General features: G+C 42.3%; 3 protein-coding genes across 3 annotated transcripts; all 3 read left to right on the forward strand.

The window, feature by feature from the left end:
* Window positions 1-32,498: 32,498 nt before the first annotated feature.
* Window positions 32,499-62,036, forward strand: gnl2 (guanine nucleotide binding protein-like 2 (nucleolar)). Its single transcript, XM_021561508.3, has 16 exons — window positions 32,499-32,730; window positions 33,192-33,282; window positions 33,492-33,586; window positions 33,813-33,952; window positions 44,134-44,318; window positions 44,629-44,695; window positions 45,827-45,985; window positions 51,179-51,292; window positions 52,052-52,180; window positions 56,270-56,374; window positions 57,177-57,335; window positions 58,009-58,116; window positions 58,669-59,171; window positions 59,564-59,640; window positions 61,132-61,214; window positions 61,372-62,036. Exons 1-16 carry the CDS (start codon window positions 32,667-32,669, stop codon window positions 61,513-61,515), a joined length of 2,223 nt encoding a protein of 740 aa, XP_021417183.1. The 5' UTR covers window positions 32,499-32,666; the 3' UTR covers window positions 61,516-62,036.
* A 3,789-nt stretch (window positions 62,037-65,825) lies between these two features.
* Window positions 65,826-79,884, forward strand: LOC110488991 (smad nuclear-interacting protein 1). Its single transcript, XM_021561519.3, has 4 exons — window positions 65,826-66,145; window positions 77,257-77,380; window positions 77,559-78,175; window positions 78,609-79,884. Exons 1-4 carry the CDS (start codon window positions 65,979-65,981, stop codon window positions 78,886-78,888), a joined length of 1,188 nt encoding a protein of 395 aa, XP_021417194.3. The 5' UTR covers window positions 65,826-65,978; the 3' UTR covers window positions 78,889-79,884.
* A 4,639-nt stretch (window positions 79,885-84,523) lies between these two features.
* LOC110489000 (mitogen-activated protein kinase kinase kinase 5) lies at window positions 84,524-121,277 on the forward strand. The gene is made up of 28 exons (XM_021561532.3): window positions 84,524-85,149; window positions 85,327-85,466; window positions 86,151-86,338; window positions 86,602-86,770; window positions 90,471-90,577; window positions 90,956-91,126; window positions 91,543-91,655; window positions 92,072-92,231; window positions 96,203-96,353; window positions 97,990-98,094; window positions 98,482-98,534; window positions 99,248-99,343; window positions 99,975-100,059; window positions 100,728-100,861; window positions 101,574-101,701; window positions 112,337-112,473; window positions 114,794-114,899; window positions 115,150-115,307; window positions 115,581-115,773; window positions 116,172-116,343; window positions 116,701-116,872; window positions 117,445-117,630; window positions 118,063-118,168; window positions 118,376-118,619; window positions 118,915-119,027; window positions 119,737-119,834; window positions 120,132-120,208; window positions 120,501-121,277. The coding sequence occupies exons 1-28, from the start codon at window positions 84,819-84,821 to the stop codon at window positions 120,613-120,615; spliced, it is 4,008 nt and encodes a 1,335-aa protein (XP_021417207.3). The 5' UTR covers window positions 84,524-84,818; the 3' UTR covers window positions 120,616-121,277.
* Window positions 121,278-136,210: the final 14,933 nt, after the last annotated feature.

A 136,210-nucleotide genomic window follows, 5' to 3' on the forward strand; every position in this document is an offset into this window, starting at 1 on the left:
AGTCATAAGATGAGGATTGTGCTGTTTAGACAAGATGATATGGTAGCACTTCATATGTTTGACTACAGAATATGAATGTGCTATGTATGGTGAATAATGGTAACAAGCAGGTTATCATACACAAGGTCACAGATTTGAATCCTACCCCAACACCTTACCCTACACTTAACCAATCACATCTTGCCTCTATTTAGCCCAACTTCTAACCCTAACCAATTAGGATTACTTGCCTAAATTTAAAGTGGCACTCCAGTCTCCTTTTCACCTCATTTAACAGCTGATTTAACCAAAGGTACATCTCAATAGGTGGTTCAGGTTAGTCATAGCATAGCACAAATTCTCTATTCTCTATTGTTCTGTATGCTACTCTAATGTTCCTCAAGCACGAGGGGAGGCCGATGACATCATGGGTTTCCATCAGACCAACTCCTTGAAGGTCCTACTGAACTCCTTGATGCTTTTTTACCTTTTGGTGTGTGTACTTTACTGTATTTATACTTGGGATGTCGCTTTTCAACAGTAAACGTACAAAATATTGCTGGAGAACGTCTTGAACCAATCTTCCCTAAACTTAACCAATCACATTTGTTTCTGCCCTCGTGGCAGAACAGCCCTCAGAAAAAGATTGAATAAGAGAAACTCAACTCTAAAAGTTGCTGACAAAAGAAATATAAAATATATAGAACTCTAGGTCTCTGACATTAGCAAGCTCCCAGTCACTAAACCTATAGGTGCTGAGTCTTGTGGCTATATGATGTGGCTTTTCTTGAACATTGCCCACCTCTGGGATGCCGAGCGATCAGACAAGGGGTACAAAGACGAGGGGAAAGACAGCGTGAGACAGAGAGAGAAAGAGAGAGAAGAGAGGAGGAGTGCAGACAGACTACATGGGAACTAATTATCTAGCAACTAATAATCCCTACACAATGGCCCCAGGAATGAAGGTTCTGATCCGCACCATGGTGGCTATCCCTGGTCCCGCACATTCTTCCTGCCCCAGGTTTAGTTCCTCCGGGAAACGGCACTCACGTTGGGTCTTTTTCCCACTCCCCCGTAGAAGCCAATATCTCTGATCTTTCCCCGGGTCCATATTGCACAAGGTTGGGGGTCGGAGGGAAAAACTTCTGACTCATACCCTTCATGCCTCTTTGTAATAGCTTTTTAAGCATCAAGGTCAGACTCTGCATCACTGTAATGGTTACAGAACTGTAAAGAATTGTTACAGAAAATCCATTTGATTTGTCTTTGACTACTGATTCATTTTAGTCTATAATCTCTCTTTATGGAGTGCAAAATGCCACATAGGCATATACAGTAATATGTGCCATGGCATGTCAATCATACTACTCTGTCTTGTTACAGCCCTCCCAACCTCTGTCACTGCCAGAAATACTTTTTTGGATCCTGGTTACAATTCAAAGGTATGTAAATCATATACATCATTGTTTTTGCATATTGGTGGACATACTTGGAGCTCTAGCTGAAGCATGCTAAGAGATTGTTTATGATGGTTTATGTTTAAACTCTCCATCGTGGTCTGTAAAGAAAGGGGGAGGCTAGGGAGTAGCTGTGGCATCCCTGACTCGAGGCCAGATAGCATCAAGCTTTAACAGCCATTAAACAGCTAGTGCTAGCCAGGGGTGATGTGAATTTCATCTTGGCAAAGTGAAACTTAATTTACAGCGATGCTTCTGTTTCATTGCACATACACAGAGAGAGAGAGAGAGAGAGAGAGAGAGAGAGAACCTCATCAGGCCTGGAAAGCAGCAGCAGCCCACATCTCTATTCCCTCGCGCTTCCCCCTAGACTACTTTGTCAGCATTGCCTCAGTCAGCATTTTACGTAAATAAAGCTCCTCAAAAGCTCTGTTCCTCTGTATGTGATAGCAAGAGGTTTCAACAGAGATGAACATTCCACAACCGGTGTCTGTGTGTGTCCTTAGTCTTCACACTCCAGTATGTGCACACTGAATACTGGTTATTGATAGACTGCCATTCCACAATTCCATGCTATATTTGTTCTTCCAGCCTTTCCCTGACAAAGCAATCCGTGCTCATTCCACATTATACACATCTGGCCGAAAACGGAGAAAATAGACATAGGGAGGTCAAAGTGTGTGTGTGTGTGTGTGGGGGGGGGGGGGGGGGGGGGGGGGTGAATAACAACTTCTACTATAAATCTTGTTATTTGATCAGCTGGAAGAAGAGGGGAGAAGAGAGAAGAGGCACTCCAGTAGCGTGAGAGAAGAAAAAAGGAAATGCACTCCACAAAGGATAAGGGGATGATTTTCACCCATTTTATAACCACCTTTGCCGGGGTCATTAAAATAAGCCAGAAGCATTGTGGTTTGTGGGGACCGGGACAGACCTTAGGTAAACATGTCTTGAAGCAACGTAGAAGGGCGCCGTTAAACCAGAGCTGTTTTTTTAATGTTCTCTGGCGGAGGTCATTGTGGGTTGGATATGGAGACCAGTGTCTGGAAGAGGTTGGGTGGAAACACAGACACAAAGAAACACACACGGCTGCCAGGGGTGTCACTGTCTCTATCTCTGTCCTTTAAAGGTAACACTTGCACCATAGTGATACTCTGTTGTTGTTTCCCCCCCGGGACACATAGTTGCGATGGTCCCCATCTTGTAAGCACCCAAAAGGTTGCATCACACTACCTAGAAAGAAACTGATTTCATCCATTTGTCCCTTCCAGAGACCCACTTAAAGGCGCTGTAAGTGTTCACTTCCGCAAATATTTAAAGTGAGACAAATACAATAGCTTCACCTGGCCACCGAGGAGGGATTGTCATAAGTGGTCTGGATGAACACCAACATAGTCTCATGAGCTTGATGAAAACAGAAGCTAACAAACGCAGGAGGTCAGAACGGTCTGATGAGATTTGTGTTTAATGAACATTTCCTGGATGTGTGCCCGCAATCTTCCCAGACTGATCTCGCACGAGTCATTACAGGCCTGTTGCATAATTGTCCAATCAAATTTCCCTATTTACTGTGATCTCTAAAAGGTTTCTATCGGGCATTGTCCTCAAGTGGAATTCAAAAAGTGTTTCAGAGTGTGAGTGCTGACCAAGGATCAGGTCCCCGCTGTCCATATGATGTTATTGATTATGATCTAAAAGGCAAAACTGATCCTATATCAGCAATTCTACTGTGAGACTTGTGCATACGGCACAGAGATTAAAGACCTCTCATGGGGTACTTCTAGCAATTCTGGTTGAATTGGAAGGATGCAAAACTCAAGCCATTCTCAATTATATTGAAGTGAAACAGCAACCCACATTATAAAAGCACCAATATGATACACATGCAGTATGTAGTTTGGCGGTGTGATACGACCCCTGTATGACACACAAAATAGATTTTTCCCGGTCATGTATAGAGTATGACTGCCGCACCATATGTAGAGAATATTGCCTGTCTGCATCCATGCCAATGTGGGGAATTTCTTTCAGACCTCAGGGACTGCTTCTGGTCTCTCTCTCTCTCTCTCTCTCTCTCTCTCTCTCTCTCTCTCTCTCTCTCTCTCTCTCTCTCTCGCTCTCTCTCATTCTGATCTTTTTTCAGAGTTGTACTTCTATGTAAAGACTATGAACTTGGTCACCCATTTGCAAAGGCCACCATGTGATTCAATACCAAAGGTATCCTGTCTTCTCTTGGGCTCTGAGCATATATTTGGGTATGTTTGTCAGGGGGTAGAAAGAGGGGTAGTGTATCCGCCAAGCCACATACACTACTGGCCCACAGATAGGAATTCAGTAACAAAACGGTCCAACACTTCACTGTCTATTGTTATGTCCCTCTGCGATTTTCTGAATTTGTAAATTCTTCAGCCCACTTCAATGCATTTTTATACACTCAGGCACTTTTATCCATGCAAACTACAATGAACCATGGTGCTGTTAGAGTATAATGATATTACATTCACACAACCGTCTTTAACTTTTTTAATCGGGGTGATTTTTTGTTAAAAGCATAATTATTGTCTCTACGTCAACTCTAATTGCAATATCTAATCATTTTTTTTAGATTATTATTTTTTTTCTTAGAAAAAAAAGTGCTACCTAGAACCTAAAAGGGTTATTCGGCTGTCCCCATAAGAGAACCCTTTGAGGAACCCTTTTAGTTCCAGGTAGAACCCTTTTGGTTCCAGGTAGAACCCTGTTCGTTTCCAATTAGAACCCGTTACACAGAGGGTTCTACATGTAACCGAAAGGGGTTTTACCTAGAACCAAAAAGGGCCCTCCTATGGGGACAGCCGAATAACCCTTTTGGATACCTTTTTTCTAAGAGTTCATGTCAAAATGTATTGAACCATGTTACTGTTACACCAACCCTTTAAACGACTGCCTCGGAACAAGATATTGGAAAGGAAAGTGTCTGTGTCTCCGTGGGAGTTGTTCTCTGTGTGGTGTCTGACTGTTCTCTATGTGGTGTCTGACTGTTCTCTGTGTGGTGTCTGACTGGTGGTGCCCTTGCTGTGACTGGCCCAGTCAGACAGAAAGCTTTACACATGGTTCAGGACAAACAGCAGAGGCATGCTGGGAGTCGGAGAAGGAATTGTTTCCTTCTGTGCTTCCCCTCTTCACCTGACATCCTCTCCCACGTTGTTACAGAAGAAATCTGTGTTTTACCAAGGCCAGTCCCAGTCCCATGTCATTTCAACGTGGAGTATTGGGTAATATTTGGTAGATACATTGATCAACGAGATTCCAACCTATTTTCACCCTCTCAAAAAGACAGCCAGAAGTTGGCTGTCAAAGATCCACAGATGATGCAATCTCTATTGCACTCCACACTGCCCTTTTCCACCTCACCTGGACAAAATAAACACATATGTGAAAATGCTATTAATTGACTACAGCTCAGCGTTCAACACCATAGTGCCCTCATCACTAAACTAAGGACCCTGGGACTGGGACCTCCCTCTGCAATTGGATCCTGGACTTCCTGATGGGCCTCCACCAGGTGATAAGGGTAGGTAACAACACATCCACCACGCTGATCCTCAACACGGGGGCCCCTCAGGGGTGCGTGCTCAGCCCCCTCCTGTACTCCATGTTCACTCATGATTGCACGGACAGGCACGACTCCAACACCATCATTAAGTTTGCTGATGACACAACAGTGGTAGGCCTGAGATCACCGACAACGATGAGACAGCCTATAGGGAGGATGTCAGAGACCTGGCCGCGTGGTGCCAGGACAACAACCTCTTCCTCAACGTGATCAAGACAAAGGAGATGGTTGTGGACTACAGGAAAAGGAGGACCGAGCACACCCCCATTCTCATCGATAGGGCTTAAGTGGAGCAGGTTGAGAGCTTCAAGTTCCTTGGTGTCCACATTACCAACAAACTATCATGGTTCAAACACACCAAGACAGTCGTAAAGAGGGCAAAACAAAGCCTATTCCCCCTCAGGAGACTGAAAAGATTTGGCATGGGCCCTCAGATCCTCAAAAAGCTAAACAGCTGCACGATCGAGAGCATCCTGACTGGTTGCATCACTGCCTGGTATGGCAACTGCTCGGCCTCCGACCGCAAGGCACTACAGATGGTAGTGCGTACAGCCCAGTACATCACTGGGGAAAAGCTTCCTGCCATCCATGACCTCTATACCAGGTGTCAGGAAGGAGGAAGGCCCTAAAAATTGTCAAAGACTCCAGCCACCTTAGTCATAGACTGTTCTCTCTGCTACCACACGGCAAGCGGTACCGGAGCGCCAAGTCTAGGTCCAAAAGGATACTTAACAGCTTCTACCCCCAAGCCATAAAACTCCTGAACAGCTAATCAAATGGCCACCCAGACTATTTGCATTGCCCCCCCCCCCCCTACTCTCTGTTTATTTTATATGTATAGTCACTTTAACTCTATCTAAATGTACATATTACCTCAATTACCTCGACTAACCGGTGCCCCCGCATCAACTCTGTACCGGTACCCCCTGAATATAGCCTCGCTATTGTTATTTTACTGCTGGTCTTTAATTGTTTGTTACAGTGCCTTGCGAAAGTATTCGGCCCCCTTGAACTTTGTGACCTTTTGCCACATTTCAGGCTTCAAACATAAAGATATAAAACTGTATTTTTTTGTGAAGAATCAACAACAAGTGGGACACAATCATGAAGTGGAACGACATTTATTGGATATTTCAAACACTTTTAACAAATCAAAAACTGAAAAATTGGGCGTGCAAAATTATTCAGCCCCTTTACTTTCAGTGCAGCAAACTCTCTCCAGAAGTTCAGTGAGGATCTCTGAATGATCCAATGTTGACCTAAATGACTAATGATGATAAATGCAATCCACCTGTGTGTAATCAAGTCTCCGTATAAATGCACCTGCACTGTGATAGTCTCAGAGGTCTGTTAAAAGCGCAGAGAGCATCATGAAGAACAAGGAACACACCAGGCAGGTCCGAGATACTGTTGTGAAGAAGTTTAAAGCCGGATTTGGATACAAAAATATTTCCCAAGCTTTAAACATCCCAAGGAGCACTGTGCAAGCGATAATATTGAAATGGAAGGAGTATCAGACCACTGCAAATCTACCAAGACCTGGCCGTCCCTCTAAACTTTCAGCTCATACAAGGAGAAGACTGATCAGAGATGCAGCCAAGAGGCCCATGATCACTCTGGATGAACTGCAGAGATCTACAGCTGAGGTGGGAGACTCTGTCCATAGGACAACAATCAGTCGTATATTGCACAAATCTGGCCTTTATGGAAGAGTGGCAAGAAGAAAGCCATTTCTTAAAGATATCCATAAAAAGTGTCGTTTAAAGTTTGCCACAAGCCACCTGGTAGACACACCAAACATGTGGAAGAAGGTGCTCTGGTCAGATGAAACCAAAATTGAACTTTTTGGCAAGAATGCAAAATGTTATGTTTGGCGTAAAAGCAACACAGCTCATCACACTGAACACACCATCCCCACTGTCAAACATGGTGGTGGCAGCATCATGGTTTGGGCCTGCTTTTCTTCAGCAGGGACAGGGAAGATGGTTAAAATTGATGGGAAGATGGATGGAGCCAAATACAGGACCATTCTGGAAGAAAACCTGATGGAGTCTGCAAAAGACCTGAGACTGGGACGGAGATTTGTCTTCCAACAAGACAATGATCCAAAACATAAAGCAAAATCTACAATGGAATGGTTCAAAAATAAACATATCCAGGTGTTAGAATGGCCAAGTCAAAGTCCAGACCTGAATCCAATCGGGAATCTGTGGAAAGAACTGAAAACTGCTGTTCACAAATGCTCTCCATCCAACCTCACTGAGCTCGAGCTGTTTTGCAAGGAGGAATGGGAAAAAAATTCAGTCTCTCGATGTGCAAAACTGATAGAGACATACCCCAAGCGACTTACAGCTGTAATCGCAGCAAAAGGTGGCGCTACAAAGTATTAACTTAAGGGGGCTGAATAATTTTGCACGCCCAATTTTTCAGTTTTTGATTTGTTAAAAAAGTTTTAAATATCCAATAAATGTCGTTCCACTTCATGATTGTGTCCCACTTGTTGTTGATTCTTCACAAAAAAAATACAGTTTTATATCTTTATGTTTGAAGCCTGAAATGTGGCAAAAGGTCGCAAAGTTCAAGGGGGCCGAATACTTTCGCAAGGCACTGTACTTTTATTATTTTTTTAATCTAATTTTTACTTAACACTTATTTTTTCTTAAAACTGCATTGTTGGTTAAGGGCTTGTAAGTAAGCATTTCAGTGTAAGGACTACACCTGTTGTATGTTCCCAATGTGTTTTCACTGTGCTTTCAACCATTTAAAAGCACAACACAGTTCAAATGGGCATACGATGTCAGATATTTGGGGTACTTATACAACAACTTAATGTATTATCACTGTGCTTCATCTAATAACACAACCAAATGACCTGGATTGCAGTTGAGATTACAATAAAATACATGGTGCAATGCCGTTTGAGATTCAGTGCAGATTATTATAGCAATTGTGAAGATCTACACAGGCCTGCGAATCCGAACACGCACGCACACTTTCTATGATTACAGTTGAAGTCGAAGTTTACATACCCCTTAGCCAAATACATTTAAACTCAGTTTTTCACAATTCCTGACATTTAATCCTAGTAAAAACTCCCCGTTTTAGGTAAGTTAGGATCACCACTTTATTTTAAGAATGTGAAATGTCAAAATAATAGTGGAGAGAATGATTTATTTCAGCTTTTATTTCTTTCATCACATTCCCAGTGGGTCAAAAGTTTACATACACTCGGGCCTCCCGGGAAGCGCAGTGGTCTAGGGCGATGCATCGCAGTGCTAGCTGTGCCACCAGAGACTCTGGGTTCACGCCCAGGCTCTGTCGCAGCCGGCCGCGACCGGGAGGTCCAGGGGGCGACGCACAATTGGCCTAGCGTCGTCCGGGTTAGGGAGGGTTTGGCCAGTATCCTTGTCTCATTGCGCACTAGCGACTCCTGTGGCGGGCCGGGCGCAGTGCACGCTAACCAGGTCGCCAGTTGCACGGTGGTTCCTCCGACACATTGGTGCGGCTGGCTTCCGGGTTGGATGCGCGCTGTGTTAAGAAGCAGTGCGGCTTGGTTGGGTTGTGTTTCGGAGGACGCATGGCTTTCAACCTTCGTCTCTCCCGAGCCCGTATGGGAGTTGTAGCGATGAGACAAGAAAGTAACTACTAACAATTGGATACAACGAAATTGGGGAGAAAACATTTTTAATAATAATAATATATAAATAAATAAAAAGTTTATATACACTCAATTAGTATTTGGTATCATTGCCTTTAAATTGTTTAACTTGGGTCAAACATTTCAGGTCACCTTCCAGGAGCTTCCCATAAGTTGAGTGAATTTTGGCCCGTTCCTCCTGATAGAGCTGGTGTAACTGAGTCAGGTTTGTAGGCTTCCTTGCTCGCACACGCTTTTTCAGTTCTGCCCACAAATTTTAGATAGGATTGAGGTCAGGGATTTGTAGCATTGCCTTTAAATTGTTTAACTTGGGTCAAATGTATGGGATAGCCTTCTACAAGCTTTCCACAATAAGTTGGGTACATTTTGGCCCATTCTTCCTGACAGGTTTGTAGGCCTCCTTGCTCGCACATGCTTTTTCAGTTCTTTGCCCGCAAATTTTCTATGGGATATAGGTCAGGGTTTTGTGATGGCCGCTCCAATACCTTGACTTTGTTGTCCTTAAGCTATTTTTCCACAACTTTGGAAGTATGCGTGGGGTCATTGTCTATTTGGAAGACCCATTTGCCACCAAGCTTTAACTTCCTGACTGATGTCTTGAGATGTTGCTTCAATATATCCACATAATTTTCTTCCCTCATGATGCCATCTATTTTGTGAAGTGCACCAGTCCCTCCTGCAGCAAAGCACCGCACAAAATGATGCTGCCACCCCCGTGCTCCACGGTTGGGATGGTGTTCTTCGGCTTACAAGCCTCCCCCTTTTTCCTCCAAACATAACGATGGTCATTATGGCCAAACAGTTCTATTTTTGTTTCATCAGACCAGAGGACATTTCTCTAAAATGTACGATCTTTGTCCCCATGTGTAGTTACAAACCATAGTCTGGCTTTTTTATGGCGGTTTTGGAGCAGTAGCTTGCTGAGCAGCCTTTCAGGTTATGTCAATATAGGACTCGTTTTATTGTGGATATAGATACTTTTGTACCTGTTTGCTCCAGCATCTTCACAAGGTTCTTTGCTGTTGTTCTGGGATTGATTTGCACTTTTCGCACCAAAGTACGTTCATACCTGAGTGGTATGATGGCTGTGTGGTACAGATGAACGTGGTACCTTCAGGCGTTTGGAAATTGCTCCCAAAGATGAACCAGACTTGTGGAGGTCTACAATTTTCTTGGTCTTGGCTGATTTCTTTTGATTTTCCCATGCTGTCAAGCAAAAAGGCACTGAGTTTGAAGGTAGGCCTTGAAATACATCCACAGGTACATCTCCAATTGACTCAAATGATGTCAATTAGCCTATCAGAAGCTTCTAAAGCCATGATATAATTTTATGGAATGTTCTAAGCTGTTTGAAGGCACAGTCAACTTAGTGTACAGTTGTGGCCAAAAGTTTTGAGAATGACACAAATATTAATTTCCACATAGTTTGCTCCTTCATTGTCTTTAGATATTTTTGTCTGATGTTACTATGGAATACTGAAATATAATTACAAGCATTTCAGAAGTGTCAAAGGCTTTTATTGACTATTACATGAAGTTGATGCAAAGAGTCAATATTTGCAGTGTTGACCCTTCTTTTTCAAGACCTCTGCAAACCGCCCTGGCATGCTGTCAATGAACTTCTGGGCCACATCCTGACTGATGGCAGCCCATTCTTGCATAATCAATGCTTGGAGTTTGTCAGAATTTGTGGAGTTTTTTTGTGGAGCTATTTTCAGGTCTCTCCAGAGATGTTAGATTGGGTTCAAGTCCAGGCTCTGGCTGGGCCACTCAAGGACATGTCCGAAAGCCACCCCTGTATTCTCTTGGCTGCTTGCTTAGGGTCCTGTTGGAAGGGGAACCTTTGTCCCAGTCTGAGGTCCTGAGCGCTCTGGAGCATGTTTTCATCAATAATCGCTCTGTAATTTGCTCTGTTCATCTTTCCCTCGATCGTGACTAGTCTCCCAGTCCCTGCCGCTAAAAATCATCCCAACAGCATGATGCTGCCGCCATGGTTCACCATAGGGATGGTGCAGGTTTCCTCCAGACATGATGCTTGGCATTCAGGCCAAAGATTTCAATCTTGGTTTCATCAGACCAGAGAATCTTGCTTCTTATGGTCTGAGAATCCTTTAGATGCCTTTTGATTAACTCCATGCGGGCTGCCATGTGCCTTTTACTGAGGAGTGGCTTCTGTCTGGCCCCTCTACCATAAAGGCCTGATTGGTGGAGTGCTGCAGAGATGGTTGTCCTTCTGGAAGGTTCTCCCATCTCCACAGAGGAACTGCAGCTTTGTCAGAGTGACCATTGGGTTCTTGGTCACCTCCCTGACCAAGGCCCTTCTCCCCAGATTGCTCAGTTTGACAGGCGGCCAGCTCTAAGAAGAGTCTTGGTGGTTCCAAACTTCTTCCATTTAAGAATGGTGGAAGCCACTGTGTTCTTGGGGACCTTCAATGCTGCATAAATGTTTTGGTACCCTTCCCCAGATGTGCCTCTACACAAACCTGTCTCGGAGCTCTACGGACAATTTATTTGACCTCATGGCTTGGTTATTGTTCTGACATGCATGGTCAACTGCCTTTCCAAATCATGTCCAATCAATTGAATTTACCACAGGTGGAATCCAATCAAATTGTTGAATCATCTCAAGGACGATCAATGGAAACAGGATGCATCTTTGCTCAATTTCGAGTCTCATAGCAAACGGTCTGAATACATATGGAAATAAGGTATTTCAGTTTTTTATATTGAATACATATGCAACATTTAAAAAAAATCTGTTTTCACTTTGTCATTATAGGGTATTGTGTGTAGATTGATGAGGAAAACATGTAATTTTATACATTTTAGAATAAATCTGTAACGTAACCAAATGTGGAAAAGGGGTAGGGGTCTGTATACCTTCCGAATGCACTGTATCTACTGCTTGGATAGTTCGATCTGAGCCACTGGCTTAATCCTGTTCTGTTATTTCTTTCACATTTATTTTTGGTTGAGATGGAGAGGTGAATCCACATATCATTTGTTAACAAGTTAACAGGCTATTTGCCTTATTGCAAAAGTGATACTGAATGGTGTTTGGTTGTCAACGGAACCAAATATCAATATTTGAAGGAGATGTGTAAGGGCGTTCGTCTGTAGGAGGAAGAGAAGCGGACCAAAGCGCAGCGTGGTGGTTATTCATGTTTTAATAAATCGCTACACATGAACAAACTAACAAAAACAAGAAATGTGAAAACGCAAAACAGTCCTATCCCGTGACACCAAACACAGTGACAGGAACAATCACCCACAAACACACAGTGAAACCCAGGCTACCTAAGTATGGTTCTCAATCAGAGACAACTAATGACACCTGCCTCTGATTGAGAACCATACTAGGCCGAAAACATAGAAATGCCCCAAAACACAGAAAAACAAACATAGACTGCCCACCCAACTCACGCCCTGACCATACTAAATAAATACTAAACAACGGAAATAGAGGTCAGAACGTGACAGTACCCCCCCCCAAAGGTGCGGACTCCGGCCGCAAAACCTTGACCTATAGGGGAGGGTCTGGGTGGGCGTCTGTCCGCGGTGGCGGCTCTGGCGCGGGACGCGGACCCCACTTCACCATTGTCTTAGTCCGCCTTATTGTCCGCCTCCCTGGCTTACTCACCATGACCACCCCTCTCAATGACCCCACTGGACAGAGGGGCTGCTCGGGACAGAGGGGCAGCTCGGGACAGAGGTGAAGCAGCTGCTCGGGACAGAGGGACAACTGCTCGGGACAGAGGGACAACTGCTCGGGACAGAGGGGCGATAGCAGCTCGGGACAGAGGGGCGATAGCAGCTCGGGACAGAGGGGCGATAGCAGCTCGGGACAGAGGGGCGATAGCAGCTCGGGACAGAGGGGCGATAGCAGCTCGGGACAGAGGGGCGATAGCAGCTCGGGACAGAGGGGCGATAGCTGCTCGGGACAGAGGGGCGATAGCTGCTCGGGACAGAGGGGCGATAGCTGCTCGGGACAGAGGGGCAGCTGCTCGGGACAGAGGGACAGCTGCTCGGGACAGAGGGACAGCTGCTCGGGACAGAGGGGCGACAGCTGCTCTGGACAGAGGGGCGACAGCTGCTCTGGACAGAGGGGCGACAGCTGCTCTGGACAGAGGGGCGACAGCTGCTCTGGACAGAGGGGCGACAGCTGCTCTGGACAGAGGGGCAGCTGCTCAGGCGGCCCCTGGCTGACTGACGGCACTGGCGGCCCCTGGCTTACTGGCGGCCCCTGGCTGACTGGCGGCACAGGCGGCCCCTGGCTGACGGGCGGCACTGGCGGCCCCTGGCTGACTGGCGGCACTGGCGGCCCCTGGCTGACTGGCGGCACTGGCGGCCCCTGGCTGACTGGCGGCACTGGCGGCCCCTGGCTGACGGGCGGCACTGGCGGCCCCTGGCTGACGGGCGGCACTGGCGGCTCCTGGCTGACGGGCGGCATTGGCGGCTCCTGGCAGACGGGCGGCACTGGCGGCGCTGGGCAGACGGGCGGCATTGGCGGCTCCTGGCAGACGGGCGGCACTGGCGGCGCTGGGCAGACGGGCGGCACTGGGCAGACGGGCGGCGCTGGCGGCGCTGGGCAGACGGGCGGCGCTGGCGGCGCTGGGCAGACGGGCGGCGCTGGGCAGACGGGCGGCGCTGGCGGCGCTGGGCAGACGGGCGGCGCTGGCGGCGTTGGGCAGACGGGCGGCGCTGGCGGCGCTGGGCAGACGGGCGGCGCTGGCGGCGCTGGGCAGACGGGCGGCGCTGGCGGCGCTGGGCAGACGGGCGGCGCTGGCGGCGCTGGGCAGACGGGAAGCTCAGATGGCGCTGGGCAGACGGGAAGCTCAGATGGCGCCGGGCAGACGGGAAGCTCCGGCAGTGCTGGACAGGCGAGGCGCACTGTAGGCCTGATGCGTGGTGCTGGCACTGGTGGTACTGGGCCGAGGACACGCACAGGAAACCTTGTGCGGGGAGCTGCTACCGGAGGGCTGGGGTGTGGAGGTGGTGACGGATAGACCGGGCCGTGAAGGCGTACTGGAGATCTTGAGAGCAGGGCTGGCACTAACCGCCCTGGCTGGATCCTCACCCTAGCCCGGCAGATGTGGGGAGCTGGGATGTAGCGCACCGGGCTAAGCACGCGTACTGGGGACACCGTGCGCACAACTGCATAACACGGTGCCTGACCAGCACCACGCCCGCCACAGTTAGCACTGCTAGGAGCACTGTAGTGCTGAGATGGCACAGGACGTGCAAGGCTAGGGAGATGCACAGGAGGCCTGGTGCGTGAGGCTGGCACAGTCTTCACCAGACCCCTCGCACGCACCTCAGGATGAGTATGGAGAGCTGACCCCGGTGCCATTAAATCCCTGACACGCTCCGTCGGGCGAATGTCGTGCCTCATGCACCAAACCAGCAAGTCCCTCATATCACTCTCCTCCAATTTCCCCATTAACTCCTTCACAGTCTCTGCTTCGCTCACCTCCAACACCAGCTCTGGTTCTGAGCTCCTCCTTGGCTCCTCACGATAAACGGGGAGAGTTGGCTCAGGTCTGACTCCTGACTCTGCCACACTCCCCCTGTGCCCCCCCCCAAGAAATTTTTGGGGGTGACTCTCGGGCTTCCGTCCGCGCCGCCGTGCTTGCTTCTCAGAATGCCGCCTCTCTGCTTTTGCTGCCTCCAGCTCGGCCTTGGGGCGGCAATATTCTCCTGGCTTAGCCCAGGGTCCTCTCCCGTCGAGGATTTCCTCCCATGTCCAGAATTCCTTACTACGTATCTCCTGCAGCCGCTGTTGCTTCTCCTGCTGCTCCTGCCTGTTGACACGCTGCTTGGTCCTGTTGTGATGGGTGATTCTGTAAGGGCGTTCGTCTGTAGGAGGAAGAGAAGCGGACCAAAGCGCAGCGTGGTGGTTATTCATGTTTTAATAAATCGCTACACATGAACAAACTAACAAAAACAAGAAATGTGAAAACGCAAAACAGTCCTATCCCGTGACACCAAACACAGTGACAGGAACAATCACCCACAAACACACAGTGAAACCCAGGCTACCTAAGTATGGTTCTCAATCAGAGACAACTAATGACACCTGCCTCTGATTGAGAACCATACTAGGCCGAAAACATAGAAATGCCCCAAAACACAGAAAAACAAACATAGACTGCCCACCCAACTCACGCCCTGACCATACTAAATAAATACTAAACAACGGAAATAGAGGTCAGAACGTGACAAGATGTTTCTTCTGCTTGGATAGCTCCACCTGCGCCAATGAGTCTAGCTTTATCCCAGTTTGTCTACAAATTAATAATTGATTTGTTGGATTCATGTCTCCATTTCAACCAAAAATTGAAGTTAAAGAATAGGACTATATCAAATCAAAAACTTTAAATGCACTTTAAATACAGTTTGATTTGATTTAATCATATTCTTTAATATTCCAAGATATTAATATTCCAAGATTTTTGGTTGAGATGGACACATATTTAATATTAACTTGTAGATTCCATTTGAAATCAACCAAAGCTTGAAACTCTAGGCCTACTGTATATGTATTGTATATGAATTTAAACAATAGCTGTTGTCCACTGAAGTCGGTTACCACGCCAAACTGCAGTCAGGTCAAGACCCTGGTGAGGACAATGAGCACATAGATGAGCTTCCCTGAGATGTTTACTGACAGTTTGTGCAGAAATTCTTTGTTTGTGCAAACGCACAGTTTCATCAGCTGTCCGGGTGGCTGATTTCAGATGATCCCGCAGATGAAGAAGCCGGATGTGTAGGTCCTGGGCTGGCATGGTTAAACGTGGTCTGCAGTTGTGAGGCCGGTTGAACGTACTGCCACATTCTCTAAAACGACGTTAGATGCGGCTTATGGTAGATAAATTAACATTAAATTATCTGGTAACAGCTCTGGTGGACATTCCTGCAGTCAGGATGCCAATTGCATACTCCCTCATCTGCTGCATTGTGTGACAAAACTGCACATTTGCGAGTGGCCTTTTATTGTACTCAGCACAAAGTGCACCTGTGTAATGATCATACTGTTTAATCAGCCTATTGATATGCCACACTTTTCAGGTGGATGGATTATCTTGGCAATGGAGAAATGCTAACTAACAGGGATGTAAACTAATTTGAGCACAACATTTGAGAGAAATATGCTTTTAACGCGTATGGAAAAGTTTTGGGATCTTTTATTTCAGCTCATGAAACATGGGACCAACACTTTACATGTTGCGTTTATATTTTCCTTTTATACATATACAACTAAAAGCATTGTATTTGTTCCATCTGCTCCTGCCACGCCCTCTACTTCTCATCCTGGACCTCCCTAAACCTGCCACCACTCCCCCAGTGCTCTCTCCCTCTCTCTCTCTGTGTGTATGTGACTGTGTGAGTGGAGACAGGTGTGCTGGAAGCAGAGCAGATTCCCATCAGCTGCAACCTGTTCCATAATCAAGAACCCTACAAATACTCAGCCCTGCCACTTCCACACCGCCAGATTGTAGCCTCTACTCAGTCAGTATGCTGTGCGAGCTGTTTGTGCCTTCATTCATTCATCCTTTTGCGCCTGGTTTCCCTAGTCTCGCGCTGCTTTTTCTCTCCGCTACAGTCCCGTCTGCTCTGGTACCTGTCTCCAGTCCCTCATCTCCTCAGTCCTGCTTCGCTGCCCTGGATCCCTGCTCTGCTGCTTCATTGGATTCCACTCCAGACCTGCTTACCCAGTTCCTAATCTCCTTGACATCAGCCTCAGTCCAGATTCCCTACTAACATCCCGAGATCCCCCTGGACTGCACCCCATCTCCTCTCCTGCTTTTCAAAAAATACATTGGTTACCTATCCGTGTCTCCTCGTCTGAGTCTGCATTTGGGTTCACCTGCTCCGCCCCGCGCAACAGTATTTGGTTCAAACCATTCTCTAAGACCTAAAAACTCAACTGGAGTTGTACATAAAGGGTGTGACCATAGAGGAAGCTAAACTCCTAGGTATAACGTAGGTATGATCCAATAATTTGGATGGTCAATTATCATGGTCAAGTCATTAACAAAGTTCTTGTGAAGAGGGGTATGTATGTTATAAAAAAAAGTTTTTTTTACATAAATCAACTGTACTAGTTGTTCAGGCTCTGGTCTTGTCTGATTTAATATGGTCAAGTGCAGCAAAGAAACACCTAGCAAAGCTGCAGCTGGCTCAGAACAGAGCAGCACTCCTTGCCCTTAACTGTACATACAGAACTAACAACATGCATGCCAGTCTTTCTGGGTTGACGAGAGATTAACTGCTTCTTTTTGAGAAATTTTACTGTGACAATTCCAGATTGTCTACGTAATCAAATAACATTTAGCTCAGACACTCCTACATACCCTACAAGACATGCTACCAGGGGTCTCTTCACAGTCCCCAAGTCCAAAACGAATTTACACCAATGCACAGTATTATACAGAGCCATGATCACATGGAACTTCCGTCTCCAGCAAAATTACCTTTTAAAAACAGATTAAACATTGAACAGTGGGGACTGTGAGGGGACACACTAAAACACTATTTTTGTTGTATTGTTTGTATTTGTTGTATATCCTGTTTTATCAGTGGTTTGTTTTGTGTTACTTGTATTGTGGGGTTTTTGTGGACACCCGGAAAAGTAGCTGCTACTTCTGCAAAAGCTAATGGGGATCCAAATAAACAAATACAAATACTGGCATTCATATCAACTTTATCAATCAAATGGTTAACAAGAAAATATATGTTTTCCCCTCGCAACTAAACCTGGCTGATTAAGCTAGCCAGGTGATAGTAAAGCTAGGATGAATGTCAGACGTTAGATGCTGTCAATGGAGCTCATCTGAAATGTACCACTATATTTCACATGATAAACAAACTACTGTCATGCCTTTTCACCAAAAATCGATGGACACATATAATATAGATGGTTACCAGGCCGAGGAATAACGTTAATAGCATTACTTTGCAGAAATTACTTATCTTCTCCTTTTCAAGCTACTTTCTGAGATTTGATTGATGGACCAATCTAGCAATAGTTGCAGCAATAGGCAGCTGTGTTTTTGGCTGAATGGTCAGGAGTAAAAGGTCCTGTCGCTAGAGCTGCTCAAACCTCGTTTTTACTTGCGAATCTCTTTCTACAAACTTAAAAAACATTCAACAAGCTTACAAATCTTTTAGTAAAGTGATAGAACTCTGAGCGTGCACAGATTCAAAATCTGCAGGTGTATTTTTGATTCACAGCAGAATATTTATAGTCGTAAATGGACCAAAAAATCTTATTGAATGTATTTAAATGTCAAGTTACAAGTTTGCGACCATTGTTACATTTTTCACACATCATGATACAAGTTTGCAAAATTACATTATACATTTGGGAATCGTACTTGAAACCACGAATCTCAATGTGTGACCACGAAATTCAAAATAGAAACTCATGGGCTTCCGTTATCATTATCCCATAGAACACTGGTTACCATGATGACATAATCTTGTGGCTTTAAATTTTACCCTCAAAACAACAGTTGCTGACTTTTTCAAATCCAATGTATTTTCCACATAGATTCCACAACACAATACATTGACAAAATTTGTTAAAACAACATTGATTTACGCAGCTTGTGCCCAGTAGGTAATTACTGAAAGGTCTCCTTATCGCATAGAAAGTTCTGCAAATGTGCTTGAGTAGGAGAGGTATTTCTTTACCCATTGGTCTCACTTCATATTTTACCTCATAGATTGAGGTATCAGCCAACCATTTGTTTTACTGGGTAAAAGGCACAAGATAAACAAATTCAAAGAGCCCCTAACTGAAGCATCTTGTGGTTTTTAGTATCACACACTGTTCTCACAAAGTTCAAGATGGAAATGTGAGGTATGGTGCCATAGTCCCTCTGCCCAGAGCCCCAGACCCTTTCCCTTCCTCCCCAGGCCCTCTCTCCTGGCAAGAGAAGTGAGAGGTAGTGGTTTCTTGGTTTTCTTTGATCCACACCGGTCCATGACTCTTTGGAGAGGGCAGAGAGTTGTTGTAATCATCTGTGCTGCAGATACATCTCACTGCATGACCTCAGTGGTTCCCCCCTAAAAGTTTCAGCGTGCCACAAACCTTGGCAACAATGGTCTCCTCTGTTGTCTCTATCTAATGCAAAGGGCACCAGATAAACAGTGGAGACAAGGTGGCACAGCGGGTAGCGCCCACCACAGAAAAACAAGAGGAATAGGAGAGAGGGGTGGAGGTGCCCACTGGGGAACACAACACTGTTTCGTTTCAACTGGAGAGAACTATTGGCAGCGGAGCAAGCATGGTATTAAGCCCTCTTTAAACTTACCTTGCAAAACATATTTTTAGCCTTCCCCTCCAGTTTTACATCACAGCCTGACCGCAATCCAGTTACTGACATTCAAACTATGGCCTGCAGTCCAAGCTCTGTACGTTTGCACGAACACCCCAGATGCACAGACGTGGTGCGAAGGAGAGGCCTGAACTCCATGACAGCTCATCGTTGGACTTTGGAGAGTGAGGAGCGTCCGAGCGTGTTTGTTTTGGACCAACTATAGACAGACCTACATCTGCCAGCTTCTCTGAGCAAGTGCTCTGGCAGAGAGCAAATGGCTCGGGAAACTGAGATTGCGGGCGGGGAATCGTTTTCGCGTTTCACTTCAGATTAGCGTCGGGTTTCCGAGAAACCCTCGGCTGCACATATTTTTCTTATCAGAAGGTAATTATTTTATTGTTACTTTAAACACTCTGGGATAGTTTGCATACTTGCCTTCCTTAGTGTGTTTCTTTTGAAATACTAGGCCCGTAAGAAACAGATGAGTGTGTTTTCAGTCACATAAAGAAACAAGCTGTGTAGAATAATAAAGGAGAGCAAGCTTTGAACCTTTTTGGTCCTAAAGGGCTGTGGGAGAGCAGTTTCCTTGATGTCCTGTTGCCTTGGTCGCTCCAAGACACAAGTCTTTCTGTGTTAGTTCAGTCATGCACCCTGTTTTACAGATTTTGTAGTCCTTGATATTGTTCCATCAAAAGACCCTTGAAAGTATAGTTATTTAGACTTTTTGGGCTTTGCTCGTAATTGCTCCCACATGTTTCATTGGAGATCGCTATCTGATCAGATAAAACACTAAACAAAAGTGGAAAACTATTTTCAGGCTAACTAATAAATGCATTTCAATGTAAAAAATGATTTGTAAAGCCCCTGACTCGCTATAAAACACATTCAATCACTGGCTCAATGTGAAGGCAACTGCTTCTTTCCACTTACATCGGAGTTGTCAGTTTGATTGTCTCAGCTCAAAGCTGCCTGTATTCCAATGTTAGGAGTGCAGAGGCTGTTTTACTCTCAGTGACCATGCACGCATTTCCTTTAACTATGATGCTTACTTGTGATTTGTGGCAAAGAGAGAGTACGTAGGTGGCGAATTAGCGGCCATTATGAGAATGATGCCGGGTTTTCCTCTCTACTGTGAGGCCTACATTACTTCCCATTGGGCAACGACGTCAGTTCAAGAACTGTCACCCTTTCATTGGATTTAGGTTCAAAGTTGGGTGAGGAAATAAAATGAAATTCCCTTGCGTTGATTACTTTTTGCATATCCAATCAGTTTCCCCTATTGATTCAACGTCGTCACATTAAATGTTTTTGTTGATATGGCGTGGAAACAACGTTGATTCAACCAGTTTTTGCCCAGTGGGTTGCCCCCAATATGATTCCAATTTTAGAGGAAAAGTCACTGAACGACTGTAAATTGGTAGCCTGGAATTAACTGATATGAAGTCGAACAATGGTGAAACTGAGTATATCAGTTTGGATTCTAGCCAGGCTAGCAGATTGGATCCTACAGGCAATCTAGGGAAAGGTTCAGCTAGTGTACTACATACACTTGGCCTAACCCTATTGATGGAGACATATAGACCAAACAGTGGTTTACATGCCACAGATTAGGCCCCATAAACACCATTCATTAAAAAAGTAGGCACAGAGAACACCTCACACAGCCCCAGCCAGCAGATAATGCCATGATTTATGTGGTGTGATTATCGTGTCCACGTCAAGCTAGAGAACTAAACAAGTGGAAGGTTTTGGGGAAGTGGGGCAAAAATAAACAGAGGATAAAACCCATTAGTAAAACATATCCCCTTAAAGAAGAAAATACAAGAAGTGCCGTAATTCCATTCCAGCTGGGTTTTTCCAACATTGTTTTCATTAGTTTTAGTGATTCACCGTTTGTTCCCGTCTTTACATCTTTCATTGTTCGATCCTCTACCGTAAATTCCAAACCGGTCTAATCCCACATTAAACTGGCAATAGTCTGTCCACATATTTAATGAGGTGTAGGCGGGTATGAGTGATCTGCAGACAGTACTGCTGGGTAGCTGCTTTGGCCTGTTCGCAGAGTGTGGATAGATGGAGATCGAGGAGCTGAGATTGCCGCTGCCTCATAGCAAAAACCACAAGCCGCCAAGAGGATCTTCAAATGCTATATAATGACACAAAGTGTGGATGTTGGAACCGCCTTTACAACTGGGTTTGGCTCCACTGAACATACTACCACCTAAAGAAGATGGAATCTCGTTTCTCTACGTTCCCAACCCACAACTTCTCTCCAGTTATTTTGATTGAAATGGCTCAAAGCAGCAGTGGCTCCGTCAGCACTTCGGTAGCACTTCAGTTAAGCTCTGAAACCCCCTTGTCATGAGAGCAGGTTTTCTACAGCAGGGTCTCCACAGCACAGCGCTCTGGAGTGAGAGCTTAGACCGTCAGCAATTCATCTCTTTTTGTTTAGTCAGGCCGGTAGAAAGCTGTACTCCCTCACCAGGGCCACCTATCCAGCAGAGCTGATTTGAGACCCTTCTAATTAACCACACTGAGATATTATCTACAAATGTACATAGACAGTCAATTAGGAGCTTACTTCAATGCGACGCCACGGCTGCTTTGATTATCCCCTCTCGCCGCATGCTGTCGATTTTAAAAAAGGCAACTGTACCTTTTAGCCTCGCTGCATCCTCTGCATCTGGCATTTGTCTAGCTAGTGGATAGGGAGAAATATATATATTTTCCACAAAAAGAAAATGTTTATAATTGCTGCCACAGTGTATTAGTGCCCCGCCAAACAATAGCGAGGGAGGAATCACCTAATTGCATTGCTTATGACGAATCATTGTGCTTTTCGGGCACTCTGGTTTTATACCAGCTTTAATTTGATGCTGCTGTGGCCTTTTGAGATTTTTCAGGGCTTCACTCTACAGAGGGGGGCTTTAACGCCTGGCTTTGTGTTTTGGAATGACATTTTCCTGTAGGCCAAAATCTGTCCTCGGTTACAGATTTTGAAGAAGTTATGTGATTTGTTTTGCTCTGACAAAATCAAGACCGAGGCCACACACTACATGTTCCTGTACTGAACACCTAATCCCCTCACTGAATGGTAACAACGCTGACCTGATTTTGACCTGCATTCCATCAACAGCCATAGTACAGCAATGGAACAGCTCAGGTTCCTCTGTCTTATATCATCTATGTTACCAGGTACAGGTAAGCCATCCAAGGGGAATTGGTTCTCATTCATTAAACTGCACCAGCCTTTCTGAACCCTCATATACTTAGGTTAGCTTGAAGACACCACCTCTGGAATCTCCGAACCTTGTTCTATATTGTAGCCTAAGGACAGCAACATCAGAGGTGAATACATAATTAGCCCTGCAGTGTTATTAAAGACATACCGTAACTGAATGATCTCTCCCATTACTATGCAATCTCAAAGCAAAGCAATGGTGGCCTAACGACAACGTTTACAGTATCCACAGGTGTAAGAGCAACTTAACGTAAAGTGTTACCCAACAGTACAGTCAAATATGAGATGCCTTGACCCGTAGAACAATATGAGGTCCAGTGTTATAAAACATACGATCAGCTCTGAGAGCTCGGATGGGAAACGGTGTTGCCTGGATCTCACGTCCTACTTCTGTGATGTCAGTCACGAACACGCTCCATGGAGGAGGTCCGCATCCATCCATGAACTTGATTGAGTGAATACCAACCCGCCAGAGGGATGCCATGACCTCGCTCATTGGCCCTGGGCAGAGGCAGAAACGAAATAAACAGACTCTCCTTCTCGTGAGGCTCCAGAAGAGGACCCAAAAAGAAGAAAGGGAAGAGAAGCACTCTGCAAGTCATCTGTCAAACATTTCTCACACTGGCTCCTGGATGAGTGGCCAGAGCACATGGGGCTCCCCCTACTTGCTAGCCCACTTTTTTTTATATAGTGCTATAAAAACTAATACACGCAGAATCCTGTATTTTAATACAAGATTGCTTGGTAAATCTGCAATTTATTGCAGTGGTGTAATTTAGCTGTGTCTGCCGCAACTTGCTCTGTCTGCACGAGAGCACTGTGACCTCACTCTCCCTCCAAGACATGGCTTAGACGTACCAGAGTCTGGGAGCACTGATACATGCTTTTGTAAACCTGCCTGAAGAGTAGGGCATAAATAACCTTACCACACAAGTGGAGGAGAATATAGACCCATCTCACATGGCAAACATCATCAGGATCACTTTGACTACGTCCTAAACGGCACCCTACTCCCTATATAGTGCACTACTTTTGACAAGAGCCCTATGGGGCCTGGTTAAAAGTAGAGCACTAAATAGTCAATAGGGTTCCATTTGGGATGTACACTTTGTCTGTTTAAAGTCAACCTACTGAAAATGTAAAATACTTTGCAAAAACCCCTATGATACAAAGTGACATAGTATATAGTTTACGAAAGTTCAATCAAGAAGGCTGGTCTGAATGCTTGTTTAAATTAATCAATTAAGCAGAACATAATTGACTTTGTTTCCTATTAAATGGGCATGGTGGGAATGAATACAAACATATCATCATCAGCATAGCGTCTTGCTTCGTCTCCTCTTTCCTATTAGTCACGTGTGAAATGTCATTCACCTATTTACCTCATAGCCTATAAGCACGGCACAGTGATGTACATTCCCTCATGCTGTTAAACCTATGGTCTCACTCTTGCAATTTTCACCATCTCTCTCAACCAATGGGTGTAAATCTTGGGAGGTATTTTTGTCAACTTACACATGTTATCTCACTTGCTGTTTTTCAGCAACAGTTGTCGACAACCATTCACTTCCCCATCACCACCAGCATAATAACCATAAGCCCCCATCATTGGAACTCCTTTCCCCCAGCGAGGGAGTTTTGATGCCAGCTGCCCAGCATTGGGCTGTCATCAGCATCTGGCTCCGATGAGTACACCCCAAACTATTCAATAAAATTCCATATTGCATTCTGTCTTTGTTGTCTATTCAGTTTAGCCTGTGTTCTGCTTCTGTTAGATAGTTACAATTACAACGAAAACAAATCTTAGTCAAAACATTTTCCGTATGTTGTCGATGGCTGGTTACATATGGTAGTAATGACTGGTTACACTTTGCAACGTTCATTTTGCAACACTTTATTGCTCAAAGAACAACATGTTAAACAGATTAACAGGAATAGGGTATTATCTGTGACGTATGATATGACCAGAGTAATACTCCGAAATTACCCTAAATTGAACTCCCACTCTAATCTAAATGGTTAGGAAAATGTGAAGTGTTCCTGAAGCAAAAAAGATTTGCTTCTTTTGCTCCGACAACAGCTCGAATGTTAAAAAGACAGATGAGCTCAAAAGGGGCAAAAGGTATAAAACCTGAAAATAATTTAGGAGCATTTGTCTGTTCTCTCTTTGTTTGTCCTAACAAGACTTGACACTTGACATTTCAATACCTTTTGAGGGGAAAATGCAGCTTTATGATATGAGGGCGCTTTATTTATTTATTCGCAGTGCATTGCTGACGCCGTCTGTTTCAATTTCATCTGTATGAAAATTAACAGAGAACATTCCTTGGTCTGGTCTGAACTTTTCTCCTGCTGCTGTTGCGAGTTTACTGGAGTTGAACACTGGCAGATCCACCTTCAGGGGCAGTGAAAATTGGTTCTACGGCATGGCACTGTGCCATATAGTGTAGTACTACCACAGTAGCCAACTCTACACAATCTTATCTTTACTTCTATAAATTGCTAGTGTTGAGTGCAATTTATGTTCTTGCGTCATATACCTGATGATGAAAGTAAAACACGCTTAATTGGCAGTTAAAATGGTACCTTACGTGTCTCTTCTGACAGGGTAAAATGCCTCTAAATACACAGTCAAGGTAAAACGTTTCAAAATTCATTTAAACCTCATAAAATGGATATAGAGGGCATTATTAGGCTGGGTATGCCTGTTTCTTATTGGCAACGTGCAAGGCCTTTGATGCCATTATCTACGCATTCCACAAGCTATCTGTACAGGTTTCGAGTGTATTAGCCTATATACCGTAGGCTAAACACATTTATTATATTTGCCTGGGCTGTACTGTCACACACAGAAAATACCTTTAAGATCACATTTTCATCAATTTATCTACTATGAGCACAGATTGTTGCAGAATAACAATGTAATCTAACCAACATTTGCATTTGAGCTGAAACTGATGCATTTAAGCTAACTTTTTAATAAATTAGTGGACAAGTAATCAGAATGACAGTGTTTTCAGTTAGGAATGCTGAGTGGAAACAACAGCAAAAAGACAGGTAGAATGTATGACAAACAGTCCAAAGTTGGTAGTTAGGCCTATATAAATAGTTGTGTATGCCTAAAAACTGCACACATGGGTAGGGTGTAAAATACATGTTATGTGGTTGAATAAAGTGCAACTGTAAAACCAATTTATAACCTGACAGAACAGTTGCAATAGGAATAGATGTATAGGATTGACAGTAAAAGGCTTAATGTACACTTCTGTGCATAATCCTCAATGACCCAGGCAAGCAAACCAATGCATCTGTGTAGCACCCTCTTCTGGAAAAAGCAGCAATGTGCAGAATTATAGCATTTAGTAGCTAGTATCACCAGTACAAGCTACTACAAGCTACTAACTATATAAATAGGGTCTATATAAAAAAAAAACTGCTTTCTCAGTTGGTGATTAAAAAATATACAAATTCTACAAAAAAAATGAAACAGCAGAACATTTAGTTTGGGGAGGGAGGGAGGTCACCTCGAAAAACACAGAAAATGTATTTTATTTGTCGTTTTGGGGCGTAGTTTACATTGTTAGTATTTCGCTTGGCTAAACAGCGCCCGTTTGGGAATTTGTTTGGGAATGTAAAATAAGCAGAAGACCTGAGACCACCAGCTAAACGATTTTAGGACATTCCCCAAAATGTAGGTCTACTCTTAAGGAGCCTACCTTTACTCCTTAAGATCCAAGGATGATATTTATTACATTCATAGGTAACTGGCTCTGCCAGCCAAAACAGCCAAAAGCTCATTCTAAAGGTGAATTGATTCCCAATTGCTATACGGTTTTAGAAACATAAAGCCCTTTACTTTCATGTCACATCGAAATTATTTCACAAATGCAAAATATACACTTACTATGCACTGTGTTAACCGACTTCACAGTTGCAGCAGACATTATTTTTCAATGATCAAGTTTACATGTGCACAGTATTCCAGATAGTAACTCATACCCCGCTTAAGGTGTTACTCGGGAGCTGTTTACATGCACCTTTGATAACCCGCTCATAAATATCCCTGTATCTATGAATAAACAGAATATTCCTAATTTAAATATATGGGTTATAAATGGAATAGTAACTGAAATATGAACTCTGACTGTAGGCCTATAACCGCTCACCTGTTGAGTAATATACACTGAACGAAACATGTAAAGTGTTAGTCCCATGTTTCATGAGCTGAAATAAAAGATCCCAGAAATGTTCCATGCGCACAAAAAGCTCATTTCTCTCAGATTGTGTGCACACCTTGTGCTGAGGACAATAAAAGGGCATTCTAAAATGTGCAGTTTGTCACACAACACAATGCCACAGATGTCTCAAGTTTTGAAAGATTGTGCAATTGGCATGGTGACTGCAGGAATGTTCACCAGAACTGTTGCCAGAGAATTGAATGTTAATTTCTCTACCATAAGCCGCTCCCAACATTGTATTAGAACATTTTGCAGTACGCCCAACCGGCTCACAACCGTTGCCCATGTGTATGGCGTCATGTGTGTAAGCGGTTTGCTGATGTCAACGTTGAGAACAGAGTGCCCCAATGTGGCGGTGGGGTTATGGCATGGGCAGGCATAAGCTACGGACGACAAACACAATTACATTTTATCGATGGAAATTTGAATGCACAGAGATACCGTGATGAGGTCCTGAGGCCCATTATGAGGCCAATTTTTTATGGTATCTGTGACCAACAGATGAAATCCATAGATCAGGGCCTAATGAATTTATTTCAATTGACTGATTTCCTGAAATAAACTGTTACTCAGTAAAGTATTTGAAATTGTTACATGTTGCATTTATGTTTTTGTATAGTATAATATGAATTCCTGCAGAATTATGCATTTCTTTCAATTAAATTCTACAAGACATCTTAATTTTGTTTCAGGAACAGGAGTGAATAAATATTTTTTTATTTTTTTGGCATCTCTTGAGAAAATGTGAATGCTGGTGTAATCTGTTGTCTTTGACACTGTTAAGCAAGCAGACAGTATTTCAACCACATAAAATATGCACCCATACGTGTTTCATTGTTTTGTCAACTTTTCATTTCCTATAAAACTGTTCAAACTGATGAGACGTTGTCATTTTGCACAGGACCAATCTTTGCACTGTTGGAATACAAAACTTAACCAGTGTTAACTACACTGAACAAAAATATGAACGCAACATGTAAAGTGTTGATCCCATGTTTCATGAGCTGAAATAAAATATCCCAGAAATGTTCCATGGGCACAAAAATCTAATTTATCTCAAATGTTGTGCACACATTTGTTTACATCCCTGTTAGTGAGCATTTCTCTTTTGCCAAGATAATTCATCCAACTGACAGGTGTGGCATATCAAGAAGCTGATTAAACAGCATGATCATTACACAGATGCACCTTGTGCTGGGGACAATAAAAAGCCACTTTAAAATGTGCAGTTTTGTCACACAACCCAATGCCACATACTGTATCTTGTAAGTTTTGAGGGAGTGTGCAATTGGCATGCTGACTGCAGGAATGTCCACCAGAGCTGTTGCAAGATCATTTTATGTTAATTGCTCTACCAATAACTGCCCCCAACATCGTTTTAGAGCATTTGGCAGTACGTCCAACCGGCTTCACAACCGCAGACCACGTGTGACCACGCCAAATCCATAGATTAGGGCCTAATACGTTTTCTTCAGTTGACTGATTTCCTTAAATGAACTGTAACTCAGTCAAATCTTAAACATTTTTGCATGTTGCATTTATATTTTTGTTCAGTAAAGATTACTAATGCATTAATTCTATCGATGTAAGACATTATTCTGGTGAGCACAACTTTATTTAGTCTTCTGTGGGAACAAGTGATGATGGAAGAGAAGCTACTGTACATGTATCAAACTATAGTTGACAAACAAATGGCCTACCAAATGTCGGAAATTAAAATATGGCCTAGCAAATGTTGGAAATTATAAGCAGAAAGTTGTCTAAATTAGGGGTAAAAGTAGCCAGTAGTAAAATATAGATAATAATAAAATATTATTATGTTGGATTGAACTGCGCAGGTAACCTGCTTTTTGAAGTGATTTGTTTGACAATCAGATGAAAACATCATCTCACAACATCCATGTGAAATTGAGCCTGCGCAGACTGCAATAACAACGGTAAACAGGATAAGATGTTTACATGCAACAGTATCCTGTTTTAGATCAGCATATCCCAGGCATCTTATCTGGGTTCTTCATAACCGGGATACAAGCTTTTTCGAGTGATTGTAAATGAGATATGAGGCTTGTCAACTCAAAAACAGAATAATTGAGTATCCCGAATAATAACGGGATATTGGTGTGCATGTAAATGTGGACACTGACAACACGTTTCTGGCGACCTTCATCCATCACGCACAGGTGTAGCATGCTAGATAACTAATTAGCACAGGTGGTCCCTCTGACTTCTGTAAATACATGCTGTAACATGGATATATGGCTGTGTGGGAACAGTAACCCCCGCAAAGCCGCGGGAAGTAGGGGTGCTGAGGGCGCTACAGCAACCCCTGAAAAATCTGAATAAAAAAATAAAAATGTTCATGAAAGTAGTGCACTGCGCTTTTAATAGTCCTTTATTAGCGGAACAATATGGCTATGGGTTAAGGGTTATGGCTAAGGTAAGGGTGGAAAAGTCCTAATGATCCTGGATAGCACTGACCCTTACTTGAGCATCACATGGTCAGAGAGGAAGAGGTGAAGTGAGAGATTTCATGCAGAGATTTCATGCAGCATTCAAAACAACTAGGTAAAAACTAGCTCCGACTGGGAAAAATATTTTTGAACGGCATCCAACTTTGAATTCCAAGTCGAAAACTGCCATCTTTCGAGAGCTCCAGATCAGTGTTTTGGTACATGTATTGTCGATGTGACCCTTTCGGTCACTTTTTTTGTCTTGTTATCAACTGTAACAACATTGTTACTATTATTATTAACAACATTTATGGGTACAATTCCAAACTTGAAAATGATCATTTACTTGAATCTTTGGAAAGCGTATTCTCCATTGGCTAACCAAGTTCACTAATGCTTGACTTATAGTAGGTGGGAATTTAATATTTCTCAGAATCATTTAATTGATAGATGGCCTCCGGGACAGTCCACTTCTATGAATACAAGTTTGAGGCAGTTTATGGAAAGGTTTGATATTATATATATTTGGAGAGTGAAGTTTCTTTATGACCAGTCTTTAACTTGGAGTTATAATAGATTTTTGGCTGGTGTCTAAATGTTTTGATAAACAGGGTATTTCGGTTAACATCCTTGCCACTCCCCTTACTGATCATAGAGCTATTTATATTGACATTAAACTTTTTATTTCTAATAATGGTCCTTGGAAGAAAATCCTACTGGAAGCTTAATAGCTTAAAACATGAGTTGGTCAAGATGGAGATAACCAATTTAATTACAAACTTCTGGAACAAAGCTATAAATTACAATTCATACAAGTAATTATTGGGAACTTTTTAAATATGAGGTTGGAAAATATTCAAGAAAATATGGGAATATTCTTGCCAAGACGAGGAGAGCTGAAGAAGAAAGTGTAATTACAAAAATCACCTCTCTTGTTCAAAAGCCTTTGTCAGATCTAGGAAGAAGTGGCTAGAGGAGGGTGAACAAAATGTATCTTATTTTTTCAGGTTAGAAAAATACTACTCTAAAAATAACACATTTCAACAATTAAATGCTAATGGTCTCATCACAGATGATCCCAAATGAATCACTAACTGTAGTTATAGTTCTAAGTATTGTAAGGTTTCCGCAACTCTTTTTTTTTTACTCTCTGGGGGATGTGAAATCAATTGGGGAGGCTGAGAGGGAACAGTGTGATGACCCTATTATAGTTGAAGATATCATTTATTCTATTGAACAGCTTAAAAATAATAAGTCTCCTGAGACTGATGGTATATCTGCTGAGTTTTACAAAACATTTTCTCAACATTTAGCCCCATTTCTGTTGGAGGTCTTTTCTGAAAGCATTGCAAATAATGCTCTCCCTCCCAGTTTGACTCAAGGTCTGATTACATGAATCCCTAAGCCCAAGAAATACTTGCTTCTCCTCGATAATTGGCGTCCAATCTGTCTGCTCAATAACAACTACAAAATATTAGCCTCTATATTTGAAAAAATAATGAAGGCAGTAATGGACTCAATAATAGAAGAAACCCGACCTGGCTTCATGAGGAATATACATATAATCTAATAATATCCGGCTGGTGTTAGCCTTATTGGCTATTCTGATCTAATCTTCGAAGATAGTTTTATTGTCTTCTTAGACTTTTATAAAGCCTTCGATACAGTGGAACATAAGTTTATATTTCTCTCTCTTGAGAAATGTGGTTTTGGGGAGTTATTTTGTAGTACTATTAAAACTCTTAATATGAATGGCAACAGTTCCATTAAATTAAAGCATGGCACTTCTCCCAGATTTGATTTGAAAAGAGGAATTAGGCAAGGTTGCCCAATTTCACCTTACCTTTTCCTGCTTGCAACCCAACTTCTTACAAGTTTTGTTAAATCCAGCGATATAAAAGGGATCTCTGTTGCTGACAGAGATATTATCATAAGTCAGCTTGCAGATGACATCACCTTCTTTTTCAAAGATGCTGACCAGATTTCTAGAGCAGTCAATAAATATTTTTTCCAAAGCATCTGGTATTTGCCTAATCTTTAATAAGTGTGAATTGTTTGTTGTTAACGACTGTGTGATACCCTCTATATGCAACATTACAGTAAATAAAAAAGTAACATACCTTGGGATTAACATTTCTAAGGATCAACAGGAAAGATGCTCATTAAATGTCATATTATAGAAAAAAACTAAAAGAAGTTGAACCATTGGTTGCAAAATGATTTATCCTTGAAAGGTTGAGTATTGCTTTCTAAAGCTGAAGGTATCTCCAGACTTACCTATGCAGCCCAGTCCCTACATCTTGACAACAAAATAGGTAAAGCAGTTGACTTTTCAACTTCATCTGGAAAAATCCTAAACATTATATTAGGAAATCTTTCGTTTTGAACACATATGAATATGGTGGTCTGAATTTTTTTGATTTTCCTACTTTGAATAATACTTTTAAGATAATTTGGACTAAACATTTCTAAAAGAATCCTAATTTAATTTGGAATTTCCTCCCTCATTACATCTTCTCCCGTTTTGGTGGCTTCAATTTGATGTTACTTTGTAACTATAACATTGATAACATTCCTTCAAAATGATCTGCTTTTCATAGACAAGTATTCTTAGCGTGATCATTAATATATAAACATCATTCTTTTCCCCGCATAGGTATTTCATTTGGATGGATATTTTGTATAGAAACAAGTCTTTATTTTTAAAGAACTGGTAAAGATTGTTACTTAATCATGACGAATGTTTATCTCGTTACAATATTCCTGTTACACATAGAGAGTTTGCCATAGTTTTTGATGCTATTCCATCTGGAACTCTCATGTTGTTTAGAGGTGTAACCAGACCTCACCTTCTTGAACTACCCTTGCTTAATTCAGTTGACTCTCCAATAGGAATAATGTGTTTCTCCTTGCTCCCTCAGAACAACAGATCTATACGTGCTTTATTTCAAAGGTATATTGTATCCATTCCTTATGTCACATCTTACTAGAATATATTTGTCAATAATATCTGTTCTAAAAAAAAGTATGGTTATTACCACACATACTTGCTGTTAGTATTAACCTGCTAATCATTATTTGAAGAAACTCCAAAAATACATTAACATTAACTGTACTTTTTGTGTTGAGCATCCAGAAACAGTCTTACATTTATGTTGGCATTGTTTACATGTAAATAAATGATTTGTTTGGATGTATGTTCATAGTTTTATAATTGTTAATATTCTTGATGACTTTAGTTTTGTTATGGGAGAGTGTTTCCTTAACTATAATAGGGATAAAGAAACAGAATTTTACCTCGTAATATCGAATTGTGCAAATGTAAAATTCATATTCATGAATGGAAATTCATGAATAAAAAAAACACTCTTCCGTGTTGTCTATAAGGAATTAGAACAGTACATTTTACATTCTTCTAATAAGAAAGATGCTAATTAGCTAATCTTCTAATCTGTAATTTGTTGTACCCCCTAGCATATGTTATAATTGTCTGTTTGTATACTTATTGTATGTATACTGGTTTGTCTGCAATAAATAAAAAAATTAAAAAGACAAAAAAAAAATACACGTACTGTCGCTCTCTGATGACGTCTTTCCGGAATGTGCGGGACGCTGAGTTACAACACGTGGTTCGGGTACATAGAAGAAGTTGAAGATATCACTTTACATTTGGAGTGTTTTCGCTTATTGTTCATCGTCTACCTGTGTGTCAGATAACCTGCCAAAATGGTGAAGCCACGGTTCAAGGGGAAAAGCACGATAAACACCTCGGCGGCCAGCAGTAATCCTGGTAAGTTACAGTCCTTGCGCGGTGTAACGTTACTGTTTGTTTATAGCTAATGTTAACTAGCTAACGTTAGTTGGCTAAGCCGATAGACTTTCTCTCTGAAAATACGAAATGGACAGATCCAACCTTACCTAACTAACGTTATCTATGCAGAAACATTTGCTCCATATGTGACATTCGTGTTAGCTACAAATTGAAAAGTATACAATATGTTTGGCACTGACATAATTAGTTCGCTACAGTAACTACCTAATTTAGCTACACATTATGTCTAACGTTATGCCAAAAACACAACACAACTTCCATAACAACATTGAGAACTACACGTTATATGGATTTCCAATATTGTTCTGACACTGACAATTAATTAACCCGAAATACCACCACCTATAGTCTCCAACACTGTGTGTGACATGAAATTGCTAAATCACCGTAACTTTACCTTATGAGACTACCTTTTACAGACCGACCCAAGACTCCTGCAGGTTCAGGCAACAGCATGAGGGACCGAGCAACTGTCAGGCGTCTGAATATGTACAGACAAAAGCAGAGATGGTAAATGATGGGTGGGGGAAAAATGTGACACTTCCCCTGTGACTTACATATTTCCTATAATGCTAGTGTAACGCTCAGGTCAGGGGTTGACACATTACCCAGATAGAGCACACTAGTTCCTGGAATTCCAAAGTTAGCTCATCTTCATTCTTTCTTGTTTAAAATGATTGTTTTGTAATATATTTGACTGTAACATCCTTTGCCATTAGCAACAACCGAGGCCAGGTGATCAAGCGTTTGTCGTACCAGTCCACTGTTTCTGATGGGACACAGGCCAGAGTGGAGCCCAACATCAAATGGTTTGGTGAGTAGTGCTGTTAACAGCAATTTGTCTAACAATTGATCAGCTCTGAGCAAGTTCAAACTGTATACAGAATGGCAAAGTTCTTGTCAATAATGACTGGCAAACTCTTGATTTAACAAATCAGTTTTTATGCCTTTTTGAAAAATATCTGTATGAGAGATAAGATGGTAGCCTCAACTCACACACACACTGGATAATTCTTCCCCTCTGGTCTCCTCTGTCTCAGCAAACACTCGGGTGATCAAGCAGTCGTCTCTACAGAAGTTCCAGGATGAGATGGGTGCAGTGAAGAAGGACCCATACCGCGTGGTGATGAAACAGAGCAGGCTGCCCATGTCACTCCTGCACGACAGAGTCAAGGCACACGTAAGTACCAAACAGGGTCGTATTAATTTGGGCACACTATAGTGTGGTCACGATACCAGCATTTTGACCTCGATAGCAGGTCTAGTATCATGATATGGAAACAATACCGTTGCAAAAATGTCACCGCATAACCACTGGTCGTAATTTTTTAAAAACATATGTTGATAACTAGTTTTATTAAACCTTCATTTAGTACATCTAAAATAATATATTCAATTTCTTTCAAAAAGTAAAACACCGTATAAATAACCCCCTAGAGTTGGGGGTTTGTGTGTGTGAGAGTGAGAGACTTATTATATATCCTAGATGTGACAGACACTTCAAAATGTAAAAAACATTTTTACTGTCATTTTTGCCATTTGTGAATGTGCTATTCAATTTGTTACTATGGACTACAGTAGTAAAGGCCAAATTCAATATTTATCACATTTTTATACTCTTAAGCATTAAATAACAGAAGAATATCTCTTCTAAAATGTAATTTGACATACAGTATCATGGTTAATATAATCATCGTTGGCCATAATATTGGGTCAAATGACATTCATTAGACCTATGATCCATTTTTCATTACAGCTAAATCATTTTAATAGTTCCAAAACAATGTAAAAAAAAGTATTTGAGGGTCATTTCTGAAGCTTCTATACTGCAGTAGTCTACACCCCTCATACTCGACCCTGGACCTCGAAGCCAGTTCCACTGCTTGTTTTCATTGTTACCCTCTAATAAAGCACCGATTTAGACCCGGCAGACCAGGTGGGTATAATACATTTTCAAGTAGAACAGCAAACCAGCAGGCTCCCGACCTCGTATGGTAAGAGTTGGTCTACGCAGTACACACCATAGGAATACAATGGATTTTTACATAGCATACTACAATTCCAAGAGTGCACTTTAACTCCCAGGGTGAAATGCACCGCCCAGGAATGCTGGCTAGCAAGCCCAGACAAATGCTAAATAGTCTAAATATATTGCATTCATACTTCTGTTATGCAGCTAACGAGTGCTCAGCATATGTGGGAACTCCTTCAAGACTGTTGGGAAAGCAACCTCATGAGGCTGGTTGAGAGAATGAAGTGCAAAGCTGTCATCATGCAAAGGGTGGATACTTTGAAGAATCTTAAATATGAAATTACTTTGTTGGTTACTACATGATTCCATATGTATTATTTCATAGTGTTCAGGTCTTCACTATTATTTTACAATGTAGAAAATAGGAAAAATAAAGGAAAAACCCTGGAATGAGTTGTGTCAACTTTGACTGGTACTGTGTGTTCGTCATTGTCACTCAAATCATTCAAATGTAGTTGCTAGTAGAATAAGATTACAATGCAAATGTTCTGTGTACAGTGGCAAGAAAAAGTATGAACCCTTTGGAATTTGACATAAGTCACACCAATATCCGAACTCGGTGTGCTTAAACTAATAACACACAAATGTTATTTTTCTTGTCTATTTTGAATACACCATTTAAACATTCACAGTGTAGTTTGGAAAAAGTGTGAACCCCAAGGCTAATTACTTCTCCAAAAGCTAATTGGAGTCACGAGTCAACTAACCTGGAGTCCAATCAATGAGACAAGATTTTGGTTAGACCTGCCCTGCCCCGCCCCATGAAAAAATACTCATAAAATGTTAGTTTCCTGTTCACAGGAAGCATTGTCTGATGTGAACCATGCTTTGAACAAAAGAGATATCAGAAGACCCAAGATTAAGAATGGTTGACTTGCATAAAGCTGGAAAGGGTTACAAAAGTATCTAAAAGCTTTGATGTTCATCAGTCCTGCAAAGATGACTGCAAGAGCACAGCTCAGAATGCTCAATGAGGTTAAGAAGAATCCTAGCGTGTCAGCTAAAGACTTACAGAAATCTCTGGAACATGCTAACGTCTCTGTTGACGAGTCTACAATAAGTAAATCACTAAACAAGAATGGTGTTAATGGGAGGACGCCATGGAAGAAGCCACTGCTGTCCAAAAAATCATTGCTGCACGTCTGAAGTTCATAAGTACACCTGGATGTTCAGTTGTTTTGAAGGAAGGAACATACAACACTGTGTGGAGAAAAAAAGGCACAGCACACCAACATTAACCTCATCTCAACTGTAACTATGGTGTTGGGAGCATCATGGTTTGGGGCTGCTTTGCTGCCTCAGGGTCTGGACAGCTCGCTATCATCGATGGGAATTCATTTTTCCAAAGTTTATTAAGACATTTTGTAGGAGAATGTAAGACTATCTGTCCATCAATTGAAGCTCAACAGAAGTTGGGTGACGCAATGGGACAGCAATCCAAAATATAGAAGTAAATCAGCAACAGAATGGCTTGAACAGAAGAAAAAATGCTTTATGGAGTGGCCCAGTCAGTCCTGACCTCAACCCGATTGAGATGCTGTGGCATGACCTCGAGCGTTTCACACCAGACATCCCAAGAATATTGCTGAACTGAAAGTTTTGTAAAGAGGACTGGTCCAAAATTCCTCCTGACCATTGTGCAGGTCTGATCCTCTACTACAGAAAACATTTGGTTGAGGTTATTGCTGCCAAATAAGGGTCAACCAGTTATTAAATCCAAGGATTCACATACTTTTCCCACCCTGCACTGTGAATGTTTACACAATGTGTTCAATAAAGACATGAACAATTGGATGAAGAGCAGATACAATTTAATGTAGAAATCCAGGTAATTCTAAAGGGTTCACATACTATTTCACAGTGGGGAGAAAAAGTTTGTCGTTTTGGAACTTAACCTCCCTTGCACTGCTTTGTGGCACCTTTTGCTTAGTAGTTTCGGTTGGCTGGCCCTCATGCTCTGTACGCAAAATATTCCCATTGTGCGCTTCTGGAGACAGTTTCGTCAACAAGCTGGGGTTGTGGAGGTATGATGTTTTAGTTTGAGGAAGCCATGCTGTCAGTATTTTCTCTCGCTCTCCTCTCTCTTTTGCGACTGAAAATGAAAAGTGTTTCAGATGTTTGTCTTCTGTTTGGTGCCTAATGAATACAACCCGGTCAAATTAGTACATCCAAGTGACCCACACTGGGGTGGAGTTGACTACTTGATGCTGAGCAGATGGCACTTTCCCCACTGTGCTTTCATATGATGTTTTTGACTACAGGGAGTATCGATTGTGTTCAATCCCACACAATGTTATTCAATATTGTCCCATCTGGCAAAACTGTAGCTGTCTGTCTTGTGTAGTCACTGTGATTATAAATGTGCATTTTTATTATTATTATTAGATCCCTATTAGCTTTTGCAGAAGCAGCAGCAGCTACAAAAAACTCTAAACAGTAACAACTCTGATAGACAAGTCACACATTTTTAATACAAATATATACAAACAATACTACACTTTTATACAAACACAACCCTCAAACAAGAGACTGGCATGCATGTTGTTAGTTCTGTATGTACAGTTAAGGGCAAGGGGTGCTGCTCTGTTTTGAGCCAGCTGCAGCTTTGCTAGGTCTTTCTCTGCTGTACTTGACCATATTACAAGACGACAGTAATCATGATGGGACAAGATCAGAGCCTGAAAAAACAGTACAGTTGATTTGTGTTAAACACAGACAACCCTCCCCATCTTCACAACTTTGGCAATATGACTTGACCGTGATAATTGACCATCCAATGTTATAACTTGGAGTTTAGCGTCCTCGACTTGCTCAATGGTCACACCTTTATTTGCAACTCTAGTTGAGGTTTCGGTCTTAGAAATTGTTTGGAACCAAATACAATGCTTTTAGTTTTAATGTATTTAAGAGTTTATTATGAATTACCCATTCTGATGCTGACAAACTCCTTTTTTTTTAGAATTTCGGTGAGTTCTCTGGCTTTGGTTGCTGAAATGTAGCGTGTGGACTCATCCGCATACATAGTCATTATAGCTTTGGGTAAAATCGTTTGTTTAAAAAAGTAAATAGATGAGTAACGGCCCAAGACGACTGCCCTGAGGGACACTGCACATACTTTTGGCCATGTAGTGTATGCGAACAGCTCATTCCAAAATCATGGCAAATAATATGGAATTGGTCCCCGCTTTGCTGCTATGACATCCTCCATGCTTCTGGGGAGGCTTTCCACTTAGATGTTGGAACATTTCTGCAAGGACTTGCTTCGAGCATTAGTGAGATCAGGCGCTAATGTTGGCCGATTAGGCCTGGCTCGCAGTCGGCGTTCCAATTCATTCCAAAAGTGTTTGGTGGGGTTGAGGTCAGGGCTCTGTGCAGGCCAGTCAAGTTCTTCCACACCGATCTCGACAAACCATTTCAGTATGGACCTGGCTTTGTGCACCAGGGCATTGAAAGTAGCAGCTCGAGGTGGGCATAAATTTGGCAAATTTACTTGTTGGAAAGGTGGAATCCTATGACAGTGCCACGTTGAAAGTCACTGAGCTCTTCAGTAAGGCCATTCTACTGTTAATGTTTGTCTATGGAGATTGCATGGCGGTCTGCTCGTATTTTATACGCCCGTCAGCAACGGGTGTGGCTGAAATAGCCAAATCCATGTGCGTGTGTCTGCTCAAATGGTCAGAAACCTACTCCATGAGGGTGGTATGAGGGCCCGACGTCCACAGCTGGGGGTTGTGCTTACAGCCCAACACCGTGCAGGACGTTTGGCAATTGCCAGAGAACACCAAGATTGGCAAATTCGCCACTGGCGCCCTGTGCTCTTCACAGATGAAAGCAGGTTCACACTGAGCACGTAACAGACGTGCCAGAGTCTGGAGACGCCGTGGAGAACGTCCTGCTGCCTGCAACATCCTCCAGTATGACCGGTTTGGCGGTGGGTCAGTCATGGTGTGGGGTGGCATTTCTTTGGGGGGCTGCACAGCCCTCCATGTGCTCGCCAGAGGTAGCCTGACTGCCATTAGGTACCGAGATGAGATCCTCCGACCCCTTGTGAGACCATATGCTGGTGCGGTTGACCCTGGGTTCCTCCTAATGCAAGACAATGCTAGACCTCATGTGGCTGGAGTGTGTCAGCAGTTCCTGCAAGAGGAAGGCATTGATGCTATGGACTTGCCCGCCCGTTCCCCAGACCTGAATCCAATTCAGCACATCTGGGACATCATGGGCTTCATCCACCAGTTGCACCACAGACTGTCCAGGAGTTGGCGGATGCTTTAGTCCAGGTCTGGGAGGAGATCCCTCAGGAGACCATCCGCCACCTCATCAGGAGCATGCCCAGGCATTGTAGGGAGGTCATACAGGCACGTGGAGGCCACACACACTACTGAGCCTCATTTTTGGCTTGTTTTAAGGACATTACATCAAAGTTGGGTCAGCCTGTAGTGTGGTTTTCCACTTTAATTTTGAGTGTGCCTCCAAATCCAGACCTCCATGGGTTGATAAATTTGATTTCCATTGATCATTTTTGTGTGATTTTGTTGTCAGCACATTCAACTATGTAAAGAACAAAGTATTTAATAAGAATATTTCATTCATTCAGATCTAGGATGTTATTTTAGTGTTCCCTTTATTTTTTTGAGCAGTGTATGTACACACACAAAAGTATATCTGATGTTAGAACACTTTCTTGGTTCTGTTGAATAAATAACTTTGCAACCATGTGATGTAAAGCCATAGCAAGTGAGGTTTTTTCTTTTTCCCCCAATTTATGATCAATAAAATTAAAGGCTTCACTGAAATCTATCATTTTATTATCCATTTATTTTAAACATCAGTCATCTGAGTCAGTGCAGTACAAGTTGAGTGCCATTCTCCTTATTTTTGCTGAAAGTCAGTAGTTAACTTATTGTAAAATCAGTACTCTGTATTCCTCAGGTAGCCAATTTCTTAGAGCCTGGTTACACCAGATTGAGCGATCTTTCGGGTTTAACCAGGCTATATTTGTGACCTATTGGCCCATTCCCGCTTGTTTTGCTCCTCTTCACAGTGAACCAATCTGCCTGTATCGCGTTGTTTTGCAAGAAATAGTTTAATGCAGTCGGCCAACTTTGCACCCCTGCCACCGGTGATTTTGCTACACGGCATTCCTGTAGATAGTTCTAAAACCATTATTTTCAACTGTAATAGTCTATGCATTATGAGGATTCCTGCTATGAAAGTATCTGCCTGTTTTGTGGCCGGCTGCTGTGTGTGCGAGTCACTCCTAACTGTGCGCATGGTGGAGGGAGAGAGGCATTTTGAGAAGCTCAAAACGCTACTACAGGAAAATGTACAGTTTTCAAAGCTTCTACTGTTTGTTACATCGAGTAGCCTTCGCCTAGTGCTGGAAATTATATGTATGTATAGTTGAAGTCTGAAGTTTACTTAGCCTTAGCCAAATACATTTAATCCCTGTAAAAATTCCCAGTCTTAAGTCAGTTAGGATCATCACTTTATTTTTTTGAATTTTACCCCTTTCCCCCCCCAATTTCTTGGAATCCAATTGTTTAGTAGCTACTATCTTGTCTCATCGTCTATCCCGAGCCTGTACGGGAGTTGTAGCGAAGGTTGAAATTCATGCGTCCTCCAATTCACAACCCAACCAAGCCGCACAGCGCGCATCCAACCCGGAAGCCAGCTGCACCAATGTGTCGGAGGAACCAACGTGCACCTGGCGACCTGGTTAGCGTGCACTGCGCCCGGCCCGCCACAGGAGTTGCTGGTGCACGATGAGTCAAGGATATCCCTACCGGCCAAGCCCTCCCTAACCCGGACGACGCTGGGCCAATTGTGCGTCGCCCCACGGACCTCCTGGTCGCGGCCGGTTGCCGGTTGCAACAGAGCCTGGGCGCAAACCCAGAGTCTCTGGTGGCACAGCTGGTGCTGCAGTACAGCGCCCTTAACCACTGCGCCACCCGGGAGGTTTATTTTAAGAATGTGTCAGAATAATAGTAAAGATAATTATTTCAGCTTTTTCACATTCCCAGTGGGTCAGAAGTTTACATACTCTATTGGTATTTGGTAGATTAAATTGTTTAACTTGGGTCAATAAGTTGGATGAATTTTGGCCCATTCTTCCTGACAGGTTTGTAGGCCTCCTTGCTCGCACATGCCTTTTCAGTTCTTTGCCCGCAAATTTTCTATGGGATTGAGGTCAGGGTTTTGTGATGGCCACTCCAATACCTTGACTTTGTTGTCCTTAAGCCATTTTGCCACAACTTTGGAGGTCATTGTTAATTTGAAAGACCCATTTGCGACCGAGCTTTAACTTCCTGACTGATGTCTTGAGATGTTGCTTCAATATATCCACATAATTGTCCTGCCTCATGATGCCATCTATTTTGTGAAGTGCACCAGTCCCTCCTGAAGCAAAGCACCCCCACAACATGAAGCTGCCACCCCCACGCTTCACGGTTGGGGTGATGATCTTCGGCTTGCAAGCCTCCCCATTTTCCTCCAAACGATGGTCATTATAGCCAAACAGCTCTATTTTTGTCATCAGAGGACCAGAGGACATTTCTCCATGTGCAGTTGCAAACTGTAGTCTGGTGTTTTTATGTTAGTTTTGGAGTGGTGGCTTCTTCCTTGCTGAGTGGCCTTTCAGGTTATGTTGACTTAGTACTCGTTTTACTGTGGGTATTGATACTTTTGTACCTGTTTCCTCCAGCATCTTCACAAGGTCCTTTTTGCTGCTGTTCTGGGATTGATTAGCACTGTTCGCACCAAAGTATGTTCATCTCTAGGAGACAAAACGCGTCTCCTTCCTGAACGATATGACGGCTGCGTGGTCCCATGGTGTTTTATACTTGCGTACTATTGTTTGTACAGATGAATGTGGTACCTTAAGGTGTTTGGAAATTGCTCCCAAGGATGAACCAGACTTGTGGAGGTCTACAATTAGTTTTTTCTGAGGTCTTGGCTGATTTCTTTTGATTTTCCCATGATGTCAAGCAAAGAGGCACTGAGTTTGAAGATAGGCCTTGAAATACATCCACAGATACACCTCCAAGTGACTCAAAATGTCAGATGCTTCTAAAGCCATGACATAATCTTCTGGAATTTTCCAAGCTGTTTAAATGCACAGTCAACTTACTGTATGTAAACGTCTGACCCACTGGAATTGTGATACAGTGAAATAATCTGTCTGTAAACAATTGTTTGAAAAATTACTTGTGTCATGCACAAAGTAGATGTCCTAACCGACTTGCCAAAACTATAGTTTGAAGTGGTTGAAAAATGAGTTTTAATGGCTTCAACCTAAGTGTATGTAAACTTCCAACTTCAACTGTATGTATTAAAAAAATGATTGTAGGACATTAGCCCACATTTTACTGATGGATTAATCAATTATCCTACATGGCTATATATAAACACTATCATATTTATAGTTATCAATCTAGCTAGATGTTTTGAGATCCCTCTTCCTTTGGATGTAAGTATTATAGCTTATAGGCCAATATGCACAAAGAGCAAAAAATACATCTCATAATTCTGGATCCTATTTTGACAGGTTTCATATCAAAATATCAATCATGCACTCCCTGTATATGTTAGATGAAATAATAGCTTTTTTTGATCAAAGTCTACCATCTCTGTATTACTTGTCACTGAGTAATTGTCCAGAGCCCTGCCACTAATGTGCAGTGAGTGTCCTTGTATTTGTTATCAAGCAACATGGTCAAATGTATCACTATTTGACTTATTGTCCATTTCGCCCTGCTAAAAACGCCCCAAATGTCTCCAAGCAACACTTCTGTCCAGTTCTTCATGTTCTCTCTGAACATTGTTGTTGACTGAGTTTCAGTGTTCTTTTCCCTCTAAATAGCTCCATATGCGTGTAAGACCTTTCAAGATGCTCAAAGCTGTTGGAGATGAATGGCCTTTTCCTTTTTTACTCTCCCTGCTTTCCCCACTCCTCCTTCCTTCTCTTGCCATTTTATGTCTTAAGCCATTTCAGGGATTTGAGCCCCATGCCAAAGCAATGTGAGCAAGTCCAGATATGTTGCATAAATTATTTTTAATTGGATGTCAATTTTGGTTCTCTATCTTTTGATCTGTTCCTGATCTTCACTGTTTGTTGGCAGAGTGTTCTCTCGCCATGGTCTTTGTCAGGTCTCTTATTCTATTTTATGGTGATGTTTTCACCATAGTTTCTGTCTTCAGTCGGTAACACGTATTTGGAGTTTTTGCTCCCCTTCAAGGATTTTTTGTTGTCATTTACTGTTAATTTTAAAAGCCAGGGTTAGCAATAGAATACTGCAAAAAAAGACCAGAAGGGGTGGAAGAAGGAAACGGGAGGTGATAGACGCATAGTTTTAGAAAGAACAACCTCCAAAACATCCTGGCGGGTAGTCAAAGTGAAGCTGAAATCTTAAACATCATTGCTTTTGACAAGATCCATAAACTGTTTGTTTTCTGTTTCTCTCCGTGTTGCAATAGGACTAAGGCTTCCTTTTACGGCTGTGTTGGAGGGTAATTTAACTCCTAATCAGATCTGGCACAGACAATGCAGTTTATTGACCGTTTCACTGCGTACTTGGGGTTCTGTGTGTTGTGTGTGTTCTCCACCGTTGTTTATTGGTGGAACCCCTGGAACATGGCCACCAGCTCCGTCGCATAAAGCTTTGCGGTTTGCACCAACTAATTATAACCTAACATATACCTCACACGGAACACACATGGAATTCTACATCACTGTTCTTTCTCTCCACCACTGTTCCACCCAAGAGTTTTGTTCCAGCTGTAACCCCCTCCAAGCCGTTATGTTTTAGTTCTGCTTGTTTCTTCGCAGTGAGAGAAATAAGCTGTTGCTTTAGTGGAAGCATTTATTTTGCATTGCATGCACCATTACAAAGCCACACTATACAACGCAGGCGGCCATAAATCTGTTGTGCGAGCACAGAGCTGCTCTCCTCCAGCCCCCCAGGGTTGTGGTTTGTCTGTTAGGCAGCTGAACAACTTGCAGACGTTACGTTTTGAGGACACTTGTGGTTGTAGAGCTCAGACACCCATTGAAAACCATAATAAGAGAGTGCAGCACAGACGTAATTGCGTCTATCGTCCTACATTTCCACATCCGTCTTTCACATCTATCGTAAAGTCTTCCCCTTGTCTGTCTTCCGAATGTCTCCCTCCTGCTGCTTCTCTCAGGAAGCAGCTGTGATAGAATGGCCTCTCAAATAGATTGCAAAAGCCCCTTTTTCTCCTCCTGTTATCTAACCAATGCAGTCTGTCAAGCAATTTTGTCTAAATTATCTCTCCCCATCTCCCCCCCTGGCCACCATCTTCTGCAGAACTCTAAGGTACACATCCTGGACACCGAGGGCTTTGAGACCACGTTCGGGCCCAAGGCGCAGCGTAAACGACCCAGCCTGATGGTGGGAGACGTGAAGGACCTGGCAGAACAGGCCGAGGTCTCGGCACAGACCTACAGCGCTGAGAAGGACCGCGACCTGGTCACCGAGGACGACGGGGTCAGGTAAGTGCAGAAGCTCCTGTCACTTTGGCACTGTTAATTCTGTCACTGGCTACTGTCACTGATGTCACTTTGACTGACAGTGACAATGCCTTCAAACAGTACTGTGCTTTTTCAGGTATTCAATGTCTACCAATAACTACTAACCATTTTCTATTTACTACTACCCCAATTCCATGATTGATACTTCATTTTCTTTGTTTTGATAATATAGCCTAGGTTTTGACTGTATGTCGGACCACATGAGCAGTTCCAGTCTGTGGTTATTGTTAGGGTGTGGGCACCTGTTGAACTGTATGTTATCTACACACAGAGAGGAAGCTCGTGAGGAGATCTTCAAGAAGGGCCAGTCGAAGAGGATTTGGGGAGAACTCTACAAGGTACAGCATCTTTCTATCAGATTGATATAGGAATGTTTATTGTAGTTCACCTTGATCTTTCCTAATAGATACTGCGTACGGTGCAGGTATCAGGGATGCGAACTTGCCACTGTATGTTTCTCATATGGAAATTAATGACAGAAAGCGTCCCTGCGCTTCCTACAAATAGAATATCAAAGTTCAGAGCGTGATGTCCAATATGGCATAACGGAACTCTTCATCCAATAAAATCACGTGTGATGGCTGTGAGCAGCTCTCCGCATCCCCTAACTAGCCATTAGTCTACTCAGCTGCTTTTCTCCCATTCTTTCTGTTCAGCTCTATCAGTTAAAAAAAAAATGTTATTTAGCCTTGATGGCGAGCTGGGGTGTGCAGGCAGTTATGGGGTTGAATATGCATCTTTTCATTTCAGCTGTAAGGCTAAAGCAGGCCAGTCTGACTAAGCTTTGTTGTCATGGAGCCTCAGAGTCACTGCCATAGAGGGAAAATGGAGCACAGTGACAGTCATGCTTATACCTTTACATCACTGAAAATAAAGTTCCAAACCACTTTTTACTGCAAATTGGGGCTAATGTTATATAATTTTATAAATCATGTCACGGGCTGTTTTTATACTACTCATGGGCCGCAAGTTTTTGGTTTGATAACAAGCAACCTTGTTTAGTCATGTTAGCTAACAACATGGTACCATGGTTATGCACACATTTTGCTGGCACAGGGATAAAGGAATAGGGATAGATGCTTCAAACGTAGGCTGCATATGCATAATCAATGTAATTCTAAGCTAAATCTGAATAAAAATGTATTTTTCTGGTGTTCCTTAAATTCTGTTTGGCGCCTAACATTTGGGAGGAGTGTGTGAGGGATGTGTGAATGAGTGAGCGGGAAAGAGGATCATTATGCATTTATACTCCTTCCTACATTGAGGCCTTTAAATATGAGCAAATCAGCTATTTTCTGCCTTGGCCTTTTCTATTTTATCGTATGAAGTTGGTATTTTAACAACCTCTTTCTGGCACATTTTTGGGCCCTCATCGGTTTGCATCCCTGAAGTATAGGGATTTTAGATCAACTAAGAACTCTCAAACCCTGAATCTGCTTCCTCTCTCAATCTCACTCCTTAACCCGCAGGTGATAGACTCGTCAGACGTCATCATACAGGTGCTGGATGCCCGCGACCCCATGGGTACGCGCTCGCAGAGCATCGAGACCTACATGAGGAAGGAGAAGCCTTGGAAGCACCTGATCTTCGTGCTCAACAAGTGCGACCTCATCCCCACCTGGGTCACGGTAAGAGACCCCTTTATCCTGAGACAAATACACGTGTAGTGGGGTAATAATTATCGTATATGAGGATTACACTGAACAAAAATATCAATGCAATATTTAAAGTGTTGGTCCCATGTTTCATGAGCTGAAATAAGAGCCCAGAAATGTTCCATACGCTCAAATTTTGTGCACAAATGTGTTTACATCCTTGTTAGCATTTATTTTTTGCCAAGATAATCCATCCTCCTGACAGGTGTCGCATATCTAGAAGCTGATTAAATAACATGATCATTACACAGGTGCACCTTGTGCTGGAGACAATACAAAGCCAGTAAAAAAGAAGGTCCGTACACTGTTAAAGGCCTGTCTCTAAATGTGCAGTTTTGTCACACAATGCTACAGATGTCTCAAGTTTTGAGGGAGATATGAATTGGCATGCTGAATGCAGGAATGTCCACCAGAGCTGTTGCCAGAGCATTGAATGTTAATTTCTCTACCATAAGCCGCCTCCAAAATCATTTGCGAATTTAGCAGTAAATCCAACTGGCCTCAACTGCATACCACTTGTAACCACGCCAGCCGAGGACCTCTACATCTGGCTTTTTCAACTGCGGGATCGTCTGAGACACCCGGACAGCTGATGAAACTGGGTTTGCACAACCAAAGAATTTCTGAACAAACTGTCAAACTGTCTCTGCGTGCTCGTCGTCGTCACCAGGATCTTGACCTGACTGCTTTTCAGTGTCGTAACTGACTTCAATGGGCAAATGCTTACCTTTGATGGCCACTGTCACAATGAAAAGTGTGCTCTTCAGGGGTGAATCCCGGTTTCAATTATACCAGGCAGATGGCAGACCGCGTGTTTGGGTGAGCGGTTTGCTGATGTCAATGTTGTGAACAGAGTGCCCCGTGGTGGGGTTGTGGTATTGGCAAGGCATAAGCTACGGACAACGAACACAATTGTATTTTATTGATGGTCATTTGAATGTGTGGAGATACCATGACAAGATCCTGAGGTCTGTTGTCGTGGAATTCATCCGCCGCCATCAACTCATGTTTTAGCATGATAATGCACGGCCCCATGTCGCAAGGATCTGTACACAATTCCTGGAAGCTGAAAATGTCTCAGTTCTTCCATGGCCTCCATACTCACCAGATTGAGAATTTTTGGGATGCTCTGGATCGACGTGTACAACAGCATGTTCCAGTTCCCGCCATTATCCAGCAACTTCTCACTGCCGTTGAAAAGGAGTGGAACAACATTCTACAGGCCACAATCAATATTCTGATCAACTCTATGCTAAGGAGATGCGTCGTGCTGCATGAGGAAAATGGTGATCACACCAGATATGGACTGTTTTTCTGATCCACTCCCCTACCTTTTTTAAAAGTTATCTGTGACCAGCAGCTGCGTATCTGTATTCCCAGTCGTGGGAAATCCATAGATTAGGGCCTAATGAATGTATTTAAAATGACTGATTTCCTTATAGGAACTGTAACTCAGTAAAATCTTTGAAATTGTTGCATGTTCCGTTGATATTTTTGTTCTGTGTATATACACCTCCCGTACGTCTCATAATAAGACTAAGCAATTAAACTATTAAAATATGACTCCAAAAGATAAATGGCAATATGCATGAGACTATGTTTGAGTTAAAGTAATAGGCAATCAAGAAATGTCTAAATAGAAGTGTGTTTAGCCTCTAGCGTCGAGCAATCCCGTATCCGGGAGCGTAATCATAGCCTCAAGCTCATTACCATAACACAACGTTTCCTATTCATGAAAATCGCAAATGAAATGAAATAAATATATTGAAACACAAGCTTAGCCTTTTGTTAACAACACTGTCATCTCAGATTTTCAAAATATGCTTTAACCAAAGCTACACAAGCATTTGTGTAAGAGTATTGATAGCCTAGCATAGCATTAAGCCTAGCATTCAGCAGGCAACATTTTCACAAAAAACAAGAAAAGCATTCAAATAAAATCATTTACCTTTGAAGAACTTCGGATGTTTTCAATGATGAGACTCTCAGTTAGATAGCAAATGTTCATTTTTTCCCAAAAAGATTATTTGTGTAAGAGAAATAGCTCCGTTTTGTTCATCACGTTTGGCTAAGAAAAATAAACGAAAATGCAGTCAACACAACGCCGAAGTTTTTAGCTCCATAATATCGACAAACATGGCAAACGTTGTTTAGAATCAATCCTCAAGGTGTTTTTCACAATTCTATTCGATGAAAAATCATTCCTGGCAGTTGGTTTCTCATCAAAGGCAAAGCGAAAAATACTGCAGCTGGAGATTACGCAATAATTGCGACGGAGGACACCAAGCGACCACTGGTAGATGTAGTCTCTTATGGTCAATCTTCCAATGATATGCCTACAAATACATCACAATGCTGCAGACACCTTGGGGAAAACGTGGAAAACGTAAGCTGACTCCTAGCTCCTCCACAGCCATATAAGGAGTCATTGAAATGAGGCGGTTTCAAAAAATGCGGCACTTCCTGATTTATTTTTTATCCGGGTTTCGCCTGTAACATCAGTTCTGTGGCACTCACAGACAATATCTTTGCAGTTTTGGAAACGTCAGTGTTTTCTTTCCAAAGCTGTCAATTATATGCATAGTCGAGCATCTTTTCGTGACAAAATATCTTGTTTAAAACGGGAACGTTTTTCATCCAAAAATTTAAAAGAGCGCCCCCTATATCGAAGAAGTTAATGGCTTTGTAAAATGAGGCACAAAGCTTAAGTTGCAAGCATTACAAGGCATTATTCCAAGCCTATAGATCTTAACCTTAGCTTTCAAGACAAAGCATGAACAAATATGCCTATTAGGCCAGAGACCTAGAAGCCTAGGAAATGAGAATTGATCATACAACCTTCCTCCGTGGACTGGATACAGGATAAGAGGGCAAACAGACCTTGATTCCATTGATACCTTCTGAGGTGTAACCTTTTCAACCTAAAAACAACTACAATTGACCAATCAAACGACACCAAGTTTATAGTAACCTGATCACCAAGGCCCAATCTCAACAGGATGTCACAGCATTTAAAGGCTTGTGTGGAGTATGAGACCATTGTAAGTAAGACAGAATTCCTGAAGACAATAACCCCTTTGCATAGAGTAATTCCGTGTTCACCCTGTACAGATGAGTTACCACTTCTGACTCACTTCCCACTTCTGACACCATTTTTTGGGGGCTCCCGAGTGGCACAGCGGTCCAAGGCACTGAATCTGTGCTAGAAGCATCACTACAGACCCTGGTTCGATTCCAGGGTGTATCACAACCGGCTGTGTTTGGGAGTCCAATAGGGCGGTGTGCAAGTGGCCCAGCATTGTCCGGGTTTGGCTATCATTGTAAATAAGAATTTGTTCTTAACTGTTCTTAACCTAGTTAAATAAAGGTTTAAAAAAACACAGATCAAACATCCATATATTTTTTTTTTTTTTTTTTTTATTTTTTTTTTTACCTTTATTTAACCAGGCAAGTCAGTTAAGAACAAATTCTTATTTTCAATGACGGCCTGGGAACAGTGGGTTAACTGCCTGTTCAGAGGCAGAACGACAGATTTGTACCTTGTCAGCTCGGGGGTTTGAACTCACAACCTTCCGGTTACTAGCCCAACGCTCTAACCACTAGGCTACCCTGCCGCCCCATATATACAGTGCCTTGCGAAAGTATTCGGCCCCCTTGAACTTTGCGACCCTTTGCCACATTTCAGGCTTCAAACATAAAGATATAAAACTTATTTTCAACAACAAGTGGGACACAATCATGAAGTGGAACGACATTTATTGGATATTTCAAACTTTTTTAACAAATCAAAAACTGAAAAATTGGGCGTGCAAAATTATTCAGCCCCCTTAAGTTAATACTTTGTAGCGCCACCTTTTGCTGGGGAAATCTTTTTGTATCCAAATCCGGCTTTAAACTTCTTCACAACAGTATCTCGGACCTGCCTGGTGTGTTCCTTGTTCTTCATGATGCTCTCTGCGCTTTTAACGGACCTCTGAGATTATCACAGTGCAGGTGCATTTATACGGAGACTTGATTACACACAGGTGGATTGTATTTATCATCATTAGTCATTTAGGTCAACATTGGATCGTTCAGAGATCCTCACTGAACTTCTGGAGAGAGTTTGCTGCACTGAAAGTAAAGGGGCTGAATAATTTTGCACGCCCAATTTTTCAGTTTTTGATATGTTAAAAAAGTTTGAAATATCCAATAAATGTCGTTCCACTTCATGATTGTGTCCCACTTGTTGTTGATTCTTCACAAAAAAATACAGTTTTATATCTTTATGTTTGAAGCTTGAAATGTGGCAAAAGGTCGCAAAGTTCAAGGGGGCCGAATACTTTCGCAAGGCACTGTAGATAGCATCAGTTATCCTCGCCCTACAGCTCCAGGTGACAGAGAGCACATCAATTAGGGCCGAGCCCAGAGGTGAGGCCAAGTCACAAGGGCCGAGTCTCAAATCCAAGTCATGCATTCTGAGCAAATCAAGTAAAAAGAATCTGTACATGCAATGACTTAACCTTATGTCCCAAGGTCTCGATTTGTAGTTATGTCTGACTTTAAAAATAAAAAAAATCAAAAATAGATATTTTAGGTGTTTTTTTCATGTCTGTGAAGTTAGATTTAAAAAAAAAAAAGTAAATTTAAGTGAAAAATAAACTAGGAAGTTCTATTTGCAATCCAATCACAACAAATGCAGACCAATCAGAACACATGTCTTTGCCATCTCCCTTTTAAGTATGGTTTAGGCTAGTCTAACTAGCAATAATGGCACCCAAGCAAAAAACGGTGTCAAATCTTTTAATTAGATTTCACGTTGTTCAGTGATAACAGTAATTTGTCTGACCATAATACATTAAGAAATGTATCTGTTTTCTATTTTAGTAAAACCAGTGCTATTTTATAATTTATGTATTTATATGATTTACTCCATCGGCATCAGAGAAGATGATGCCTTACCCTAATGATACATTTCTAGACATACATTTTTCAATGGCCAACTGAATTGTGCATACTTGCAGGATATTTGATGGATTTGACATTCGCCTGGTTTGTAGGCTACAATCTATACACTTTCCTTTCATACTGACACACGTTCTGGGCAAACTATTTACAATTTCACATGGAGTAAATGTATGTCCATGTCTGTCTGACTTAGGTCTGTCTGTTTTGTCTTCAAACCAGAAACGCTGGGTAGCCGTGCTCTCCGCAGAGTACCCCACTCTGGCCTTCCATGCCAGCCTCACCAACTCGTTCGGCAAGGGCTCCCTCATCCAACTCCTCAGGCAGTTTGGCAAGGTAGGTACCACCTTCTCACACATGAGTCTCCCACTCCACACGGACCGAACTAAACTCCCCATTTGGTCAAAAGTAGGTCCCTAAGGGGCAGAGGTTGGTACAAATGGGCAACTTTTGTCATGGCGCCCTACTCTAACCACCCTTTTGAACGTGCGGCTCCACACAAGGTTCTCCCATCTGCTGCCGAGCTATTGTTGGTATGCACGGGCCATAAAACAGGGCCTTGGATGCTCAGAGGAGGCTTAGTTAACATAAATAAAGTTGAAAGGTATATCGCTGACACTTTCCCTGTTGGGTTAAGATAACCGTGTTGAGTAGAAAACATACTAAGGTTTCCATGATCTCTGTGTGTGTGTGTGTGTGTGTGTGTGAACTGAGGTTCTTTAGGCATTTGCCCCACTCCAGCGGTTTAAGTTGTTGGCCTCGGCTCACAGACATGTCAGAGAGATAACGAGGCAAAGAAACAGTTAAAATAAATGGCTGTTAGAATTGACCTTTCAGGACAAAGTGGAGAGACTAATATTTATACCTACCTCTTGGTTTTGACAGATTTTTCATCCATGGTGTAGACTTATCTGCTTCCAGTAGCTATTTTTCTCTGGTGAAAACAAGCTTTTTTAGATTACATGGTCATAAGTTTTATTAGTATTGGCCTCTGTCGAAGTGCTTTCTAGAGTTGTGGCTCTCCGGAATTGAAGACAGGGTAAGTTTAGACTATTGTTCAGGAAACTGCTATTTTAACTTGTTTTGCCTCTTCAGCTCCACACAGACAAGAAACAGATCAGCGTTGGATTCATTGGCTACCCCAACGTGGGAAAGAGCTCTGTCATCAACACTCTACGCTCCAAGAAGGTCTGCAACGTGGCACCCCTCGCCGGTGAGACTAAGGTATGGTATCATTCCCCTCAAGAATACCTTCAAAATAAAAACACTTGAACATAAGCCCATATTGATACCGGAGGTGTCATGAGCAAATGACATATGTCCATGTAATCTCAATAGAGGCCAATGCAGGGGGTACAATCTCACGCTATTCCCTTGATTGCTAAGAGAGCACACAAAATGGGATGTTGCAGGCAGCACTGTTTGTGTATCAATGTGCTACTCATAGCCTAAGTAACTTCCCGACGATGTGCTGAAGTGTATGTATTTAAACCCTTCGCCTCGACTATATACACTATCGTTCAAAAGTTTGGGGTCACTTAGAAATGTTTTAGTTTTCCATGAAAGCATACATGAAATGAGTTTGTCAAATTAATTGGAAATATAGTCAAGACGTTGACAAGGTTATAAATAATAATTGTGTCCTTCAAACTTTGCTTTCGTCAAAGAATCCTCAATTTTCAGCAATTACAGCCTTGCAGACCACCTTTTGGCATTCTAGTTGTCAGTTTTGTTGAGGTAATCTGAAGAGATTTCACCCCGTGCTTCCTGAACCACCTCACACAAGTTGGACTGGCTTGATGGGCATATCTTACGTACCACACAGTCAAGCTGCTCCCACAACAATAGGGTTGAGATGCGGTGACTGTGCTGGCCACTCCATTATAGACAGAATACCAGCTGACTGCTTCTTTCCTAAATAGTTATTGCATAGTTTGGTGCTGTTGTAGGAAATTGGCTCCAATTAAACGCCATCAACAGGGTATGGAATGGCGTTGCAAAATGGAGTGATAGCCTCCCTTCTTCAAGATAACCTGTACAAAGCTCCCACTTTACCACCACCAAAGCACCCCAGAGCATCACATTGCCTCCACCATGCTTGACAGATGGCGTCAAGCACTCCTCCAGAATCTTTTCATTTTTTCTGCCTCTCACGAATGTTCTTCTTTGTGAGCCGAACACTTCAAACTTAGATTTGTCTGTCCGTAACACTTTTTTCCAATCTTCCCCTGTCTAGTGTCTATGTTCTTTTGCCCATCTTTTTCTTTTTATTGGCCAGTCTGAGATATGGCTTTTTCTTTGCAACTCTGCCTAGAAGGCCAGCATCCCGGAGTCACCTCTTCACTGTTGACATTGAGACTGGTGTTTTAATAAAGCTGCCAGTTGAGGACTTGTGAGGCGTCTGTTTCTCAAACTAGACACTCTAATGTACTTGTCCTCTTGCTCAGTTGTGCACCAGGGCCTCCCACTCCTCTTTATATTTTGGTTAGAGCCAGATCTGTTCTGTGAAGGGAGTAGTAGACAGTGTTGTACAAGATCTTCAGTTTCTTGGCAATTTATCGCATGGAATAGCCTTCATTTCTCAGAACAAGAATAGACTGAGTTTCATACATGTCTACATTGTATTTCTGATCAATTTGATGTTATTTTAATGGACAAATCATTTGCTTTACTTTCAAAAACAAGAACATTTCTAAGTGACCCCAAACTTTTGAACGGTAGTGTACGTCTGATACCTGGCAGAGACGTGGCCAAAAAGCAAGAAAAACAATAACCCTCATCCTTCATTTCCTCTCTCTGGACCCGTTTATCCTGTTTGGAACCAAACGGTGGATCTGGAGGTCTGGAAACCCCACTGAGGGTCATACTATCGGAGTTGGCCGTCTGTTGCCAGAGCTGTGAGCGTGCAAAAAAGATCAGTTTTTTTCTCTCCCCTTTGGGATCTATCAGATCGGCGTGTAACCAGCAAGAGTTTATCGCCCAATGCAAGGTGGCTCTTGCCAGAGGCTGCTAGCGTCTGTCTGTCTGCCTTTGTCTGTGGCCAAACAAGGTTGTTCAGCATTGGGCTGGCCCTCCTCGCTCTCTCTCGCCCCGGTTGTTTGAATCGATGTGCAATGTGTTTCTGTGTATAAAAAAAAAAAAAGCTTGTCAAATATTTCCTTCCGTCGTCCAAATTGGGATATGAGTATTGGTTTTCAGGCAGAAGAGAAAAAGAAATGTGATTCTCAGTACAGTAGCCAGCTCCTCTCAAAAGCAGGGGAATAGACCTTCTTACCAGGGGTTGGAACTGAAATTATTTTCCAGTTGTTTCGTTCCTTTTCAAACCTCTGAAATCAATACTTTTTTTCCATTTACCTCAACATTAAATGACTTCACCAATGGATAGAACCGCTTGCTATGGAGCAGGCAGGCTATGCACATGCATTGGACAGACAAGTGTAGTGTAGGGTGCGGTATGTGACTGAAATTGGGAATCTTGTTCTTATGACATGCATTATCTGAATTAGGCCTACAGAAGTATACCCACAGAGGAGTGGCTTCTATGAAGGAACTTTGAATGTCTTTGAATTTCAGAGATTTGGCTTAACTAACGTTGGACCAGAGCTAGCCCTTAATCATGACGCTGTTCCATTACAGTACACACAATGCCGCCTATAGTTTGAGAGCTAGACCAGAGCTAGCTAGCTAACAAGCATATGTGCAGAGTGGCACCAGAATTAAAATTCAACTGTCTTACCTTTTTGTAGTTACAAAATTCAATGTGAAACGTGATAACTATAGTATCCTTAACTAGCATGGATTTAAAAAATATAGTTCCTTTCACTGATAATCATAAGAAATGAGATTCTATCCACTTCCTCATTATGTCCCCGTTGTTGCATAGAGATTTATAGAGCTAGTAATGTTTTCTGTCCCATTATGGCGTCTGTAAGCACACAGGCAGCGCCATTGAGACCAATACAACATTGCGATCTCTATGCAACAACTGGTCAGAGAATGAGGAAGTGGATAGAAACTCATTTCATATGATTATTGAAATTAACAAATGTATAAAATATTGATTACTATGTATAGATTTGTAAGACTATAAATGACCAACCACCCAGTTTTGGTGTAGTTAGGTCTATTTCCCTGCTTTTGAGAGGAGCTGGCTACTGTACCGGGAGATTTCCAGCAATTGCGCTAAGCGAACTTCAATCCCCAAACTGCACGCTGCCATATAAAAATGGTATTCATGAGTTCGTCTGACTGGTCGCCCCCCCAGGTAGTAGGGTAGAAAACAACACATCTGCCTCTCTGACCCTCAACATGGGGGCTCTCTGGGTGTGTGCTCCTGTACTCCCTGTTCACCCACAACTGAGCGGTCACGAGTCATGAAGGCAGTCAAATTCTGTGTGACCGTTTAGTCACGGTAATTAGGCTTCTCCAAGCTCTGATGCTGCTGATGATCATTAGTAGCCTGCCAAACTGCCAGGTACTGAGCACTCTATTGTCCCTTCTATTCACTCTGATATCGATGCAAATGTGATCAAAAATCTAATCAAATACTTCATGAGAGCTCATGTTGCGCAACATTTCTATAAGCTATGCAATTGTGTGAGAGAACAGCGTGATCGCTTCTATTAAAAGATAATCCCATCAGTTTTCTATAGGCTAGGCCTACTATATTAATTTCTCAACTTTCCTAATATTAAGCACATTGCTTGTCTTTGCAACAGGAGTATAGCCTACCTGGCTGGCATGAAAAATAAACCACGGGGGAAAGCGTCTTCCATTTGCTATTCAAGCATAGATGACGTGTATTTTTTTCCACCTACCCCTGTTTCGAGAGAGGTACATGGTAATGGTCCATTCTAAATCAAAACAAATTTCACATTTTATTTAGTATATGTAAAGACAAGATTTAATAAAAGCATTATATGCATAATCGCATTTGTGGTCACTTTTGAAAATGGTGTTTTCCCGCTAATGGAACATTTGAGAAATATGTATTTCTTGCACTGAAAACAATAGTTCAACTTTTGTACTATGGGGGTTAGTCGATTGACATAAGCTAGTCCTCTTGGTGTTCGCTAGTCCTACTGACCTTTTTGGCTGACAAAGTACATGTGGACAGTTCTGTGGTGCGCTCTGAATGGTCTGTCCTCTTTTTTTAAGATCTGTTTTGTTTATGTTGATGCACTAGGGTCTTTATTTCTGCTACATTATTAAATGTGATTGTCCCAAACCGATGAAAAGTTGTGAACAGGCTCCGAGTATAAAATCATTAGATCCTGTTACTTAGCTGATCTTGGGCCCGGTCTCTTCTTCCAGGTGTGGCAGTACATCACTCTGATGCGACGCATTTTCCTCATCGACTGCCCCGGTGTCGTTTACCCCTCTGAAGATAGCGAGAGTGACATCGTGTTGAAAGGAGTGGTATGTTATTATTTTTCTCTATCAATAATCTATATGGTTGTTTTTGTTTTGTGGAAAACCATTTATTATATTTTGAGTAGGCAGGGTTATATATGTGTGTGTGTGTGTGTGTGTGTATGAGTTCAAAGTATTGGGACGGTGGAAAATGGTTTGTTTTGGCTCTGTACTCCAGCACATTAGATTTTAAATGGTTAAAGTGCAGACGGTCATCTTTAATTCGAGGGTATTTTCATCCATGTTGGGTAAACTGTTTGGAAATGTACTTTTTGTGCCTGGTCTCCCCCCCCCCCCCATTTTAGGGGAACAAAAATATTTGGACAAATTCACTTCTGTATTAAAATAGTCAAAAGTTTAGTATTTGGTCCTATATTCCTAGCATGCAATGATTTCGTCAAGCTTGTGACGCCAAACTTGTTGGATGCATTTGCTGTTTGTTTCAGATTATTTTGTGCCCAATAGAAATTAATGGTAAATAATGTATCATTTTGGTGTCACTTTCATGGTGAATAGAATGTTTCCGAACACTTGTATATTAATGTGGATGCTACCATGATTACAGATGGTCCTTAATGAATAGTGAATAATGATGGGTGAGAAAGTTAGACGAACAAATAGCATACCCCCCTCCCCTCCCAAAAATGCTAACCTCCCCTGTTATTGTAATGGTGAGAAGTTAGCATGTTTTGGGGGTATGATATTTGTCTAACTTTCTCACTGATAATTTTGTATACTTCCATGTCTAAACCTGTACCATTTCTAACCTAACAAGTGTATCATTGTACGCTTCACTGCTGTTTCCCAGGTGCAAGTGGAGAAGATCCGTAACCCGGAGGAGCATATCCCGGCGGTGCTAGAGCGGGCCAAACCAGAGTACATCCAGAAGACGTACCGCATCCCCACCTGGAGCTCCCCAGAAGACTTCCTGGAGAAACTGGCGATGCGCATGGGCAAACTCCTCAAGGTCAGGGCCTGGGTCATATTAATTGCCGCACACCGTAGCAAAACATTTTAATGGAAAACAAAAAGTGTTTCTTATTGGACAACCCCAGATAGTCCCTCCCTGTTCCAGTCAGTTGTCTCTTGTTTGGTACTTAATTAACAGCTCCCTGGAGTGTATCAAAGGGGGCTGGAGTCACAGTCCAGGGTCATTGACTGTAGGCTGTTGGTCGCTCCAGATCTGTTTGTGCTTCATAGCCAACCCCTGTGGTTGTCGTTTGGCATGCTAATGACCATAGGGATTGGCAAGACAGAGCACAGATCTGAGACCACCAGGCTACATTGTCTGGGCTGCTTGTCTTCATTTCTGACCATCTTTCATCTGTCTGAATAAGCTTTATAACTCTTTGTGGTCAATGGAATTTGAGTGTCACAATATATATTAGTCCTGAAAGGTGTATGTTCAGGATTTATCTTTGTGTATTTGAGAAGCTATAGGTCAGTGGTAAAAAAGATCTTCCCTAAACATACACTGTTTTTGTATGGGCCTTTTTTTTAATCTGTTTTAAATTCTACACTTGACCCTAAAGCTTATTTGGAACTCATCAATCCAAGTGGCACAAGGTCTGTATAAGGATGCTCCATTTATTCCTACTTTATTTTCTTCTCATGTTTCCCTAATGCATGATCTGTTGCAGGGGGGTGAGCCAGACCTTACCTGTGTCTCCAAAATGGTGCTGAACGACTGGCAGAGAGGACGCATCCCCTTCTTCGTAAAACCCCCTGGCTGTGAGGAAGAGCATGAGGTGAGGGGTGGACGAACGGCTGGAATAAAACCCTCTGTCTCGCATACAAATGCAAAGAGACATTCCCAACAGCAATGTTAGCACATATTCTAGTTATAGTCTGCCACCCTCTGGCTAAATGTAAAATATCATCACAGGACTTGCCAAGAGTGCATGCATGGTCACGTTGACTTTCTTTGCTCAAGTTATCTTTTTATTTGATTTATTTGACAAGTAAAAATAGATATAAAGCTGCTCCAGCCCGGACAACAATGCATACATTGAAATGATTGAGGCTAAAACCCAAAGTCTTATTTCCGTTGTGGTCATCTCAGGTGAGCAACAAGATTGTCCACTCTGAAATGTACACATGCATCCCGATTCTCTACCTTTCTCCTGAAGTGTGCACTTTCATACACTCCCCATTGTGGATTTAATTGGATTGGTGTAAGCATTGGCTGAAGGTAGTTTCCATTTTCAAATCATACGCGAATAACTGCAAGTGCCCACTTTAGGTGAATCGAAACCTAGCCATGATTATGAAAACTGTACTGACTGGTGTGTTGTTTTCAGGGCAAGGATAAACTGCCAGTGGAGGGGGCACCAGAAGCTACAGAGTGTGTACAGGAAGAAGGAGCAACAGAGGAGCAGTGCAAGGAGATGGTGGCTGCAGTGTCGGCCGAGCAGGAGGCCCAGCAACAGCAGAAACACAAACATGAGCAGGTGCAGAAGATCCTCTCCAATGTCCGGCAGAATTTCGGCAAGATCAACGTGGCGCCCGAGTTCAACGACGAAGACCTGGCACCCGTGCAGACAGACGACCTCGCTTTCTCTGACCTGTCCGGCTCGGACGTGGAGAAGGATAGCGAGGAAGAGGAAAATGGAGATGAAGAGAAGGGGGATGGGGAGACAGCAGCCGGTGACGCTGAGGCCGCTGCCACCACCCCAGCCGGTCAGCCTGCCAAGGTGGAGGAAAAAAAGAGTTCTCGTGAGACGATCCGCGAGCTGGACGGGAAGATTGCGAAGTACAAGCAGTTCCTGGACCGGGCCAGACTCAAGCGCTTCTCCGCCATCCGGTTTGTCTTATTCTTCTCAGTTCTCCCCACCACTTATCGTTTCAGTCTTGTTTTGAATATGTGCTTAATTAAGCTCCCATCAACCCCAGAGCTTGTCCAAAAGACAGACATAGCTCTGTCCCAAGTGGCACCCTATTCCCTATATAGTGTACTACAAAAGTAGTGCTCTATGCAGGAAATAGGATGCCATTTGGGACGAAGCCATAGAGGGAGATGAAGGGTGCCTGGGTCCTTTGAGGTGAAACAGGATTGGCAGCGTCAAATAAGAGTCGTCTGCGGCCAATTTGCTTTCCATTGTCGGCTCAGCGAATAACAACTGGACTAAACCGTCTGGATGTGTAGGGAGTAATGAGGTTATGTGACGTCTCTACTTTTCTTTTTTTTTTGTACAGGATTCCGAAGGCACTTTCTGACAAAGTGCTCACAGACATGAAAGAGAAGCAGGCGGGGAATAACCCACAACCTAAAGGTAACAACTTAATTTCAATTTATTTGTGATTTTCCTTCCTTTTAGCTGACATCCCAAATGCAGGGGTTAAAGTTCTGTCACTGACGGATTTCTGTCGTATGGATTAAAAAATCTATATATTTCCAATTGAAAAGGACTGGAATTGGTCAAACTTGCAGTTTAATACATTTACAAAATGATCCTCTTTACCCTAAAAGCATGATGGTCATTACTTTTTTGTTACATGAAAGGGGAGATTAACTTCTCTCCAGACATTCGATCTGAGATCAACTTTAGTGTCAGTCATGGGATTTATTTTCCCATGACTGTATTTTCCCATGAAATGTATTCCATCAAAGAATAAAAGGGCCTTCTCGCAAAATATGCACCTTCCTTTACACAAGTCTTCATGGATGGCAGCAGATAAAATGTATAACTAGAGTAGGTATTTGGCCAAAGACCACTGTTAAACTGACCACCAAACAAGCAATCGAACCATATAAAGGGGGATACCTAGTCAGTTGTACAACTGAATGCCCTTAACTTCTTGGCGCACCGATCCCTTTAGCGGGATCATTTTCTTCAACATCCGCTGAATTGCAGAGCGCCAAATTCAAATTAAATTACTAAAAATATTTAATTTTCATGAAATCACATGTGCAATATAGCAAAACACAGCTTAGCTTGTTGTTAACCCACCTGGCATGTCAGATTTCAAAAAAGCTTTTCAGCAAAAGCTATCCAAGTGTTTGTTAGGACATCTCTCTCAGCAGACAAAACATTACAAACAGCTAGCAGCAAAGTAGATTGGTCACGCAAGTCAGAAAAGCAATAAAATGAATCGCTTACCTTTGATCTTCGCATGTTTGCACTCACGAGACTCCCAGTTACACAATGAGTGTTTCTTTTGTTCGATAAAGATTATTTTTATATCCAAAATACCTCCATTTGGTTGGTGCGTTTTGTTCAGAAATCCAGGCTTGTGCAGGTCACGACGGGGCAGACAAATTCCAAATAGTATCCGTGAAGTTCGTAGAAACATGTCAATGTTATACTCACAGACAATATTTTGACAGTTTTGGAAACTTTTGTGTTTTCAATCCTAATCTGACAATTATATGCATATTCTAGTTTCTGGGCCTGAGAAATAGGCAGTTTCATTTGGGTACTTTTTTCATCCAAACATCAAAATAATGCCCCCTACACTCAACAGGTTAACTGAAATGTCTTATACATTTAACCCAATGCCTCTAAATCAGAGAGGTACGGGGGGCTGCCTTAAATTGAAATCCACGTCTTCGGTGCCCGGGGAACAATGGGTTAACTGCCTTGCTCAGGGGCAGAACGACAGATTTTTACCATGTCAGCTCGGGGATTCGATCCTTTTGGTTACTGGCCCAATGCTCTAACCACTAGGCTGCCTGCCGCCCCAATGGGAATGTCCTATTAACTGTTTTAGTAATTCCATGCCTACGGGTCATCCACTTACTTGCCAACCTTTTTGTTCCTCAGCCGTAATACAGGTCGGCAAGAAGAGGAAAACCGAGGCGGCAGAGGAGCCCACGCGTCCACACAGAAGTTTAACATCCAAGCAGGTACTGCATGTTCACTTATCCTGCTGTTTGACATCAAACAGGCCCATCCATCTTGACTGGAGTGGAAAGCCACTCCCCTACCGCTATTGTTAATGGAATGACGGCCCTGTTCCTCCTTAAGCTTAAATCTCCCTCATTTGTCCCCCCCCCTCTGCAGAGGAGAGCAGCGGATCGTGCTCAGAAGGTGAAGAAAGTTGGAACGCGCTATTACGAAACACACAACGTCAAGAACAAGAACAAGAACAGAAAGATGCCTACGGCGCCCAGCGAGGGCAAGAAAGCCAAGAGATCGAAGCGCTAGTCTGGGGTTCGAGACACCAAATTGGGTCATTTCTAATAAATATTTATTTTAATGACCCTGTCATTGTAATGACTTGTTTTAAGTTGTCTTGGTACCTACCCTTGGCATCTTGATGGAAAGTGATTTGGGTTAGGTTGCATTGAGTGAATTAGATTTTGATGAACCTAATCGCTTGACGCCTTAACCTAATCCTGAGTGACCTTCAACGAAGTGACAACGATCAATGTTGCATCAAACTATTACTTAAACTCATAAGGAGTTTCACTGCGAAGTGAAAGGATGAGTCTGTCATCCAAAAAAAGTACATTTGTACTGCATAGCCTGGATGCCAGTCTGTTTTCATTATTTTGCTAACTCCTCATGGAACTGTCAAATTTGGCATGACAATTCCATAAGGGGTTGGCTAGAGAGCAGAAACACACTGGCACCCAGGTTATGTACAGCACTTTTGGAAAAAAAACAGTGACACAATTTTTCTCCAAATATACATGTCATACCATAAAATAAAGAATATGAACAAATTATTAGAATTGTTTTATTTATTCCGCTATAGTAATGCAAGGCTTTATGGTTAGGAAGTAGACTTATTACATAATGCTGTGTTGGACGATCTGAAATCTGCCAGTTATAGATCACTTGTGGAATGAAGGGGTCACTTTTTTGGGGCAATGAACCCTTCCAGCTGGGCCTGTAAAGGAGAAGAAATTGAAATGTTAAATATCTATCAAATATACACACAAGTATGTGGACACCCCTTCAAATGAGTGTATTCAGCCATACCTGTTGCTGACAGGTGTATAAATTTGAGTACGCAGCCATGCAATCTCCATACAAACATTTCAGTAAGGGCATTCTACTGGCAGAGCTCAGTGACTTTCAATGTGGCACTGTCATAGGATGCCACCTTTCCAAGAAATCAGTTTGTCAAATTTCTGCCCTGCTAGAGTTGCCACGGCCAACTGTAAGTGTGGTTATTGTGAAGTGGAAACGTCTAGGAGCAACAACGGCTCAGCCGCTAAGTGGTAGGATACAAGCTCACAGAACGGGGCTGACACGTGTAGTTTGGAACTCCCTATCGAGTTCCAAACTGCCTCTGGAAGCAATGTCAGCACAAGTACTGTTCGTCGGGAGCTTCATAAAATGGGTTTTCCATGGCCGAGCAGCCGCACACAAACAGTGCCAAGCGTTGGCTGGAGTGGTGTAAAGCTCGCCACCATTGGACTCTCGAGCAGTGGAAACGTGTTCTCTGGAGTGTTGAATCACGCTTCAACAGACAAACCTGGGTTTGGCGAATGCCAAACAAGACTCAATGTCCTTGAGGGGCCAGACTTGAACCTGATCGAACATCTCTGGAGAGACCTGAAAACAGCTGTGCAGCAACGGTCCCCATCAAACCTGAGACAGCTTGAGAGGATCTGCAGAGAAGAATGGGAGAAACTCCAAATACAGGTGTGCCAAGCTTGTGGTGTCAACCAAGAAGACTCAAGGCTGTAATCACTGCCAAAGGTGCTGCAACAAAGTACTGAGTAAGGGGCCTGAATACTTATGTAAATGTTTTTTTTAATATAAATTAGCAAACATTTCTAAAAACCTGTTTTCTTTGTCATTATGGGGTATTGTGTGTAGATTGATGGGAAATAAATATTTTAGAATAAAGTTGTAACCTAATAAAATGGAAAGTCAAGGGTTCTGAATACTTCCTGAAGGCACTGAACGAAAGTATAAACGCAATATGTAACAATTTAAAATATTTACTGAGTTATAGTCCATATAACGAAATCCGTCAATTCAAATAAATTCATTAGGCCCTAATCTATGGATTTCACATGACTGGGAAAACATATGCATCTGTTCGTCACAGATACAGTTGAAACAGGGATTCATCTGTGAAGCGCACCCTTCTTCAGCGTGCCAGTGCCCATCAAAGGTGAGCATTTGCCCACTGAAGTTCGTTACGACGCTGAACTGCAGTCAGGTCAAGACCCTGGTAAGGACAACAAGCATGCAGATAAGCTGACCGTTTGTGCAAAAATTCTTCAGTTGTGCAAACCCACAGTTTCATAAGCTGTCTGGTTTGCTGGTTTCAGAAGATCCTGCAGGTGAAGAAGCCGAATGTGGATGTCCTGGGCTGGCGTGGTTACACGTGGTCTGCAGTTGTGAGGCCGGTTGGACGTACTGCCAAATTCTCTAAAATGACGGAGGTAGCTTATGGTAGAGCAATCTACTTTAAATTCTTTGGCAACAGCTCTGGTGGACATTCTTGCAGTCAGCATGCCAATTGCACATTCTCTCAAAAATGTTGACATTTGTGACATTGTGTTGTGTGACAAAACTGCACATTTTAGAGTTTGTTTTATTGCCCCCAGCACAAGGTGCACCTGTGCAATGATGCTGTTTAATCATCTTTTTGATATGTCACACCTATCAGATGGATGGATTATCTTGGCAAAGGAGAAATGCGCACTAACAGGGATGTAAACAAATTTGTGCACAACATTGAGAAATAAGCTTTTTGTGTGTGGAAAGTTTCTGGGATAATTTATTTCAGCTGGTACCAACACTTGATGTTGCGTTTATTTTTGTTAAGTATATTTTAAATTACATAAATTGATTGATTTCATTCCAAAAACTTTCTAGGAGTTAGGAAAATCCTGCCTTATTTGGCGCGACAATGCCCATAGGAGTTGGCAAGACTGCACAGGGATGGTGACTGGGCGCCTTTACCTTGAGCTGCTGGTTGGTTCTCTTCAGGAACTAAATCTCCTCTGTGTGTTTCTTCTCCACCTGCCTTCTGTCTCCCTCTTCTCAATGGCCTCAGTCTTGGCCTTCTGCTCGTTAACCTGTCTCTCTAGGTCCCGCTTCTTGTTCTACACATCGGAGATCTACACAAGTAGATGCAAATCAAATTCACTTTGGGGTAATAAAGGTTTTTAATCATTCAATGGCATAGCATTATCTTTATCTGATGAAGTGCTAAAAGATGAGAGTTCTCTGACGTCATGGGCTGGGTTTCGACAGGCAGCCTAATTCTGTTATTTGTTTTCACTAATTTGATATTTTAACCAATCAGATCAACTCAGACACAGATTAAACCCACTGAAATTGCCTTTTAGTTCAGAACCAGGTTTATGCTAGCCTAATCTAGGTCCTCTTGGAAACTGGCCCGGCTTTAGAATTTGTATCCAACACACTTTTCCAATATTACTACCATCCATGCACCTCATCTTTCCTTCCTCTCTCTCCTTACCGAAGCACTGGGAGTAGAGCTCCCTGAGGACTGGGCAGATGCCAGTCTCCCTGGCCTGTCTGCTGCAGCTTCAGGTCCAGCTGATTCTATAGGTGCACTACATCCATGTGGGTACACAGCGTGCTAGACACCTGCTGCACCCACAGCTGGTTGGTCTCCATACATTCCCTGTAACAGTGGTACAGCTTAGATTAACACAGGGTTGCCCGATTTCAGGTTTTACAAAACCGGGAATATTGGTTAATTTCCCTAAGGGGGAAAAAATAGGGAGAAGGGTGTTAAAGATGTGTGCGTGTCATGTCATACCGGGGTGGTAGGATGGCATTGAGGATCTCCTCGGTTTGTTGGCATTGGCTGAGGGGGTCTTGGGTTTGGGTGGAGGTGACACAGGTCCAGTCATGGCAGGTTGTTGAATTTGCAGTACTCATTGAGATTAGAAGAATATCCATCTTCAGCCAATTTGATGTTGAAAAAAAGCAAAGACAATTGTTTGACATCTCTCACCACTCACTAGGAACATTGGCATGATATTGATTTCAAAATAATGCCTGTGGATGTAATAATGTATGTTAGATACCACTATATGGATACATTTAGCTACCTGGAGCTACTGTAAGTAACGCTCGCAGCCAGCATTAAACACGTTTTGTTAACTTCACTCTACCTTTGGTGACTTATTTTATGTTTCTGCTCACCAAGACTGGGTTGTCATATTTCAGCAGAGAATCAGCTGGAGGAATCATTGTGATACTTTGATTACTACAAAAAAACGTGGTTTGTTGTAGCAAGTAATGTCTCAATGAATGTATGTATGTGTTGTTGAAATGTGAATTGATAACTCATTTGTTAATTTTTTTTTACCATGGCAACTTAATTCCATGCGCGACTCACTAACCTCTCCGAGCTGCTCGAAGGCATGATTTAGAGTTGTTTCAGGAAAATTAAGTACATTTAATTATAACATCTGTAGGTGCATTACCTCATTGTAAATATAATAGAATAGGTCTGCAATATTACAACGGAACTAAAGTGTTGTGGTCTATAGCCACGGTGAAAAATATAAAAAGCGTTCTGCCGGAAGTGGAAACGCGTTTCCTTGCGCACAATAGGAAAACTTTCTCAGCGTTTGCAGTGGAGTTTGTTGTTCACGTTTTATACATATGTATTCGTTGTGCCCTTTATTTAGTCGATTAACAACGATTGGTTGAGTTTCATAATGGATAAAGAGAGACGACATAAAAGAGTGAAATCCCCTGTGCGGAACTCAAAACCGAAAATCAAACAAGAGAAACTGAGCCCTGCTAGGCCCCAGAGATCACGCCACTCGAGTTCGGGGTCCAACGGCAGCCCAAGCCCACCGCTACAGAGGAGACGAACGAGCAGGTAGCTAGCCTGATTTCATGGGTGTATGGTATTGTAGTTAGCGAGCACAAATTACACAGTGCGGTTGCAAGTCCATGATTTTACACAATATCAATAATAGCAACTAGTTAACCATTTAGCTAACCAGCAGGCGTCATTGTTATGAGTTAGTCTTGGAACGTTAACGTCAGTCCTCAATTATCCCTTGATCATGACTCTGTTACATTTTACACAAGTCATTGGACAAATGCGTCTTTGGAACGCGTCGCTGGCGGTGCGGCTTTGGAAGTATAAGGACCTTATTTTTTGTATTTAATAAAAAAAAAACAATGTTAAATTGATACACGCCTTGATAGGGTTAAGGTTAGTGTTCCCACACTGAAATATCTCCATGTTAAAGTGCTAGTTTACGGAAGACGAGGCTACCGACCACCTGTGCTATCTAGCTAGCATGCTCCATCCCAACACCTGTGTGTAAGCGTAACTCGGGAAGTGTAGTTATATCGGGTGGAGGCTACCATAGCCGAATGGATCTGCAAAACGGTTCGATTAATTGTTTGTTTTTTCTCTCTGATGATGGATAACTCCCATATATGTTTTCAAAGACGTATGGGAAGTGAAGATTATTGACGTTTCTAAACGTTAAAACGGTGTCAGGATTGTACCTAGTTCACATGAGTTGGTAGTGTGCAAAGTAAATGACTGAACTGTGGGATCAAAGCAGAATGCTGCCTAGTTTCCCCTCAATTAGCTAGCTAAGTCTCATTTAATGTTAGTTGACTGGAAACAGTGAGAGCTAGCTAGAATTCAAATAAAACTGTTACACACTGGAGACTTTACCGTGAAATGCTTGCTTACGAGCCCTTCCCATTGATGCAGAGTTTAAAAATGAAATGGTAAGGAGGAATAAAATAGAATAGCGCTACCATTGACTAACCTGTACCCCTGCACATTGACTCGGTACCTGTATAAAGTCTCATTTTTGTTATCTGATATTGTTAATGTATAATATACACTGCTCAAAAAAATAAAGGGAACACTAAAATAACATCATCTTACATCTGAATGAATGAAATATTCTTATTAAATACTTTTTTCTTTACATAGTTGAATGTGCTGACAACAATCACAAATTATCAATGGAAATCAAATTTATCAATCCATGGAGGTCTGGATTTGGAGTCACACTCAGGCTGATCCAACTTTGACGTAATGTCCTTTAAAACAAGTCAAAATTAGGCTCAGTAGTGTGTGTGTGGCCTCCACGTGCCTGTATGACCTCCCTACAATGCCTGGGCATGCTCCTGATGAGGTGGCGGATGGTCTCCTGCGGGATCTCCTCCCAGACCTGGACTAAAGCATCCACCAACTCCTGGACAGTCTGTGGTGCAACATGGCGTTGGTGGATGGAGCGAGACATGATGTTCCAGATGTGCTCAATTGGATTCAGGTCTGGGGAACGGGCGGGCAAGTCCATAGCATCAATGCCTTCCTCTTGCAGGAACTGCTGACACACTCCAGCCACATGAGGTCTAGCATTGTCTTGCATTAGGAGGAACCCAGGGCCAACCACACCAGCATATGGTCTCACAAGGGGTCGGAGGATCTCATCTCGATACCTAATGGCAGTCAGGCTACCTCTGGCGAGCACATGGAGGGCTGTGCGGCCCCCCAAAGAAATGCCACCCCACACCATGACTGAGCCACCGCCAAACCGGTCATGCTGGAGGATGTTGCAGGCAGCAGAACGTTCTCCACGGCGTCTCCAGACTGTCACATGTGCTCAGTGTGAACCTGCTTTCATCTGTGAAGAGCACAGGGCGCCAGTGGCGAATTTGCCAATCTTGGTGTTCTCTGGCAAATGCCAAACGTCCTGCACGGTGTTGGGCTGTAAGCACAACCCCCACCTGTGGACGTCGGGCCCTCATACCACCCTCATGGAGTCTGTTTCTGACCGTTTGAGCAGACACGTGCACATTTGTGGCCTGCTGGAGGTCATTTTGCAGGGCTCTGGCAGTGCTCCTCCTTGCACAAAGGCGGAGGTAGCGGTCCTGCTGCTGGGTTGTTGCCCTCCTACGGCCTCCTCCACGTCTCCTGATGTACTGGCCTGTCTCCTGGTAGCGCCTCCATGCTTTGGACACTACGCTGACAGACACAGCAAACCTTCTTGCCACATCTCGCATTGATGTGCCATCCTGGATGAGCTGCACTACCTGAGCCACTTGTGTGGGTTGTAGACTCCGTCTCATGCTACCACTAGAGTGAAAGCACCACCAGCATTCAAAAGTGACCAACATTTCAGCCAGGAAGCATAGGAACTGAGAAGTGGTCTGTGGTCCCCACCTGCAGAACCACTCCTTTATTGGGGGTGTCTTGCTAAATGCCTATAATTTCCACCTGTTGTCTATTCCATTTGCACAACAGCATGTGAAATTTATTGTCAATCAGTGTTGTTTCCTAAGTGGACAGTTTGATTTCACAGAAGTGTGATTGACTTGGAGTTACATTGTGTTTAAGTGTTCCCTTTATTTTTTTGAGCAGTGTATATATACTTTAGTTTATTTAGGAAATATTTTCTTAACTGCATTGTTGGTTAAGGGCTTGTAAGTAAGCATTTCATGGTAAGGTTGACAATACCTGTTGTATTCGGCGCATGTGAGGAATAACAGTTATTTTATTTGACAATATGTACAGCGAGTACCAGGTCATTGTGCATAGGTACGAGCTATTTGAGGTCGACCGATTAATCACAATGGACGATTAATTAGGGCCGATTTCAAGTTTTCATAACAATCGGAAATCTGTATTTTTGGGCGCCGATATAGAAATGTAAACTTTTTTTATACCTTTATTTACCTAGTCAAGTCAGTTAAGAACACATTCTTATTTTCAATGACGGCCTAGGAACGGTGGATTAACTGCCTTGTTCAGGGGCAGAACGACAGATTTTCACCTTGTCAGCTCGGGGGATCCAATCTTGCAACCTTAGAGTTAACTAGTCCAATGCTCAAACCACCTGCCTCTCATTGCACTCCACGAGGAGCCTGCCTGTTATGTGAATGTAGTAGAAGCCAAGGTAAGTTGCTAGCTAGCATTAAACTTATCTTGTAAAAAAAAAACAATCATAATCACTAGTTATAACTTCACATGGTTGATATTACTCGTTTATCTAGCGTGTCCTGCATTGCATATAATCAATGCAACGCTGGGGGGGGGGGGGGTGATTTTACAAAAGCGCATTTGCAAAAAACGACTGTACCTAACCATAAACACCAATGCATTTCTTAAAATCAATACACAGAAGTATATATTTTTAAACCTGCATATTTAGCTAAAATAAATCCAGGTTAGCAGGCAATATTAACCAGGTGAAATTGTCATTTCTCTTTTTATTTTTTTATTTCACCTTTATTTAACCAGGTAGGCAAGTTGAGAACAAGTTCTCATTTACAATTGCGACCTGGCCAAGATAAAGCAAAGCAGTTCGACACATACAACGACACAGAGTTACACATGGAGTAAAACAAACATACAGTCAATAATACAGTATAAACAAGTCTATATACGATGTGAGCAAATGAGGTGAGATAAGGGAGGTAAAGGCAAAAAGGCCATGGTGGCAAAGTAAATACAATATAGCAAGTAAAACACTGGAATGGTAGATTTGCAATGGGAGAATGTGCAAAGTAGAAATAAAAATAATGGGGTGCAAAGGAGCAAAATAAATAAATAAATAAAATACAGTAGGGAAAGAGGTAGTTGTTTGGGCTAAATTATAGGTGGGCTATGTACAGGTGCAGTAATCTGTGAGCTGCTCTGACAGTTGGTGCTTAAAGCTAGTGAGGGAGATAAGTGTTTCCAGTTTCAGAGATTTTTGTAGTTCGTTCCAGTCATTGGCAGCAGAGAACTGGAAGGAGAGGCGGCCAAAGAAAGAATTGGTCTTGGGGGTGACTAGAGAGATATACCTGCTGGAGCGTGTGCTACAGGTGGGAGATGCAATGGTGACCAGCGAGCTGAGATGAGGGGGGACTTTACCTAGCAGGGTCTTGTAGATGACATGGAGCCAGTGGGCTTGGCGACGAGTATGAAGCGAGGGCCAGCCAACGAGAGCGTACAGGTCGCAATGGTGGGTAGTATATGGGGCTTTGGTGACAAAACGGATTGCACTGTGATAGACTTCATCCAATTTGTTGAGTAGGGTATTGGAGGCTATTTTGTAAATGACATCGGTAAACCTAGGTATTGAGTGATGAAGAGAGAGATATTGTCTCTAGAAACATCATTGAAACCAGGAGATGTCATTGCATGTGTGGGTGGTGGAACTAATAGGTTGGATAAGGTATAATGAGCAGGACTAGAGGCTCTACAGTGAAATAAGCCAATAAACACTAACCAGAACAGCAATGGACAAGGCATATTGACATTAAGGAGAGGCATGCTCAGTCGAGTGATCAAAAGGGTCCAGTGAGTGGAGAGGTTGGTTGGGGGTCACGGCGATTTAGACAGCTAAATCGGTAGCAAGCTAGCATAGGAGCAAGCTAGTATAGAATGGAGGTCTGTTATTAGCCAACTCTTGCGTTCCGTCAGTAGATTAGTGGGTTTCCGTGTGGTAGAGGGGATTAATCCAAATCACACAACAACAAAAATAAAAACAATAGATATAGTTAGAGGCCCAAGAAGAAAAATAAATACAAATAAAATACAAATTGTCCGATTGTCTATTCAGATAGCAGCCGATAAGATAGCCAACGGCTAGCAGGCCGCAGATGGGCGCCCAGGCAACGTTGCGCCGGAGGAGCCAGCCGGACAATTCCTTCGGGTAGACAACGTCGGCACTCCAACTGTGAAGGCCCGGTGGGGCTCCGCATAGGCAGCAAAACGGGTCCGGATAGGTGACTGCAGCCCAGGAGTGATTGATGGAACTCTTCAGCTGGCTAGCTCCGGAACAATTGATGTTAGCTCCGGAATCGACGAAAGCCGATAGTCACACGGATAGCAGCTAGCTAGCTGTGAGATCCAGGTATGGATGTCCAGAGCCAGCGGCCGAAATCCGGTATGTTCCGTTCCGAGCCGCGCTGCGCTGCACCGCGCCGTACAAAACTGGCGATAGATTCTCGAGCCAAAGGACAGCCGATGACCACAAACCGTGGTTAGCTGAGTACTAATGATTAGCCAGTAAATAAGCTAACTAGCTTCTGGACCAGCTTCTGGCTAGCTCCCGGCTAGCTTCTGGCTAATTTCTGGCTAGCCTCTCGGAGGATTACAGATCTGAGGTAAATAATACTTTTTTATATAAATATAAATTGGTGAAGCGGATTGCAGGAGAGTGTTCTGAAGATGAGTTTTTGGAAAATTAAAAATGTATGTGGAAAAAAAAAAAGTTGTAAATATATCTATATATTTATATACACGACAGAACGAGGACAAAAATATGTCTGAACTGCTATGCCATCTTGGGATAAGTATGTGCTCATTGCACGCAGAGTCAGGGTATATGCAACAGTTTTGGCAGTCTGGCTCATTGCGAACTAATTTGCCAGAATTGTATGTAATTATGACATAACATTGAAGGTTGTGCAATGTAACAATAATATTTAGACTTAGGGATGCCACCCGTTAGATAAAATACCGAACGGTTCCGTATTTCACAGAAATAATAAACGTTTTGTTTTTGAAAGGATAGTATCCGGATTCGACCATATTAATGACCAAAGGCTTGTATTTCTGTGTTATGCTTTAATTAAGTCTGTGATTTGATAGAGCAGTCTGACTGAGCGATGGATGGTAGGCAGCAGCAGGATCCTAAGCATTCATTCAAACAGCACTTTTGTGCGTTTTGCCAGCAGCTCTTCGCAAGCACAGCGCTGTTTATGACTTCAAGCCTATCAGCCTAATGGCTGGTGTAACCGATGTGAAAGGGCTAGCTAGTTAGCTGGGTGTGCACTAATTGCGTTTCAAACGTCACTCGCTCTGAGACTTGGAGTAGTTATTCCCCTTGCTCTGCAAGGGCCTCGGCTTTTGTGGAGCGATGGGTAACACTGCTTCGAGTGTGGCTGTTGTAGATGTGTTCCTGGTTCGAGCCCAGGTAGGGGCGAGGAGAGGGACGGAAGATATACTGTTACACTGGCAATACTATAGTCAAAGGTATATGAAATACAAATGGTATAGAGAGAAATAGTCCTATACATACAATATTAACTACAACCTAAAACCGCTTACCTTGGAATATTGAAGTCTCATGTTAAAAGGAACCACTAACTTTCAAATGTTCTCATGTTCTGAGCAAGGAACTCAAACGTTAGCTTTTTTACATGGCTCATATTGTACTTTTACTTCAACACTTTGTTTTTGCATTATTTAAACCAAATTGCACATGCTTCATTATTTATGTGATGCTAAATATATTTTTATTGATGTATTATATTAAGTTAAAATAAGTGTTGTAATTGTCATTAATTAATTGTCATAAAAAAATTGGCAGATTTTTAATCGGTATCTGCTTTTTTGGTCCTCCAATAATCGTTCGACCTCTACTAGATATGCACATGAAGACGGTAAAGTCACTAGGTATCAAGATTGATAATAAGAGTAAAATAAAGAACAGAGCAGCATTTGCAGCAAATGATGAGTGTAAAAGTGTGCGAGTTTGTATTGTCTGTCGGAGTGTCAGTGTAATGTGTATGTAGTCTAGTGAGTGTGCATAGGACCAGTGCAAGCTAGTCAATGCCGATAGTTCTGGTACCATTTAACTGGCTATTGAGCAGTCTTATGGCTTGGGGGTAGATGCTGTCTGAGAGCCGATCGTCCGGCAGCAGAGTGGATAGTCTATGGCTTGGGTGGCTGGAGTCTTTGGCAATTTTTCAAGCCTTCCTCTGACTGTGATGTACTGGGCTGTCCGCACCACCCTCTGAAGTGCTTTGTGCTCAAGGGTTGGTGCATTTGCCATACCAAGACGTGATGCAGCCTGTCAAACTTTTTGAGGATCAGAGGGCCCATGCCAAATCTTTCCAGCCTCCTGAAGGGGAAGAGATGCTGCCGTTCCCTCTTCACGACTGGGGATGTGCGTGTGGACCATGTTAAGTCCTTGGTGATGTGGACGCCAAGGAACTACGCATGCTCTCCCCTCTTTCTCCTATAGTCCACAATCAGCTCATTGATCTTACTGATGTTGAGGTTGTTTTCCTGGCACCACACTCTGCTAAGACTCCGACGGCCTCCCTGTAGGCTGACTCGTCGGTGATCAGGCCTACCAGCGTTGTTGTCAACAAACTTGATACTGGTGTTGCAGTCGTGCACGGTCATGCAGCTGTGTGGGTGAACAGGGAGTACAGGAGAGGACTAAGCAAACACCCCTGAGGGGCCCCCATGTTGAGGGTTAACGTGGCGGAGTTGTTGTTGCCTACCCAGGATCCAGTTGCAGAGGGAGGGGTTCAGTCACTGGGTCCCCTAGCTTGGTTATGAGCAAGGAGTGGACTATGGTGTTGAACACTGAGCTGTAGTCTTTGAAAAGCATTCTCATAATTATTTCCACTCTTGTCCAGGTGGGAGTGGGCAGTGTGAAATGCAATTGAGATGACACCGTCTGTGGATCTGTTGGGGCGGTATGCGAATTGTAGTGGGTCTAGGGTGTGTGGGGTGATGGGGTTTATGTGTGTCATGACCAGCATTTCAAAGCACTTCATAATTACAGATGTGATTGCTACAGGGCAATAGTCATTTAGGCAGGCTACCTTGAATCTCTTGGGAACAGGGGCAATGGTATTCCGCTTGAAACATGTTGGGGTTACAGACTGGGACAAGGAGATATTGAAAATGTCTGTGAAGACACTGCCAGCTGGTCTACGCATGCTTTGAGAACGTGCCCTGGTATTCTGGCCTTGTGATTGTTAACCTGTTTCAAACATTCTGCTCGGATCAGCCACAGAGAGCTGTATCACAGTCATCTGTAAAAATGGACTTTCAAGCAAGGCACAGTGCTCTATTCTTTGAAGCAAGCATGAAAAGCATTTAGCTTGTTTGGGAGTTCTGCATCGTAGGGCTACTCTAGGTTTCCCTTTGTAATCCCTTATCGCCTGCAAGCCCTGCCACATCACGAGTGTCTGTACTAGCAAAACAGCTTTGTAGCCTTGCGCCTGCTCCCACCACTTCTATATTGAGCACATCACTAGGTGCTTCCTTTTTGAGCTTTGGTTTGTTAACAGGAAGCAGGAGAATGGAGTCATGGTCGGATTTGCCCAACGGAGGACGAGGGAGGGCCTTGAATGTGTTTAGTCTGATTAATCAGGCAGTAATACATGGTTAATTGGTACACAGTCTGAAACAAATGTCTCCAGAATGTTTAATAAAATTACATTTAAACATTACTGGTTGTCTGAGTGGTTTGTCCTTCATCTTCTCCAATTTGAGAAAATATCCACAGGAAGGTATTGTTTACCCAACTTTTTAGAGAGCCGATAGGTATATGGTTCGGAACGAGGTAAAATTAGTTTTAAGGAACCTTTACATGATTTTGCAGTCATTAGTTTCAGGCTGTATATAGCCATTAATTCTGTGTTAGTCTGATTAATCGGACTATCTATAAATGGTACATTTGCCAGTGGCACACCGGCCCAGTGCCAACTGAAAGCTACTGGCCCAAATGGGGAAAAATGATATACTGTCCCGGGCCAAGATCTCACGTGAAAAAGGATAATGTGCGCATAATTTCAATATCAGGTAATTGTATACATATTTTGCCGGCCTAGCAAGTACACTAATAATAGCATTTTAACTTGACAATTTAATGTTTACATTGATTGATTTAGAGGGAAAAAATCTTATCGTAATCTCAGGTTGTTATTGTTAGTGATTTTGAACAGTCAGCAGGCTAAAGGACCCTATAAAATCTTTTATCTTTTGCTAAATTCCATTTCCCAGATTTGTAATTCCCGGTTTCTGAGTTTCCTATTTTTGTCAGGGTTTCACTCTCAAAATCACACTTTTTTAAATTTGACATTCTACATCCCAAACAATGCATAAACCACATCAGGGGACTACATTTTTTTCCCAGACTTCATAAGTGATTTTGGGGGAGGGTGTAGTTGCCTTTCAATTCAATTGCACACCTAGCCAAGAGTTGTTTGGCTAGTGGTCTTTCTCTACTGTACAGTGTAGCCTAAATTTGATGCCAGGGTTTGCAAAACAAATGCTGACCCAATTGCTCAAAATCATCATATCATTCTGCCAGGTAGATCTATATTTGAGGTCGACCGATTAATCGGAGTGGCCGATTAATTAGGGCCGATTTCAAGTTTTTGCCGATTTTTAATTTTTTTTTTTTTTTTAATAATTTATTTATTTATTTTTTTTATATTTTTTTTATACACCTTTTATTTAACTAGGCAAGTAAATTAAGAACACATTCTTATTTTCAATGACGGCCTAGGAACGGTGGGTTAACTGCCTTGTTCAGGGGCAGAAAGACAGATTTTCACCTTTTCAGCTCGGGGGATCCAATCTTGCAACCTTACAGTTAACTAGTCCAACGCAATAACGACCTGCCTCTCTCTCGTTGCACTCCACAAGGAGACTGCCTGTTACGCAAATGCAGTAAGCCAAGGTAAGTTGCTAGCTAGCATTAAACTTATAAAAAACAATCAATCATAATCACTAGTTAACTACACATGGTTGATATTACTAGATATTATCTAGTGTGTCCTGTGTTGCATATAATCTGACTGAGCGGTGGTAGGCAGAAGCAGGCGCGTAAACATTCATTCATACAGCACTTTCGTGTGTTTCGCCAGCAGCTCTTCGTTGTGCGTCAAGCATTGCGCTGTTTATGACTTCAAACCTATCAACTCCCGAGATGAGGCTGGTGTAACCGAAGTGAAATGTCTGGCTAGTTAGCGCGTGCTAATAGCATTTCAAACTTCACTCGCTCTGAGCCTTGGGATGGTTGTTTCCCTTGCTCTGCATGGGTAACGCTGCTTCGATGGTGGCTGTTGTCGTTGTGTTGCTGGTTCGAGCCCAGGGAGGAGCGAGGAGAGGGACGGAAGCTATACTGTTACACTGACAATACTAAAGTGCCTATAAGAACATCCAATAGTCAAAGGTTAATGAAATACAAATGGTATAGAAGGAAATAGTCCTATAATAACTACAACCTAAAACTTCTTACCTGGGAATATTGAAGACTCATGTTAAAAGGAACCACCAGCTTTCATATGTTCTCATGTTCTGAGCAAGGAACTTAAACCTTAGCTTTCTTACATAGCACATATTGCACTTTTACATTCTTCTCCATAATGTTTTTGCATTATTTAAATCAAATTGAATGTGTTTCATTATCTACTTGAGGCTAAATTGATTTTTATTGATGTATTATATTTAGTTAAAATAAGTGTTAATTCAGTATTGTTGCAATTGTCATTATTACAAATATATATATTTTTTTCGGTATCGGCTTTTTTGTTCCTCCAGTAATTGGTATCGGCGTTGAAAAATCATAATCGGTTGACCTCTAATCTACATAGCAGTCCTTATTGTAATTTTTAAACTTTTTTTTTAGGTAAGCATTCAGAGATGTCCATTCAAACAAATCATGATGACTGAATTGCGCATCGCAGGGATTTAACCATGACTTCGGACCAAACTTTTTAAATACCTGGTTTGCATACCCATTTGTTGCCTTAGCTTTTTCTGGTAGTTATCATAAATTGAGACGTCTTCCCTACTGCTGTCGTTCTTCTGTGAGCTGCTCTACGTGACAACCAGTTGAGAGCTGCATCCTCTTGCTGCCCAACAGATTATATTCCTCTCAAAGGCTGTGTGTGCGATGCGTGTAATAAATAATATACATGAAGAAGTAACAGCTTTGGGAATTTCTGTTTTTCATCAATTATATAGCCCAGATTGAAAATAGCATTATTACAATATATTTTTTTCACTGGCCCAAGCAGGCCATTGACAGGGATGATTGACTCCCTAGGCCAGCGATCATCCTGTATGTCAAACCCTGTATTACGAATTATTTGTCAGATGTCGCTCAGAGAAGAATCCAGTAGGAGCTGTCCGTTGTAGCTAGCTAACCTTGGTGTTAAATTACTCAACTATTGGTTTTAAAGAGTTTCCTTGTTGATTTGATTGACTAGATCGCCACCCAGGACAAAAGGTCATTCGCCAGGTAGAAGGGCGTTGGGAAGACGAGACAGATCGCCCAAAAACACCGGCAGGAGCCGAAGCCCTCCCCGCAGTGCCGATGTCAAAATAAAGCGGGTGATTCTGCCACTACTTATGAGTAAATGTAACAATTGGGGAAATGCATTCATGTACAATTTTAATGCAGCAATTGTCTTCTTTAAATAGTAACAATTTACCAACTCATTTTGACCCCATGCTTGACTCTGGAATCAGGCTAATTCCCTTATCTCCTGTCCCATTGTCTCCCCTATAGGAGCAGGATGACCACCGCGGTGCCGATGACCGTAGAAGGCGTGACCGCAATGACAAACCAGAGCCCTCGGAGCCACCAGTGCGGCGAAGTAGGTGGGAGCAGGCTGACGGACCCAGAGAATCTGACAGACCCAGGGAGAGAAAACGAGTTGAGAGAGAGCGGGGTGGAGGTGGGGACAGGCCCAGAGAGCGCGAATCCCGCTCCTTCCAGGAGCAGCAGGCTGAGAGACAGCAGCATGACAATCAACGACGGGACAACCGGCACCGGTTTGAGGAGAACAACGGCGAGGGGCAAGCTTTCGGACAAGGTACCCAAGAGGGGGGCGAGGGCAAAGACAGCCCCCCAGTTGATAAAGAGAAGCCCAACTTTGAACTGTCTGGTGCGCTCACGGAAGATACCAACACGTTCAGGGGGGAAGTGATCAAGTACAACGAGCCCCCCGAGGCTCGCATCCCTAAGCGCAGATGGCGACTGTACCCCTTCAAGAACGATGAGCAGCTCCCGGTCATGTACGTCCACAGGCAGAGTGCCTACCTGATGGGGCGGCAGAGGAAGATTGCTGATATCCCCATCGACCACCCCTCCTGCTCCAAACAGCACGCAGTGTTCCAGTACAGGTGAGATCTGACAATCACTTGGTTGCTCAAATCAGGCCCTCGGGATGACATTATTTTAGCTGCTGATCCTTCGAAAATCATCTCTATGTTTTGAAATTATGCCATTTTCCCATCTTACATCATTTCCCAACATTTTGTTGAAGTCTGACACTTAACATCTGGTTAATGCAGTTCTGTTGGGTTTATGTGATTTCAATCTCTAGGTCAGGACTCTCCAACCTTGTTCCTGGAGAGCTGCCCACCTGTAGGTTTTTGTTTCAACCCCAGTTGTAACTAGCCTGATTCATTAGGGTTGGAGCGCAAGCCTCAATGACGGTAGCTCTCCAGGAACAGTGTTGGATAGGCCTGGACAGGCCTGCTCTAGGCTATGTAGTTCTGAGTTGGGACACTTTCAACCTTTGGGTAATGTAGTTCTGTGTTTGCTGATTTCCAGGCTGGTGGAGTTCACGCGTTCGGATGGAACTGGCGGGCGGCGGGTGAAGCCCTACATCATTGACCTAGGTTCGGGCAATGGCACCTACCTGAACAACCAGCGCATCGAGGCGCAGCGCTACTACGAGCTCAAGGAGAAGGACGTGCTCAAGTTTGGCTTCAGTAGCCGCGAGTACGTCCTGCTGCATGAGTTCTCCGACACGGCCGAGGTGGACGCCAGGGCGGAGGAAGACGACGAGGGCCTGGACGAGGGCCTGGATGAGGAAATGCAAGACCTCTGAGTCTTTTCGAATAGTTGACTTGCGTTTTTCCGTCCTACTTTCCTTTGAAGTAATCACAGATCTTAATTGGTTGGATTGTTGAAAGTAATAGGATTTTGCTTAGTTAAACCTATTCAGTCACTTATAAATATGTGCTTACCTCAGGGAAACAAGGAAGGGGAAATGCACATTATTTCAAGTATTCTGACAGTGGCACAGATTATCCCATCAAGTGTATTGTGGGAAAATAATGTTCTCACCGATGCCTGCCACCTGTTGACCATCATCTCTTTAAAAACATGAATGGAACAATGACCTGACATGATGGCGTGTTGGGTTAAGCATCTTTCCGGGTTAACAGAACAAATAAAAAAAGGGGTAGGAGAAGTCGGTGTGGTCTCTATTTGGCGGTCATAGAAACCTGCTTTAACCTGCAGTAACCGGGTCTCAGTACTCTCTATTCTCAGGACATTAGTATAAGATCAGTAGTGTGGTTGATTTCCCCCCCCCCATATCTGACTGCATACGTTCAACACAAGTGCTCAAATGCCAGAAAGAAGTTCCTTGACAAAATAAATATTTTGTTATTATATTTTTGGAATACAACATTGAATACAAAGTAAGGCTAGCCTTCAGCAATAGACCATATCCAGACCTTAACTGTAAATACACTGGATGTATTGAATGTGAATGCTGGATTCATCATATGGTGTACTGTATTTGGGTTTGAGCATTGCAAGTTGCAAAGAAAGCATAGGCGTATATGTATCTGCTTTAAATGTGTGTTTCTTGTGATGTAGGAAAAACGTGTGTATCGCAGTGTATTCTCGTTTGTCCGGTCTTTACCACCGAATTGACTAGGCTATGGAGGTTTCTGGAGAAAAATCATACCACACTGTAAAGCATGACTATTCCTACTACAAAGACAATTTTGTTTTTTTACTTTTTCAGACATCATCTACATTGTAGTTCCATTTTAGATGTTTTGTATTGTACATAAAGGTTGTGAAAGACTTAGTTTTGTTGATGTTTGTTCGTAGTTCAGGTTTAAATCTGCCATTCCTTTGGTTTACTGTATGGTCAAGTAAAACCATCGTAACCTTACAGTAAGCCACATATATCAAGTGATAAACCAGAGGTAAATGTTGCAACTTCTACAAACTAATGTATCCAAAATTCTGATAACCATGGTTATTTCAGTTTTATTAGCCTCGCCTGCGTTGTGTGTAACATTTTCTCATACATTTCTGTCATATCATTAGTAATAGTATCACGTAGACCCCTCAAACTTAACTCTGGACCACACTGCATTTTTTTAGGTACTGATTTATATCTGGGACACCAGGTGTGTGCAATTAATTATCAGGTAGAACAGAAAACCAGCAGGCTCTGGACCTCGTAGGTTAAGAGTTGAGTACCCCTGGCGGCTCTCAGTGTGGGCTACGGAGGTACTGCAAGATAAAAAATTGCATGAATATTACAAAATGCATTTTGGCCAAGGACCGGTATCTGTCGAATAAGTTGAGGGTGTAATGCAATTTAATAATATTAAAGGAGCTAGATGTAATATTTTTGTATTATAATTTCACAAGTCCTTAAATGTCCTTAATATATACAGTGATAGTATTTTCCCCCCAAAAGGTTGTGGGCAGACACAATTGCATTCTAATGGTGCAGCCTTATTGGTCAACAACTGGGGCCAGCAAATCTCTTGTCAAAATTGACTGGGGCCAGCAAATCTATTGTCATAATTGACTGGGGCCAGCAAATCTATTGTCAAAATTGACTGGGGCCAGCAAATCTATTGTCATAATTGACTGGGGCCAGCAAATCTATTGTCAAAATTGACTGGGGCCAGCAAATGTTAAACGTAGAAATCGCTCAGCCCCAGTCAATTTGACGAGATTTGCTGGCCCCAGTCAATTGGTCGTCACTCATTTCTATAACTACAAAGTCATAAACCCCGCCTATTTCTACAATTTCTCTAACATTTGAATTTAAACCTAACCCTAACAGCCGCAATGCTAACCTTATGTCTAACCTTAAATTAAACCCTGACCTATTTTTTTGTAGCCAATTTTGACTTTTGGCATCTTACTTTGGGGATTGATTGTTTAGCAAAAGAAAAGGAAGTGCGCAACTATGGGACAAAACACGGGGTTGGCGTAGATTTTTGACATTATTTGTTAACACATTCCATCTCCAATGTTTATTGAAAACACAAAGTTGAACAATGAGCACTTGTTTCTCAAATACATCGTTAGGTTTACATTAGATAGATAGCATTTTTTTTGTTGCCATATTAGCATAGATGTGACAGTCAAAACACCTACAAATAAGACATCAAATGAGCTGAAACGAGCCACTAAAGATTCACCAAATGGCAGTTTCTTGACATTGTTGCTAGCTCTCTGGCCATCCAGAACCATAACACACTGCCTTCTGCCCCTTGTAAGCGTCCACATCGTTTTTGCGACGTCAGCTAACCTGTCTATTGAACCTAATGGAAACTCAGTCATGTTGATAACGAGATAGTTAGTAGTCTTTTGTTGACCAATAACAACGCTCTACCATTAAATGCAATTTTGTGTGGCCCTAATACATATTTGGGGAAAATAATATTGTGAAACACTCATTCCACTATTATTGTCGATATGAAGAATATTTTTAGAAATAACAATGAAAACTATAACATAGCCTAGCGCCTTTATTCTACAATGTATGTTCTTAACCCTGGGCAACATGGGTCTTGGAGGCTCCATAGTACTCAGTACTTCTTGTATTCCCCTTAAAATGTTTTTGGAACATAAACAAAATTTTGTTATCTGCCTCATGGCAAAATGTGTAGAATTGCAGGATATTAGCTTGGAAAGTGACACATTTTCTCTCTGATGCTGTTGTCGAGACTGGATGTTGAAGCAGCCTTTTATGCAGTAAGTAGCAGGAGGCAGCAGGATCAGGTGCAAAAGAGTGTCCAGTTTATTAACAGTGAAAGGTGGTTCCTGGTGAATGACGGAATCAAATGAATGAATATTTACACAATTTGTACACAATGTTTACATATTTACAATATGAACAGACTCTCAAAATACAGATTTAATTCTAAATCGAAAACTTAAGCCTTAATCAGACCTACCCTACTAAACCAACAGCAGGTTGGGGTATACCAGGCTATAGTTGGTGCCTGGCTCAGTAACTGTTTGTGTCATAGTAGAGCTGCTTGTCTACTTAGAGGAAATGCACTGTAGCACCAACGGTAAAATGTTGTCCAGTTCGGTCATTTAAGTAATTTATTTCCCACACAGCTCACATAGCAGATTATTATTACATAGCATATTTCCAGCTCACAGGTACCTTTATACCTATGTCCCCTCCCTGTGGACTATACCATTAAACATGGGGCTCTTTACCCAAATATGGCATATTAACCCTTATACAATTTCCACGGCCCTGCGGAAACCAAATTAACATAATATAAAAATCCCCATCAAAATCCTGTTTAAAAATTATATATTTCTGCATGGGCTGCGTCTTAATCCGACGGCTCCGCAGATATCACCCTTCCGCATCTGTGGTGAAGGTGGCAGCACTACTTCTAATGCGTCCGAATGGTTTGACCTACAAACTATTATGGAAGGCAGGTCCTCACCAGACATCACCGGAAACAACATCGCCTATGGGCACAAACCCACTGTCGTTGGACCAGACAGGATTGGCAAAAAGTGTTCTTCACTGACGAGTGGCGGTTTTGTCTCACCAGGGGTGATGATCGGATTTGCATTTATCGTCTAAGAAATTAGCGTTACACGAGGCCTGTACTCTGGAGCGGGATCGATTTGGAGGTGGAGGGTCCGGCATGGTCTGGGGCAGTGTGTCACAGCATCATCGGACTGAGCTTGTTGTCTTTGCAGGCAGTCTCAACACTGTGTGTTACAGGGAAGACATCCTCCTCCCTCATGTGGTACCCTTCCTGCAGGCTCATTCTGACATGTCCCTCCAGCATGAAAATGCAACCAGCCATACTGCTCGTTCTCTGTGTGATTTCCTGCAAGTCAGGAATGTCAGTGTTCTGCCATGGCCAGTGAAGAGCACGGATCTCAACCCCATTGAGAATGTTTGGAAACTGTTGGATCGGAGGGTGAGGGCTAGGGCCATTCGCCCCAGAAATGTCCAGGAACTTGCAGGTGCCTTGGTGGAAGAGTGGGGTAACATCTCACAGCAATAACTGAAAAATCTGGTGCAGTCCATGAGGAGGAGATGCACAGCAGTATTTAATGCAGCTGGTGGCCACACCAGATACTGACTGTTATTTTGACACCCCCTTTTTTCAGGGACACATTATTCCATTTCTGTTAGTCACATGTCTGTGGAACTTGTTCAGTTTATGTCTCTGTTGTTGAATCTTGTTATGTTCATACAAATATTTATACATGTTACGTTTGCTGAAAATAAACGCAGTTGACAGTGTGAGGACGTTTCTTTTTTTGCTGAGTTTATTTGGGATTCTATTAGGATCCCCATTAGCGATTGCAAAAGCAGCAGCTTCTCTTCCTGGGGTCCACACAAAACATAAAACATAATACAGAATTACATAATACAGAACATAAATAGACAAGAACAGCTCAAGGACAGAACGACATAAAACGTTTTAAAAGGCACACGTAGCCTACATAATCAATGCATTCACACAAACTATCTAGGTCAAATAGGGGAGAGGCGTTGTGCAGCGAGGTGTTGCTTTATCTGTTTTTTGAGACCCGGTTTTCTGTTTATTTTAGCAATATAAGATGGAATGAAGTTCCATGCAATAAGGGCTCTATATAATACTGTACGCTTTATTGAATTTGTTCTGGATTTGGGGACTGTGAAAAGACCCCTGGTGGCATGTCTGGTGGGACAAGTGTGTGTGTCAGAGCTGTGCTTTTTGGAGTGTGGTGTCAAAAAAGCAGAGCATCTCTTTATTACGGCCAGACCTCTCCCCGTCTTTCAACCATTTCATCTATATGTTTTGTCCATGACAGTTCACAATCTAAGTCTCCTCAACTTGTTTAACAGCCACACCATTCATTACCAGATTCAGCTGAGGTCTAGAACTAAGGGAATGATTTGTACCAAATACAATGCTCTTAGTTTTAGAGATGTTCAGGACCAGTTTATTACTGGCCACTCATTCAAAAACAGACTGCAACTCTTTGTTAAGGGTTTCAGTGTCTTCATTAGCTGTGGTTGCTGATGCGTGTATGGTTGAATCATCAGCATACCCCACCCACTGGGGAGCCTAGACCCACCCAATCACCCAAACATATTTTTATGTTCTTTACATGTCAGTGTTCCAAACAGGACATTATTTGTATTTGTACCTAAGCATGCAAACACCATCAGGTAGAATTCATAGCAAGCATTGCACTTCGTTAGTAAGATGTTATGTTTTTTTTTGTAACAAACTGAATTATGTTCTCTCAGCCTCATTGCAAAATGTGTAGAATAGCATGAGATGAGCTATAAAACGACAAATGTATCTCTCTACCACATAGCAACATTTCTGCAGGCTCACCCACCAACGAATTTCTGGCTACACCACTACGTAGTCAGCAGAGGTCGTAGAAGAGCCTCTCTAAATCGAACAGTTAATCTGGGCTAGACATGGGGCAAATTCGTTTCGCATGGCCCGGTGCCCCTGGTGAGTAGAGAATCAGTTAAGGACCAATGGAATGGTCTAAAATATAAAGACTACGCCGACCGGGTGCACCGAGCCACGCAAAACGAAATCGTGCATTGCAACCGGGGATATGGGAGGGGTTAAAGACGTGTAGAGATTATGGAACAGTTCGCGGAATGTCACTGGAAACGGGGGCGAGACGAAACGCACCTGGGGAATTTGCAAGAACAGAGCTGCACTGTCTATGAAGGGTATTCAACACTGGAATATGCGTTCTTGAATATTTGGAGAAATGTATACCACCGAACGCAGGCGTATGAGTCTGCACGAGGTTAAGAGAAAGGATCCTGTTTGGGTATCAGCTGGAAGTTTATGGCAGGACCCTTTGGCTATTGAACTCAGCACCTCGAATAAACACATTATTTCCCCCCGGAGCCGGACTAGGGCTGTTGCTGTTGCATACATTGTCACTGAGGATGCATCCCTGCCACAGACAGAAGATAACTTGTCACTGAAGTCCGTGAAAGAAGCCTGCGCGGAAACGCACGCGGTGTTCAAAACCATTCCTTTCGAGCGAATATCGCTTGGGACAACTGACATTCTTGACATCTTCTACAATGCAGGCAAGTATAGTCATGCCGACTGTCTTGGCCACACACACGACCTAATTCTTCTGAAGTGTTGTTGGCCAACAAGTTAGTGTGTGTGTGTGTTCTGCACACAGGTATTTTAAGTGCGTACCTGCGCTGAACGGGTGTTTTTGAATTTCGACACCCAATTTGACCCTTCTCTTTTGACAGATGTGGCAGTGGTGGAAATGAGTGATACTTACTGCCAGCAGTCCCTCTTCTATCACCTGGGTGTAAGAGAGAGCTTCAGCATGACCAATAACATCATCCTGTATTGTCACAAGCAGGACAGTGACCTGGAAGCACTCAAGGTACACCCAGGGCATCGTGAGAGTTTACAACTATTAAATGATTGAGGAAGGGACCAAGTTGGCCTTTTGCCAGCTCACTTTGGGGGGAAATTGGGTTGTAAACACAGATTAGGGTGTGACATTTTGGAAGAAGCAGGCTACAGTGCCATAAAGATGTCCCCTCCATTGCCACAACAATCCCACCACCAGTTGCTAATATTGCCAATAACTACTGCTGTACTTAAAAAAACAAAAACATTTGCGACATATTTTTAGCCCTGATTTCTCTGATATAAGTTGATCCTAGGGTTGTTTTCTCTGGCTTGTTGAACAAAGGTTGAATTGCAGTCTTTTATGGGTTTATAGGTCAATGGATTTCCTTTGACCTATCAAGCGGATGTGTGTGTTTAGTAGATCTGTGTGTTTTAAAGCAGCACCGCTATTAAAGCACGATACCACTCTGGTATGGATAAGACAATGGAACAGTGTTCATAACCTCATTTATGTTAATTAAGCAAAAAAAAAAATCCTAATATTTGAACACATGTTAACACAGTGGTACCAAAGTGAATATTGTGTATGTTTCTGTTCGCTAATAGTGTGCTGGGCTTTCGTCATAAAATGTTTATGTATGCTGCATATAGATAATGCTTGTGTGTGTGTGAGAGCTTGTATGTTAATGTCCGTATGTGTGTCTTCCCTCAGGAGCAGTGTGGGAGCTACACGTTCATCCCGTATGTAGTGTTGCCACAGGGCAAGGTGTTTGCCTGCGACGCGACCCTCTTAAACGGCATCAAAGAACTGATGCAGCCAAGCTTCCGACTGGAACCCCTCCTCACCCCACTGGTAGAGAGGCTCATTCAACTGCTGGATAATGTGCACGTTCATGCCAGGTCAGCATGTCATGCTACCCCCGCTGCATGTCTAATTATTCCCTTATGACTCCCTTGTGTTTTTCACTTAGTTTTGCTCAACCAAACTGCTTGGCAAATAAAGTACAAGGTTACACTTGGAAATGTCTAGACTGCCCATCTGCAAATGTCTTTCAGTTAGCAATTATCAGTCTTTCGTGCTGTATACAATATATGCCTCTGGATCAAGAGCAGTTTCAGGTGCTAAGTGCCTTGCGTAAGGGTACAACTGTCTCTCTTATTAGTGAGTACTTCCGGGAGTCCATCCGGCATGAGATCCGCACAGCCCGGGAGCGCTTCAGTGGCCAGGACTTGAGTCAGGAGCTGGGTCGCATCCAGAAGCGCCTTGACACGGTGGAGCTGCTCAGCCCAGACATCATCATGAACCTACTGCTGTCCTACCGGGATGTCCAGGTGGGCTTAGCTATTGGAGCGAGGGACCTGGATCATGTTTATTAGGTTACACTGTAGCAAAGCTTTGTGTAATGGAAAATGAAAATGAGCGCTTCTTATTGGACAAGTCCAGGTAGTTCCTACTATTTGTTGCCTAATGAACATGACTCAGGGCTCAGTGGTACTGTGTTTGCCAGTGGCAAGACTGCCCTTATTTATGTTATGCTGGCTGTTGTGTTTGGGCAGTATATATTTGGGCATGGGCTCACTTTTATGGCTGTGGAATGCTTTTGTGGTGTTTTAAACAGAGAATCGGCGATATGACGTTACCACGAGCAGAAGAATGAACCACGCATGTTGCAGATAAGCGTGATGCAAGACAGTTAACTCGCACAGAGTAACTGCTGCAATGTGATAGCTGCAGGACCACAATTGCTGAGAAGTTTAGCCTTGTGCTCATACTTTTAGTTGTTTTTGTGGAAATTGGCCCGACTCTACAGTTTACGACAAGCATCGCTGAATCTACCTTTAAAACCTGTGTGTTGGTGTGGCGGATCTACAGTCTGCATGACGGTTGTCTGTTTTTGTATGACGGTTGCCTTCATTGAAACATTAATGCTCTTTGTCTGCGAACACAAATACCAATATAAAGGGGATTGAATGCTAACAATGATTAGATGGCAGCCCTCCATGGTCATTCTAAGTAAAAAAAAATAAACTCATCTTATCGGGGTCTCAGTTGTAGGCAAGAACACTGTCTAGTAGGGGTTGGCTGATATTATGATAGTATTGGATATCGAAGCTGATTGACAGCCATCGTTGATGGTGATGACATCGTGACGTGACAGACAAGGTATAGCCTATTTCAACTTGATTGGCACCAAGCAGTAAAGAGCTGCCCGGGCAACCCACAGCAGAGCCATGCCGAGTGGCCTATTTCTTTGCTATAGCCTGCATAACCTATTTCAATATATATGTTATAAACAATTTATACAATGCAAAAGAACAATGTAGACAGAGCTAAGATTTTCACCAAAGCAGCTCAAAATGTCCTGTCAGAAACATATATTTTTTCTCTCTTAGTGTCGGGTGATCTGGGCATATAGCCGAAGCCTATACATTTATTTTTATTTTTATAGCGGACAATCCGGTGTCTAATTATTTTAAAAGCCTAATTTTGTATTTTCTCTCCATTTGATATGAATATGACACCTGTTTTTATGCATGCTGGCTTTCTCCCGGCTCCTCCCTCTGTACTACTTCCTGATCAAACAATACATTTATTTAACAGAGCTCTCAGACAGTTTCAAGTTGTTTTTGAATAACGTAACATGATAGACCTATGGTAATAATGAGAGGTAGAACAAACAATAGCAAGATAGAAAAATAGAATGAGTAGTTTGAACAAACCTTACAGTTGAGCCAAGCTTAGTCTGAAATAAATGATTCATGCCTCCTACTTGCCGTTGCGAACCAAATGGCCAAAAGCCAAATCCTACTAATTAAAAAAGCTTATCAAAAGCATTAAGACGAGTTAACATTATAAAATATATTTCTCAAGTAGGCCATTCTAATAAAGTGTTTAATGTCCTAAAGTTGCAGCTTTCAAATGGAAACAATTGTGAAAGTCAGAATCTATAGGGGATTTTCTGATACAGATTTATTTTGAATGGCAACTATTACAGGCAACAAGAAGTGAAATTGTGCAAACAATATTTTGGTGGACCAATGAAGTCAAAAGGAAACTTACAGCTGAGCCAAGCTTATGAAAGAAATGATGTGTAGAGTAGACCTATTTCAATAGCCTATTATTAGCAATGTACAGAACCTACCTACAACGTATAGAAGCCTTGGCCTAATAAGAGAGGAAGATTTGTCAAAAATGCAAATCATTGAATAATTATCCAGTTCTGGGGACAGCAGAGTTGCTTGCTCTGCAGCCAGGCCCTTCATTATTTACAAACCATAATATATCACAGAAGCACAGCCCACGAGGCTGTCTTGCGTGTCGGCACACACACTCACACTTCTTTTATGCCACAGCTCCAACAGAGAGGACTAGGCTACTAAAATATATTTTTAGCAGTCTTTTTAGTGTCCATTTTATAATTGTATTTCTTTTAAATAAATAAAAATATACAGCACCTGTCGCAAGTTTGGACACACCTAGTCATTCCTGGGCTTTTCTTTATTTTACTATTTTCTACATTGTAGAATAGTGAAGACATCAAAACTATGAAATAACACATATGGAACCATGTAGTAACCAAAATAAGTGTTCAACAAATCAAAATATATTTGAGATTCTTCAAAGTAGCCACCCTCTGCCTTTGATAACAGCTCAAATAAGCAAAGAGAAATGACAGTCCATCATTACTTTAAGACATGCAGGTCAGTCAATCTGGAAAAATTTCAAGAACTTTGAAAGTTTCTTCAAGTGCAGTCGCAAAAACCATCAAGCGCTATGATGAATCTGGCTCTCATGAGGACTGCCACAGGAAAGAAAGACCCAGAGTTAGAGGATAAGTTCATTAGTTACCAGCCTCAGAAATTGCAGACCAAATAAATGCTTCACAGAGTTCAAGTAACAGACACATCTCAACATCAACTGTTCAGAGGAAACTGTATGAATCAGGCCTTTAAGCTGCAAAGAAACCACTACTAAAGGACACCAATAAGAAGAAGAGACTTGCTTGGGCCAAGAAACACGAGCAATGGACATTAGACCGGTGGAAATCTGTCCTTTAGTCTGAGGAGTCCAAATTTTAGATTTTTGGCTCTAACCGTCTTTGTGAGACGCGGAGTAGGTGAACAGATGATCTCCACATGTGTGGTTCCCACCGTGAAGCATGGAGGTGTGATGGTGTGGGCGTGCTTTGCTGGTGACACTGTCAGTGATTTATTTATTATTCAAGGCACACTTAACCAGCATGTCTACCACAGCATTCTGCAGCAATATGCTATCCCATCTGGTTTGCGCTTAGTGGGACTATCATTTGCTTTTCAACAGGACAATGACCCAACACAACTCCAGACTGTGTAAGGGCTATTTTGACCAAGAAGGAGAGTGATGGAGTGCTGCATCAAATGACCTGGTCTCCACAATCACCTGAGCTCAACCCAATTGAGGCGGTTTAAATTGAGTTGGACCCCAGAGTGAAGGAAAAGCAGCATATGTGGGAACTCCTTCAAGCATTCCAGGTGAAGCTGGTTGAGATAATGCCAAGAGTGTGCAAAGCTGCCATCAAGGAAAAGGGTGGCTACTTTGAAGAATCTAAAATATATTTTGATTTGTTTAACACTATTTTGGTTACTACATGATTCCATATGTGTCATTTAATAGTTTTGATGTCTTCACTATTATTCTACAATGTAGAAAAAAGTTATAATAAAGAAAAACCCTTGAATGAGTAGGTGTGTCCATACTTTTGACTGGCACTGTATATATTTTTGGCTTGGCAAATAGGGGGGGATATTCATTTTATGTCACCATTTTTTTTTATGGCTACTTAATCAAGTTAGAACAAAGGTTGACATCGCCCAACCCTAACAAGTACTGCAAGGGTTAAAGTAAATGCATTTGAATGAGGATCTTCACTCTGTGTCTATTTAAAAATGTTAAAGGTGTCTGCATGCCTAATTTATAATGAATTGACATCAGATATGTTATTCTAATGTTGATAAAGGGTTTGCTGTAATCCAGTCCTCTTTCTGACTTTAGGACTACGATGCCATTATCAAACTGGTAGAGACTCTGAACAACTTGCCCATGTGCTTGGTGGCTGCCCAGCAGAATATCAAATTTCACTACATATTTGCTTTAAACAGGTACCATTGTTCCTCCACTTGTGTATTGCTCACATATTCTGTTTGACGATAGTCTTTCACATTATATAATAGAAGGAAATAATGTGTATATAACACTAAATGGGTTAAAGCCTTCCCCCGTTTTAACACTTAATTAGTGGGCTTTCTGAAAGCACACTACTGTTTTTTCCCCCTTCCCTCATTTTAACACTTAATTAGTGCGCTTTCTGAAAGCACATTACTGTTTTTCCCCCCTATCTTTATTATTTTAGACAGCTTGAAGCAAGCACACAGATTTTCTTCAAGAAATTTACCCGACACTTTAAATTTGCAGCACAACACATGCTGTTGATTCTGAGGATTCCATCTGTCATAATGTTTCCTAATTTCGACCTTCAGGAGGAATCGTCCAGGTGACCGTGCCAAGGCCCTGGAGGTGATTCTGCCCATTGTGGAGTCAGGTGACCGGGTGGTGTCGGACGTGCACTGCCTCTGCGGCCGTATCTACAAAGACATGTTCATGAGCTCTGGCTTTAAAGACCATCGCAGTCGAGACCAGGCCTGCTACTGGTGAGACACACCATTACAGTGTCCATATTAGTACAGCCTTCGAGTCACAAGGAGTCTGTGTCAGAGGCAGTTTGGACTTGTAAGTCGTCCTAATATGCACACCATAGACACAGCATCCCTTCACTCACTCCAGTCAAGTCCTCCTTACTAGCGCTCTACATCAGTCTATGTCATGTTATCCCTTTGAGTTCCCTCCGTCCTTTCAGTTACACTTTACTTGAGTCCTCTGTCATAAAGGCTGCATAACACTGTTAGAATTATAACATAGCAGATGGCATAAACAGACATGACACACCTGATACTATATGTTACTCTGTTATTAAACAAATCATTGCTTAGGTCAGCTCATTGACTAGGCAGCAATATGTATTAGTTAATGAATCAGTTTTAATCTCCCTTCATGGATTCTCCCCCAGGTACGGCAAAGCCTTCGAGACAGAGCCAACCCTTCATTCCGGCATCAACAACGTTGTCCTCTTGATGGCTGCCGGCCACGAATTTGACACCTCCATCGAGCTGCGGAAAATAGGTACATTGTTCTCACGACACTCCACTGCCCTGAATCAGTAGCCTGTCAAAGGGAACTTGTGTGTGCATGTTTTGTTTAATTGCTTAAAGAAACTACATTTGCCTTATTTTTTTATCCATGTCTGGGATCAACCGAGTGTGGGCTAATTGTTGGGGCAGTCGTAATCCCTGCCAATCCGTATCATCATTGCTAACAGCCTGCATAAAGACACTAAATAATTACACCCGTACATTATTTATCAATGCATTTCACTGTTATGCTGGGCTTCTGTGCCATGTCATGCGTCTCTTTTTCTTTTACATTTCGATGCCATACTGTTAGCCTGAAAATATAAATATAATACTAATATTCTCACTATCTAGCATGTGTGTCTGTCTGCGCCCATCTGTGTTTGTGTTGTGTGTGTGTGTATCCAGGCGTGACCCTGAGCAGCCTCCTGGGGAGGAAGGGCAGCTTGGAGAAGATGCAGGACTACTGGGACGTAGGCTTCTACCTGGGAGCCAGCATCCTGGCTAACGAACACAGGAAGGTCATCGAGGCTTCAGAAAAACTCTACCGGCTCAATGCACCCATGTGGTGAGAGGAGTCACAATTTGTTTAGTCAAATCCTATGGTCATTGTCACTGCAAACATTCGAGACAGGACAAACAGATCTGGGACCAGGCAGGCATTCTTGATGTGAAATATATGAGCATATCATTCTAACAGATTCAAATCAAATCTAACTTTGTCACATGCGCCGAATACAACAAGTGTAGACTTTACCGTGAAATGCTTACTTACAAGCCCTTAAGCAACAGTGCAGTTCAAGAAGAGTTAAGAAAATATTTCCCAAGTAGACTAAAATAAAAAGTAATAAGAAAAAGTAACACAATAAGAATAACAATAACGAGGCTATATACAGGGGGCACCGGTACCGAGTCAGTGTTGGGGGTACAGGTTAGTTGAGGTAATTTGTACATGTAGGTGGGGGTGAAGTGACTATGCATAGATAATAAACAACCAGTAGCAGCATTGTACAAAAGGGAGGGGGTGTCAATATAAATTAAATAGGTCCCGGATGGCAGAAAGCTTGGCCCCAGTGATGTACTCAAAAAAACACAGATGTTATATGCACCTTGTTTTTGAGATTGAGATGATTATAAACCAGAATGAGAGGGCACATTTCAAAATATATTGTTAAAGGGCCCGCACAGTCATTCGGATTATCATGTAAAATAGCCTTTATATTTTTTCCCCGATTTAAAAATTTAAAAATTTTTAAAAAATTAAAAAGAGCTCAGAATTTGAGAAAAATGTACTCATATGTCTAACTATCAGTAAGGCTGAAAAGACAGGCTGAGTGGGCAGGGAGCTAATCGGCTGAGTGGGGGGGGGGGGGGGGCTCACCTTGACTGACATTTCTTTGAAATACTTATGTCAAGCAACTTGGACGTAATGAGCTGTGTCGTGTCTCTGGCTATCATTAAAGGTGAAGTCTTATTTTATCAAATCAATTCTCTGTAATTATTATTACTTGATTAAACTAATCATGTAAATTTAATTAACTAGGAAGTTGGGGCACCATGGAAAATCTTCAGATTACAAAGTTAATCTTTGAATATCTGATCAATTAGTCTTCAATTACTGAATTATTCTTTACCTTACGTCAGTCTCATTTCAAACATCGTAGAATTCTTGGTTATATGCACAAACCCAGCCTACACCATGAATCATCCATAGGCCAATTGGCTTAATTATTTATTTACTAACTAACTAATGTTGGGACATGGTAGAATTGGGCTGGAGAATCCCTTTGTCTTACTGTGAAACTCTCTCTCAATTGCATGGTCAGGGAGAGTCTCTGTGGTATTTACGACCTGGGGCAATAAAACCTGGGTTTAGGAGAGGGAGAGTGAGAGAAAGAGAGGGGGAAGCCATGATCTACACCCAGAAAGGTCCACGTCATGACAGCCGTGGTTGCAGTGAGATCATGAAGATAGCTAGCTTGTTCATCTTGTAGCTAGTTCATCTTGGACAATTTCAGTTGAAACTGGACAGGGTGAGGTCTGGGTATCTCTCATGAGTATAGATCATGGCTTCCCCCTCTCTTTCTCCCTCTCCCTCTCCTAAACCCAGGTTAAAAAATATATATATATAATATATATATATACACAGTGCCTTGTGAAAGTATTCGGCCACCTTGAACTTTGCGACCTTTTGCCACATTTCAGGCTTCAAACATAAATATATAAAACTGTATTTTTTTGTGAAGAATCAACAACAAGTGGGACACAATCATGAAATGGAACGACATTTATTGGATATTTCAAACTTTTTTAACAAATCAAAAACTGAAAAATTGGGTGTGCAAAATTATTCAGCCCCCTTAAGTTAATACTTTGTAGCGCCACCTTTTGCTGCGATTACAGCTGTAAGTCGCTTGGGGTATGTCTATCAGTTTTGCACATCGAGGGACTGAAATTTTTTCCCATTCCTCCTTGCAAAACAGCTCGAGCTCAGTGAGGTTGGATAGAGAGCATTTGTGAACAGCAGTTTTCAGTTCTTTCCACAGATTCTCGATTGGATTCAGGTCTGGACTTTGACTTGGCCATTCTAACACCTGGATATGTTTATTTTTGAACCATTCCATTGTAGATTTTGCTTTATGTTTTGGATCATTGTCTTGTTGGAAGACAAATCCCAGTCTCAGGTCTTTTGCAGACTACATCGGGTTTTCTTCCAGAATGGTCCTGTATTTGGCTCCATCCATCTTCCCATCAATTTTAACCATCTTCCCTGTCCCTGCTGAAGAAAAGCAGGCCCAAACCATGATGCTGCCACCACCATGTTTGACAGTGGGGATGGTGTGTTCAGCTGTGTTGCTTTTATGCCAAACATAACGTTTTGCATTGTTGCCAAAAAGTTCAATTTTGGTTTCATCTGACCAGAGCACCTTCTTCCACATGTTTGGTGTGTCTCCCAGGTGGCTTGTGGCAAACTTTAACCGACACTTTTTATGGATATCTTTAAGAAATGGCTTTCTTCTTGCCACCCCTCCATAAAGGCCAGATTTGTGCAATATACGACTGATTGTTGTCCTATGGACAGAGTCTCCCACATCAGCTGTAGATCTCTGCAGTTCATCCAGAGTGATCATGGGCCTCTTGGCTGCATCTCTGATCAGTCTTCTCCTTGTATGAGCTGAAAGTTTAGAGGGACGGCCAGGTCTTGGTAGATTTGCAGTGGTCTGATACTACTTCCATTTCAATATTATCGCTTGCACAGTGCTCCTTGGGATGTTTAAAGCTTGGGAAATCTTTTTGTATCCAAATCCGGCTTTAAACTTCTTCACAACAGTATCTCGGACCTGCCTGGTGTGTTCCTTGTTCTTCATGATGCTCTCTGCGCTTTTAACGGACCTCTGAGACTATCACAGTGCAGGTGCATTTATACGGAGACTTGATTACACACAGGTGGATTGTATTTATCATCATTAGTCATTTAGGTCAACATTGGATCATTCAGAGATCCTCACTGAACTTCTGGAGAGAGTTTGCTGCACAAAAAGTAAAGGGGCTGATCAATTTTGCACGCCCAATTTTTCAGTTTTTGATTTGTTAAAAAAGTTTGAAATATCCAATAAATGTCGTTCCACTTCATGATTGTGTCCCACTTGTTGTTGATTCTTCACAAAAAAATACAGTTTTATATCTTTATGTTTGAAGCCTGAAATGTGGCAAAAGGTCGCAAAGTTCAAGGGGGCCGAATACTTTCGCAAGGCACTGTATATGTGTGTGTGTGTGTTGACTGCCAGACCATGTTCATAAACCATGACTATCAATGATGTCAAAATCTCCCATTTGCCATGCCTCTTCTGTTGCAGTTTGCAGCAGCACTGACAGATATATTACATGACAACTGCTTCTGAATTTTGAATGACCCTTCCCCCCCCCCCCCCCCCCTTTGTTCCATGATGACTAAAGAACTAGCTAGCCAGTAACTAGCAAACACCAGACACAGATGAAATGGGAAACGTATCATTTTTTTGGCCATAGATGAATAGGAGAAACCTGTAATCTGATGTCACCCTGCAGTCAAATTTTGGCACCAGTAGACTAGCTAGCTATGCAAACACACCTTCTGTGCTGATGGTTACCAGGCGGTACTTATTTAAATTAGGTAAAAGAATAAGACATTACCATTGGTATATTCAAATTAGGGCTTTATGTGATGGAACACAAAGCCCTAAATAATTCCACCATCTGAATTCAAGTGTTTGACAACGGGGGAGGGGACCAGTAACTTTATGATCAGACTTGATCAATGTACCAGCAACAGTCATTTTTCATACTTAGGTCATCCAACTCTGATCTGGTTTCATCCAAATATCATCCATTTGATGGAAAACATGTTTTTTTGCGGGACCTTTAATGTTAAAGATAGGGGAAAGGGGTCCCCTAAATGGACACTAAGAAAAATATTGATATGGCCTCTTTAAGGTCAATGTCTCCTTAAGGTCAACTTTATTTTGATTTTCAAATACTTACTCGCATCTTTCTTTTGAGGTATGTGGGCTCGATCATGGAGACGTTCATCTTGTATCGTCAGTTCACCAAGCCCCCAGAGGTGAAAATGTCTAAACAGGAGACTGTGGACTTCTGGATGGAGCTGATGCTGCAAGCCTGCAAGCCTACTGTTTCCACTGACCGCTGCCCAGTAAGACCTCACCACAGCTCCTAGTCCATTCAGCTTTATTTAGTTAGTGTCTTGACCGCTGCAAAGACACTCTGTCAGACTCCAACACTCCCAGTTCCTCAAACCCACATTGCTTTGTGAGATCTCAATAGATTCTCTCTGTCTAGTATATAACAGTTCTGGGCATTCAAATTAGAGGTTGACCGATTAATCGGAATGGCCGATTAATTAGGGCCGATTTCAAGTTTCCATAACAATCGGAAATCGGTATTTTTGGGTGCCGATTTGTCAATTTAAAAAAATATATATATATTATTATTATTTTTGTGTTCCTTTATTTAAATAGGCAAGTCAGTTAAGAACACATTCTTATTTTCAATGACAGCCTAGGAACGGTGGGTTAACTGCCTTGTTCAGGGGCAGAATGACAGATTTTCTCCTTGTCAGCTCGGGGGATCCGAGCAGTTAACTAGTCCAGCGCAATAACGACCTGCCTCTCTCTCGTTGCACTCCACAAGGAGCCTGCCTGTTACGCGAATGCAGTAAGCCAAGGTAAGTTGCTAGCTAGGATTAAATGTATCTTATAAAAAACAATCAATCATAATCACTAGTTAACTACACATGGTTGATGCACGCTAGATAATATCTAGTAGTATCCAAGTATCTGACTGAGCAGTGGTAGGCAGAAGCAGGCGCGTAAACATTCATTCAAACAGCACTTTTGTGCGTTTTGCCAGCAGCTCTTCGTTGTGCGTCAAGCATTGCGCTGTTTATGACTTCAAGCCTATCAACTCCCTGTAACCGAAGTGAAATGGCTAGCTAGTTAGCGCGCAGTAATAACGTTTCAATCTTCACTCGCTCTGAGCCTTCTAGTAGTTGTTCCCCTTGCTCTGCATGGCTAACGCTGCTTCGAGGGTGGCTGTTGTCGTTGTGTTCCTGGTTCGAGCCCAGGGAGGAGCGAGGAGAGGGACGGAAGCTATACTGTTACACTGGCAATACTAAAGTGCCTATAAGAACATCCAATAGTCAAAGGTTAATGAAAATCAAATGGTATAGAGGGAATTAGTCCTATAATTCCTATAATAACTACAACCTAAAACTTCTTACCTGGGAATATTGAAGACTCATGTTAAAAGGAACCACCAGCTTTCATATGTTCTCATGTTCTGAGCAAGGAACTTAAACCTTAGCTTTCTTACATAGCACATATTGCACTTTTACTTTCTTCTCCAACACTTTGTTTTTCCATTATTTAAACCAAATTGAACATGTTTCATTATCTACTTGAGGCTAAATTGATTTTATTGATGTATTATATTAAGTTAAAATAAGTGTTCATTCAGTATTTTTGTAATTGTCATTATTACAAATAAAAAAAATTGGCCGATTTAATCGTTATCGGCTTTTTTGGTCCTCCAATAATCGGTATCGGCATTGAAAAATCAGAATCGGTCGACCTCTAATTCAAATGCAGAGCAGTAAAAACATATTTGCTTTAACATGTATTTTAACTGCACCGTCATGGTTAGATAATTTGTTAACGAAGTTGGCACTTGGCGTCACCCTGCCGGGATAGTTTGTCACATTCACAATTTTAGGTGCCTTTCTGCAGCAAAAGTATTTATAAAAATTGTTAGCACCATTAACCGTTCCTCAGGTTCTGATCCTGGAGCCGACCAAAGTGCTCCAACCCACCATAGTGTGTGTGAGTGAGGAGGACGACAGCTGCACAGTTCAGCTCAACCACATCACACCCCTGAAGGTACAGACCATGTTTGGCATGACAATGACCATAAGAGTTGGCTAATACAGTACAAGCAGATCTGGGACCAGGTAAACGGACCCCTACCGCCTCGTAGATATTTAACTACTGAGCTATACTGTACAGGTCTACATTTTTCAACGTGTCAAGACATTGAAAATGGTAGTTCAGGAATGGTGTGAGACAGAATGGTGTGTTTTAACTAGAATAGGCGTGGAGTGTTTTCTTAACGGCACCACGTCAGTGATGGGGAAAGAAGACAAGCCTAATGAGGAAGTGTGCGTGCGAGGCCGCTAGTGTGTGCAGGCACGTGCATACTTTGTGTGTGTGTGTGTTTAGGTTGTTGAGTGAGCATTTTGACAGTCTGCCATGTCTTCCCTTCCATAGAAAGGCCAGAAAGCCCAGTGGACTTTCCCTGCCTCGCAAATCCGGGGAGTGAGGTACGGTAACAGACAGTACAGAGTGTGCTAACATTTGCTGTGTGGGTGTGTGGTGTTCACGCCTGCAGCCCATACACATCATCAGGGCTAGTCTACCAGACCTAGATTTAAATACTATTTGAAATATTTCAGCGTTTGCTTTAGCCTGATGGGTGGAGTTTGCAGGTTTGTGACTACTCTATTGGTTCCATTGTGCTCAGTCAAGCCCAGCTTTAGTATTTCAAAGGATAGTATTTGAACCCAGGTTGCGGTCTACTGAGTCTAAACACTTTTTAACTGTCTGGCGGACTTGGCCACTGGCCATCAGGGTGTTTTTGTCTGTGCTGTTCTCAAAGACTGTGACTGGATATGTGTGTGTGAGTCCGTGTCTATTTGGCTGTGGAGGTCACTGTGTATTTTCCCCTTTTTTTGCTTACCGAACTGCCTCCAGGGGCAGTAGATATATTTATTTTATTTCAGTTTGCATTTGCAACACTATCAACCGGTGGCTTGAAACATATCAGTATTTCAATCTATATGAGATACAAAGAAAAAGTTTTTCTCTGAATTGCAGAGCCACGTGTTATTATTGGCTTTTCTTGTCTTGATTCGTATTCCTTTTAACTTTGTTTGCCTGCATTGCTATTTTGAGAGTACTTGTTGTGATGCCGCAGTTCGCTTTGAAATGTTGTGTAGCTCCTAATCCTCCTCTTTAACCTTTTTGACCTGCTCAGTGTTTCCAAGTTTGACGAGCGTAGCTGCTTCCTGTATGTCCTGGAGAACTCGGATGACTTCCAACTCTGCTTTCCCAGCGAGCTGCACTGTAAAGGGTGGGTCCCACACACATACAAACACAGACACACGCACACACAAACACACACCAAAAGACAGCCTTTAGCCCAGCTGTCTAGCAGGAACTGGCGTAACAACCAACCATATCAACCAATGATTCATTCCCCACATAAAACGTACATACAGATTGGGCCTGTTCATTCGACCATTATCACATTATTTGATTGTGTTGACATGACAACTGTTAATGTTTATTTTACACTGGCATATGGAAATAGAGCCTGCTTCTCTCTCCCCTTTCTGTGTGGATTGATAGGTGTATGTATTTTACATTGTGTGCTTATACAGTACATTATTATCTAGGTGTTGTGTATTGGGAAACAGTAAATACTCAGTGTTATCCAAGACCTTCTGAGAAGGAAGGAAATAGGAAGTGGTTTTCATAGTAGTATTTGCGGAATCAGTGAAAGGCAAATAACTAGCAATTGAAAGGTCCCCTTTAATATGTCATGACATGTCATGACATATAAGATTGATAACAGTGCTGTGTACTGAATTTGTTTGTGTGTGTTTCAGCAGGTCTCATCTAGGACTTGCCTGTGAGGTCCATGAATATATGACTGTCTTTCAATATGATTTAGTTTCTTGTGTGTGTTGTTTCTCCATCAGGTTCTGTGAGCTGGTCAACTCTCTCCTAAGCCAGGCAGAAGCCCCAGTGGAGTACCCCAGCGAGCTCACTGGAGGATTACTGGAGGTCAGCTAGGCTCTTTCTCAATTCATCTTTCCTCGATTTCCTCTTTTCTTGCTTCCTTCTGAAAGCGCATTGGAAACCAGGGTTCGAGGGGAGAGACATTGGACCTTCTCCTCCAATACGGTTGAAAAGGAGGTGAGGAGAAAGGATTCAAGGAATTGCGGAGAGACAAATTGAGATAGGGCCATAGAAGCCTAGAATCCTCCCTCTCAAGGCTGCTTTTCTGTTTCTGACCCCCCTTCTACCCTACCAGTACACAAACAAGCCCTGTCATGATGTGGTCAAAAGGTGAAAAGTTTCCCTTAACCATTCCCCAATGGTTAACGTATTCCCGACCCCTCATTTTTGTGTGTTAAGTTCCTGGTATTCACAGAACATTGGATTCAGTCCAGCATGTCACTCCAGCAAACATGGGTTCAAATACTATTTGAAATAATTTCAAATAGTATTTCAGTTCACTGCAGTTCAGAGCAGCAGAAGGTTTCAAAATGAACATATTTTTCCATTGCTTCGCGCTCTCACTCAACCTTTTCTGTTGTGGTTGCCTGTGAAATTCTTTACAATATTTCTAACCTACACACTCTAAAACTCATTTTTTTATGAAACACACGCACATTTAGTTTCACATCCGTCTTCCTGTTGAATTAAACCTTCTCCCTTACCTCCTGCAGTTTATCTATGAGACCAGCGAAAACGGAGACAAGGTGGTTTTGGGTAAAGGAACCTATGGCGTGGTGTATGCTGGGAGGGACCTGAGCAACCAAGTCCGCATCGCCATCAAGGAGATCCCAGAGAAAGACAGAACGTATGGAAAACACATTTCCCCTTTTTACTTTTTTTTGAATGGTCCCAGATCTGTTTTTTCTGTATTGTCAAACAATGACCATACTTGTTGACACGACAAAACAGATCTGGGACCAGGCTACTTTTCTTTGCACATTATACCATAAATCCCAATTTATTATTTGAGCCTAATATGTATAATATATTATATAATTGTGAGCGAAACCATTCACGATTAATGATGAGAATAATGAATGTGCAGATGTTTTCCTCAACATTCCAAATGTGTAATGTTTGTCCAGTATCCCCATAGCTACACCGGAATCTACTCCCTGAAGAGATGGATGTCTATTTAGATTTCCCCATTCCTTGTTTACGAGCCTTCGACCTCGACTAAGAGCTTAGCCCCATAGTTCAAGAAATGTTAATACTAAGTTCCTCTGCAGAACTAATGGCCACATAGGCCGAAGCAGCACATGACGGGTGATTGTAAATCTCTCATCATATTCATACAGTATGTATGGGTCACAGCTACACCATGTCAGCACAACTGCCAGATTAGAGTGTGAATTTTGTTGTTTTTCAATGACGGCACAGCTAGCACTAACCTTGTTTATGTTTTGTAGCAATGTTGTTATAACGGCAGATGAACACTGTTCCATTTGCTAATGCTATGCTAAATCTAGTGCCAATGTTAACTGTTGGTTCTCTCCCCATCTGCGTGTGAATCTCAGTTACTCCCAGCCTCTGCATGAGGAGATAGCTCTGCACAAGAGGCTGAAGCACAGGAACATCGTTCAGTACCTGGGCTCTATGAGTCAGGACGGCTTCATCAAGATCTTTATGGAGGAGGTTCCTGGAGGTACAGAGGATATAAATATAATTTATTTAATTCTATATTAAAATCTCATTCTGTTTCTAATGTCCCATAAACCAGGTCACATAGAACCATTCAGTGTTCTAATTTAGATTTTTGTGCCTGTCTACTACAAATTAGTAGTCTTTAGACAAGTCTTTATATCACTCCTTCACTCAGTATGTACAGTATTCATTCTCTCACTGACGAAAGCTTTGGTAATCTTATACTGTCCTGCTTTAACTTTTAAACTGCCGTACAACTAATGGTTTCAGTCTTCACTTCTCAGTTTTTGTGTCTCTCTACTACTCATTCTCCTTCCTTCAATCTCTGTCTACCACTCACACACTCTGGTACTGTATTCTCTCATCAATAATTTCACTATTGCTCATCTTTCTCTGCCCCCCTAATGATGAAACTGTCACATGTGCCGAATACAATAGGTGTAGACTTTACCGTGAAATGTTTAATTACAAACCTTTTCCCACCAATGCAGAGTTAAAAAATAATACAAATAAATAACATTAAAGGAAATGTTAACACAATAAAATTAAGTAATGAGGCTATATACAGTTGAAGTCAGAAGTTTACATACTCCTTAGCCAAATACATTTAAACTCAGTTTTTTACAATTCCTGACATTTAATCATTGTAAAAATTCCCTGTCTTAGGTCAGCTAGGATCACCACTTTATTTTAAGAATGTGAAATGTCAGAATAATAGTAGAGAGAATTATTTATGTCGGCTTTTATTTCTTTCATCACATTCCCAGTGGGTCAGAAGTTTACATGCACTCAATTAGTATTTGGTAGCGTTGCCTTTAACTTGTTTAACTTGGGTCAAACATTTCAGGTAGCCTTCCACAGCTTCCCACAATAAGTTGGGTGAATGTTGGCCCATTCCTCCTGACAGAGCTGGTGTAACCGAGTCAGGTTTGTAGGCCTTGTAGCACATGCTTTTTCAGTTCTGCCCACAAATTTTCTATGGGATTGAGGTCAGGGCTTTGTGATTGCCACTCCAATACCTTGACTTTGTTGTCCTTAAGCCATTTTGCCATAACTTTGGAAGTATGCTTGGGGTCATTGTCCATTGGGAAGACCCATTTGCGACCGAGCTTTAACTTCCTGACTGATGTCTTGAGATGTTGCTTCAATATATCCACATTTTCCTACCTCATGATGCCATCTATTTTGCGAAGTACACCAGTCCCTCCTGCAGCAAATCACCCCCACAACATGATGCTGTCACCCCCGTGCTTCACGGTTGGGATGGTGTTCTTCGGCTTACAAGCCTCCCCCTTTTTCTTCCAAACATAAAGATGGTCATTATGGCCAAACAGTTCTATTTTTGTTTCATCAGACCAGAGAACATTTCTCCAAAAAGTACAATCTTTGTCCCCATGTGTAGTTGCAACCCTTAGTCTGGCTTTTTTTTATGGCGGTTTTGGAGCAGTGGCTTCTTCCTTGCTGAGCGGCCTTTCAGGTTATGTCGATATAGGACTCGTTTTACTGTGGATATAGATACTTTTGTACCTGTTTCCTCCAGCATCTTCACAAGGTCCTTTGCTGTTGTTCTGGTATTGATTTGCACTTTTCGCTCCAAAGTACGCTCATCTCTAGGAGACAGAACGCGTCTCCTTCCTGAGAGGTATGACTGCTGCGTGGTCCCATGGTGTTTATACTTGTGTGCTATTGTTTGTACAGATGAACGTGGTACCTTCAGGTGTTTGTAAATAGCTCCCAAGGATGAACCAGACTTGTGGAGGTGTACAATTAATTTCTGAGGTATTGGCTGATTTCTTTTGATTTTCCCATGATGTCAAGCAAAGAGACACTACGTTTGAAGGTAGGCCTTGAAATACATCCACAGGTACACCTCCAATTGACTCAAATTATGTTAATTAGCCTATCAGAAGCTTCTAAAGCCATGACATAATTTTCTGGAATTTTCTAAGCTGTTTAAAGGCACAGTCACCTTAGTTTATGTAAACTTATGACCCACTGGAATTGTGATGAAGTGAAATAATTTCTCTTTAAACAATTGTTGGAATAATTACTTGTCATGCACAAAGTAGATGTCCTAATGGACTTGCCAAAACTCTCGTTTGTTAACAAGAAATTTGTGGAGTGGTTGAAACACTTAGGTTGGAGTCATTAAAACTAGTTTATGTAAACTTTCAACTGTACAAGGAGTACCAGTACTGAGTCAATGTGCAGGGATACAAGGTAGTTACAAGGTGTTTGCGGTAATATGTGCATGTAGGTAGGGGTAAAAGTGACTAGACAATCAGGATAGGATAGATAATAAACAGAATAGCAGCAGTGTGAGTGTGTGTGGCTTCAATATGCTTGTGTGTGTCTGGAGTGTCAGTGTAGTATGCTTGAGTGTGTGGGTAGAGTCCAGTGAGTGTTCATAAAGCCAGTGCAAGAATGTCAGTACAAAAAAATGTAGGTCAATGTAAATAGTCTGGGTAGCCATTTCAGTAACTGTTTAGCAGTCTTGCGGCTTGGGGGTCTTACGACTTGGTGCTCCGTTACCGCTTGTGCAGTAGCAGAGAGAACGGTCTATGACTAGGGTGGCTGGGGTCTTAGACAATTTTTAGGGCCTTCATCTGACACCGCCTTGTATAGATGGAAGGGAGCTAGGCCCCAGTGATGTACTGGGCTGTACGCACTACCCTTTGTAGCGCCTTGCGGTCAGATGCCAAGCAGTTGCCATACCAAGTGGTGATGCAGTCAGTCAATATTCTCTCATATTTTTGAGGATCTGGGGGCCCATGCCAAATATTTTCAGCCTCTTGAGGGGGAAAAAGGCGTTGCCATCACACCCATGTTGGGAAGCATCACTGACTGGACTATGGAGCTATCACATAAGTGAGAGTAAAGAGGAGGGGATAGCATTCATATGTTAGAATTATACAGTGCATTCGGAAAGTATTCAGACCCCTTGACTTTTCCACATTTTGTTATTCTAAATGTATTAAATTGTCTTTCCCCTCATCAATCTATATACAATACCCATAATGACAAAGCAAAAACAGTTTTTTAGAAATTTTTGCAGATGTATAAAAAGAGGAAAATCACATTTACTCAAGTGTTCAGACCCTTTACCCAGTACTTTGTTGAAGCACCTTTGGCAGCGATTACAGCCTTGAGTCTTCTTGATTGGGTGTGATGCTACAAGCTTGGCACACCTGTATTTGGGGAGTTTCTCCCATTCTTCTCTGCAGATCCTCTCAAGCTCTGTCAGGTTGGATGCGGAGAGTTTCGACACAGCTCTTTTTAGGTCTCTCCAGAGATGTTTGATCATCGGGTTCAAGTCCGGGCTCTGGCTGGACCTCTCAAGGACCTTCAGAAACATGTCCAGAAGTGACTCCTGCGTTGTCTTAGCTACGTGTTTAGGGTCGTTGTCAGGTTGGAAGGGGAACCTTCGCCCCAGTCTGAGGTTCTGAAAGCTCTGGATTAGCTTTTCATCAAAGATCGCTCTGTACTTTGCTCCATTCATCTGTCCCTTGATCCTGACTAGTCTCCCAGGCACGCTGAAAAACATCCTCACAGCATGATGCTGCCACCACCATGCTTCACCATAGTGTAACGCAGGTCAACTAATGTCGAATAATTATATGTACTAGTGAGATTCCAGTAACCAATCATATTATACTATATTGATATTGATATGTTTTAAGTTGAGCGATATTACAAATCAGCTGTCAGAAGCTGCATGACGTGCAGTTTATTTTGAGCCAATCAATATTCTCTTAGTCCCTCTCCTAACCTCAAGTTATACACCAGTTGGCGCAAACATGCTGAAAATGAGCTAGAACGGACCGTGATGAGCTACCGCCATTCCATGGAAGAAAAATAACATTTCAAATCGTTGAGAAGTTTTATAAAACTGAACTAAAAAGAGAGACCTGGATATTAACACTCACTTATCTGTACGAATGTGCTGTGAAGCGATTGAGGGAATGGTTGATGCCAGGATTTGGTGAGTTTTCATAAGGAAAACGAGCTGCTAATGATTAGGCTAGCTAAACTATTGCTAGCATTTTGTGCGCGTTCATACTGAACCAAGCATACGCACAAGCCATTAACATTTAGGCTAGCTCAGCTATCGATCAATTGAAATAGCAAACGTTAGTGAGCATGCTAATCATGCATGGCGAACTATTTTCGTTTTCATACTTTTATGAAATGTGATTAACTAGTATCACAATCCATTTTGGTACACTTATGTTTTAGATTACTTTATAATAAATGACGTGTAGGTGTAAGCACTAGTACTTTTCATTTACCCAGGCTATTTTATTGTTCAGTCCGCGTGAGCCGGGTGCTGTAGTTAAAAGTGTAAAGTATTTTGACTAAGTTTGATTTCTTAGTCCTGTAAGAGATTAAAGCTAAGCACTATATTAATGGTTATATGAAAGGTACTTATGGGGTGTGTGTGTATGTATGTATGTATGTATATATAGCTACTATACTATATTGCACTATATATATATATATATATATATATATATATATATATATAGTGCAATATAGTATAATATGATGCAATATAGTATAATATGATTGTGTGTGTATATATATATATATATATATATATATATATATATATATATATATATACACACACACACATACACACACACAGTGCCTTGCGAAAGTATTCGGCCCCCTTGAACTTTGCGACCTTTTGCCACATTTCAGGCTTCAAACATAAAGATATAAAACTGTATTTTTTTGTGAAGAATCAACAACAAGTGGGACACAATCATGAAGTGGAACGACATTTATTGGATATTTCAAACTTTTTTAACAAATCAAAAACTGAAAAATTGGGCGTGCAAAATTATTCAGCCCCCTTAAGTTAATACTTTGTAGCGCCACCTTTTGCTGCGATTACAGCTGTAAGTCGCTTGGGGTATGTCTCTATCAGTTTTGCACATCGAGAGACTGAATTTTTTTCCCATTCCTCCTTGCAAAACAGCTCGAGCTCAGTGAGGTTGGATGGAGAGCATTTGTGAACAGCAGTTTTCAGTTCTTTCCACAGATTCTCGATTGGATTCAGGTCTGGACTTTGACTTGGCCATTCTAACACCTGGATATGTTTATTTTTGAACCATTCCATTGTAGATTTTGCTTTATGTTTTGGATCATTGTCTTGTTGGAAGACAAATCTCCGTCCCAGTCTCAGGTCTTTTGCAGACTCCATCGGGTTTTCTTCCAGAATGGTCCTGTATTTGGCTCCATCCATCTTCCCATCAATTTTAACCATCTTCCCTGTCCCTGCTGAAGAAAAGCAGGCCCAAACCATGATGCTGCCACCACCATGTTTGACAGTGGGGATGGTGTGTTGCTTTTACGCCAAACATAACGTTTTGCATTGTTGCCAAAAAGTTCCATTTTGGTTTCATCTGACCAGAGAACCTTCTTCCACATGTTTGGTGTGTCTCCCAGGTGGCTTGTGGCAAACTTTAACCGACACTTTTTATGGATATCTTTAAGAAATGGCTTTCTTCTTGCCACCCCTCCATAAAGGCCAGATTTGTGCAATATACGACTGATTGTTGTCCTATGGACAGAGTCTCCCACCTCAGCTGTAGATCTCTGCAGTTCATCCAGAGTGATCATGGGCCTCTTGGCTGCATCTCTGATCAGTCTTCTCCTTGTATGAGCTGAAAGTTTAGAGGGACGGCCAGGTCTTGGTAGATTTGCAGTGGTCTGATACTCCTTCCATTTCAATATTATCGCTTGCACAGTGCTCCTTGGGATGTTTAAAGCTTTTTGTATCCAAATCCGGCTTTAAACTTCTTCACAACAGTATCTCGGACCTGCCTGGTGTGTTCCTTGTTCTTCATGATGCTCTCTGCGCTTTTAACGGACCTCTGAGACTATCACAGTGCAGGTGCATTTATACGGAGACTTGATTACACACAGGTGGATTGTATTTATCATCATTAGTCATTTAGGTCAACATTGGATCATTCAGAGATCCTCACTGAACTTCTGGAGAGAGTTTGCTGCACTGAAAGTAAAGGGGCTGAATAATTTTGCACGCCCAGTTTTTTATTTGTTAATAAAGTTTGAAATATCCAATAAATGTCGTTCCACTTCATGATTGTGTCCCACTTGTTGTTGATTCTTCACAAAAAAAATACAGTTTTATATCTTTATGTTTGAAGCCTGAAATGTGGCAAAAGGTCGCAAAGTTCAAGGGGGCCGAATACTTTCGCAAGGCACTGTATGTATGTGTATGTATATATATATATATATATATCCACACACATATATTGTGTGATCCTCTTTGTAAGACGGGTCAGGTTTTATGATTATGGATTCAGTTCCACCAAGGATGGTGAGCCGCCCGAATCCAGGACATAAATAAGAAGATTTGCATGCGAAGATTTTCCTTGGAGAACACTGAATTTGCACTGCCATACTATGGTGTGATAGGATTTTTCTTGCAAGACGTCATTGCATCATACATTGCTGTGGGACAGTTATAAGATCCTACACTTAAAAACCTTAGTGTTTCTTGGTGGGCACAGTTACTCACATTTGATTCCATCTCATAGTGGGTTATGTCAGTATTTGTGAATTGGTTTGTGTTTTCTGTGGATTCATGTTTATTGTATTGCTATTGAATTTTGAATATTGAAATCTGAGAGATTCTCACCCTAGTAAACTATAGGCCGGATATATGGCTGATATCTAAGTCTATAGTACCATTTATGTATTTCATTCATATTGAGCTCATTGTACAAATTTCACATATGGATGTGTGAGGTGATTAATTTTTTGTAAATATTTTTATTTACAAAATACAAGCAGGCATTATTATCCTAAATTATTCAGTTGTGCAGTTTTCATTTCTCCCTACTGTTCCAGTAGTGAACCTAACTGGTCCAATAGAGTTTAAGCTTAAACATACAGTAGCCCATAGTGTTAAGCAATTGTTACAGTAGGGAGGGTGACAGGTTTCTTCTAGACGTCATACTTGGTATTCAGGCCAAAGAGTTCAATCTTGGTTTCATCATACCAGATAATCTTGTTTCTCATGGTCTGAGAGTGCTTTGGGTGCCTTTTGGCAAACTCCAAGAGAGCTGTCATGTGCCTTTTACTGAGGAGTGGCTTCCGTCTGGCCACTCTACCATAAAGGCCTGATTGGTGGAGTGCTGCAGAGATGGTTGTCCTTCTGGAAGGTTCTCCTATCTCCACAGAGGAACTCTGTCAGAGTGACCATTGAGTTTGTGGTCACCTTACTGACCATGGCCCTTCTACCCTGATTGCTCAGTTTGGCTGGGCGACCAGCTCTGGGAAGAGTCTTGGTGGTTCCAAACTTCTTCCATTTACGAATGATGGAGGGCACTGTATTATTGGTCTTTCAATGCTGCAGTACCCTTCCCCACATCTGTGCCTCGACACAATCCTGTCTCTGAGCTCTATAGACAATTCCTTTGACCTCATGGCTTGGTTTTACAGTGGGGCAAAAAAGTATTTAGTCAGCCACCAATTGTGCAAGTTCTCCCACTTAAAAAGATGAGAGAAGCCTGTAATTTTCATCATAGGTACACTTCAACTATGACAGACAAAATGAGGGGGGGGAATCCAGAAAATCACATTGTAGGATTTTTTATGAATTTATTTGCAAATTATGGTGGAAAATAAGTATTTGGTCACCTACAAACAAGCACACTTTCTGGCTCTCACAGACCTGTACCTTCTTCTTTAAGAGGCTCCTCTGTCCTCCACTTGTTATCTGTATTAATGGCACCTGTTTGAACTTGTTATCAGTATAAAAGACACCTGTCCACAACCTCAATCAAACAGTCACACTCCAAACTCTATAACACTATAGCCAAGACCAAAGAGCTGTCAAAGGACACAAACAAAATTGTAGACCTGCATCAGGCTGGGAAGACTGAATCTGCAATAGGTAAGCAGCTTGGTTTGAAGAAATCAACAGTGGGAGCAATTATTATGGAAGACATACAAGACCACTGATAATCTCCCTCGATCTGGGGCTCCACGCAAGATCTCACCCTGTGGGGTCAAAATGATCACAAGAACGGTGAGCAAAAATCCCAGAACCACACGGGGGGACCTAGTGAATGACCTGCAGAGAGCTGGGACCAAAGTAACAAAGCCTACCATCAGTAACACACTACGCCGCCAGGGACTCAAATCCTGCAATGCCAGACGTGTTTTCCTGCTTAAGCCAGTACATGTCCAGGCCCGTCTGAAGTTTGCTAGAGAGCATTTGGATGATCCAGAAGATTGTGAGAATGTCATATGGTCAGATGAAACCAAAATATAACTTTTTGGTAAAAACTCAACTCGTCGTGTTTGGAGGAGAAAGAATGCTGAGTTGCATCCAAAGAACACCATACCTACTGTGAAGCATGGGAGTGGAAACATCATGCTTTGGGGCTGTTTTTCTGCAAAGGGATCAGGATGACTGATCCGTGTAAAGGAAAGAATGAATGGGGCCATGTATTGTGAGATTTTGAGTGAAAACCTCCTTCCATCAGCAAGGGCATTGAAGATGAAACGTGGCTGGGTCTTTCAGCATGACAATGATCCCAAACACACCGCCCGGGCAACGAAGGAGTGGCTTCATAAGAAGCATTTCAAGGTCCTGGAGTGGCCTAGCCAGTCTCCAGATCTCAACCCCATAGAAAATCTTTGGAGGGAGTTGAAAGTCTGTGTTGCCCAGCAACAGCCCCAAAACATCACTGCTCTAGAGGAGATCTGCATGGAGGAATGGGCCAAAATACCAGCAACAGTGTGTGTGAACCTTGTGAAGACTTACAGAAAAGTTTTGACCCCTGTCATTGCCAACCAAGGGTATATAACAAAGTATTGAGAAACTTTTGTTATTGACCAAATACTTATTTTCCACCATAATTTGCAAATAAATTCATTAAAAATCCTACAATGTGATTTTCTGGATTTTTTTCCTTCTCATTTTGTCTGTCATAGTTGAAGTGTATCTATGATGAAAATTACAGGCCTCATCTTTTTAAGTGGGAGAACTTGCACAATTGGTGGCTGACTAAATACTTTTTTGCCCCACTGTATATGTACTGTCAACTGTGGGACATTTATTTAAACAGGTTTGTGCCTTTCCAAATCATGTCCAATCAATTGAATTTACCACAGGTGGATTCCAATCAAGTTGTAGAAACATCTCAAGGATGATTCATGGAAATAAGATGCACCTGAGCTCAATGTTGAGTCTCATAGCAAAGGGTCTGAATACTAATGGCAATAAGGTATTTAAAATATTTTTAAAAAACCATTAATACATTTGCAAACATGTCTTACCATGTTTTCGCTTTGTCATTATGGGGTATTGTGTGTAGATTGATGTGGGGGGAAAAAATGTAATCCATTTTAGATTAAGGCTGTAGCGTAACAAAATGTGGAAGTCAAGGGGTCTGAATGCACTGTAAAAAAAGGACTGTACAAATCCCTACAATTTCAGCTACATACTGTTGTGAAGGCTTAGTGAAACCCACTGGAATATTACGAAATGATCATATTTTAGTTCAGGAAGTCTGGAGGTCGTGTGTGTGTGTGTAACTCAATGCAATAGCTACAGGCAGGATATCACACCGGATGTGTGGGTGTTTCCAGTATCCCAGCGATAGAGGAAAAATGGATTTCACAATGCAATCAAGTCACTGATGTACCAGTGTTTAAAGAAAGTGAAAATACTTTTAAAAAGTAATGTTTTATTTCAGCTTCCGACATTTTATCTTTGTGAATATTCTGGGCCTTGTTTCCCAGAGCCTTCATAGCGTTAAGATCATCGTTACAACCTTCTTACGATGTATGTTTCGTAGCCGAGGTGTTTCCAAGTTCCTTCGTTAGTAACGTGGCACATCTAGTGATCCAGACCACTCGTAGCACAGCCAAAGTGCATCATTAGGTGCTTTTTTTTGTTGCCCTTTCGCATCACTTTATTCACAGAAGATCTTCGCTAAACACAGCATAAACATCTAGATTTTTTTCTGTCTGACTGTGACGGCTGTTGACTACAAATACAACAAGTGAAGAATAAAATGATGTTTGGAATGAAAACTGAGATGACTGCATTTAAAGATGCATAGCCTACATGGGCTATTTCCATCAATTAAGTTATATTTTTCGACTAGGGTATTGTCTATTATTTTTGCTTAAGTGTTTCATGATGTGTGACAACGTGGTCAATAATGTGCCCAATCTGTGATGTAGTGCAGTATTGTTGGGTAAGCATAATAAGCTTCCTCAATAGCCTATTTGCAGCCGTAGGTGGTAATATCTCTAGGAGCTGATCCTTGGTCAGTATTGTGGAATCGTTTTAATGTTAAGATTTGAATGGAGAAATCTGACCTGAAAGCAGTGCTGCTTTTCTTTTGATCCTATCAGTGTCGACACGTGGTATAACAACGCACTAAGCAAATTTTCTCTTTACGTGGTTGTCTGGGAAACACTTGTAAAGTTGGCTCGTAAAATAACGATGTGTCTGGTACGTCATCGTAACGCTTAAGTTACATCGCAACTGGGAAACGAGGCCCAGAGGTGTTGCGAATCCTAAATTGAACCCCTTGCATATCTAACTGTAACCCATTCCAATGTCATCTCTCCCATGTAGGAAGCTTGTCCTCTCTCCTGCGTTCCAAATGGGGACCCCTGAAAGACAACGAGGCCACCGTCATTTTCTACACCAAACAGATCCTTGAAGGGCTTAAGTACCTCCATGACCACCAGATAGTCCACAGAGACATCAAGGTGAGGTGTCCTCAAGGAGACCGTTTGTTGTTGCTGCTGCTAAATAAATGTTCAAAAAAGTTCCAATGCCACAGCAGATTTGAATTCACACAGTCCGAGCTGGTTGTGTTGGAGTGAAACAGGAAGGGACTTCCTGGACTTGAGAAATGCTCCTTTATTATTTCCATTTCTAAACCAAATCAAATTTATTTATATAGCCCTTCGTACATCAGCTGATATCTCAAAGTGCTGTACAGAAACCCAGCCTAAAACCCCAAACAGCAAGCAATGCAGGTGTAGAAGCACGGTGGCTAGGAAAAACTCCCTAGAAAGGCCAAAACCTAGGAAGAAACCTAGAGAGGAACCAGGCTATGTGGGGTGGCCAGTCCTCTTCTGGCTGTGCCGGGTGGAGATTATAACAAAACATGGTCAAGATGTTCAAATGTTCATAAATGACCAGCATGGTCGAATAATAATAAGGAAGAACAGTAGAAACTGGAGCAGCAGCACAGCCAGGTGGACTGGGGACAGCAAGGAGTCATCATGTCAGGTATTCCTGGGGCATGGTCCTAGGGCTCAGGTCCTCCGAGAGAGAGAAAGAAAGAGAGAATTAGAGAGAGCATATGTGGGATGGCCAGTCCTCTTTTGGCTGTGCCGGGTGGAGATTATAACAGAACATGGCCAAGATGTTCAAATGTTCATAAATGACCAGCATGGTCGAATAATAATAAGGCAGAACAGTTGAAACTGGAGCAGCAGCACAGCCAGGTGGACTGGGGACAGCAAGGAGTCATCATGTCAGGTAGTCCTGGGGCATGGTCCTAGGGCTCAGGTCCTCCGAGAGAGAGAAAGAGAGAAGGAGAGAATTAGAGAACGCACACTTAGATTCACACAGGACATAAACGTTTTGCTACTTTGTGCCCCACTGAGCATGAACCTGGTGTATGTTGCTTACTCAACTACTGTGTTACCATGTTTTATGGGGAAAGTGAATCCAGTGGAATCGACCGATTTTATGATTTTTCAAAGCCGATACCGATTAATGGGACGTTTAAAAAAAAAAATATATATATATATATATGTAATAATGACAATTACAACAATACTCAATGAACAGTTTTTTATTTTAACTTAATATAATACATAAATAAAATATATTTAGTCTCAAATAAATAATGAAACATATTCAATTTGGTTTTAAGAAAGTAAAAGTGCAATATGTGCCATGTAAAAACGTTTACGTTCCTTGCTCAGAACATGAGAACATATGAAAGCTGGTGGTTCAATATTCCCAGTTAATGCGTTTTAGGTTGTAGGAATTATAACACGTCAGCTGTTTCTCTCTATACCATTTGTATTTCATATACCTTTAACTATTGGATGTTCTTATAGGCACTTTAGTATTGCCAGCCTAATCTCGGGAGTTGATAGGCTTGAAGTCATAGACAGCGCTGTGCTTCAAGCATTGCTAAGAGCTGCTGGCAAATGCAGTAGTGTGCTGTTTGAATGAATGCTTACGAGCCTGCTGCTGCCTACCACTGCTCAGACTGCTCTATTAAATATCAAATCAGACTTAATTATAATATAATAAACACAGAAATTACAAGCCTTTGGTCATTAATATGGTCAAATACGGAAACTATCATTTCGAAAACAAAAGTTTATTCTTTCAGTGAAATATGGAACCGTTACGTATTTTATCTAACGGGTGGCAACCCTAAGTCTAAATATTACTGTTACATTGTACAACCTTCAATGTTATGTCATAATTATGTAAAATTCTGGCAAATTAGTGTACAGTTCGCAACGAGCCAGGCGGCCCAAACTGTTGCATTTACCCTGACTCTGCTTGCACTGAATGCAAGAGAAGTGACACAATTTCCCTACTTAATATTGCCTGCTAACATGAATTTCTTAACTAAATATGCAGGTTTAAAAAATATATACTTTTGTGTATTGATTTTAGGAACGGCATTGGTGTTTATGGTTAGGTACATTTGTGCAAAGATTGTGCTTTTTTCGGCAATGTGTTTTTGTTAAATCATCACCCGTTTGGCGAAGTTGAAGTAGGCTGTGATTCGATGATAAATTAACACGCATAAATTAACACGCATGATTATATGCAATGCAGGACAAGCTAGTTAACCTAGTAATATCATCAACCATGTGTAGTTAACTAGTGATTATGTGAAGATTGATTGTTTTTTTATAAGATACTTTTAATGCTAGCTAGCAATTTACCATGGCTCCTTGCAGCCACAAGGTGCCCTAATTAATTGGCCATGCCGATTTTAATTGGTCGACCTCTACAGTGTAAAAAAAACGAGTCATTTTCTCACAGGGTGACAACGTGTTGATTAACACCTACAGTGGTGTTCTCAAGATCTCTGACTTTGGCACCTCAAAACGACTGGCGGGAATCAACCCCTGCACAGAGACCTTTACAGGTGTGTGTGTTTGAGTGTGGTTGGGTATGTGGCCATGCTTTTTTCATATGAATATTTATATTTAACTTTGTTGGTATGAATATTATTTACATGTGTTGCCTACATGTTTGTGTATGAGTGTGGTTGGGTATGTGGCCATGCTTTTTTCATATGAACATTTATATTTAACTTTGTTGGTATGAATATTATTTACATGTGTTGCCTACATGTTTGTGTAGGCGGGTGTCTAAACGTTTCTGTGGTGTTTTAGGGACCCTGCAGTACATGGCTCCAGAGATCATCGACCAGGGCCCGCGGGGTTATGGGAAGCCTGCAGACATCTGGTCCTTGGGCTGTACCATCATAGAGATGGCCACGGGGAAACCACCCTTCCACGAGCTGGGCAGCCCACAGGCAGCCATGTTCAAGGTAATCTTTCTCTTGGAAACCAGAAGGTTTGATAATTAGTATGTTATTACATTGTAACCTATACTTTGTTAGTACTTGTGAATACTAGATAAATACTGGACTGTAAAGAATTTTACCAGCTGAAACCAGGGTTGTGTTCAAAAAGCTTCAAACTGAAGATATACTGAAACAGGGAGGGACTACCTGAACATGTCCATTGCAAAATGTTTTACGTTGCGTGCCCTACTGAACACAACCTTGAAGTGTACGTACTCTGTTTCCATCTCCCTCTAGGTTGGTATGTTCAAGATCCATCCGGAGGTGCCGGAGTGTATGTCAGCTGAGGCCAAAGGCTGCATCATGAGCTGCTTCACACCGGACCCAGACAACAGGGCCACGGCCTCTGAGCTGCTCAAGGATTCCTTCCTCAAATCCACCTCCCGGAGGAAGGCCAAGCCAGAGCCTGAAACACTGCCTACAGATGCTGGTGAGTCATCTTCATTGTTATTGTAATCATCATAATCAGAGAGAGTGTTATTTTAATCATCATATTTATCATTTTTATAGTCGTCATCAGTGCCAGAGTCCAGTCTTGTGGTAGCACTGCCTACTCTGGACCACATACCCCCCCGACGATGGGAACACAATCCCTTTCTTGGCCTCTCAGGCTGGCTGTCTGTCTGTGTTCTTTTAAAAATACAGATAAAATATAAAAGGGGATCCTAATTTCAATCACCACACTCATTATTTTCATAATTGTCTGAAATATTAATTATTACAGCCCTTGTCTGTGTATAGTCTTCCTAATTTAGAAATGCTACGCTCATCGCCATTCTGTCACCATTATTGGGGTAATTAATGACTGCCCTGCTTTGTGTCCTGTAGGTGACATCTACCAGCGGAGTATGTCTGTCCCAGTGTCTATACGTGTGACAGATGCAGACAGGGACACTGACAGGATGGACCTGTCGTGCTCATGGGACCTCCGGAGGACCATCTCCCCCCTCAGAGGAAAGGACATTACAAAGAGCCCACCCAGCACCAGAGGCTTCCTGCTGTAGGTCAAAACATCCTATACCCTCTGGTTCCCCATTCGATTACATCAGATTTGTGACGCAACTTCATTGTAGATCATTGCCTTACTGTAAATGCAATATAATGCCATAGATAACCTCAAGATTGACCATGGCTTTTCCTAAATTGTCTGAAAAATCCAGCTGCTCCGTGATGAGCTTCCACCATGTGGTCTTATTTTCCAATCACTGCAGATAGAGGGGGGAGTAGAGGAGAGGTCAGATTTTCAAGCAATTGAGATAGAGCCCATGCTATATATTGCCAAAGACCATATTTGTATGGCAGAATGTTTTATCTATGTGACATTGGTGTATATCTGTCTCCCCCTTGTGGTGGCCAGGGTGTCAGAGGAGCCCAGTACTGTGGACATGATGGCTAGTCCAGCCACGTCAGGGGAGAACCTGGGCCTGTTCCTACTGAGGAAGGACAGCGAGAGGAGGGCCACACTGCACAGGATCCTCACTGAGTACATCACCGACGTGGTGCACAACATCCAGAACACACTACCTCAGGTAGAGAGCGAGAGATCTTGGGCTGTATGTATCAAGAGTGTCAGAGTAGGAGTGCTGATTTTAGGATCTGTTTTGCCTTTTAGATCATAATGAATAAGACAGGATGGACCTGATCTTAGATCAGTACTTCTAGTATTTAACCATTTTTGATTATGGGCCCAGAGAAGGGTCTATCCCTAATTGAGATAGTCAACTCCTGATAAATGCAATGGCTTGTGATTGTTATGAGGGCATGCACCCAACCGATCTGAGCATGAATATATCTAGAGCAATTAAAGACAATGTGTGGTGAAATAATATATGTCACTTAGCAGACTTAGTCATGCGTGCATACGTTTTACGTCTGGATGGTCCCAGGAAAGTGAACCCACTACCCTGGCGTTGCAAGCACCATGCTCTACCAACTGAGCTACACAGGGCCACAAGGCACTTGAACAGAGTATACCCTTATCAGGAGTCGTCTGTACATGTTAGGTGTGAAAGAATGAGTGTTTATGTCTGCATTTTACATTTGTAGGTTTCTTTGCCTATAATTATTTTATCGCGTTTATCGCTCTCTCCTTGCCTCTAAGCAAACAGACGTTGGGTCCGTGACCTCAGAGCACATCTCTGAGCTGATTGGCTGCCTGCGGGAGAACATCCGCTCTCCAGACAGAAGGCAGCTGACCAACAGCCTGCTGAAGTTGCGCTCCACACTGCTTGCTACTGCAGTACCCCTCAAAAACCTGCGAGCTGTGCTCTTCAGCCTCCAGGATGCGGTAGGTCACTGGAGGTCACGGTTGTGTTCATTAGGGTATGCAACGGAAAACATTATAAACGTCTTGCAACATCTTATTGGACTAGTTCGGGTAGTCCCTCCCTGTTTTTTAAAATTTGGTACATAATGAACATTACCCAGGAGTTGCAAAGCCAGTCCTTGAGGGCAGTAGCCCTGCCAGTTTCCATTTCTCCCTGGCATGTAAAAGATTGCGTACTGTCATTGATTGGCCATATATTTCACACACATGGTTCCTCAAGTATTAGATAGTTAGTAATCACAAGGCAAGGGTGGATGTGGAATTAAACAGGGGGAGTCTTATATGTGTCAATAGGAAGAGATTTACCACTCGACCACAGGCTCTGTGTCACACCCAGTAGTATTGTGCTAACCCATTCTTCTCACTCCCTTGTGTGTGTGTGTGTGTGCGCAGGTGAAAAAGGTGTTGAGGCAGCAGCGGGTGAAACCTCACTGGATGTTTGCTCTGGATAACCTTCTGAGGCAGGCCGTACAGGACGCCATCACTGTGCTGTTACCAGGTAAGAACCAGCAGAGTCAGGCCTAATTCCATCTCAACTTCTATCAGTTGTTTAGACATGGAAATTCCTCATAGAACTACAGTTCAATTTCATGATATGAGTCCAACCCCGCCATTCAAATACCTCACCACCTCCCAACCCCCGTCCCACCTCCACACACACACACACACACACACACTTGCTCACACACACCTCGATGACTTTCAGAGCTCAAGCTTCAGCTGCAGTCTTCCTTTGAGACGGAGGAGAGTAGCCCAGAAAGAGAGCAGCAGCCCAGTGAGCTAGCAGAGCTTTTGCCTGCAGTCCTCTCAGATGACCAGGTGGCGGCGCCAGCCGACACAGAGCCCATAGAGGAGGTTTCAGAAAGCCCCTGCTTACCCAATGGCCTCCAGTACAACACTAACTGTCCCCTCAGTCAGGAACTGAGAGATCTACGGCTAGAGACGCGCAGGTTCAGTACCATTTACTTAGCTGTTTATATTACATTGCTTTTTGGCGTTGTGTTGTCATTTTATTCTTTGTTCCACCTTTTAACGTGGGGGTTTCCTTTTTTTTCACCTTTAGTATAACGGGCTTTAAAATGTAAAGAAAATAAGGTAATTTCTACAGATTCAGTGAACAATGCCAGCACACCACCAAGGATTACATCGCAACCAGTTACAAAATGGACAGTGAAGTGATATGTGTAAATAGTGAAATGTACTGTTTACTTCAGGCCTGGTCCATAATGACTAAGTGTGTTTTAGACTGCTGACCCAGCTGAGTGAGAAAGAGAGGGAATACCAGGAGCTACTGAGGAACTCTGTCCAGAGTAGACAGGGTCAGATCGACACTACCAGGAACACATCAGAACCCACAGGTAATGTTTTCTGCTCCTACTCCGCCCCAAAGCAGTCTGACTATTGCTAATGTCAGCACATATAAGGCTAGAGTGTTGGTAAAGATTGTAGGTTTGGGTGAGGTACCTTTAGTGAGCCAAATTCTGTGTCACTCTGCCACGCCTTAGTATGTAGCAAGGCCAAACACTCCTTGCCCAACAAGTAATGAATATCAGCCGTTAAATCCTCTGTTTTTGTATACATGTAGATACTGGAGGTTGAAGGCCCACAAGTTACAGCCTGCCTACTGTAATATTCCTAAAATGGAGATATGTAAATGCCATTGAGACACTTGGTAGGCCTTGTGATTCACACCCTGTGTTTTTAGATCTATCTCCACACCTCACCCTCAGGCAGTGGATTTCTGCTCTACTGGTTTGAGTTTAAGGCGTATAGCTCATTGCTGCTGAGATACGAGAGTTCGAACCAGATGTGTCAGTCATAATAATGATTTAGAAACTGGCATAGGAAAATGTTGGACTGTTTTTGTTTATTAGACCCTAATTACCTTATTTCCCCATGTTAACATATACTGTCGCGATTATCCCAGACTGGGGCTAACACCTTAACCATTAACCACCTTAACCACTGAAAATCTGTATTTGAAATACTCATACTGTTCAGCTTAGTAGCATGATGGTGCAAACTGGTGACCAGATCATGCCGACCTGTCTTCTCACCCTCCTGTAGATACAGAGTTGTCCCTGCAGATTAGTTCGAACTCAGAAGTCAAGTCCTTGGTTTGCTGGCTGAAGGCTATCCCAGTAGATCAGGACACCATAGACAAGGTAAGGAACTTCAAAAATACCTTGTGATTTAATGATGTGACTATTGATTGATGCGTAACTACATGCATGGAATAAACCATCTAACTGGTGAGAAGAGTGAGACTTATTCACATTATAATAATATGACAAGTCACAAAAGTCTAGACCACGAAAAATCTGAAAAAAAGAGGACGTAATCCATTATGACAATATTCTCTTTATGATGTAGCTCAGTTTCAGTCAGTGTTTGCGTGAGTCTAGAGGCTTGTTCTCACCGATGTTGTGTAAGTAGAATTCATGCTGTGCTTTTGTTTCTAGTTACTCTCTCACGAGTTCACCTTGGACTGTCTCCTCACCATGGCCTGCAGGGATGACTTGATGTACTGTGCCATAAGGTGACCTGCCTCCTCCAATCATGTTCACACATCCTTAAAGCAGAAACAGGAAACAACTGATCTGCGCTTAATGAGGGAAAACCCGCTGTTCTCTGTTTGGATGGTGGTTATGTTGTTATTCAAAGGACTGTGAAAGTACTGTGGATTGCTGAGATTTGTCAATGTGGATGTGACTAGGGATCTGTGCAGTGTGAGGGTGTACGGATGTGACACACACACATGGACACACACCCACACACAAAGGGTCTGTACCGTAATGGTTGTTTTCTTTACTGTAACTGTTTCTCCACAGAGGAGGGATGCTCTGTCGTATCTGGGCGGCCATCACAACATGGAGGAAGTCACAGCTCAAATCTCAGCTCAGCACACACTCTGAAGAGAGCGAGGACACATTATCGGATGGGTAGTCACATGTTCCACGAATAGGCTGGTCCTATAAGCACAACATGGTACAGATTTACTGAGTGAATTTATCTCATAATTAAGGGGTGTGTGTGTGTGTGTGTGTGTGTGTGTGTGTGTGTGTGTGTGTGTGTGTGTACGCATGTGCAGTTTTCTGAGAACAAGATAATCATGTCATAAAAAGTGGACCTACCTTAGTAATTCCCCAAATATGTTATATTGAAACTGAAATGGTTACAGAAAGATGGATGAACAGTAAAGGATATGTGTTTCTGTCATTTCTTATTGTGAATACCTATACTTATAAAAACGGGTTTGAGAAATCTGCAATCTGATTGGTTGAAATGGCGTTCTAAACCATTGACAATTCTCTGATATTTGAAATGCATATGCAGGGGAAAGGGGAATATTTGGGGCCAACAGCTGTCATATTTTTACCTCAACAGACACTCCATGCCTCCATGGATACTTTATATTCCTTTGTTAGTTTGGTGTGTAGTATAAAACAAAATAACTTATTTCTATTGTACCTCTTTAATGTACACCCTTTCTGAGATCTTAGAAGGGCCTAAAGCTTGAAGAAAAGGTATGTTATTGATGGTAAATATACACTTTTGCGAGTCTGCACTGGTGACTTGACTGGTCATTAAAATAAGTGGGAATAGTGGTGGTGTCTGTAAGATGTGTATATGGGTCTTTTGATAAAGAAAGGTGCCAATGTTCATGTTAAAAACTGTCATGTTTTAAATATGATTTTCTTTCAGTTTCACATGGGTAGGTACAGGAATAAAAGTCTAGGTAGGCATAATGACACTAACGCCACCTAGCAACAACAAAACATCTACATGTCATTCAAAAAGTCACATGAAACATGGACACTGCATGTTTCTTTGTCATGCCTAGTAGCCAGGTCTGTTTGTGCTTTAGTCAACTTCTCTATAATTTATAGCCATGCTAAACATTTCTGAAGAATGGAAAAGATAAACGGCTTCTATATGTTTTTATAGTTTATAAAATACAATGGTTCCTGTCAAGAAAATTGATCAATAATTAAATCTATATAATCTGTGAATTTATCAAGCATTTTGTTTGGCTGAGTGAAAACTAGCCATCAAATGCTTGCTTTCTCTGTCCTTGTTTCCTTCACTCCTTGCCTCTCTGAAAGTGCATTGGCGCCCGAGGGGAGGATCCGTCACTCCTCTCCCACAATGTGCTTTGAAAGGGAGGTGAGGAAACCAGGGGAGAATCTCAATTGCATCCTCGCGTCCTCTCGCCGCCTCAAAGTCCATTGGATTAAAAAGGTGAGAGGGGAGTGAAGGAGATGAGGACAGAGGAAGCAAGTATTTGACAGACAGTGACAGTGAGTGAGGGACTGAGCTACCATAATACCCATGGGTGGTGACATGGTGAAAGATCTACCTTACTTGGTTGAATTTTTCTCATATTGCTTACATTTGCACATTTTAGTCATAAAGCAGACACACTTATCCATTGACAACTTACAGGAGGAATGAGGGTTAAGTGCCTTGCTTAAAGGCACATCAACAGAATTTTCACATAGTCAGCTCAGGGATTCAAACCAGCAACCTTTCAGTTACTGGCCCAAACGTTCTTAACCACTTGACTACCTGTTGCCCAGATCTCCACAAGTGTCTAGGGGAAGAGGTTGTTTCTGGACAGGACCCCACAACCCTTTGTGTTTGTGGTGAATTCCATTGCTGTACACACGGATTTGCACATGGTGCCGTGGCTGTGTCCAGATTACACCTATCCGGCAGTTCTGTGTAGCTGATTAGTCATTCATAAATAATAGATGCATAGAATGGAGTTGGAAGGGTGAACTCCTACTTTGAAAGGACAGGAAGTGTTAGCTGTGCATTTGACCAATGACAGGCATTCCACGTTAAACCCCACACGTGAACATTGAAAGTCATTTTAAATATTTTTATTCCAAAACAACAATTTGGCTGTTTTCACATTCTTTGTAACTCGAGGAAAATGTGCACTGACTGTAATCTTATCTCAGGAATCCTGACTTAATGTTGTCCACGAAGTAGGCTAATTATGTTGACTGCTGTAACATGGACACAAGAATGTTCTGTCAATCCTGGAGATCAACAGTCATTCCTGCACTTTGGCTGTTGTTCAATCACATGCGGTATAACAGGAGCTTGACTGTCATTCCACAAAAAAATCCTGAATCAGATGATGTAGTGCGATAATGTCCCCTCATACTAAACAGCCAGACATCAAATGCGCATCAAACAACTATTGTGCAACAACCATTGTAAACTAATATATTCTTGTCTATAGTGAATACATCATTTAAACATTCACAGTGTAGGTTGGAAAAAAATAAGTGGATCCCGAGGCTAATGGCAGGAGTCCGCTAACCTGGAGTACAATCATTGAGACGAGATTGGAGATGTTGGTTAGAGCTGCGCTGCCCTATTAAAAACACACAAAATGTTAGTTTGCTATTCACAAGAAGCATTGCCTGATGTGAACCATGCCTCGAACAAAAGTGATATCAGAAGAACCAAGATTAAGAATTGTTGACTTGCATAAAGCTGGAAAGGGTTACAAAAGTATCTCTAAAAGCCTTGATGTTCATCAGTCCACGGTAAGACAAATTGTCTATAAATGGAGAAAGTTCAGCACTGTTGCTACTCTCCCTAGGAGTGGCCGCCCTGCAAAGATGACTGCAAGAGCACAGCGCAGAATCCTAGAGTGTCAGCTAAAGACTTACAGATATCTCTGGAACATGCTAACATCTCTGTTGACGAGTTCAAGATACGTAAAACACTAAATAAGAATGGTGTTCATGGAAGGACAACATGGAAGAAGCCACTGCTGTCCAAAAAAAAAAACCATTGCTGCACGTCTGAAGTTCGCAAAAGAGCATCTGGATGTTCCACAGCGTGACTGGTCAAATATTCTGTGGACAGATGAAACTAAAATTGTGTTGTTTGGAAGGAACACAACACTGTGTGGAGAAAAAAAGGAACAGCACACCAACATCAAAACCTCATCCCAACTGTAAAGTATGACGAAGGGAGCATCATGGTTTGGGGCTGCTTTGTTGCCTCGGTCTGGACAGCCTGCTGTCATCGACAGAAAAAATTAATTCCCAAGTTTATTAAGACATCTTAACGTCTTACATTCTCCTGCAAAATATCTGTCCATCAATTGAAGCTCAACAGAAGTTGGGTGATGCAACAGGACAATGACCCAAAACACCGAAGTAAATCAACAACAGAATGGCTTCAACAGAAGAAAATACGCCTTCTGGAGTGGTCTTGGAGAGTCCTTAACCCGATTGAGATGCTGTGGTATGACCTTGAGCGGTTCACACTAGACATCCCAAGAAAATTGCTGAATTGAAACAGTTTTGTATTGAGGAATGGTCTAAAATTCCTCCTGACCGTTGTGCAGGTCTGATCCGCAACTACAGAAAACGTTTGGTTGAGGTTATTGCTGCCAAAGGAGGGTCAACCAGTTATTAAATCCAAGGGTTCACATACTTTTCTCACCCTGCACTGTGAATGTTTACACGGTGTGTTCAGTAAAGACATGAAAACGTAGAATTGTTTATTTGTTTAAGCAGACTGTTTGTCGATTGTTGTGACTTAGAATTGTATTACCAATTTATGCAGAAGTCCAGGTAATTCCAAAGGGTTCACATACTTTTTCTTGACACTGTAATTATTGAAGAACCCTGTTAATGACAGTATCACATTTTTTATTCATGTTAGTTACTCTTTCTGTTAGATGCATTTGATTTTGCAATCGTATACGTGATTTTGGATATGTGTGCCCATCAAAACTGTTTTCACAATGTAACATAGAGAGATACGAAATGTTACGAGGTGACAGTGCACTTCTGAGTTCTCCATACAAAAAAGTGTCCGACAGCAATCTCCAGGAATTTTACAGGATCAAATTCAATATGTAAGTAAAGTACATTGTTAAATGCTTAGTATATGATATAACAACAAACAGCATTATAAATGTAAGAAAAAGGAAAGTAGTGTTTTATCACCATTTTTGCCAAATCTATGAAAATTCCAAACATGAGAAAAGGTTTAAACAGGTTTTGATTTTACTCATGAATTATACTGAACGCTTCATATAAGGGAATCAGTCAATTGAAATAAATCAATTAGGCCCTAATCAATGGATTTCACATGACTGGGAATACAGATACTGTATGTATCTGTTGGTCACAGATACTTTAAAAAAAGGTAGGGGTGTGGATCAGAAAACCATTCAGTATCTGTTGTAACCACCATTTGTCTCATGCAGCACAACACATCTCCTTTGCATAGAGTTGATCAGGCTGTTGATTGTGGAATGTTGTTCCACTCCTTTTCAATGGATGTGCGAAGTTGATGGATATTGGCGGGAACTGGAACATGCTGTCGTAAACATTGATCCAGAGCATCCCAAACTTGCTCAATGGGTGAGTATGCAGGCCATAGAAGAACAAGGACATTTTCAGCTTCCAGGAATTGTGTACAGACCCTTGCGACATGGGGCTGTGCATTATCATGCTTAAAGGTGATGGCGGCAGATGAATTGCACGACATTGGGCCTCAGGATCTCATCACGGTGTCTCTGAGCAGTCAAATTGTCATTGATAAATTGCAATTGTGTTCGTTGTCCTGTCAGTGGCTTATGTCTGCCCATTCCATAACCCCACCGCCACCATGGGGCACTTTGTTCACAATGTTGACATCCGCAAACCGCTTGCCCACATCATGCTATACACGCTGTCTGCTATCAAACCGGGATTCATCCATGAAGAGTACACTTCTCCAGCATGCCATTGGCCATCGTAGGTGACCATTTGCCCACTGAAGTCAGTTACGACGCCAAGTGGCAGTCAGGTCAAGACTCTGGTGTAGATGACGAGCATGCAGATGAGCTTCCCAGAGACGGTTTCTGACAGTTTCTTCGGTTGTGCAAACCCACAGTTTCATCAGCTGTCCAGTTGGCTGGTCTCAGATGATCCTGCAGGTGAAGAAGCTGAATGTGGAGATCCTGGGCTGGTGTCGTTACACATGGTCTGCGTTTTGAGAGGCCGGTTGGACATGCTTCCAAATTCTCTAAAATTATGTTTGAGGCAGCTTATGGTAGAGAAATTAACATTCAATTAGCTGCCAACAGCTCTGGTGGACATTCCTGCAGTCAGCATGCCAATTGCATGTGGTGTTGTGTGACAAAACTGCACATTTCAGGTGGATGGATTATCTTGGTAAAGGAGAAATGCTCACAAACAGGGATGTAAACAAATTTGTGCACAAAATTTGAGATAAATACGTTTTTTGTGCATTTGGACAATTACTGGGATCTTTTATGAAACATGGGACCAGTGTAGATTGATAGGTAGCTCCTGTGATGTTTGATCACTTCCACATCCTATATCTTGGCTGATGTGTTACCATGATTCCATCACATAATGCCATGACAGTTAGCACTGTCGCAGGCTGCATCGACTGTCGCAGGCTGCATCGACTGTCGCTGTCATCTCAAAGTCATTGCATTCAATTATCCTATGAGGAGGGTTAAAAAAAAACTTGAGTATTAAGCATGTCCATCTATTAGGATCAAAACTGTTTGTGGTTGTCAGAGGTGTGCCAGGGAAACATTCCCCGCATCATTACACAACCGACACTAGCCTTTACTGTTAGGCACCAGGCAGGATGGGCCCATGGTCTCCGGACGACCCAACGAGGCCGGACGTTTCTGAGATACTGGAACCGGGCTCGCCTGGCACAAGTGGTCATACCACGCTCAAAATCTCTTAGGTCACTCGTTTTGCCCATTCTAACATTCGTTCGAACAGTAACTGAATGCCTCGATGTCCATCTGCCTGCTTTATATAGCAAGCCACGTTACTCACTGTGTGTAGGAGCAGACTATTTCCGTGAACGGGGTGGTGTACCTAATACACTATCCACTGATTGTATGTTCCCAGTTTTATATCTTAATGTGTTCACATGAAGAAAGAGCTGAGTATTATTCATGACTGTAACAGCTCCAAACATTTTCCCACTACAAGAAATGTTCACTGGTACCCTAGTTTATAGAAAGACCCACACGCTGAAAGATCAATAGAAGGAAAGATGATCATATTTGCATGTGAGTGTACAGTGTACACACGCCCCTGCTCTCACTCACGCACACACACAGACACACAGTCTGGTGGAAGAAGTGATGCAGTGGTGCCCACACTGTAAAATTCCACACATGCTTCCCCATCTGTTTTCATACTGTTGACATCACCATGGAGAGTGTTTGGTGTTTGGGCCTTCCTGTTATCTCAGGCCATATGTCTACACATTGTGTTTGTGTGTGTTTCATTCATTTAGTTGTGTAATTATTCCCCAGTATTCTCTATGGTCCTATATGCAATTGGTGAGATGGGACAATGAAGTCAATTATTTTCATAACTACAATAAGTGCTGGAACTATTAGAGGGCTAGTGAAGTATAAGTCTACTCAAACACTGCGTCATAAGGGATATGAAGTCATTTAGGGACTGGGCTTGGTTCACTTTAATATATGAAAAACACCCACAAAGGCGTAACAGTAATGTCTGTTTTTTATTTAGATAAATGTTTAAGTCCTCTCCTTTCTTGTCTTTATAAGAGTGTTTTACCCTATTGCTATTGGATGTAGCACATGAGGGCACATGATTAAAAACATCCAGAGAAATTAGTTCAGAATAAAAAATAGTACATTTACATTTTAGTCAATTAGCAGACGCTTTCATCCAGAGCGACTTACAGCTCATCTTAAGATAGCTAGTCAGGACAACCACATATCACAGGCACAGTAAGTACACTTTTCCTCAATTAAGTAAGTGACAGCAAAATCAGAGCTAGAAAGGGGGGCAGTCAAGTGCAAGTGTTGGTTTAGGAAGTTGTTTTTGTTGGGGGGTGGGTCGAGGTGAGGAGGGTTATTATTTAAGATTCTCTTTGAAGAGGTAGGGTTATAGGTACTTGCGAAAGATGGGCAGGGACTCTGCTGTCCTTGCTTCAGGGTGATGCTGGTTCCACCATTGGGGTGCCAGGACAGAGAAGAGCTTTGACTGGGCTGAGTGGGAGCTGCCCCCCTGTAGGGGTGGAGGGCCGAGAGACCAGAGGTGGTCTTGTAGTGGATTCGAGCTTCGACTGGAAGTCAGTGGAGGTTGCAGAGGAGCGGGGTGACATGGGAGAACTTGGGAAGATTGTCCAGGGTCACGCCAAGGTTCTTCGCACTCTGGGAGGGCGACACTGGAGTTGTCAACCATAATGGTTGGTCTTTGTGTGGGCAGGCCTTCCCCGGGAGGAAGAGCAGCTCCGTCTTGTCGAGGTTGAGCTTGAGGTGATGGGCCAACATCCAAGCTGAGATATCTGCCAGGCACGTAGAGATGCGTGTCGCCATTTTACAACCTAGGTTTAGGTGGAAGAGGAATGGGAAGTGGCAGCAGTGTCAATAAAGAGGCGAGCCAAATTGTACGCGGTGCTGTCTATGACCGTGGAGCTGAATCAGTGATACAGTTGAAGTCGGAAGTTTACATACACTTAGGTTGGAGTCATTAAAACTTGTTTTTCAACGACTCCACAAATTTCTTGTTTACAAACTATAGTTTTGGCAAGTCGGTTAGGACATCTACTTTGTGCATGACACAAGTACTTTTTCCAACAGATTATTTCACTTATAATTCACTGTATCACAATTCCAGTGGGTCAGAAGATTACATACACTATGTTGACTGTGCCTTTAAACAGTTTGGAAAATTCTAGAAAATGATGTCATGGCTTTAGAAGCTTCTGATAGGCAAATTGACATAATTTGAGTCAATTGGAGGTGTACCTGTGGATGTATTTCAAGGCCTACCTTCAAACTCAGTGTCTCTTTGCTTGCATCTTTGGAAAATCAAAATCAGCCAAGGCCTCAGAAAAAAAATGGTAGAGTCTGGTTCATCCTTGGGAGCAATTTCCAAATGCCTGAAGGTACCACGTTCAACTGTACTAACAGTAGTACGCAAGCATAAACACCATTGGACCACACAGCCGTCATACCGCTCAGGAAGGAGACGCTTTCTGTCTCTTAGAGATGAACGTACTTTGGTGCGAAAATTGCAAATCAATCCCAGAACAACAGCAAAGGACCTTGTGAAGATGTTGGAGGAAACGGGTACAAAAGTATCTATATCCACAGTAAAACAAGTCCTATATCGACATAACCTGAAAGGCCGCTCAGCAAGGAAGAAGCCACTGCTCCAAAACCGCCATAAAAAAAGCCAGACTACGGTTTGCAACTGCACATGGGGACAAAGATTGTACTAAAGGCAATGATACCAAATACTAATTGAGTGTATGTAATCTTCTGACCCACTGGGAATGTGTTGAAAGAAATAAAAGCTGAAATAAATAATTCTCTCTACTATTATTCTGACATTTCACATTTTTTAAATGAAGTTGTGATCCTAACTGACCTAAGACAGGGAACTTTTACTAGGATTAAGTGTCAGGAATTGTGAAAGACTGAGGTTAAACTCAATTTGGCTAAGGAGTATGTAAACTTCCGACTTCAACTGTATATGGTCGCGTCACAGTCCATAGTGCTTAATTGTTTAGGATTGTACACCATGCACATCTTGGCGGACAACGGACAATGACCAAAGTAAGAGTTGTAAATCATGCTCTTTATACAGATAGTGTTCCTTGCCTTTGCAGTGTCCTATTGTATCTCAATGGGAGCTCAGAATACAAATTCTAAGTAGAGGCTTGTGGAGCCAAGTCCGAAGATGTCCTGATGATGTTGGACGGTTTCCCATGTGAAGGATCTTCCATCACCAAGAGTTGCAGTCTGTTTTGGAATGGGTGGCCAGCAATGAATTGGTCCTGAACATCTTTAAAACTAAGAGCATTGCATTTGGTACAAATCATTCCCTTAGTTCTAGACCTCAGCTGTATCTGGTAATGAATGGTGTGGCTATTGAACAAGTTGAGACTAAATTGCTTGTTACCTTAGATTGTAAACTGTCATGGTCAAAACATATAGATTCAATGGTTGTAAAGATGGGCAGAGGTCTGTCTGTGATAAAGAGATGCTTTTTTGACACCACACTCCCAAAAGCAAGTCCTGCAGGCTTTAGTTTTGTCTTGTCTGGATTATTGTCCTGTCGTGTGGTGCAAGGAAATACCTAGTTAAGCTGCAGCTGGCCCAGAACAGAGCCGCATGCCTTGCTCTTCCTTATAGTCAGAGGGCTGATATAAATATTATGGATGCCAGTCTCTATTGGCTAAGAGCTGAGGAGAGACTGACTGCATCACTTCTTCTTTTTATAAGAAACATTAATGTTTTAAATCCCAAATTGTTTGCGTGACACACACATACACTTACCCCACCAGACATCCCACCAGGGGTCTTTTGATAAGCACCTGATGTGCTTATCAACCAGGCTCAGCACTTGGACCAGGTTGCTCCTGCCCCCTGGGGGAATTGAGCGTGGTACTGAGCTGTATTGTGCTGTCTAAACTACCTAACCTATTCCAAAACAATATGATGCTGATTTTGAATGTCTGTTGCAGACCACTTACTGAAGAAGACCAGGCTCACAATTAGGATGTTGGAAACTCCGAGGGCAAAGCAATTTGCATCTGAGCTTTGGCCGACCCATTGAACAAGCTTTTCGAAGTCACCAAGGACTAATCTTTAAGGCCAGGGCCGTGAGTATATAGTGGACAGGATGGTGAGTACAACACTTCTCCAAGCTGAAACAGATCTGTTTTGGGAGATCAGACCGCTCATAGCTGTGGTGAAGCAGATCAATGCTTTTATATCGGACCGTATACAGCAGACCCTGGCCAACCTTAGTGGGCTTAGGGCAACATGGCTAGAACTCCCAACGGCTAATGCCCAGATAGCTGCTCAGCTAGTGGCAGTAGTCACTGTTCAGCTCCCTTGTTGACCAACATGTTGCACAACAGGCATCGATGGAGGACTTGACCATGGCCATTAGTGGTGTCAGTGAGGTCCTTGTCTGATCCTCAACAAGCCTTACTCACCACCAAAATCAGTGCCCCATGACACTCCAAACTCCAAATGTTGTCATCAGTTTCCCAGAATGTTGAGACTAGATAAAGACTTGGACTTAGAGATGCCTTTTCCAGTTCAAGAAGACACAACCACACCTGAGGAGCTTCAGGATGACTTGAACCATGCTGCCATTTCCATTGTTCCTATCAATTATATACAGTACTTCCATCCAAGGAGAATGATAAACTTTCAGAGACCCAGGTAAAGGCATTGGGACCTTTGTGAGAAACTCAGCAAGAGTTCTCATTCCCTGTCTGCCAATGCCCAGGAGGCATACCAAGGCCACGTAGACACGAGGACCAAAAAGGTTATTGGTACTATTGACCTCTCTTACTTATCAGAGAATACAACAGAGGAATCTTTGGGAGAGAAAATCTGAAACCTCCATGGAGGTCAGTATATTTCTGAACAGTTTGTTGTTCCACATGAAGGATTGCTCCTCCTCTGATACAACTTATTGGTACTCTGTGAGATTGGAGACGTACTTTGACGATATCACTATTAGTGCTACAACGGGGTCCTCTTGGAGTATCCCTATTATTTTTGCACCACCATAAACGATCACATAAAGCAAGTTGTACCTCTTTTTGTCCTTGTTGGGATTACTGCACAGTTTCCCAGACCAATGTATGAGTCACCCCAGCATAAAACAGCCAGGATGGTGGACATGATTGTCTGGCAGAAGCAATGTGCTAGCTCAACCCAAACAAGATGAGTGCACCAGAACATCCAAATGTGCAATTGTAGTGAGCCAGCAGAAGGTCATGTTGGATTCAGGCAGACGTATTGGACTAGAAATGAATCAAAGCTCACTTCTAAATGATCAGCAGGTGACTTAAGAGTTAGCAATCCTGGAGGGGTAAGTTATACCACAGTGGGGGCAAGTTGTAGAGCTAGGGAGAGGGTGTCAGGGTTGGAATCTCTTTCCATTCGTTGGAGCATCCCTGTTGCCTCATTGATCCTCAAAGAAGACTTGTGACTTGGAATAATTGGTGTTTCCATGCCAAGCAGTCTGCTGCCGTTTAATTATCCAGATAAAGGTGTTTGAGTGTTTATGGTGGGCATATTGGATTCTTAACATGCACTACATGGCCAAGTATGTGGACATTCCTTCAAATTAGTGGATTTGGCTATTTCACACTTGTTGTTGACAGGTGTATAAAATCGAACACACAGCCAAGCAATCTATATAGACAAACATTGGCAGTAGAATGACCCGTACTGAAGAGCTCAGTGGCTTACAACGTGACACCGTCATAGGATGCCATCTTTCCAACAAGTCAGTTGGTAAAATATCTGTCCTGCTAGACCGTCCCTGGTCAACTGTAACTGCTGTTATTGTGAAGTGGAAACGTCTATAAGCAATAACGGCTCAGCCGCAAAGTGGTAGGCCAGACAAGCTCACAGAATGGGACTGCTGAGTGCTGAAGCACATAGTGCTTAAAAATCATCTGTTCTCGGTTGCAACACTCACTACTGAGTTCCAAACGGCCTCTGGAAGCAACATCAGCACAAGAACTGTTGGGTTTCCATGGCCGAGCAGCCGCACACAAGCCTAAGATCACCATGTGCAATGCTAAGCATCGGGTGGATTAGTGTAAAGTTTGGCGCCATTGGAGCAGAGGAAACACGTTTTCTGTATTGATGAATCACACTTCACCATCTAGCAGTCCGACGGACGAATCTGGGTTTGGTGGATGCCAGAAAGCATAGTGCCAACTATAAAGTTTGGTTGTGGAGGAATAATGAGACTCTTTGCCACCAAAACATTTACGTCAATAAAAGGGAAACATTGGAACATTATTCCTGACATCCAAATGTTAAGAATCGTCGGTGGGGATCAAAAGGATAATCATGTCATATTGTTTATTATTTTGTGATGTCATTAAGGATTGTATTACAAAGTAACTGTAACTCTGAAAGTGTAAGCATTCTATGTATCAACTTTACATCTAAATGTTGTTTAAAATATATGATTAAATATGAGAATACTTTTGTGAAGATAGCAACGTGATTTTAGCCTTCTAAATGAGAGTTTATCATTTCAATTTGTGCCCAGTCAATAACCACGCCAAAGTGAGCACAGACAATGTGTCGGCGTGATGAAACATCCCTCTTTTTACCCGAGGATAAAAGCCCAGCCGATGTACAGCGCGACCAAGCAGACGCACATCACGAATGGTTAAAACTACAATACCAGAAAGCGTGGAGCGATGGCTACATGGCTGAAAATGGTGAGACCAGGACATTGCCGGGCTACTACTGGCGTGTAAAGTGGTTGTGAGATGAACCCTGATTAATCAATCATTGTGATCACTACAAGACCAAAAGACGTGAGGCCATGGTCCACACATTGAAATGGTTAGAAACTCTGAAGCTCTCAACCTCTACACAAGAAGATGAACTCACTAGACCTTATCATATCAGTCTGCAGCTGGCATGTAAAGTCATCTAGAACTTTTTCTAAAGACACAAGGTGGGAAGGAGAATCCCATCCGACAACCGTTGGTACATCTGAAGTAGCTGTTCTAACAAACGCTTCACTACCAGAGAAACTCTACAACCTAGAAGGCCATTGTGACCTCTTGTGGACGACCAGAGCCTTACATCGAGCCACTCCCCATAGACGGCTCGATTGGTTTCAACAGCTAGACGACCTAGAAAGACATCTACGCATAAATATATATATATATATATATATATTGTATTTCTTATCCGAATGAGCGGTGGTTCATGTGCAATGTATGTACTATTCCTTTGAACATAGGTTCCAAGTGTATCCAAGTGTTCTCTCTATGTCTCTCCCTCTCTTTACCTACCCCTCCCTGTCCAAATGTATAACAAGCCATCATATCTTGTCAGTCTACTAGGGACTTTTATCTCATGTAGGTGTGTTTGTATTCTGTGTTATTATTTAGTTAGTTAGTGATTCATCAATAAGGTTAAGGTTCTTGCAGATATCAAGGAGTATGCGACATTCAGAATGAGACTGATGAGGTAAGGATTAATAAGTGACTGTTATTGATGTAAGAAATAACTATATATCTTTAGAGTTGGGAGATAGTAACTTGTTAAACAACTTTTCCAGTGGTGCCCCAAATTCCTAATGAGTTAATTGTTACATGATTAATTTAGTCAAGTAACAATTCAACATAGATCAAATAAATAACAGTCATCAGATTAATGATAATCACGTCACGACAGCTCCCATATACAAAGCGAGGTCCATACAAAAATGGTTTGTTGAGATTGGTGTGGAAGAATTTGACTGGAGTGCACAAAGCCCTGACCTCAACCCCATCGAACACCTTTGGGATGAATTGGAATGCCAACTGCGAGCCAGGCCTAATCGCCCAACATCAGTGCCCGACCTCTTGTGGCTGAATGGAAGCATGTCCCAGCAGCAATGTTCCAACATTTAGTGGAAGGACATCCCAGAAGAGTGGTGGCTGTTATAGCAGCAAAGGTGGGACCAACTCCATTTGAATGCCCATACTTTTTTACACAAAATAATCTTGAGTACAGGTCAGACGTGCAGTACACAAATCTGAAAAATGGCTCTGAATTTAAAATGTGTACATATACAGGTGATTAAACCACCATTTAATGATAATGTGGCAGCCATATTGGAATTTGGACTCTTGGATTTGGAGACAATAGCCACAACATCAAAAAACGTGTAACTGTATGCATTTTTGTCAGGCAGGACCACACCGCACTGAATGAGAGGAAATTTGACTTGGAAAGTTGTGTATTGAACCAAAAAGTGAAGTTCATCATAACTATTCATAGTTGATACTTCCTCCTATGGTATCTGTGTTTACAGGTCTATATTTCCACAATTATTTAAGATATCCTAATGCTGTTTGTTTGTATATGTAGGGCAGACAATATTCTGTTTTCAGCCTGCAGCGCTATGACACCACAGACTGCACAAGAGGTGAATTCTGCCTCCTGTTTGTCCGAGAAGGAGAAGAGGAACAAGCGCCCCTTATTCGAGAGAATATTTTCTGCCATGACCAGACTTGTGAGTATCAGTACTAATCTCTCTCTGTGGCAATATACTGCACATTGGTTAAAGAACCAATAAATCGAGCCAGGCGTTCGCTGCTGTGTCCTTGGACCAAGGTGTCAGCAGACAAACTTTGTCCACGACTTTCCAATATTAATTTCAGTAAAACTTTTGATAGTGTGCAGGTATAGTGCATTATGATGGGGCAAATTATGCATTGTAAGACTTGATATAAGCATGAATAACACCTTTTATAACGTCTTATCTTAGAATGATCTTGCTTAAATAGCAACCTCTTTGTTATTTTGCATTACAAGACTTAACTCTGTATAAGTCAGGATGGCATCCAAATGTACATTTGGTAAATGTAGATTGATAGGTGTCTCTTGTGATGTGTGATCACTTCCACATCCTATGACTTGGCTGATGTGTTACCATGGTTCCATCACATAATGCCATGACAGTCAGCACTGTCGCAGGCTGCGCTGACTGCAGCTGTCTTTTCAAAGGCATTCCTCATAGGATAATTGAACTTAAAGTCAAAAGAAGCCCTTGAGTCGCTGCTGTAACAGGCTTTGTACCTCAGTGGTATTAAGCATGTCCATCTAATGGGATAAAAAAAATGGTTGTTGTCGTCGCCAGAAGTCATTCCTGTAGGATTCTATTGGTATTATGTTGAGTTTCTCTGTGTAAACATGATTGCGTCCAATCTGATGTGGGACAGAAAACGAATTGACAGTAAAGCGGATAGGAAATTCAATGTAAGATGGTTGGTTGATAGTGGGGCTTTTTAAAAGGTTTTTATGTACTCTGAGTGACGGAACGGTCTATAAACTAATTTTAGCTGCCAACACTGCACCAGTGGATGTTGGACAGGCCCAATTGACTGTATTTAACTGAAAATTGAATACTAAGCCTGCAGCGTTCTTCTTGCTCTCATATTTGATACACTATGTATTACATTAAAATGTACTGTTTGCATTTCTAAGTTTATAGGTAAACTAAGGACAACAGTTAGCTCTGTTTTCATTGCGTATAACCTATAACACTCCTCAATCCTCTTCTCTCCCCATCCTCCCCCTCTGCAGTGCTGGCTGGAGGGTGGGGCTAATCCATTGATAGGCGAATAATGAGAATCTATGTCAAGGGGATTGGGGTCTCTTTAAGAGTCCGGTCTAAACCACTGGGGACTAACACGGGGGGGGGGGGGGTTGTGCTAAAATAGATCATTCTGGTGTACTGCTTGTAAACATCTCTTTGGACTAATAGTATACAAGTAGAGTGTATTCTGTACGACTGCATCCTAAAGACTGCATCTTAAAGACTGCATCCTCTTGAGTACATACCCCTCATTGGTCATATTGAGGGGCACAGCTGGTAAATAACCAACTCATCTGCCTAATCATACTGCAAACTACAGACAATTTTCAAAATCAATAACATGCTGTGTTGCTTCTACTGAGCTCTTGTGTGTATGTGGTGCATCCCAAGGT

The sequence above is a fragment of the Oncorhynchus mykiss genome, chromosome 2 (assembly GCF_057628025.1).
Source record: "Oncorhynchus mykiss isolate SJ-2025 chromosome 2, ASM5762802v1, whole genome shotgun sequence".
Lineage (NCBI taxonomy): Eukaryota > Metazoa > Chordata > Actinopteri > Salmoniformes > Salmonidae > Oncorhynchus > Oncorhynchus mykiss.

Coding starts and splice junctions, on each gene's coding strand:
- gnl2 (XM_021561508.3), top strand. CDS start 32,667: ATGGTGAAGCCACGGTTCAAGGGGAAAAGCACGATAAACACCTCGGCG. Junction 33,953..44,133: donor ACGACAGAGTCAAGGCACAC/GTAAGTACCAAA, acceptor CATCTTCTGCAG/AACTCTAAGGTACACATCCT. Junction 44,696..45,826: donor TTTGGGGAGAACTCTACAAG/GTACAGCATCTT, acceptor CTTAACCCGCAG/GTGATAGACTCGTCAGACGT.
- LOC110488991 (XM_021561519.3), top strand. CDS start 65,979: ATGGATAAAGAGAGACGACATAAAAGAGTGAAATCCCCTGTGCGGAAC. Junction 77,381..77,558: donor CCGATGTCAAAATAAAGCGG/GTGATTCTGCCA, acceptor TCTCCCCTATAG/GAGCAGGATGACCACCGCGG. Junction 78,176..78,608: donor CACGCAGTGTTCCAGTACAG/GTGAGATCTGAC, acceptor GCTGATTTCCAG/GCTGGTGGAGTTCACGCGTT.
- LOC110489000 (XM_021561532.3), top strand. CDS start 84,819: ATGTATACCACCGAACGCAGGCGTATGAGTCTGCACGAGGTTAAGAGA. Junction 114,900..115,149: donor CTGCACAGAGACCTTTACAG/GTGTGTGTGTTT, acceptor GTGGTGTTTTAG/GGACCCTGCAGTACATGGCT. Junction 115,308..115,580: donor CACAGGCAGCCATGTTCAAG/GTAATCTTTCTC, acceptor ATCTCCCTCTAG/GTTGGTATGTTCAAGATCCA.